This window comes from Melanotaenia boesemani, chromosome 20 (genome assembly GCF_017639745.1).
Source record: "Melanotaenia boesemani isolate fMelBoe1 chromosome 20, fMelBoe1.pri, whole genome shotgun sequence".
In the NCBI taxonomy this organism is placed as follows: Eukaryota; Metazoa; Chordata; class Actinopteri; order Atheriniformes; family Melanotaeniidae; genus Melanotaenia; species Melanotaenia boesemani.
This window is the reverse complement of record NC_055701.1, coordinates 18975754-19076872: the sequence shown is the minus strand read 5'-3', so window position 1 is coordinate 19076872 and position 101119 is coordinate 18975754. Positions and strand designations below refer to the sequence as shown.

Genomic DNA, 101119 nt, shown 5'->3' with positions numbered 1-101119 from the left:
CCAATAACAGAGGCTGGATGTGCTCACATTACTCACTCCAGCTCACTATGGCCTGATAGGGAAGGAGGTAGAGACAGCAAGGGAAAGCAATGACTTCAGTTAATTATATTACTCCCATTTCAGAGTCATTAAGTAGATATCAAACACGCGCATTACATTCTGTGCTTGTGCTTGTGTTAGAGAGAGTGAACAAAGAAAGGCTGATAAAAATTCTGCAGTGCCCACCTTTTTTGGTGTCTTTGAAATAGATAAGGCAGTGATGCATGGGCACACACAAATACAAATACACACACGCAAATGTTCTGGGTGGTGTTTCATCTGATGGATGCAATGTTGTTTGCCATAGCAACAGCACGTCTTGACCCTAAAAGCTGCTGGCAGATCCTCCTTTTAGGTTATTTTCCAGCACACACAGATAACAATATATTTTTTAAAATGTGTGATATAATGAGGTATTCAACAGGTGCAATGTGAAAAATGAAATGATGTGTCGAAAGATAATGTATATACTGTATTTTTGAACCTTCATAGATTTTTTTTCTATAGTTTTGGAATCAGGTGTGTAATTATATTAGAAGCTATTAAAAGATCAGAATGAAAATGATGAGATGAGATAATAATTTTAGTAGTTAGCCTTCCATCAAATTATGTGTTTGCACATGGCCATTTTATAATATTCTAGCTTCAGCATCAGTCTGTGTCAATCAAAGCTCTGATAAACCCCGTTTCAGGCACTCACTGATTTACAGACACCACCCACATATCCTCAGTTTAAAAAAAAAAACAAAAAAACATTTTTTTCTTGTGACATGCCATTATATTCAAAAGTAATTTTAATTTCTGCTGCAAAAGAAAACATGCAAGGAAGCAAAAATGCTTTTCCCTCACATCATTTCAACAACGATCTTTTTTTTTTTTTTTACAGTGGAGTTGGATGAATCATTAACATGGGAAAACAACAACAACAACAAAGCTAGAATACTCAGCTCAGCTCTCTCAAGCAAAGAATTCCTGAGAAAAATGCTCTTTTGTACAAAACACATTGTTCCATTACTAGCTTTAGATTGCAAGATACACAGTTCACAATAACAGTGTGCAGACAACAGGGTTAACTATGTCTGAAAAGAAAAAGATCTGCTTAAAAGCAAAAGAAGGATCTTATTCATTTAGTATTTCTGATGGAATTACTGAAGACATATTGGAACATTAACTATAATAGTCAATATATCAATAAAATGTCAATATATTGTTTGTTTACTAAAAAGAAAAGAAAAAGAAGCAAGGTCATTGGATTAACTCATAAGAGCCTGACGTGACATATTTGCCACAAAAAATGTGAATGTAAAAATTGGACTTTTCCCACCATTTTTTCATGGGTCGGGTCTTTATGGGTTAAAACAGTGGTTCCCAACCTGTGGTCCACCAAAGAGTACAGGGGGTCCCTGAGGCTTTGAACATCAAGAGCCATTGTGGTTAATGTCCACAAATTGTCTCTATTTTAAGGAAAAAGTAAGGCTGTTTATTTGACTTTCTCAAAAGACAGGACTCGGCCAGAGTACAGTATTTATGATGAAAAGCTCACTTTTGAAAGCATAAAAGCCAGTATGGTTCAGTATTAGGTGGAGCAGGGGGTCCATAGCTTTTTAGTATATGCATGAATGGGATCCCAGAGGAAAATAGGTTGGTAACCACTGGGCTAAAGAATACTACACAATACAAACAAAAAGCAAACTCTTTAAAAATCCACAAACTGAGATGACCAATATTTACTCAGAACACATGAAACAGATTAAAACAGTACTTTTATCACACACAAAGGGTTCAGAATTTTTTATATTAACCCATAAAGGCCCGACCCATGAAAAAATGGTCAGAAAAGTCTATTTTTTTATATGAGGTCTTTATTTGGCCCTTTAACAAAATGTAACAAAAAATTAACATTTTATTTGGGGGGTAATCTATCATTTATTACCATGTGATAGTTTAAAAATATTATAATGTGGTTTTCTGCTTCTGGGTATCTATTAGGGGACAGAAGACAGGTATCAGATTGTGCTCAACAGGATTTTGAGCAAAGTTTATACCATAAATTGAAGCAAAATGTCTCAGAAACTGTATGTGACAAATATGTCACGTCGGGTTCTTATGGGTTAAAACCACAATGAATTAAAATAGCAATTCTCAAAATGAATGTAATGAATGGTTAGACTGAGGACAGAAATACCTACTAGGGTACTCACTAACCCAATTTTTACAAAAAAATATTCAAGTTAAAATTACAAAGTCAGTATTTACAACTAATACCAAGTCAAAAATAGTAGTGGCTGAAGCATCTCACAGCAGGAGACTGAAGTAGGAGCCACAGATAAAAAATGGCAGCCCAGTCTACTACTCATCAACTTTTAATGGCTCAGCAGATGCTAGGAGATGTTCAGAAGAGGCCTGAAACACAACGAAACACAACTTAGTGACTGCAAATATAACAAGAACCTAAAAATGAGCACCAGTCAAACAGTACTGTTAGGTGGATTCCTGAAACACAAGACAAAACAACCTTATGGCAACTAACACTCACAGAAACCGACAAGTACCAGACACACGACGTGATCCAAACGTCACATATGAGACAAAAGCTTACAACAGGAATGGACAGCTCTGATCTTTGAGGGCTACTGTCCTGCTTGTTTATGATGTTTCCCTGCTTAGACACACCTCTTTTTAAATTAATCAGTCTTTGTGCAGAACTTGACAACAAGCTGCTGGATCCAATTTAATTTGTGTAAGATGTGTTGGAGCAGGGTAGCACCTGAAACCTGCTGCACAATGGCCCAGTGGTGACAGTCACCGCTGCAACCTCCTCCAAGACCCACACGAGAAGAAACAAAAAATCACAGGCTACTGGCTTTTCCTGGTATTTTGAGTAGGAGTAGGAGGAGATAGGGCCAAGCTGGACACCCAGAAGTACAGGAGGGACACTTCACTACTGACTATACTACCATAAAAATGAAATTATATTGTATTTAAAAATGTTGCACTATGAAAACCGTTCTTAATATCCTGTAAATTCATGTAAATATCAGAGCACTAGATGTGTGGTCAGTTTTTTCAGGGTTGGTATTGCTAATGTAAACTGAGCTTAAACTGGTTCACAACACTAAGCAGAAATTATTTTCCCATGGAATGTTACATTTTATCATGTATGCTCCCATAAAAGCAAGCATTAAACAAGTTACAGTTATTTTTTGCCATTTTCAGACAGTCAAAGAAAAGCTGTTTGTTCAGGGTGTTGCAGTCTATTGCAACTGGTTTTCTCTGGCTCTCCAAGGTTTTTAACCCTCCCTCTGCCTTTATCTTTCACATTAAATGTCTCATTCTTTTAACCATAACTGGCTGACACTTGCTCAGGGTAATGCTTTTCAAATCTGCTTGATATTTAAACCTCTGCCAGTGTTTCCTTGAGAGACTACACCTTACTTTTTTTTTAAGTATGCACGCTGCAGTCTTTGTTATGCAAGCAGCAGACGTCTGTGCCAGGTTGTCATTGTCCCAATTTTGAGCTTTGAAGAGAAACTGTGGTATACATTGGTGCATAAAACAGCTCCTGTTTGAATGCACATGCAAAACACTCTCAATCACAGCATCCAGCTTAACCTGAAAACTTTTCCTGGGGCTGTATCCATGGAAACAGAGGCTGTCTAGTGCAACATCAGTAAAGAAAACTCTTTTTTTTAAGAGAATAAAGGCAGCTGATTGTAACTCTAGTAAAAAAAAAGAAAATTTTGAGGCAGCATCTTTGGAAAGCCTCAAGTGTTTTTTGATAACGGTAATGTCACGTCTCTCTTAGACATAAGGTGACACACAGTCATTGGAGTTATGCAATTCTTCACCTTCTATGGCACTGTTGGCTAACAACGAGAATTACAGTACATGGTCGTTCTTGCCTTTACGCCTGTTCTATTTTTGATTTCCTCTGACCTTGCCAATAGTGTTTCACTCCTGAGGCTATTCTTTCTAACCCACTTCCAATGATGCCCCTGTTTTCCCCACATGTCTCCTTCTGCACTGGCTGCCCCCACCCTCCCTCTCTTTTTCTTTCTGCAACTGTGCTGATGCAAAATGTATGAGAAGCAGAGCGCTATGTTCGCTTGAGAGGGGGGGGAAAAACATTACAGTCCATTATAACCTCACTTCTGAACTAGGCAATCATCACCCTTCACCTCCCTTACTGAAACACACACACACACAGATGGCAGTGACGACAGTGGACACGGCCAAGGTTTTTCTGCTGCAGTGCATCCTCATCCTAATCACAGTAGGTGTGACTTTTTTTAAGGGATTTTTTTCTCTTCACTCTGGTGGCCGAGTGATGTATGTGTCCTGTCTGCCGCTTTGGTTGACTTATTTCTGCTCTCATCAGCTGCTGCTGTAATGAGAAAAGGCGTTCAGACATCCATTGAATCAAGCTCTGAATAATGATACCTTGATCATGGTTCAGATCTATCCAGGGTGTATCCTGCCTCTGATAGCCACTGGGATAGACTCCAGACCCCCACAATCCTGCAATGGAATAAGTAGGTATGAAAAGTAGATGGACGATCATGGTCCATAAACAGCCAACACCCAAAACAAATACAACATCCTTTCAAAAAGAGAACATGTTTTTTTTATCTTAAGTTTTACCAAACAGCAAATTTAGTTCCTTATAAAATCTGACTGATATATTGACATTACAATGACACATAACATCATGTGCTAATGTGTTTCCATGTGTGCAAGAAGACAAGTAAGACAAATAGTGTAGGAAGGGAGAATAAAAAGTAGAGATCCACACAAGAAAACAGATTAGGATGCAGCAGTAGTGACTACAAAACCCAGATTTGGTGCACTTAAAGTCAAGTTTCCCTCTCAGCTGGTGCTCCTTCACCTCACTCCATAAATAATTTCTTCTTGACTAAAAATGAAGCGAGAGGGAGAGAGGCAGGAGAGAAACTGGTTTACTGGCTTCAACAAAAACCCTCTCTGCCTCCTACTTTCACTCATCTCCTCACCACTTTCTCCCTGCTGTCAGCTCATCTCCACTTTCCTCAGCATATTCTCATCATGCAAAGCCACTAACTCCTCCCTGGAGGCTGCACCTTTCTATGGGATGTGATGGAGCTGTTCCCAAAACCTGCACAGCAGTCGATGGGGTTTAAACAGAATCCCAAATAGTTTTGTCTGATGTACTCTTTTATTCACCGTAACCATGGAAACACTAGATATTCCTCCCCATCCATAGAAAATACATTAAAACTGCACATTTAGGTGAGAACCAGGGAAAGAAAGAAAGAAAGAAAGAAAGAAAGAAAGAAAGAAAGAAAGAAAGAAAGAAAGAAAGAAAGAAAGAAAGAAAGTTACAAAATAGTACAAATGACTACTTATTTGATTATAATAGGAAGTTTTGTCTGCCTTTCTGCAGCATTCATGTAAAAAGACAAATAAATCAATGAATAAAATTCCATGGCTACATTGGAATAAATAAATTGTAAAAATTTAGATTATGTTCCCTCCGGCTTATATTGAACCATCCCTCATTTTTAAGGAAAACTGGGGACTTGAGATAAGCTCACCCTCTTTATGCTGAATGAATTGACACAGTAGTTGTTGTGGTGTTTGACACTAAATAAACAATCAGATTAATATGTAGACATTATTTTAAAAAATCTAATAATATACCTTTTAATAGAAAAGTAATATCCAGGTCCTCATCACAATGCTAAGAACTACATTGTAAATTTACTGTGACATTTCACTGGCAATAAACTGTGCCCATCCCATGGTACAGGGGCCACTTACATTTAATCCATGAAGTGACATTTTGCCCATCTTGTCTCCATAATCCAAATATGTGGTCTAATAATGTGTGGTGATTTCCTTTGCTTCTCATCATAAGCTCATGGGTATGCATTGAATTTGTATCTGATGTGGATCTCGAGTCCCAGTAGAGGAGTCAACCTCCATGCCTGACAGCTGGAGGCTTTTTATGCAACAACGCGATGGCCTGATCTGACAACAGTTGACCCTGCTACATTTGGCAAAGGTCAATATACTTCAAGACAGAACAGAATACACAAGGGTTATAGCAGCAAAATGCCAAAGCAATTACTGTCAGAGAGTTGGAAGTATGAGTTTGAGAATCAAAGTGAGGAGGAAGGACAGGGGAAAAATAGTCCTGATCTCATCCAGAAGCTTCTCTTTATTTAATTACTTCATATATTTAATTATGAAACTATCATCCATACTGGTTTATATGTCACTCATTAAAACCAAAAAAGAATTTAATTGAATTTGTTGCCAGTTATGTGTTTGAGAAAACTTGGAAATGGGGAAAGAATAAAAAAAATTGAAGGGCTCATAAGAGGGAAATCATCAGAAGGAGGCTGAATATTTCTTTCATTCATTTGAAACAAGTTTTAAATGGTTGTTATTATAGCCCCTTAAAACACAATCACTGAAAGGGCTCACAACACTTCTAAAAAACTATTGCAATATGGCAAGCCTTTTTTTTTCCAAACTTGCAGTTTGTACCTTATAAAGACCAGTTTTGCTAAATTAGGATACAAAACAGCCCCCAGAGGTACAATACTGGGAAACAGCAGTACCCTTGAGAATATACCAGCTGTACAACTTGCTGTCCACGCTGTCTGAGGAAATGAGTCTAAGGCCAAGAACTCTTACTTTTTAGCTTTGTGTCCATATAGACAACCTGCTCCATTCTCAGCTTACTTGTTCACATACTTGCTTGTGTACTATGATGTCTACACTGTAAAATGATATAATCTGAACAAAAGTGCCCTAACTGCACAGTGTTTCCTTGAGGTAACACAAAAAAAACAGTTTCAATATAAAAGTAATGACAAAATACATCTTAAAATGCTTTACATAGTCATGCACATGAGAATATACTTGAATTTAAACTGACCACATATGTAAACTTTATGAAAAGTGATGTGCATCTGGTAGCAGTGTGCACTATGTGGCTCTACTTCCTGAAAGGACTGCTCCACAACAATAGACATGTCTGATGATATTTTAAAGATTTACCTCCTCAAAAATGTTTAAGGGGCAGTGTGAGGACCAGATGTGTGGTTTATTGTCTGAGGGCAAAACCATGCAGGTTAACACAATTTTCACAATATCCACATTATTGCTGACTCCACAAATGCAGGAGGAAATGCAAGATCCATAAATTCTTCCACCATTTATTAACTCCAGCTCACAGGCCATGGTTGGAGGTGAGGTGTAAACTTGTTATGTAATCTGAAGAATTGAAGCTCGAACTTTAATTGGGTCTTGTTGCCAGCACAGAGTTAAATTGCATCAATTTTTGTATATGGCACCGTTACCGACTTTTGTAAGAAAAAAAAAAAAAAACTCATTAACATTTGAAGAAAAGCCCATTAATTCTCACAGAGATGAGAAATAACGCGCAGTGTCCCACGCATGCTCAGACGTTATGATTAGTTCTCCTCCCCTATCTGTCTCTTCCTCTAATCAGAGTGAGCAGGAGCATCTGTATCAGTGATCACAGAGTGATGGACGCGGGCAGCAGGTTCTCATAAAACCCACATCCCCGTAGAGAGGAATGCTGTGAGTGGATGTCCGGCTGAAGCGCGCACGGTGCCCTTGAGGACAATCAGGACTGCTGCAGGAGAAAGAAGCTTAAGAAAAGCCCTAAGGGAAGAACAAGAAGAAAAGGAACAAATGGATAGCAAGAGGTGATGGGGCGTTGGAGGTGTTCAGTAAATGACTGAGGTTGATCGCCGGTGAAGTTCAGTCCGGTGTTCCGCTGGTTTGTGCGTAAGCAGGTGAGTAGATGCGTTTTAGACGATAGTTACAATACATAACTAACCCACCTGATGGTGCATTGATTGCAGTACATCATGTCCGTTAACACCAACTTAGACTACAGGAAGGTCACAAGACACCTATAAGGTGTCGGGGTTAATTCATTCAGCTGTCTTGTGCCGATTCGGGAGCGCAAGCAGAGTAGAGCGGATCGGGGGCGCGCTTCTCCATTCAAGAATTTGAAATGGATCAGTGGTCGGGCTGTTATTATAGATTACGACATATGATCATACACACGGTGGTTGGCGATTACAAACCACAACCTCGTGTTGTGCCTGGAAACTGGCGTTCTCAGACGTGCATGTGGCACCAGATAAGACCGAGGAAAAAACATGGTTGTCATCATGTTTAACGATGCCTTTTTAGCTTAATCTAAATGCAGCTTAGCCCACCCGTATTTATTGTATCTATGTCCGTCCCATGTGTGTTTGCGTGCGTGCGTGTGTGTCTATGCTCCATCCCTCTGGCGTCAGAGGGGCGCAACACCGATAAACCATAACCTTGAGAATAGCATCTCACCTCAGCCTAAAGCAGTGAGGGAACGCATACTATCCTCTACTGAGAGACAGTCTAAATCACCTCTAATGAAACTATCAGCTCTGACAGCGCCACAATTGCGTCTAATTTATAGAGCAGCACCAAACTGATCTATAAATAACCCATATCTTATTGCTTTTCTATCTAAGCCTCTACAGGATATTTCTCAAATGAAACATAAAAAGATGCAAATCATTCCAGGATCTTGCTGTTTTTTATTTTTTATTTTTTTTAGATTTAATCAAAAGTGCACATTCAGGAAATCCACTCTTCATCTGCTGCTGTTATCACACTGTGCAGGTGTGCTGCTGTCTCGTAACAGCTCACTATCTGGTTGTATAAGGTGTAAAATAAGCTATTCAGAGTAAAGCAGCGGTGGAAGCAGTAGCAGCAGCAGCATTGCGGAGGCAGGCTGCATCATCCAACACAGTTATCTGGCTGGGAGGAGACGATTCAAACACATTTTGATCGCTTCTTTAATTTCTTTCTTTCTTTCTTTACAAAGTGAGCAGTCGATCAAGTTATAGTCTGAAAACAAAGATAGAATAATTTTCCAACCTTTCACTGAGATAACTTCTTGCTTCAAGTCAGATTCATGCGTCACTATTTTAGTACAGGCCACATTTAGAACAGAGCTGTCAGATCGCATGTTGGTCTATAACAAGTCATTTTATATCAAACTTTTTCTGTGTGCTTGCATAGAGGCACACCATGCAGAACTCACACTTGAAACTGTTCTTAATGATGATAATGTGAGAATACAATGTCTCCACAAAAAAAAAAAAAAAAAAAAAGACAAAGAATACACTGAAACTAATTCATAAACTCTCCCTGATAATTAAAAGGGTTCTATAACTGATTAGAAAAGCAGTACTGGCTTTGACTCTGCCCATCAGTTACCTCATAACAAGTAAAAGTCAGAAATGGAAAAACCCCAAAATATTCCCGGTTATTTTTTTTTTTCCCAATGAAAGCCTTGTAAACTTATTTTACAGAAATCATGCATGCTCCAAATACATCCATATTTGACCCAAGCTGCCCACTTCAAATGTTATTGTTTAAAAAATATCTTTTATTCTAATGTTTTTTCTCAATTACATTTTCAAAAGATACCTATATGTAGAAAAAAAAGACAAAAACCACAACCTAATGAAGAGAGATGTGGTGGCTTTAAAGAGATACTGAACATGTATAGTAAGTTTTATATATTTGATATGAGGAGAAACTGATAAATAGTGTGTGAGAGGTCAATCGCAAGGGACAGAGAGAGGAAAAAGTCATTATACAGACAAAAGCAGATGACAAATGAGGCACCAAGCACTTGCTTATGTAACTGTCATCGCCAACAGACATTTAGTCCCTTTGAAGGTTGCATTAGGTGAGAAGACAGAAACAGTGTGATTAGGCAGTTGTTATTCTGTATAATTTGGCTAATGTGGATTTAATGTGTTTCATCAAACTGGAAAAAAAATAAAAAGCAAAACAGTTAAAGTGGTGATTAGTCAGCTGGGTAGAGCTTACGTATATTCACTTGCAACCCGGAGGGACACATGGAAAGATGTGAGTCACTGCTATTATTATCTCAGATATTAAAGATATATGAGATATCAAGCAGAATCCCAGGGGAGGCAGCATGACAGAGAGAGAAATGAGAGAATTGGCTGGAATCTATGTGTCAGATGTGATTTGTATGTGGTGCTTAAAGTTTTCTGTTTTCTTACAGGTGTACGTCATCTCAGAAGTTTTAAAATGGAGTCCACTCACCTCTTGGGTGGCTCTAAGAAAAGAGTGAAGATCCATCCTCACACAGTCACAGCCAAGTATGCCACACAAACCCCCTACTCCCCCCAACCTGGAGTACACACCCACTTCCCCCAGCCGGGCGATGAGGGCTACGATGATGCTCCATCTTTTGAGGACTTTGGATCGTTCCTGGAGGAGACATCTGACAAGAAACGATTGACTGAGAATAAGAGGTGGCCTCTGACGCTTTTTGGCTCCAAAGACAAGGACACATCCCATAAACTTCAAACCACTGGGGCAGGAGAGGGGAGTGATGGAGGAGCCAAAGCAGCAAAGGGGTCTGGAAAAGGGGTTGGGGAACAGTTGGCCAGTTTTGGTGAGGCGTCTGTATCTGCATCTCGGCTCACCTGGGTAGGGCTGCTTGGTGCGGCACTGGCACATGGCTGCTTGATTGTTCTGACCCGCCTTGCCTCTGAACGCTTTAGCCTCGGCCCTCTGTTTCTCCTCTTAGTACGCTCCGTTGTACAGCTGCTGTCTGTGGCTGTCCTGTTGCACAAGGGGGAGAATCCTTTTGGACCAGAGGGTTATCGACTACGTCTGCTCTGTTATGGCATTGCCTACTCCCTCTCCCTTTGTTGTGCCTACTCTTCCTTAACCTTTGTCTCCCCTGGAAACGGTACAACAACTTGGCGCCTGGCAACAACAGCTCTGGCAGCAACCCTCGCCTTCCTGCTTCTGGAGGAGAGGCTTGGACTGGTTGATGGAATCACCATAGCTGCAGGGCTGTGTGGTTTGGGGCTTGTGTTGCTTCCCACCATAGATGAGAGCAATACAGTGTCGCCTACTGACTCGGTTGCATTCTGGAGGGGTGCGTTTGGGTGGTCCCTTTCGGCACTCGCAGGGCTGTGGATGGCCTTGGCTTTAGTTGGGTATCGCTCACTGAAAGAAAAGGTGGGAGTTGGCACTGCCTTATTTACAGTGAGCTGGACAGGCTGCCTGCTCACTCCAGCCTCTCTGGCACTGCTCCAGGAGGGCTGGTCCTGGCCAATGAGCGCATCAGCCTGGGGCCTTATCCTGGCCCTAGTTGTCTGTTCAGTAGCAGCCTTCCTGGGAATGACGCACGCCCTCACACGACTCCATCCTGCTCTGGTCTCTGCCTCTCAGAGCCTGGAGATACCGGTTGCCATGCTCCTGCATCTGGCTGTCAGTCCTATGGTTCCCACCGCTCCTGAGGTGGTGGGGAATTTGATGATCGTACTGAGTGTCGGGTGGCTGGTGGCAATGAAGCTGCTTCCCTCTCGAGGTGGCGGGCGATGCCAGAGGGAGGAGTATGAGGAGATTCTGGACTCACCCATCAAATAGATGCCTATTCTCTTCTTGTCACCCATGCTTCCTCCTTCTTGTGATGTACATAAGAGACTGCTAAATGTTTATCGGAGCTTTACCTATTTTATATTGTTGTTTTTGCTTTTGAGAAAGTGACAATATTGTGTTGTCTGTTACAGTGACTACGTGATGTGACATTAAAGTCTCTCTGATTAACTCAGTGCATTCTTGCAGCCACTTCTAATCAACCCCTATCTTCTGAGAAACAGAGTGTGTGTACACACAATGAGAGGAAGATAAATGGAGGAAGAGCAAGAGAAGATGATGGAATTGGCAAACAGATAAAAAGCAGGGGAGAAAGGAGAGTGATAGCAGATGACAAAGCATAGATGAAAGGGGTAGAAGATAAAGAAAGGAAGCAAGGGCAGAAAGGCTGATAGTGGCTGGTTATTATGCTGTGTCTGGCCAGCTGGCTGATAAAAAAAAACAGTTATATGCACAAGGAACAGTCATTATAGCTTGTAACTATCCACTAGACACATAAGTGCTGTTGCTATGTTTCTTTAGGGGTCTCTCCTTTTCTATTTTCCCCCTCATTAGCCTCCTGCGCTCCTCTTTCAATCTTTCTCTCTGTTAAAAATGAACAACACAAAACAAGAGGTCCATTCACGAAGTTCTCCCCACACACTGCACAGATGGAGACTTTTAGTGTAGTTAAGTGCCAGTGTGTCATGTATGCATGTGTTTGCGTGCATGCTCGGTATCATTGTGAAACAGATGTGGCGAAAAGCCTGAACATGACACACAACTCCTCTTTGCTCCTTTGAATCTTGTTAGAAGTGACATTTAAGAGAAAAAAAGGCCAGCAGAAAAGTCTGCTGCTTCCTGCAGTTCTCCACCCAGCTGCAGATTTATAAAGACCATTACATGCAGGCATGCATGGACAGGGCACAAGTATACATTAAAACCATGGCTGTAAGACTTTCATTAGTGAAACTGTTTTTGTGATGTCAGTTTGCTGGCATGATTAAACTCTTGTATGGTTAAACTGTTCTTTGTTGCCACATTTTGCTTAGTAGTTTAATGTTACTTTGCACTATGTTTACAGAAAATCTTAAAGTACTTGTACTTTACTATCTTTTACTAAATCTCAGAGGGAAGGGTAGAACAGTTTAATGGATTTGTTCTGTTATTGTTTTTCTTTTTAATAATAATTTTATACATAAAACATTTGTGTTATGCTTAATCCTTATCTTCATCTTCTACCGGTCTCCATCTTTCTCAATTTCTTCCTCCACTCAAATAAAATTTCTCAAAACATAAGTATGAATATAATAAAAATAAATCAAGATGTAATAAATTAAGAGTTGAGACAAAAAAAAGAACAAAAGACAAGCACATGTAAACTAGAAAATCTGTGGACAATACCTTTGTAGACAACCAAAGCTGCTTTCTGTGGTTTTCAATTACTAGTCTGCCTGCATGCAAGCACACGTGTGTGTGTGTATAGGAGGCTGAAGGAGGGATGGGTGGCAGTGCAATACAATTCTGTCAGGGTTTCAAACATCATAAACACGGTGAGCATTGAAAGCAGTGGTCTCTTTGCATTCAGACACTCCTAAAGCAGCTAATGAGCAGGACAGACCTGCCAAGAATTACACACAAACCAAAACCTCTGACACACCTTCTTGTGGTTGTGGATATTAGCAGACATCGCCACAGGGTGTAAACTCTGACATGTGCTGGATAACCCTCATTTAGCGACTGACTCAGACAAATGAAAGTGCAATCAAGGATATTGTTATAAACGAGTTGATTGTTGTGTGGAACGGGCAAACTTTTCCATGAGGGTAATATAGTTGTTTAATTGATTTTTATTCATTACAGCAAATCTACAATCTTTACGGTACATTTGAGTTCATTCTCACTAAAAAAAACAAAACAAAAAGCAACATTGTAGAAAAAAAAACCATAAAAAGATTATGTGCAAAATCCCATTTGATCTTAATATAACTTTTCATTCTGGACAATTCATGTGTCTCCTCTGTCCTTCCTCAGTGTTCCTGCCTGCTCTATCACTTTGCTCAGCTGCAGGTGAACCCTCTGCAGGTCCGTTGCTATAGCAACCAGAGCACTTTCCATTGTGGCCATGTCCATTGGTAAAGTCACTTCTTGCCCCTTCAGGCCGAACAAGAACGGTTTTACCCCCGCTGTCCCTAAACCTCCAGGTCTTGGTGTCGGCTGGTTGCTGTTCCTGCTGCCTGCTGATGCCAATGGCATTGCTTCCTCAAGGTGCCTCAGTCGGGAATTTTCCTCATGACTACTGCGCAGGATCATCTGTAAAGTCATGTTTATTGTCCTCTCCCTCTCCTCTTCTTCCTCCCGGAGTTTTGCCAAATTATGATGCAGCCTCAGACTTGACTGTTCTGCCTGCGCCCTGCATGCGGACACCAGGCTGGATGCATTCTGCTGCCATGTCCCCTTGGCCAGCTTGCCCAGTTGGGTCTTCAGAGAGTGCATTCCTCCACAGCACTGCTCCACAGATTCCAGCAGCATTTTCTGCCTCATGTGGGAGTCCTCCAGAGCAATGAAAAGCTTGTCCCAGCGGGAGAAGTCTGCATGGCATGGTGTGGGTTGAGACTCCTCTGTAAATGACAACCACAAGGGTGCATTAATAATGCAATCCTGTAGTCAGTTGAAAGGTTATATGACATTACTGTGTGCCAGAAATATAATCTGTTTTATTAATTTACTTTATACTTGAGCTTGCAGGTTAATAACATAATAACATCTCAGAGTAACATGACCGCTCGAGGTATTAGATCTTCTTTACTTTTTAAAGTGTATGTCTTAACTAAACAATCTCTAATAATTTTTTGAAAAAAGTTTTTTTTTTTTTTGTATAAAGGCATCTATAAGGTTCTCAAATATACTTGTGGATGCAAGGATTTAATATTTGCTATGGTCCCCAGCTTCCTACCTTCTCTGGTCCCACATTTAACAGTCAATCCTCCTACATCCACTGGCTTGATAACAACAAGTGTAGTTAGAGCTACTCTTTTCCACCATCTTTTCTACTCCAATCAGCCAAAACATTAGCAGGTAAAGTAACACTGCACATTTTGTTACATAGCAATGTCATGCTAGAAAAACCTGCATACACATGGATTTTGACAGTTTCCAATACTATAAGAAATTAAGTGCTGCAGTGACACTACCCCATATGGCAACAGCATTCCCTTATAGCAGAAACCTCCCCCAGCAGGACAGAAGTGGGCCTCAAAAACTGCTTTAAAAGGGGTCACTACAAATCTCCAAACTCCCCAGATACCACACTGTTTGCTTCACCCAACATCCCGTGCTCATTTTTGACTCCGCCTCTTTACTCGCCTTGTTTTAATTTTCTGTCTTGTTAAGTGAGATTTTTTTTAAGAAGAAAATTTTTTTTTTTTTATGTTTCACATGTTACAAGTTAAATTGTCCTGTAGTCTCACTTTAGACAAACTGTAAATAAATGTGATCAGAAATCAGAAGAAATGTTTCACCTTTTTCTCTTCAAATGGCCAAATATTTTGCACAAAAATGAATGAAAAGATTAAAGATAAAATTACACACCATGAGAAATACAGAAATATTTCTTGTCTTTTTTCCTGTATAGTCATCATTTAAATGAATGATAAAATATTTAATTGCTGCTATGGAATCTGAGGACAAATTCTTTACAATGATGCCTCTGTTCAAACAAGGAGTGTACAGATGAGACAAAGGGACAAATAAACAATACTCACCCTCTTGCTGGTTCTGAGAGATCTCGTTGTCATAGTTGTCTGCATAGTTTCCCTCATATTCAACCTCATTCGCACACAAAGATGAGCCCAAGCTACCAAGCACACACAGCACGTGCCAGATACTGAACCCATGCATGATGGAGCTCTGATATCTGCTCATCTTTTTATATGTTGGGTATAAGGAAATATAAGATCAATCCACCAGAATCCCTGTTGCTGCACCCTCCAGCTGCTCTCTTTTCTTATGGACCCCTTCACTTTATACAAAGCTCTTCTCAACGAACCAACTGATGTGGGAGCTGACTTATAAATCCTGGAAGAGAGAAGAAAGAGGGAGGACGCTGAAAAGGTGGGGGGTGATGTGGAGACGGGGTAAGTAATATTTCCATGGAGGTAATGTTAAAAGTCAAATTGACAAGGAAATGCTGTTATTAAGGGAACTACAGGGGAATAGAAAGCTAAATAGACAAGAAAAAAAGTGCATCAGGAGCTGAAGAAACTAAAACTTTTCAGTTACTTTGTAAACACAAAATACAAGTTAGAATGTAATAATTTAACTTAAAGGAATTATCTTTCAACGGAAAGTGTAATATTTGAAAGAAAAAGAGTATGAAGTCGAATTAATGATTTAGTTGCAAATATGCAACTGTCACAGCAGCTTTTACCTTCCCATACTGTAATTTTCATTTTGAGAAGGGATTTCCTTGGTTTAATTTCTTAGATTTTTTTTTTTTTATTATTTAATCTTAGTTTGGGATGAAAGATTTTATGAATTAGCATAACAAGAGATTTTGTAAGTCTGTGAAACTTTCAATAAAACGGTACTTTAATCTGAAAAATGTTTAATCTGAAATATTAATCTATGTTCATAACATAACCTGCCTTCAGACTAGTGGAGAAAAATGACAAAATAAGAGACATTTTTAGATGATACACTGAATACGTCTTGTATTTGCATCTACATACTTTAATTTTCTTTAAACGCTGTCTTTCTTAAATCATTTTCTAATTTACTAAGCCAATAGTCAATAGTTAAACAGCCCTAATTGCAAATTACCAAAGTTTTTGACATTTTTAATTTATTCATACATGTTCTTTACACCATAGATTTATATTAACTAAATTAAATTTCTTTCTACAGTTAAAGTTTTCTGAGTTATGTGATTATTTGAGAGCTATCTATAGCACATTTTATCCATATGGTAAAATATTTTTATTTTTATACCTCCTGTAGAAATAGTCTTTAGCTTCAACATAAATGGTTGAAGTATTTAATTCTGATATAATCATAAACCAATGTCTATTGTTTCTCCTACTGCAAAAAACATAAAATTGTTGAGTATTGACAAAGTCCATAAAACACATAAATACACAGTTTTGCCTGCCTCAGTAATATTTCACCAATAAATCAGTCAGTTCCCGTCCTTCGCATCTGCTCAAAGCTCCAAACCTATAAACAGCAACACTCCTATGTATTCAAATTAAAGTCCCTCTCTAGTATTAATTATAACTAGTTGCCTGGTGACAGTGTTGATTAACTATGTAGAAGAATTTGAAGTTACTGCATTCTTTGTGAGAAGTGCTAACCTTTTTCATACAGACAGAGCACTCAACAGGTGCAGGCATTTGGCTGCAGACGTAGGACATGTCAGGGTCAGAGGAAAAACCCTGACCCCTTTCTCCCTGCAGACCACCAGACAGTTGTTCACACTGCACATGTCAGCAGCAGCATGTCTGATTGTCTCTGTCTGGGGGCTATAATTGTAGCAGTGGGAGTACACCTGGGTGAGGCTGGCAGATTTATCTCAGGAAAAGAGACAACCTGCAGGAAGAGCTGGACAGAACAGGTTGTAGGAAGAGGAGAGATGGGAATCAAGAGGTGGATTGTTGGTGAGAATGGTACAGGAGGTCAGGATAAATATGTTTTTTTTAAAAAAAGGGCTGTCCTTGATTCAACAAAAACTTTGACTTGGTGCACATTTTCCATTCCAGCTTCCATAACATAAAATTAAACATGATTTAAGAACAAAAAATCCATTAATCAATATGTTGGAAGTTGAAGAAACTGCCAGTTTTGTCAAAGTTGCTGATCTCATGACTTATTTTTTCTTTATGAGAGAACTTTCTATCAAACCATCACATAACTGTCTCTTCTGTCTGAGGAGCCACATTCATCAGCAGTCGCCAGACGCTGTTTACCACCCCCACCTGCTACCACACCTACAGTTTAGCTGTCATACAAAACACTCCCAGCTGGCAGTGAGGGGGAAGACAACAAACATAAAGACATGAGAGAAGATGGACGGGCAAAGAAGAAAAGAGATGATAATGATGAAAGTTGGATTTTGTGGCGAGTATTTATTTTATCTGGTTTGTTTCTGACCAGAGGGAATTGGAAGAAAACAGATGGCATTGTCTGCCTTTTCCATACAAAACCTGGGAATTTAGGGAAAGTGGGACATTGGGTGTTGTCAGCAGAACTGACATTAACTAACAGCAGCAGACGTAAAACAGCAACAGAACCTCTCAGAGGAACAAACCACATACTAACATGACCAAAACATCCAACACAGGCCTGTTTATGAGAACTGTGTGGTACTTTTGGGTGTATCCCTATTTGTCCCCAATGTGTAGGATGAGGTGGGGAGGAAACTTAAATATTATAAACATAAAATAAAAAAAATAAATAAAAACATGCTGTCAAACAATGGACTTTAATGGATGCCTTGATGGCTTTGGTTTAGCTTTTTAAATTTAACAGAAATCACAGTAACATATTTCAGCAAAGTCAGATTTTTTTGGGTGCTCAGAAGATGCTGAAATAGAAGCTGCCCTTGCTCCTCTAGGCTTTTTTTTTTTTTTAAAGTAACTGATTATTTTAAATCTAATAATGTAGTAACTCAAAGTTATGAACAAGACCCACTTTCCTTTTCTCTTTGCAATGAATATAGTTAATAAACATGAATTAACATGGAATAATAATAAAAATTGTTTACTGTTTTGCAGATGACAGTTTTGTATATAGTATATGTTACATTACAGTTACTTACAAGTAAAGAACACATACTGTGTTTTAAAATGTATACACCTTCTGTATAGCCTACTGCTTAAAACTAGATTTAAGGTATAGTAATAGCTATACTTTATATGTGGCTATCCATCCATTGTCTACACGCACTTAATGAAATGAAAGAGTTTAGAGGAATTTAGATTTACCAATTAAGCTAATATGCATGTCTTTGGACAGTGGGAAGAAGCCGGAGTACCTGCAGAGAACCCACATATACACAGGAAAAACATGCAAACCCCCCTTATGATATCAGTAATGTACCTTTTTATTACTTGTTTGTAGCTCTCTGCTAGAAAAGGACTAAGCCTAATATAATTCAAACCATTTCCTTCATCTGCTTTCATAAATGAATCATCCATCCGACCTGCAAAACATCATTTTAGTTTCTCCCTTTCCTTCCTGTGCAATGCTGCATGAGACAACATACTAGAAATATAAAAATAAGTTGTGACGTTGATATGTGACGGGGACTTTCAGTGCAGCAGGGGAACATTCATTCGCAAGTGAGGACAGATTGAAGAGAATCTGTCGTTTTATGAGTCAGAGGAGAAAAAGTAACAGTATTTAATCCATCTTTAAGTGGCTGCTGTGCAGCCACCCCTCCAAACACGCAGAGCTAATTTAGTAGTGTGATGTAAGTGTTGATAGTGTTATCGAACCAGAAGCCTCCTGGCTGAATTTTAGATCAATACCACACAAACAGCAAGTAATCGATGTAATCTGTTTGGACAGCAGTAGGCAGGGAAGAGATAAAGTCAAGGAAACAGAAACACATTTAATGTATATGTTGAAAGGTTGTGGTCCATGTCGTGCCCAATCAGGCCTCATAATTTTGTTTTGTGGTTAGTAGAATAAACAGCATGGCATGTAATCAAGGTCTAGATCATAAAGTTTAGCTAGTATGGCAAAGAATAAGAGCAAATGATGTGCAGCTGATTTTAAGAAGGAAATCACATAAACATCACCGGAGAATAAAGATATACTGCACACCATGACCTCACTGCATATTTATTTCCACATGTTCACAAGAATGGAGCAAAACCTCCAACCTGGCATTGACATTAGCTCAACAGGATAATAAAAAATTAGTCTTAAAATGTAGCTATCCAAACCCACAAATATATCATAGCGGGTGAGAGGGTGATTACATCATTACATGTGTGTCTTTCCATCCAGGGTCCCAAGATTGGACACACATAACAGTGGCGAAGGGTTCCCCTCGTGAAGAAAATCAACAACATCTGGACATGGAAAATTCAACCCATTTCATCTCAATGAAGCCTTTAAGAGGGTGAAAGGGTAAAGAAAAAAATGAATATGTGACTGGAGTTTGTGTAGGAGGAAACACCCCCCCGAGTATGTAGGAGGATACATAAAGATCCAGTTTAACCTGATGTGTTGTCACCTCTCAGGCTCCACAGCACATACACAGCAAAAATGACCGTTTCATATGGAAAGTGACCTCACCTTGTAGAAATATGTCAAGAGGTGGCAGAGTAAAATACAGATGCCTCTTTTCAAAACGTGTCGCAGGTTTGAGTAACCTGTAAACATTAGTGCAGTTAAAGACACACAACTATACGCTCATACACACTTGGCACAAAGCTTATTAAGTAAATTATAAAAATAAAGATCTACTCTGTTTTGTGTCCACAAGTGGAGATGGATCAAATAGTTGTTTTCAGACAACATGAATATTACACACATATGACTAAAAGCTAACATTATTTCTGGCACTAAATCATGATTTTGTTATTCTTTTTTTAAAAAAAAAAAGCTCTTTCACAACCACTTCACATTCTTCTCTATGGGATTAAGTAGATGTTACTATACAACGATTGTGTATCTTGCTAATACAAACTGGATGCCAGGGTCTACAATACCAGACAGAACCAGTTAAAGCTCCAAACAATTTCAGTACCAGCTGACACGCTGTCAAATACACCCTCATATCTACTGAACCACATCCAGTCTGTCTGATGATGACTTCTGGACGTCCTCTCCATTAACGACAGGCTGCTCTGTGTTTCATTGGTTGTTTAGGGATCGGCAGCCACACCGTTGGGCGTCACAGTCTCAGTAGCTACTAAATTTGCTGTCTGAGACTCACTTGGCGTTTCATTGGGTTGTAAAGGTGGGCAAGCTGCTGTTGTCACTCTGCCGGTTCCATTGTTTATTGAAGCTGTTGCACTGACAGACTGAGCATATGGTGGAACAGCAGAACTCGGCCTGTTAGTCGTCTCACATGCACTGCTCGTGCAGCTGGGTGCTTGCAGCTCATCTCTTTGTTTTGATGTAATGGTTTGACTGAGTGTTCGCCTGTGGGATGATGAGCAGGTAACTGCTGAAGGGTGATTGTTTGCCTGACTGGGAGTGGAGAAAATGTTGTTATTATTGTTTTTGTAGTTGGGTTGGACTTCAGTTTTGGGAGGTGAATTTACAGTCCATGAGTCCTGGTTGAAGTCTGGAAGTTGGTGGACAGTTACGGGCATTGGAGTGATCTCATCTAACCCAAGAGGCTCATTAGCTACATGGCTGCTAATTAATGGCTGATTAACAGCATTATTACCTACTGATTGCCAGTTATTGGAGCAGAAGACCGCTGGAATACTGCAAAGAGAGAGAGAGAGAAAAAAAAGAAAATTTAAACATTAATTTTCAAATAAAATAATCTCAATAGCCTTTTTTGAGACCAGATGTACAGAGTTTGTCCTACAAATACTTCTTTGTGGTAAAGCAGGGAATCTAGTGGAAAATCCTCTGTGGCACATACAGTTTATATAGATGATGTGGTGGTAAAAATTACCCTGTGACATGTTGCTGCAAGAAATTTAGGATGGGCAATAATATCCTTCATTATATAGTAAAATGTCTCAACATTTGATATGTTTTCTATACTTTATTATGAGTTAAATATTGGTTTATAAGACTTGCTAATCATTATCTTCCTTTTCCCTTTAAATTGTATGCATCGCCATATTTTTTTATTGGGGTTGGGGATTAAATAACTAAAGTAAAAAAATGTGTCAAACAGTTTGCAGCTTTGTTGTATTGTGTGTTTTAGGATTAAGTCTCAACACTGACTAATTTAAGCTACGAAAATGTTTGTAGAAAGAACATCAGTTACCATTATTAATAATAATCAGTCTACTTTTTCAAGGTAATTTTTTATAAGTTGTGAATGAGACTTAACAGACCTCGCAAGCTGTCTTCGGAGTTCCTGAGATTGTTGGTTGCACTGAGCAAAGTAAGAGGCCTGAGCATCCACAAAGTCCATAAGAATCTGCATGTGGTTGGTCTGGGGGAGGGGGGGGGGGCACACCAAATGAAACAAGACAGATGGAGAACCATTACAGTGTTTGGATCTGACACAAACAGTCTGATCATTACAAAAAAAAATAGTCAGATAAAAATGAATCATATTTTCTTCCTTATAGAGTGTGTGTGTGAGTGTTTGCACATTTGTCTGCACATACATGAGTGTCGCTGATTCCTTCCAGAACCCGTCTTATAATTTCTGTCTGTCGATCGAAAAGACTCTGACAGATCCTCAGCTCCATCTCTGCCTACACACAGACACACACACACACACACACACACCACCTCTTTGGTTAATACTTTATGCATTCACATGAATTATAATTCTAGATTAAGTCTCAGGAGAAACAAAATCACATTTATAATTCTGGTCAAGCTCAAGTCCAAATAAACAACCTGACACTAAGAATAAACTGATGTCTGTTCTGATAACGAACCCATTTTCACTCATATAACTGCTCAGTTGCTGGAGTATTTGCGATCACTACAAGTCAGGGCAGTTTTACGTTGCACTAGGAAAGTTAGGCAGATTTTTAAATACATTCAAATGACATTAAAAATGTATTCATCATTTTTATTAATTCATTTTGTAAACATGCAGGTTCTGCACAAATTTGAGAACTGCTGAGAGGGAACATACTTTTTCCACTCACAGCTTGTGCTACGTATCTACACAAGATGCAGAGTATTTGGAAATGTAGTTTTTTCCTGTTGTGTGGACCAATAGCTGCAGAATGACATCATAATGTGTTTGCATTTTGGATGGAATGTAAGATTGAAATGGAAAAGGGTTTTACTGTCACTCATTATAATGAAGCTTTATATCTACATTCATGCACAACTGTCAACACTCGAAATATTGCTTTATAATGAGAAATTGTGTGCACTCAAAGATAGACATGTTACCTGAGAGATTTCCTGAGCCCATACCTATTACGGAAAAAAAAAGAAGACCAAAAAAATTATTTAAAACTAACCAAAAGACAAATTCATCTGAGTTCAACTATTAATGTGCCCTTACACAACCGCACACCTTTAGCCATTTAACACGCAGGAAGCTGAACATGTAGGAGACTTGAGACACATAGTCGTCTTCCAGTGGGTTTGCATTCAGGTTCTGACAAAACAAAATAAGAAAGGAGGTAGGTGGGATAAAAAATACTGTGTATAGCCTTATTCGATTTCTAAATGTTGTTTCTTTGATCACCTTAATGAAAGCACAGGGATTTTAAAGCATGTTAAATAGTCATTGTAACTCACTCTGGCCTCTCGGTCAGCCTCGTGGGCTTTTCTCAGCCTACTCTTGGCAATGTCCAAGTCCAAACGCTTGTTCACCAACATCTTATGCTCATTCTGCAAATAAACACACTTGTTTACAAATACCAGCAGCTCATTAACAAACTACAGTAGAAATAGAATAGATAGGTGTGATGAGCGTGTTTGTGGTATATTTCTTTCACCTGTATGGCTGTGTATTCCCCTTCAGTGAAACTCCGCAGTGGAGTGAGAAAGTGAATGTTGGTGCTTTGGACAAACTTCCTCTCTACCTCTCCTAGCTGCTTCTGGGCCTCTCCACACCTTATCAACGCTGTTCCTGAATACAACCATATAAACAGGATATAGTGTCAGCATTTTATCATATCAGCTTGAAAGAGAAAAACTAGAAAGGTGTTATTATGCAAAAAATAATCCAAATTTTAATAAAGACCCAACTTTGCAGACCATCATACTTACCATAAGGTGTGTTTGATCCAATCTCCATCCCAGCCTGGGTCATGTGATCTCCCAGTAGCTCATTTGCACGTGGCCGAGGTGGGACGCTCCACTCCAGATGCTCATAAAGCCGATCCTCTAACCGAGCTCCTGTCAATTAGGGAGTTTAGAGGTCCATTTTACACCCACTGTTGAAGCCCAATACTTTATTCTTTAAAAAGTGGCATTTTATAAAATGTGCATCTGCTTTTCTCTTCCTCTTTGTAAAAAGCCCACAAGGTAAATTGGAGGTAAACAACTGATCCTGCAGGGAGAATAGAAATACTCTGCAGAAAAAACAAGACATGATCTAAAAAGCTACCTGTAATGTTACTGGCAGCCGACCGGTCCACTTATGTGATAGATGGCAGACTACATCTACTCATAACTCCATCAGATAGAGTAACTGAATTCAAACCAGGCTAAAGAATAACCCTCTCTATTCATCTGAACATGCCAATTACAGCCAAAGTAAACAGATGAGCTCTCAAAAGATGTATGTATGCACTAGAGAGCAAAACTGAATTTAAACAATGGGTCCTAGTAGTACCCATTTAACGGCCATTCACGAGGTTTTCATAGGGCATGACTGTGTATTAGTCTGTAACAAGCTCTATTTATCTAAAGTATTGTCATGAAGATAAGTTTTTAATTTCTAAACATTTGACTCTCAGTCTCCTCTGTTTCTTGAGCTTGATGTATTTAACATGTTTCTTGTTAAAAGTATTTTTTCCCCTTTCGTTTTCCCAGGGAGTTCCAGCTCTTATAAACTATGGTTTCATAAGAAGGTTGATTAAAGCAGTACACATCAAGCTTCTCAAAAATGGTTTGACATTTATTTTCTTAATTTGGGGGCAGAAATATTTGGTCCACACTTAGAAACATCCAGAGACCCTTAACCCTATCACATTAATAAAAGGAAAACGGCAGGAATAGTGTGCAGCTGTCCATGATGTTTTTGAGTCAATTGTCCAATTATGTTTGAGTCTGAAAAAGTTACAGATTAGATAGGAGTTGTAATTCCTAAACTCTTCCTTAGAAAGGCACACATCTCCAAATCTATCAGTTTATGATTCCAAATACGCGTCAAACAAAATCAATAACATTTTTTTTAACACAATGATATAACCATAAGCATTAGGGATGTATAGAAGCAGCCTATTACAAATCAGTTGGACCTCAATGTGCAGAGCAATGATTTTGTTAAAAGAAACTTTAATTAATTTTCATGTGTTCAATTAAATTAACAATACTTTAACCACATCTCAGAGATCAAGACTAATCAATAAATGCAGGGTGTCACACCTGGACTAGGCTGAAGTAAAACCTCCGTTTGGGAGATCATTTGGTCCGTCCAGGTTTTGGTGGCGTCTGCCCGGGCCAGGAGCCCCTCCAGCCCGGGGTCCAAGTCAGTCTTCTCGGTCTGACCAAGACTTTCTCCGGTGTACTGAAGCGAAATCACAGAATATCATTCGTTCCACCTTAAACCGCTTAAAAGTAAACTTAACCTTTTTAATATTATATATATTTACCTGAACAGCTCTGTTGATGAACTGACCAGCATCCACAGCCAACCGCGTCAGATCCATAGCTGCGTCCTCAAGGTCGCGCGCCGTCTCCGGTGGACCAGCAGAACGTTACCGGCCCCACAGAACCGGTCTAAGCTAGCTATAATAAACCAAATGGCCAACGACAACGTCCAACTGATCTCGCCTAAACGTGCTAACTCTTAACACTGACGACCACGCGTGCACATAAAAACGACGCAAGTGCCCCTAAGCACCTGCGTGATGCTCATTTTAATCATCCTCCTGTCATGGCGATTTCTTCTGCCTAGGAGTTTAGTCTCTCTCTCAGAACCGATTTAAAACGTACAGCCTCGGTTCAGCTAAAATAAAAGACGGACAGAGATGACGGCCAGTTGTCGCGTTATGTCACTTTTAATCTGCTACCTTCAACGGTAGCTTCACAGAAATGTTGGCGACCAGATTATTTAGAGCATTAGCTTGATTCACAGCTGAAAGGGGTCTTTCTGCCATTTAACAGGTGTTATTAAATGCTTAAAATGATAAAAATCTGAATTTAAAATTAGCAGAGAATCACGGCTACCCATCACTTCCGGTCCAGAATTGTCAGAATAAAATCCTAATTTCTACAAATCATTAAAAATAATAGATTACAATGAAACATAAACCTGTTTTATAAGGTGATCACGATAATAAGAATTCTTTGGCTGCTATTTTTCTTATCCCCATCATCAAGAATGTGTTAAAAAAATCACTGCATCTTCAAAAACATGAGAGGAAAAACGGAGGCAGTATCCCATCTGTGTTGGTCTCAGCAGCTCCTCTTCTGAAACAAGTATCAATGACTCTATCCCAAAGTTAGTTGGAAAAGCAGCCACGCATTGACAAAAAGAAGAAAAGTAATAATAAAAAACACAGTGACTTTCTGGGTATCTGAATGCATGACTGAACTACAAAAATATATTACATGCAAACTATTTCACTCAGTTACCGTAACCCAGTACTCTTAAAACATCCAAAACAAATGTGAGAAAAATAAAAGATGAGCTGGCAGACTGGGTGTGAGCCGGAGAGAAACAGAAAGATAGGGGATTAAACCAATCAGCTGACAGCCGTGCTGCTTCTAAGGAAGGTTAAGAGATTAGAAGACTCTTAAGCACATTTACCAACAAACACATGCTTTATTATGAAAGAACATAATGGAAAACCACTGTATCAACAGAGTCCAGAAAACAGGAAATTTCAAAACAATAATGGAGACTTCAGAACAAATATTGAATTTTCTTTTTGTTTTTTTAAACCAAAAAGTCTAAGTGCAGAAGTTGCAGAGGTCTGGAAGGCTTCCCATCTGAGTTCACACATAATGTGAGTATTCCTACAGGTACGGACCCCAGCCCAAATACATCTGACAGAGCAGTTTATCATCTGTGGCTTCTTGGATAAGGTAGTGCGCATGTCCTTCTATTGACAGAGGTAGACCCAGAACTTTATTCCTGCTCTTTATCACCCCCTGCAAACGCTGCTCGATGTCACACACATGTGTTTTAGCCTGGCAAAAAAGAGCAATATGAGTAAAGCTACACGAGGAAATAAAAAATATTAGCAAAAATAAGCTATATATAGGTTAGATCAAATTTCATGCTGCCCTGTTTGAGTGAAAACACAATTAAAAAAAGGTACACACCTTTTCATTAACTATCTCCCCTGTCTCATTGGCCTGGAATTTTGATATTCCTTTGGCTTGTTTGCTCCACTCCACCAGAGGGTCATGAAGGAAGGTCTTAAGCACACTTAGAAACAAAATAAAAACCAGAAACACTTACTAAAGATTAACAAACAAATCTTGTATGAATTTATGGCAGAAAGAACTTTTTAAAGTGTGATCATGCAAAGAATAAATAGTGAATTTGCAATATATTAAACAATGTATTCAGTTATTGCCTCTAACTCATTTAGTTTGTTTATGTGCCCTGCTTTAACAAAACTATAGTAATCAGTTCTTTTTTTAAAGTCTTGTTCTTGTTTGGGTATTCTTATAAAAAAATGTTTAACATTATTGTCTGAAATCTGTAATAAGTCTACCTCATCAGTGGCTCTCTTTGGTCTCTCATTAGCCTTAGTGTGACCTCACAGGCCTGTCGAAACAGGCCTTCAGTACCCATGGGTCCCATTGCATGGACCATATTTTGGGTCAGACGGAAGGGAACCACCTCAGGGACATCAAATGTCTCCCCCTAGTGGAAAGAAAGAGAATCACACGAGGGAAATTCAGGAATAAGAAGAGTAAAAACCAACTAAATGCAAAACACAGTTTTTTATTATTCAATTACAATTGTGTTAAATATATGTTTCTCAAATTATATGTGAGAACACAAGTCAAGACAAGACAAACCTTGTTAAAGAGGCAGTTGAAGTCAACATGAACACATTCCCCAGTGAAAGAGTCAAAAAGGATATTTTCTCCATGTCGATCTCCCAGACCCAGGACATACCCAACCATGGACATCACAGCTGTGGAGCGGCAGTATGCAGAGCGACTGCTGTACCTGTGAATACACACCCACAGACACACAAAACAGAAAAAAACCCAGTGAAAAAGGAAGTTAAACAGCTTCTCCCAAGCCTGTTAATAACAAATGATATTTAAAAGAGAATATCATTGTAACCGCTTGTAGTAATTGTTCTAGCACACCATGATGTGGGGTCAGGGAATGTTCGAAGGAACCATTCATAGAAGACGGGGGGATGTCGAGCGCACAGCACTTCCTTGTGGATACGTAGTTTCTCCTCAAATGGAGCTGTCTTTGGTAGAATAAGCTTCCTCAGCTCTTTTCCTGATAGGTAGACACCTTAAAAACACAGAAATGAAACCATCAAAATATTTCAGAACACTTAACTAGTTATCTCCACTTTTAAATTGTAGATTGTACTCATAAACTAACCTCTCTCTTTATACAGCTTGGTGAGGATGTGTCGCAATCCAGCAGTGTTGTTTACCCATTCAATGATTCCGCATTCCTCATTGAGGGGAATCACAGCATAGGTGCGGATATGCAGCTCCCTCCGCCTCGACTCAGCATCTTTACGTAGGCACTACACACAAAGGAGGCATGAAGATGCACTAGAGAGGCTGCTCTTCTCACACCTTTTGAACTGGACAATCAAACTAAATCTATACCAGTTCCCAACCTATTTTCCTTAAAGACCCCCTTCATGGATATACTGAAAAGCCGTGGACCCACTGCTGCCCCCCGTGCTGAAACCATGCTTGCTGTTATGTTTCAGTGAGATTCTCACTATAAATACTGTATTATGGCTGAGACCTGTCATTCCATAACGCCAAAGTTAAATTAACAACATATTGCCTTACTTTTTTTTTTCTTAAAATAGGGACAATGTGTGGACATTAATCACAATGGCTTTGAATGTTGAAAGCTTTAGGGACCCAATGTGCTCTATAGGGGATCCCCTTGGGAACCACTGATCTATACAACAGTTTGACATCTAACCTAATCTTCGTGGTTTCAAAATTTTCTATCCATCTATAGAGACAGAGAGAGATAGAATATATACAGGGATTTTTTTGAGGACAATAGCATATGTGGAGAAATGAACATGAACCGTGTTGTAGTAGATAAAGAACACAGCAAACTATTACTTCTTCTGACCTCAGTTTGCATTGATAACTACGGCAGATTATTATCTCAGTACACCAGTGGTGCAAGATTGTACACGTGTAGTAAGCCATTAACACGGTTAAATCACACAAACCTTATTGATAAGGCAGTTGAACTCCATGAGCCTGCAGTCTTTCCTGAGATCATCTTTGGGTTTGCACATCATGGTGTAGCTCCGACCATCGGAGCCCTTCAGACTTATCTTCTTAGGCTTCTGTAGTGAGGCCAAAATCTCCACCTACACAAACACACACTAAGCAGTTAGCATTTCAAGACCCTGATGAGAAATACGTCTTCTTCAGTGTTAAATATCTCGTACAGATGGATCATTTTACTCAAAAGCCTTTTTCTTACAACATCTTCAAAGCCATCAAGATAGGCCCAGTGTCCGGGGAAGGCATCGTGCTTTGTGTTTGCTCCGCCGGTCGATGGCAATGTTGGGATGAGGACGGACTGCAGTGGGATCAGGATCTGGCTGAAAGTTGGCTCCTCCACCAGACGTTTTAACTGCTTGAAGTGGACGCTTATACTGAGGGTGGTGCAGTTACCATCCACCTGAAAAGACACATTCAGCTATGGATGTATACATTACAAATTTCTTTCATGCTTCTGCCTGCCTGTAAAATCTGCAATACCATTTTTAGTAGGATTATTTAACTTTAATTAGTCAAATCTATCTAACCAATAAAATCTAATAAAATTTGTATTAGAAAAAAGTAGGAATTGACATTCAAAATCACTGCATACAATTTTTATTCCAATTCTATGTAATCTATAATGTCTCTGTGTGTTTGCTTGTGTACCGGCTTGTTGCAGAGCTCCAGCAGCTTGTCAGTCAGTCTGGTGGCGTCTCCAATAAATTTCTCCAGAGACTGTTTAAGGCTGATGGCTTTCTTAAGGATCTGATTACAGCGGTTCATACGCATGGGGTAAGAAGACTGAAAAACAAAAACAGACAAGAGCACATATGACACTTTTTTTTTAGAAAAAAAATATATTAATTTTTTAGTCATTTTGCAAGTGTTGACACAACAGTTGTTGTAACATACACATAATTATATGAACCACCACAAACCTACCTTACACACAGCAGTCATCAGCCACATAGCCTGTTGGGGGTATGCAAGGAACACTTTGGCCACAATGGTCATGAGCACAGTGAATACCTCATCACTAGAGTGGCACACCCTGGAGATGAGCTGGGAGAAGGCGGTGAGGAACTGGTATGGCGCCAAGTTTGAGCAGTGCTCACTGACGACTGCGTTGATTTTACCGAGCTCCTGTCGCATCTGTCTGTCTGCTCGCCCAGCTGTGGAGGAGGGATATATTTATCTAGGCTGAATTTATTATAACATCAATAAAGTGAAAAGACAGACACACAAAATAGTTGAGTCTCCTTTGCCACCCACCCTTCTCACATTCACAAACTTTGGCTCCAAAATCCAACCAGAGAGACAGCATGCGAGGCATAGCCTGGTAGATGTACTGGTTTCCAAACTGCAGGGCTCTGAGAGGAAGCAAGTTTATAAATGTAATGTCGATAAGAAAACTAAATAGTTGAATATAAGTTAAGAAAGCATTTTCTCGACAGGTCTGGATACGAGTGGGAAGCAACAATAACTTACTTTCCAAAGAATGTGACGATGTATCGAATGAGGTTCCCCTGTTTTTCCAGCTTGTTATCAGTCACCATCGGCATCACTTTGTCATAGTATTTGGCAAGATAGAAGTTCCCATCCTCCCACTCTGGCAGGAGATTGGTTACATCCTAAGAAAAAACAGCAGAGATCCTTCAAAGGTAAGTCACAAAGTAGCTTGGGAAAAATTAGAAAAATTGTATTTTGCATCATCAAAAAACTACTAAGTACATTTTCAGAGTCTAATGTTGATGTATTCTTTATTTTGAATTTACAACAGCATTGGCATGATATGCAAACAAATTAATAGCCCATAAAGGTTGGTACCCTGTATGCCTTCATGATGGCATTGGACTCAAAGTTGGCTGTCTCCTCCATGAAGCGTCCCACCAGCAGCATTGCTTTGCCTTTAGTCTGCAGGCTGCGAGGGTCTGTCAGGGGCTGATCGTCAGGGAAACACTGGGCCACACCCTTCTGCAGGACGATCAGGGCCTGGTGTACATCGCTCTGATCAAATACCAAAAAAGAAGAGCTTCTAAGTGTTGCTTTATATGTGCATGTCTGTTTTGTATTAAAAAAAAAACTGTTGCAAAAAAAAAAAAGAAAACAGTAAGGTGGTCCTAAATGAGATAAATGACAGAAAACATTAATTTAAATTAAGCAGTTCCACCTGCAAGATGCATAACAACACCAAGAGGTAACTGTACTAGATGAAACTTTTTAAGACAACCTTCTTCATGTACTAGATATTATAAACTGGCTGTACCTTTGACCAGAGCCACTTGGCTTTTTCTGTGACCAGCTCAACCAGGTGTGTATTATCTGCGTTGAGAAGAGCATTGAAGGCTGTCTGGTGGTGTCCAGCCTTTCTGGCTACTCGGGCACTCTGTAACCAGCATTCCCCTACCAGCTCCTGACAGCCAGGCCTGCAGAGCACGAGTCAGAGAACCACTGCTTATTTTATAAATTTAAGATTTACCCTGCTGCAGTGGAAAGAAAAGAAGCAAATACATTAAGTGAAAGACAAACTGCACCACTACTAATATTGGATGAACAAAAATAAACATCATTATGCTTTCGATGGCTGAGGAAGAAAGCTGACTGCCTTGTGAGGCATAAAGAGGGGACTAACATCTGTAACATCAGCTAAGATTGATATATGCAAATAACAAAGACTGTTCAGATCAATTAAAATACATGGGCAGGCATAACATGCTGAAAAGATTTGTGATAACTGGAAAGAGATTTATGCAAATGTCCATCTTTTACAACCTTAATGTAACTGTAGATTATTAAGAGGTACAGACTTAGTATGGTCAGTTCAGTTTAAGACTTAACATTTCATTTGTGGTTTATAAATTTTCTGCCCTGAAACGTTTTAATCAACATCAGTAACGAGCATTTTATGGTGCAAGAGTTTTTAGTGCAATCAGAGAAACAGCCAGACAAAATTCTGATGAGAAAAAAATATTTCATGTGCACATCAAAATTTTCATATAACTAACAGATCCATATGCAGATGTTTCTACTCTCTTACTGTGGTTCAATGCTGAGCAGGGCACGATGGAGGGCCAGGATTGGCTCCTTGGCCCTGAAGGAGTTTTGAGTCATCTCCAGTCGGTCTGACCAATGAGGAGGCAGCTGGCTGAGGCTTGGGGCAGAGCCCTGCCGATGTTTCTGCAGCTCAGTGAAAGTGTGCTCCAACTCACTGAGCATGTGCAGCCTAAACACACATATAGTCCATTTATAGAATCACGAGTTAAAAAGAAAACACCAGACGGTAAAACCAACTACAGTCACAGACCTGACAATATACTCGTATCCTCTCTGGTAGGTTCCACACTCATAACTGGCAGCAGACAGAGGGACGACCTGCTCCTTCCTCACCAGCTTCAGCTTCTCATAGAAGGTCTCAGCATCCTTCTTCTTAGCTGACAGCAGCAACTGGCCGAGCTGCACCCCCCAAGTACTTGACTGCTGGTCTGGAGACACAAAATATTTAAAGTTAAATAAAAACATTAAGTTACAATAAGCTCAACGTGAAAGTTTTCAAGAGGAGTTTTTTTTTCCTCTCACCTGAACTCAAATAATCTTCCAGCAAATCCCATTTTCCAAGCTTCCAGGCTGCCTCCACTCTGTAAGAATTCAGCTCTGACTTCCACTGGTGCCTAAATGGGTAAATAAAACAGAGTTGACTTAAATCCAAAAACATCTCAGATGAGAATAAGATGAGCTTAAAATAAGTATAATGAGTCTTACTTGTTGGCCAGTACTCCATTAACCTGTGTAATGACTGTGGAGAGCTGTCCCAGGCCAAGCATAGAAGTCATCACTCCATGGTAGTGACCGATCTGGAAAATAATTTAAAACAATTTCAAGACATGTCGACATGAAGAGAAGTTAAAATAAATAAATAAAGGCTCAAGCACTAGAATGCGTTGTGGATGCATAAGAAGTCTTTACATGTTTTAAGACTGATGAATGTGTGTATGTTTGCAAATGAATACCTGGTCGGACTCCAGCTGTATGGCCCGGTCATAGCAGGCAGTGGCGTCTCGGAGCAGGCCGATGCTCTCGTGCTCAAGTATCTGTTCCCTTAGTGACGGTTCTTCCCTTCTCAGGGCGTTGACCCCCCTCACTCCATCAGGCTCATGCATGGCAGCATACAGTGTCTACAACAATTAATTATACATCAAATTTCAGAAGGAATGTGTCTTTCTGTCATAACTTGGGACAAACTTCACAGGATGAGTTGTAGTTCTGAATTGGTCTGACCTGTAGGAAGGTAAGATGGTCTTGGATGTTCTCTTTGTTTTCTAGGATATAAGCTTCAAAGTGCATCAAGGCACGAGTGTATGCTTTGGATCGTAAAGAGGCTTTGGCCAGAACATCCTGTGGTATGCCCTTCAGGAAGGCCACCACCCGCTGATAATCCCCACTCTCTGCAACAATATATTTAGTTTTTACCTCCAATATCATCAAACTATGGATCCATGACTGTTAGTCAACATCAACAAAAATGTTAGTGTTAATAAAATCAACTCTATCCTTATAAAGAGTTATGCCTCTTACCGCCAACTTTGGGCTTGGACGAGAGGATGTGGCGGCTCCACTGGGTGAGGTGTGACAACATGCTGAACACAGTCTGAGTGCTGAGCTGTGATAGGCTGGAGGCTGTATCTAGGATGCTGCCACCTCCTCGTCCATCGCCCTCTGTCAGCACGGCCAGCATCTCCTCTGTTACCTAAAAAAAAAAAAATAATACAAAAAGAAAAAAAATTTGCCAAACATAAAAGAGATTAGGAAAAACATCAACTAACTTATTCTGCAAGGGTAAGTCACACAGACGTTTTCTCACCTCTTGTTGCTCTCCAGGTGTACAGCCCAGCAGCATGTAGAGCAGGATATGTGGCAGCAGGTAGATTGTGACTTTATAATCATGTTTAATGATGAAGCTACAGCATTTGAACACCTTGCTGGCCAGCTCATGTCTCACCTGGAGCACACAGAAACAACCACTCAAACATCTGAAGAACAAAGTTATATCATTTAAGAAGGCATTGTTTGGGAGTTTGACTGCGAATGTGATCAGTGAACCTTGCTGATGAGATATCCAGTCCAAGTGGCTGACCAGTCAGAAAACTTGCTGCCTCTGTTGCTGAGATACACTGGCTTCTTTAATTTGGACCAGTTTACCTCCTTCTGACTGCTCTTATATCTGCAGTTATTAAAAAAAAAGGGAAGCAGTAGTTAATCAAATCCCATCCTGAGACAGGGATGTATGTATGCAATGTATTTAAGTCTATGGAGTATCTGTTGAACCTGCTGTTGAGGTGAGGCTCCAGGATTTCTTGAATATGTTCTGGGAATCTCCTCCACAAACGGCGGCCCGGTGAGTCAGTTCTTCCCTCACGGCACTCAAATATAGACAACAGTTCCTACAAGACACATGAAAAGATCCACAAGCACATTACAAACAAAATGCAACTTAAAAAAATTATGAAAAAAATTTTAATAAACAAATGGATACAAAGAAAAACTGTGTGTGTGCACAAGTGTAATATGAACACCTGAATTGCATATGCAGCTGAGTCCTGGGCTCGCACATCATCAGCATAAGCCAGGAAAGTTCTAGTCAGTTCGGTCAGCAAATCGTAAGCAAAGTTGGTGTCATCAACTCCACTCTGTCACCAGGAAAAAAGATCATTTACAATTCAATTACATTTAAATGATCCTGAGTCAAATAATCATTATATTTTTGTGACGAGCCAATCTTGCAGTAATTTACGAAAATCTGTTTTATTTTACAAGAAAATGCACATTTGCTTATATATTAAAATTACAGCTGTCAAAAAAAATCTGTTTACAGTGGTAAATAAACTGCCTTAAAATTAGAAAACAACTAACACATGTGCAGCATCCGTCATTTATGACGGTGAGGCATGGAGGTGTCTAGACTAAGGTAAGATGGAACAAGATAAAATGGCCGGCTCTTTCACACCCCTGGGAGATGAAGGTGTTTTAACACCCACACTTTTCCAGGTGAGAGAGGTCAACACCCGCACATTTTTAAAAAAAAAAACTTTTCACGTAGTTTTGCACAAACGTCACTGTTCTGTTCCCCTCTGTGTCTACAAGGCACGACAGCTTCCACCTTTCCCACATTACAGTATTCTTTAAATTCCTAATATAATTTAAAGTACTTCTGCAAAATTGTAAAATAAATAAATAAATAAACAGAAAGGCCAAATATGACTGAGACTTTAAACCCGCTCATTTTTAAGCATTCAAGTGTTACTTACCACAAAGGTGTTGCTGTCGCCATGGGTGTGTGTGTAAGACAGGTCCAGGCGTCCAGGATCCACAGCCCCCAGCTCACCCAAACACTCCCCACAGAGGAGCCTGGCCTCAGGGGACGAGTCCTGGCAGCCCTTCAGCAGCACTGACACCAGGTTGGAGATGACCGGCTCTACTGCTTCACTTGCACAAACCTGCTGCAGCAGCCACTCCTGCAGACCACAAAACACAGAAACACATCAATCATATGGTATTAAAGCACCACTGCAGTAAACCTAACAGTAGCAGGAGGAGCCATACATCTGCTGTGACAATACATGTTACAGAGTGCATAAATGCACCTTCACTGCTTATAGAAAAAGAGCATAATTACCCCAATTTATTGCCTTAATTTCATCTGTTGATTTACGTCGTTATCTCGGAGGTTATAGATGTTACTTCTCCATACCACTATTATATGAGTGTTTGCATACCTGCTTGCTGTGCATCATGTCCCTGAGGCTGGTCAGTGCGTGGATCCTTACATCAACGTTCTCATGCTGAACAGCTCTCATTGAAAGTTGTAGCGCTGCAGCTAAATCACTGCTGCTGGATGTCAGCTACATGAAAAAAGAAAAGCAAAAACCCCCACTGAAGGCATAATCTTTCATCGCTGTCAAACAATAATTTTCTAATCTTTCCCTCTATGATCATCACCATTATCATGACCTTGAAACAGACCTTTTTGTAATTTTGCAGAACTGTGTGAATATCTTTCAGCTCAGGATGGTCTGGTAGAAAGTAAATCTCATGAAGGTAGTCATTGACTTCCTCTCTGTAACGAATTGATATATGTGAGGCATCTTTAAGAACCACCATAAGGCAGAGTGCTGGCTGAAGTCCTTTTTGATACAGTTTAGCAGTCGATAACTGGACAAGGAGACTAATTCAATTTACTTTTAAGTTTTAAGATGTATACATTTGTCTTTTTGAACATCACCTGTTGTCGATGATGAGGAAGCGAATTATAGCAGCAGTTTTTTTGGGCTGCAGTGGAATCAGTGGGAGCAGAGCAACAATAACATGACTCAAGAGAGGGCCAAGATGTGATGGCTCCACACTTTTCACAAAACACTCCCATGTCCTGTTCAAAGAAAAAAATACAAAACAAAACAAAATACATGAACATGTGATCCATTTTGATAATGAAAGTGGTAGTCAGGATGTGAAGTTTTGTTTACTCACTGACAACAAAGCAGAGGGAAGTCGTCTCTGTAACGGAGGCCGGTGCGGAGCGTCGTCATCATCTTTACTCTGACAGAGCTGATGTGTTTCGAGCCCATCAGCCGCATCAGAGCCATCACACTTGTCAACGTCTGAACAGAGTATGGTTAGAGGCTTTCTTATTGCGCTATACAAGCTAAGCAGAATTGTGGCAGACAAACAAAATCAATTTTGACCACCATTTATAAACATTCCCTAAAGACTGTAAGTAGCCATTAGTAGGACTCACCAACTTTTTGCGGTCTTTCTCCCCTACACTGGAGCTCAGCAGCTGCATGTTGAAGAAGGCGAGAATCCCCAGCAGCTTCGGCTGCAAGTAGTCAGCCTGGAATATAATGATGACACAAAGAAAAGCTGTGAAAATGCTGAAAAGAGGAAATACACATTTTATTGAATACTGTTAAGGTAAACTGTTAAAATCGTAAACCGAATGTCACATATCAGTTTTCCCTTTCTCGCATGATTCTTTTTGTAAAAATAAAAAAGATTGAAAAAAAAGGTTTCAGTAATCAATTGTCAATAAAAATACAAAAAACTGAGACAAAGTTGTGGGTATGACAAAAAGAAAAAGTATATTATGTTTACCATGAGTTCAGGGGTGGTGATGTCTCGGGGACCTTGGTACGGATCATCATTGGATGCAAAGGAGGCCAAAATAGCCAAACCATTAAAAACCTGTAAAGAAAATATCCTTATAATATTCAAGCACTAAAATGAGATTTAATGTTGAAGGGAAATTTGCCAACCTGTTGATAATGTTCTCCCAAACGCAGCAGCAACTCATTGTGAAGACCCTGGAAGTCTTGTCGAAGCAGAGAGCCCAGTTCTATCTCTGTCTCATTCTGAGAGAACATAAGAATTATATTTCATTTTTGAATGCACAACATCGCTCAGTTTATACCACTTTAAGATAAACAAAACAATCCTAAACTGCTGTCTTTTGGAAATATTATAGTGTTGCTCAAGTCCTGCATGGATGTGGTCACTATGAATTTACTTATTTGTGGACCAAAGATTTTGGATTTCACTGACAATGGCCATCAGGTAGTGATGTGCCAGCTATAAAGTAGTTGTGTAATGTAGCAGCATTGTGTACAGCAACACTGACACAAAAGGACTCTGACCCTCATTTACTTATGAATGATTGGGGGAAAAAAAAAATTTAACTTTTTCATTAGTGCTTGATTGGTGGCTTTGCAAAAAACAATAGTATATTTTATTAATGCAACAGTTTTACGTGCACATTGATAAATAGTAATTGTCCCATCACTCTTTGACTTTCTTCATCTCAATAGGAGTGTCTAGTGCAAGACCTCTTGAGTCAGTGTCCTGCAAGCTTTCAATGTTTCCCTGCTGCAACACACCTGACTCAAATAATATGTTGTCAAGAGGCTTGTGTAGGACTTGACAACAAGCTGTTGGAGAACCCTTTCATTTGAATCAGGTGTGATGCAGCAGGGAAACATTGAAAACTTGCAGGACACTGGCCAAAGAGGTCCAGAATTAGCTATTCCTAGTCTAGTGCATGGCTCACTAACCCTGGTCCTCAAGGGCGAACACCCTGGAGGTTTTAGATGTTTTGCTGCTTCAACACACCTGATTAAAATGAAATGGATCTCCTCAACAGCTTGTCATGTTCTGTATAAGCCAGTCAATGATTCATTGATCTGAGTCAGGTGTGTTGCAGCAGGGAAACATGCAACACCTGTAGGATACTAGCCCTCAAGGACAGGGGTTGGTATGTCCCGGTCCAGAGCATTAAATTGTCAGAAAAACTGACATAAAGAGATATCATCTAAAAATACTCTATATGCCAATTTGTGGATTAAAGCCAATGGCAAGGTTATTAAATACCTGCAAGTAGTGAAAGGCCCGTTCCAGCTCCTCTTTCGTGCAGGAACAGACCAGGTGGCTGAAGATATACTTGAAATTGTTGATCAGAATCTCTCTTCTATTTGCCTTCAACTCAATGGCTAGTGTACGTATGAGGGCAGAGCCTGTGGAGCTTGCCTTAGCTGCCAGGTAGGGCAGCAGCACCTGGAGGGTCCGCTGCATTAACAAAATGTACAAAAAAAAGTAAATTACCACAAAAAATGCAAAAAGTGTATGTTGTGTTTGTGCAAATAGCTGCTTGTGTGACTGGGCATACGGTGAGGAAGCGGTGGAGGTCTGGGAAGTCAAAAGCGTGTGCAATCTGAGCCAAGATGTCCAGAGCCAGTTCTCTCTGATTGGCTGATTCACTGCTCTGATCTGGTGTGCTCCGCAGGGCTGATGCATGGCGGGAATGCAGTGACTCTACCAGGAACTAAACATTCAGAAAAAGGAAATGATAAATAGTAAAAAAAATAGTCAGGAAAGCATAACACAATGCCCATAATGCACAGGATTTAATCCAGTTATTCTTGAGAATGTGGATGGGAATCCTTCAAAGGTCCATCTAAATTAATGGAAGTCTAAAACCACATATAAATGTAGACTCAATACCTATATGCACTTGTTATTTTCACTGCTAGGAGCTTAGTTTTAGTTTTCTCTGAAAGCCTGCATTGTCAAAAGATTTTTTATTGCTTAGTGAAAAACATTTTGCTGTCGTGCACATGACAATAAGCTTCTTGAACCTTGATAATATATAAACTATGTGCCCAAAAGTGCATCCATCACTTAAAAACAAATGAGTGGAGTAAGAACTGACCACAGTCTTGTCTAATCAAAGCTGTATTGGCAGGACATGTTTCATACCTGACAAATTGGGTTCTTGTAATGACTGAAGAGAGTTTGCAGTTTTAGGCCTTTGGCAGTGGCCAGTGCTCTGATCTGTGTGTAAGCAGCTACAGACACTGTGGATGACTTTGACAGAAGACAGTGGAGTAGACGTAGAAGAGAGAACGACACCAAACTACCCTGAGATGCTCTGACAGAAGAGAGAGAAGGGTGGACAAATTTATCAAAAGCAGTCTTTACCAACTCATTTCCAAATTAGCATTAAATAAAATATTGAGAACAGAGTTATACGAAATATATAAATCATAGATTTTTCTCCTGTTTGGTGCTAAAAGAAAAATTCATTTTGGGTGAAAGAAGGCTAGTAACACTGCGCTTCAATTTTGGGATTAGAACACAGAAATAGAAGATCAATTATTTGTGTGTAAACAGTAATAAGACAAAGGCATCCGTACCTGCCGATCTCTCCGGTGGTGAGGATGAGAGTGTTACGCAGGTCATCATCTCTGTTGGCTTTAGCATTGTTGAATGCCTCCTTAAGACGTGCAACCAGGAGCTTAGATGGCAAGAAGAAACCCACACATCAGCAAGTATTTAAACAAAACAAGCACCAAGTCTATCAATTAAACAACTTTTAAATTTTACAACTGCAATTCCTCACCTCATTCAGGGTGCCCTGGTCTGAGTTTTTTGTAGTCTCTGTCAGCAAGAAACGCACCGATTGGCTGAAGCGTATTCTGACTGCAACATCTGAATCTTCCATGAGAGCAACCAGTTCACAGAGAACTGCTCGCGAATCACTGTCTCCACCAATCAGATTAACATGCTGGCAGAGGTGAGGCACAGCTTCTAAGAATGCTGGAACAGTGTAAAACATGACTGATGAACATCTGTACTCCTAAAACCTTGGCTGAAATAATGGTATTTCATAATGTATTGTCATCATTTTTCATCTTCTTAAAGCTCATTAAAAAAAATAATACAACAGTACCTTGTTTAACACTACTCGGAGCTTGCGGCCTGATTAAAGGAAGAAAAGGTCTAACAACAGATGCACTGAGGGATGGTACTGCTTTTCCACCATGCTCTGTTACAAGGCTGCAGCGTAGGCAGAGGACTTTGGGAAGACCAGTGGACTCTGTTTGGACAACACCTAGCATGGAGAACTCTGCCTGGATGCAGCTCAGCTGTCCAACAATCTTGGCAAGCTCTATCTTCACCTGTTCTGATCTGTCCTCTAGCATAGAACTGAAAACACCAAACACACAACATAGAGTAAGGCATTAACAATGACTTAATAATGACAACTGTGATATATTTCTTTTAGATGCTTGCATAGAGTTTACACACAGCAGAGTAGTACTGATGAGGCTGTGGTGTGAGTTTCCCAGGTGGTGAAGAAGAACAGGGAACACCCTGACAGCTGCAGCTCTCACCACCTCGTCCTGACTCTGCAGAGCCTTTGTAAACACGCACACGCGCCATGTGTTGCACACACCGTGGTGCAGAAAGGCCAGAAGCGACACACAATCTGCCTGGATTTCAGGTGCTGGAGATACACAGATACACATACACATTGTACATACAAAAATACACATGGTTGGATTATCCCCATATATGTGACAACATTTGAAAAGTCATTTAACCATCATTGTACCTGTCTTTGGACAGTCACAGTATTTAACATCAGGATGAAAATGAATCGTTGAAAGAAGTACTCACAATAACAGAAGCTGAACTTCTGAGCCAAAGCAGGCAGCCAGGAGGGGAATCCTGAACTCTTAAATGCTGAGACAGACTTGTTTTCACACACCCAAGGAAGAGATGTTAAAGCACACACATGCCGCTGGAGCTGTTCCTCACTCTGGCTGCTCACTACACATGCATGGAAAGATAATATTATAGTCAGTACACTGTTGTGATAAAAGTGTGTTTAGGTCTGATGTACACCAGAAACTTTACACTAAATATCACAAACGGTGAAAAAAGTAAACATGGTGATCAACATGATATAAACAAAAAACATAAGATGCTAAACTAAATCTTCAGAGCTGCATGGGTATATGTATATACTTACATGTGAGGTAAAGAACAGAGTCCAAGACCCGTACAGAGGTTTGGACTGCAGACTGAAAGTAGTCCTGGTCTGAGATGGGTTCAGAGGCTCTTTCTAACACCGACTGACAGCTCTTCAACACCTTGCCCAAAGTCTCAGTGGGAACCCAGAGGATAGGGCATGAACTGCTGACAAGGAAACCAAGATGTCAGACTTACTGGATCAAAATATGCCATTAACATCTATAACATAAAGACTGCTGTCAGTTTTAACCTGATAGGACTATTGTACTACCTGATAGGGGAGGAACAGAGGGCAGCCAGGTGAACGATGAAGGCCAGACCCTCCAGAGCAGACAAAGTCTGTGTGCTCTCTGGCTCTGCAGAATCTGAGCTCAAAAGCATCAGCAGCTCCTCCATCCGACTGTTTAACACGGCCCAAACCTCACTGCAAATACGCATGTCTGCCCCTCTTAAGACACACACAAAAATAATCATTTAATTATTAAGATTTGACCATTAAACCTGTTTTGTTTATTCATGATGACGTGCATTTTTTTAACCCACGCCAATGTAATCTGTGCCATAATTTTTCAGCCTTTTGTGGCTATTTTCATCATTTTTACTGACATTGCACAAACGAAAGAAAAAACAAAAATCACAGAAAGATACAATACAGTATTTTATGTTTTAAAATCACTACTGCTCCCCACTAGGTTAAAGACATGTCAGTGACTTGTGATTGCTTTTAAACTCACACTGCTGATACTTTAGTTGTTTTGCCAACTGAACTGGATGCAGATTTGCAGGATTTCTTTGCAGGAGTTTCTTCATCTCCCGACTCAAGTATCGCCATAGCTGTCTCAGCCTTAAGTGCAGCTTGTAAAAATCCCTCTGCAGACTGGAAAACACAAAACATCACAAATGTTAAAAGATGATATAAAGAGAGCAAAATGATGTGGAAATACTCTACAAAGGTAAAACAAAAAGATTTGGGAGGACAGTTCATTTGTACCTCAGCTTGAGTTTCTGTCCCAATGGTGCATGCCAGCGTCCTGCAGATCTCTGTGACCCGCTGTCTTCTTAGCATCGCAGCACTCTCATAAACGGGGGCAACAGACAGCAAGAAGCTGAACAGCAAGCAAAGAGATGCAGTAACTTCTGCTCCTAATTTAATACCTGCTCCCCCAAGGGCACAAACACACTCAAACAACTGTGAGAGATAGATGGGCTCAAAGTCAAAAGGAGGAACAGAAGATGGCTGAAACACACAGCGGGTCAGGTCTAGCAGCTCTCCTTCATAGGGTTGTTTCTCATCTGAGATTGTGGTTGTTGTGGTAGTGTAGGAATGTGTTTCCAACAAATGAAGAAACGCTGAGAAGAATTCCTGGCTCTGCTTTTTAGGAAACCCTCTCAACTCCACCAGTTTTCTCAGCATCACCATGGAGAGCTTCTTCAGCCTGGTGTTTCCATTTGCCAAGATGGAACATGCCGTCTCCCAGGCCACACTCAGGTCTCGATAGGAGACGACGCCCCTCAAAGAGTCAGTTATGATACTAACAGTCACAGCGGTCAGCGACTCCAAGGCAGCGGGTGAGGAGAGTACAAGAGGAGAAGGGGTGAGGTACGAGGAGTTACACATGGGGGAGAAACTGAAGCACTCCAGTGTTTCAGGCCATCGGCTTTGCATGTTAATACCAAGACCGTGTCCTAGTCCTGCCAGAGTAGTGATATGAGCTAGCAGGATGTGGCTGAGGTTTTGGGCCAGAGATATAAGGTCCTGAGAGAGGCAGCTGAAGATGAACGGTGCCCTGACTTTCAAAGTGTGAAGTAAAGAGCACAACACTGCAGACACGCGGCCGTGAATGACGTCACAGCCTGGAGCAGCTGCCACACGGAGCAAACGCACCGCCACCCACTTACTGAAGTCTGAAAGAAAAAAGACAGGAAAGAAAAAAAAACTGAGTTGCTGACTTGTCTATTTATTGTTCTTATATTTCACAGATCATTTACTTTATAACACCTCTTTTTGAGAAATCTTTCTTACCAGTACAGCTCTGTATGGTGTCTGGGAACTTAGCAGGCTGACAGGCAGGGTTTGCAAACATCAGAGATGAGGATTTGATTATATGCTGCACAAAGTCCAGCAGCATCACACAAGCAGGCTCGGAATTGGACTTTTTATTTAGCCCATGAGCAACTGGAAGAATAGATTAATTATATCTTGAACATACTGGTTCTACAATGTTCATGAGTAATTATCAAGCTAAAAATGTATTTTAAAAAATTAAAGTTTACTTTTACACTATATCTGGCAGTGTCAATCAATAAGCTCCAATTTATTGCTGTCCTGTCTGCTTTTGTCTTTGTGACTTACCAACATCCACATCTGTCAGTATCCTGTCAATGAACTGGCAGAGGATCTGTCGAGGTTTCTGAACCACCACGTTGTATTCAGCAGCGTTGGCACTGAAAATACCAAGACGGTGTTCACGTTACTCGAAGTAATACGCACATTAAACGTTTCCAGCTACTTCAACAAGTAGAGGATGAAAAGATGCCCCAATAAAACAGTGTTAGCATCATAGCCTTTAGCTAATTTTGGTCTCACCTAGCTAGCTCCTGGAGAGCCGGTATCATTGCGGACATTTCAAGTCCTTCCATTTTAGCGTCGACTTATTGTGCCACTGTTTAAGACTTCCCAAAGATGTTCTAAATTACATAAGTCATTTAATATACACAGAGCATAACTTCATGTCCTCCCCGTGATGTTTTGCTTTTCGAAAAGTTTCGCTCCAAAGTGACGTGAATGTTGTGATTACGGCAATCACTGAGGCCCAAACCACTAACACAAGTCCAAGCATCAATGTCGCTTAATGGTGAAATCTTTTATTTCAAGATAAATAGTAAACAAAACATCTTCATTTTCTACAGAATTGTTCAAGGGAGACAAAGACTCAAAGTGGAGAAAATTACAAATATTTTACCAGTTGAATTAGACATACACAAGTAAGTCATGGCATTACCAGAAGAGAATAAATTAATATTTCATTCAAATGATCTGACTGTACAAATAAAGGAAAATAAAGGAAATTAAAGACTACTTTGACCTATTTAAGTAAGTGGTCAATCAGAAAAAACAGTTCAAGAGAAAGTATCTGGAAGTCACAATTGAACCCAGAATCCTTATTAGGATTAATTAATACTTAATTTTTATTAAGAGGCTCAGATCAGAAAAGCAAGACAAGTTACTTTTCACTGTGGCCATGGAGGGAATCATGGGCAACTTTCACTGCACTATATAAGTCAGTAGGTTTTTAAACATGAATTGAAGACATTCATTTTCTGACTTAACCTGAGCTGCTTGTTCACATTAAAGAGTCAAGATCAAAGTTTCATGATGTATTTCTTTGGGACAAAATTATACAACATACTTATTTTTCTTTTCAGAGACGACACATGTATGACTGTTTAGACATTTAATGGGTTTTTTTAATAATTAAATTGCAATTTTTAAAGCACAACATTCATAGACATTATGAGAGGACACTTGAGTGTTTGATTCAGTTTTTTTCTCTGCTGTATCGCCAGAATTTTACAGAGAAAGTAAATACAGCAGAATAGTAATATACTGTTAAATATAAAGTAGATAATTTTTAGGTTTGATAAAATCATAGACAACAAACAAATGCAGTGGCTTTGCAGATGAGAAAAGGTTAACAGCTGTAAATAAGGCTTACTGTTAGAAGCATAACAAAGAATGGCAGATTGTTTTGTTCCGTTAGCGTTAAGGTCAAAGAGAAAGTTGTTTGCTTCCTGTAGCATCTTGTTCAGTAGTTGACCTTTTTCAAGCCGTATCCCATGAGGGAGGCAAAAATCGTCAGCACCATCTTAGGATTTACCTCCACCAGATCATCAGGCAGGGCATAAACACGAGCTCCGATCTTTCGGGCCAATGAGATTGTATATCTGAAAGGGAAACAAGAAGAGAAATAAGGCAGGTAATGACAGAAGAATATTTGTAAAGAGCTGGAAAAGACTTTTATGTTTTACTTGGCATTGTTGAGTTTATCCTCATCCATCAGCTTTCCTCTCTCCACTTTCGTCACCATTTCCCACTTGACTGTGCCAGGAGCGATGACGTCAATCAGTTCAATCACTGGGAGACTGGTGCTGATCTGTTTGTCCTGAATTGTAGAACATACAACAGCATTAAACTCACATACAGTTACTAGTTTACTGAAATACAACATGTTATTGCTCACACACCTTGAAACTGCTGATCCGTATGCCTTTTCGTTTCTGGCTCAGGGTGCTGTTGACCCAGTCCAGGATGATCTGATCTTTGATCTTCTCCCCATCACCCAAATCAGACAAAACCATAATTGTGTATCTGAAGGAAAACAAAAAGAATGTACAACAGAGACCGCACAAGAAATGGGTGGATCATACACCTTATCTTCCTGCGTTAGTATACTTCAGGAAGTGTCATGCTGACAGCTCTGGATGACGCATATACCTCCTCATCAGCTGCCAGACAAGTGCTAGGGTATGCACAGGACTTCCTTCATTTATGTTTTCTCCTCCAACTCCAACAAGTGAAAACTGAGCCACATCCCTGCTCAGCTGTACAGCATAGTTACAGTTTTCCAGCTAGTATGATAAAAAAAAAAAAAAAATGCTTTTTGTACTTATGTGCTTATATAAAATGTTTTTTTTTGTTGTTGTTGTTGTTGTTTTGTTTTTTTTGTACATGTGATTGCATGTTGCACCTTCTTCATATTTCCCCCCAGAAAAGGGAATGGTGGATTGTTGACTTTCTTCCAGAGCACAGCCACTTTAACTTTTTCAAGAAGCTGCAAAATCCCCAAGCCATCACGCAGATCACTGCAAAAGATGAGGTTATGTATAATGAATTTGAATGAAGAAAAACCTCAAGCATCATACAAGTGTAGAGGAAATGAAGGGAACCATGGTAAAGGTATATCATTTCCCATTATACTACACCATATAATGTAATTAGCTGTCTATAGGAACATTCTGTATATTTTCTGTTCCCTGAAAAGAACAATCATACCCATGTCTATCTAATGACGTACCGGTAAAGGTGATTTACATATGGAGAGACACCCAGAGAGTTCATCCAGTTGCGAAATGTTTTTTCTTCTCTGGTTTCCTCTGGCAAGACATGAATGCACAATGAATATCATCACATTCTCCACCAGGTGTTCACATACAGCTGATTTCAGCTGCAGTGTTTTTTCTGGTCTGTGATTTATTAAACTAGCATCTCTGCTCTTTCAAATGATGATAAATGTGTCTGTGAACATGTGTCAATATGAGTGCATCATAACTTTTTGTACTTGGAAAAATACAGCCCAACCCTAGCAAGGGATGCATCTCACCCTTTATTTGTGTCTCCGTGAAGCTTCCGTTCATATTAGCTCTCAGCAGACCAGGATGCATGTTGAACAGGTTGGCCACGAAGGCAAAGTTGAGTTTGCTGTTTCCAGATGTGACGTCATTAGGAGAAACAAACTGCCTGCAGTCCAGCTTGGCAGCCTGCTGCAGCATCAACTCTGCCCTTCTTACCAAATTCCTCTCCTTCACATACATAAAGACACACAGTCATGCACTAACTTAAATCTGTGTAAATGCACATAAGTCAAAAAGCCGAAATGACTTACACTGAGACCGCTCATGTCTATTTTGACATTTGATCTGAATTCTTGCATCTCGTTGGAAGTGATTTGGTCCAACAGGTAGAAGTATGCTTGTGAGTCCTTCAGTGGCACAGTACAGGTCAGGGTTACAACTGGTGTTACTGTGTAATTATATGTGTGTGTGTGTGTTCTGCATTGCACCTTAATATCATCGCTGAAGTTGCTGATTGTTTGCGTTCCTGCATTGCGTAGATGATAGTTAACCCAACGGAGGAGCAGCTCTTCAGGGGAGAGATCCATCAGATGCTCCAACTGTTCTCCATCTGTAAGAAGGTTCATCAAACCTGGAGGCCAAAAGAACTGCAGTTAGTTCACACTACAGCAAGAGAAAGGAAACTGATCATAACCATACACTTCTTTTGATTTCTAACAGTAAATTAATTAATTAATTGAGTGTTTTCTGAGGAGAATTGGATAAAAAAAAAAAACATGTTAAACAGTGCTGTTGGTGCAATGAAATCATATATTTAAACATTTTACAACAATTTTACTAATGAATTTAGTTATTATTTAAGCATAAATGCAAAATCCTGGGGTTCTTGATTGACTATGGGAATATGTGTTTTTCTTTGCATAAAGAAATTGGAAACCAAATTTGTTTTCTAGATAGTTGGACAAAGCAAATAATTTGAGGAAATTACTTTAAACTTTTTGTTACTATTTTCCATTTGTGTTGATATTACAAAGATTGAAAAAATATTTACTGTTGACTAAATAATAATCAAATTGAGTAATGTGAAAATAAAACTCAGTGGGTAGTCTTACATCCAGGAGAGGTATATCACCTTTTTTTTTCAAATTAAGCATACCAACATGAAAATGTCTCTCTTTTAAAGATATTTGTTTCCACATTGAACTTTGGGCCAAGTTATGCAAGAGATGAAAAAGGAGAAGATGAACACTTTAAGTAATAAAGCAATAAACTGGCTTAGAGTAAAAGGTTAGGAAAAAAGTTGCAGAGTTATTTTTGTTGTCACTGTTTTGTGCTAGAAAATAATTACCTACAGTCAGTTATTGCCCAAAGCAATGCCCATGAATTCCTTGTCCACAAGACATATTAAAAACAAAACCAAACAAAAACTAATACTTATTATATAGAAATATCTGCCCTGCCATAACATCTGGTGAAGATGGTTCAAAGCTCTGCAGCAAGCTTTGCTCTCCTCTTACAAATGATGGCATTAATATTGAGATGATTAATAGTCTTACTATGAAGTTAATGTTTTGTGTGTGTGCGCGTGTGTCTGTTGACCTTCAGTCCTGCTAAGTTTTATATCAGCAAAGAGTCCGGCTTTGATAATCTGCCAAACCAGTCCCAGGACCAGATGAGGTTTTCCAGCCATCAGATCATGGACATCAACGCTCACCACTCTGCAGCCGATTGCTGATGCTGAGTTCAAAGCCAAGACCAGATTCTCCTACAATTGGACATGAAATCAGATCAAAACATTTGTTTCTGAGATCAACACATTTAATTTTGATCAAAGTAAGACCCTTGTCTAAAACCATGACTGTGACCTGAATCTCACCAATAATAACTAAAGTTTTAAATAAAGAACTTTAAACTGGCTGAAGCTGATAAATGAATATCAAAGTAAATAAAGTAAAAAAAAGTGAAATATATAGGAGAAAATTGAACAAGAGTCAATCTCAGAATTACAGAAGATATAAAAATTATATAAAAAGCAAATCATGCAGTAAAAATCTTAATGTATCCTATTACAGGCCCAGTTTAACTTCAACATTATGTGTCACTAAGTCAACACTTTTACAACCTATTACTGTCCCAGATGATATTCAATTAGACTACATAACATAAATGATTTACAAAGCAAGTAAATAAGAATATTTTTTTTTGTAAGTTCTTAATCATTAGAGCCTAAAATTGATTTTATAGCAGTCATAATTTCTGTTGAAAATACTCAGGCAGTTTGGGGAAAACATCTGTTTTTAGAGTGTTTGCTAAATAAGATGACTGATCACTGACTGTTAACAGCTGGAAACAGCAGCCTGAAGGGCTGGGCGATACCACAAATTTTGTTATCGATCCGATACCAAGTAAATCCAGGGCAAGTATCACCGATACCAATACTTTATGTTAGAAATTTCACAATCATTTAATAAGTTTGCCTTTAATTATTGATCATTATTTTGATCACAATCAAGATGATTTTCAAATAAAACATTTTTTTATTAACAAACTGAATTGTAGCACAAAAAAACTTAAGTTTATGCTTCTGTGTTTGTAAACAATATAAGATAACATCAACAATGTAACAAAATAATAAATAAATTTTTCCATTTTATCACACACAGTTGTTGGCTCCCATTTGCATAATTTGGCTTTTTGCCCCCAAAGCCTTCTGTAGGAAAAATATCGCTCTCATCCTGCTGACATCGACTGATACTGATACTAGCCTTGGTATCGATACTATCAATATTTGGATCAATCCGCCCAGCCATAGTAGCCAGTTGGCTTAGCATAAACACAGGAAGCATTGGGGTGTGTTTACCTGCACTGCTCAAGATATAACATATAAGACGTGACAATTTTTCCAATATTTATGATTCGTTAAAGTCACTGCACCTAACCAAGAACCAGCTATTAGTTAAGATTGAAATAAAAATGAGATATCATGAATTTTGTGAGATTACAAGCTAGCTATTTCCTCCTTCTTCCAGCTAAGCTATGCTAACCAGCTGATATGATGGGGGTAATAAACTTCGCAGTAAAATCTTGGCAATTGTTTCCTGGTTAGATCTTCACATGTTGCTGTGCACATGCCCATAATCTTAGACAATGTGTCAATGTTATTGGTTTACTAAACCCATGAAAATTGTACCACTCACTGTCATTTTGAAGGTGGTAATATTCCCTTTGTTGATGACTCGTTCATCAATTGTGTCAGGCTGAGACAGGTTTATTATTTTACTGAAAGAGAATAAAAGGCATAATGGGGAAAAATGAAGTCATGAAATCATCTTTTTAAAACCACCATGCAGTGAAACTCATACTTTATGTTAAATAAAAGAGAGCAAAGAGGACAGGCTGACTATAAAAAAGTATAAAAAGATCACGCTGATCTTGTTTTGTTGGAACATAAAACCTCTGCTATAGACAACAATTAAATTTTATGGGATAATAGATTTGTTTCAACACTTTCCTCTTTCACTTTGAAGTTACAAGTGTCACATTGGAGCATTCTCTCCTAAGTGATAATGATTTTACATGCTCACATTCTTTTATCTTTATGTTTGTATATTTTAGGATAAATATATGTGTGATACCATAACAGGATGCCATCGCGGACGGAGGTGAACAGACTGTCATTGTCAGGGTTCAAGGGCAGCAGATGTCGGCAGTCTGGATCTTTCATTAAAGATTTGTTGATCCAGTTAGTGAAAGCCACTTTTTCACCATCTAAAAAAACATGCACATTCAGATTACTGACTCCATCCTCTACACAGGGTTTTCAATTTTTTTTTATCTTGGATGACAGTACAGCAGAAATATTGTGGGTTATAGAAAATATTACTTGTAAAACTAGATGCTCAATTATGTCTGATAACAAACTGGAGCCAAACATGAAACCATGAACAGTCTTTTCATGATGCATTAGAAATTACTAACACAAATACATATATACAAACACACACAATGTATTTTTTCACACCAGAGTAAGAGTGTTGGGTCCCTTCGCTTGACATTTTCGATGTGCCTCCGAAAGAGCGGACCCCCTCTCTCCTTGAGATGCTTTTCCTGAAAGTCTCACTCAACTTCTTACTCTTCAGCTGTTGGTAGATCTGACCACAAACAGACTGTGTTACTCATTATGTGGTTTTATTGGGTGAGATTTTAAAATCATTGTGTCAAGACTTACAGAGACAAACTCCTCAAAGCTGATCTTCTCATCTTTGTTTGTGTCTCCAGCAATGAAGGTCTCAGCGATCTCTCGCACTTGGTACCCAGGAAGGTGTAAGCTTACCTCTCTGAAGAGATCCTGAAGCTCAAAGTCACTTACATAGCCACTGTTATCAATATCTGGACAACGATACACAGAAAAGAAAACAAACTCTCAATATAAAATGTGTTTGCTTTGCAAATATTAGTTTGAAATTAATTTCCCAAATATTTATAGCTAATTATAGAAAGAACAAACAAGTCTTTATTAACAAGTCAATGGCTTTTTAATAGCTTCCATAAAGGAATGAAAAAACAGAATAAAGACTTGATTTGGAGGCAGATACTGAATTAATCTTCAAATGTCTTAAAATTAATCTGTCTATACAGAAATATTAATTACACCTTTATGTCTTAAATTCTATTCTTGTCAGTAAACTAATGTCAGATTATTTGCTTAATCTTAGTCCAAAAACATACCAAACACAGGCAAAAACCATATTTGAAACTTAACTTAGAGGCCTCCAAGCATTTTATATAATTTCAGGAAAACTAGAGCAATGTGAAAACATCAACAGATATTAACATCATTAAAGATCTATGTGAAAACAAAAAAAAACATCTACCTTTTACAATAAATTAATGAAATGTTGAAAATCTGTGTGTTGGGGAATAACATATTTTCTTTCAAAAGAACTTATATATTAAATAAATCGATTTTTCTTTTGGCAAATAACTGGTTGCTGCTGTATACAAGTTTGGGATATTAGACACTGAACCTTTAAAGACAATATGACTTGCTGATTTGTGGTCTGTCATGCTGTATCATTAAGAATTTTGGTTGTCACCCAAAATTTTTCTTTTTTAAAAACTTTTCCTACCAGAAAATGGACATTTCCAGTGAGTGGTAGATCTGAAAGCTAAATATATTGCGCACCCAGTTGCAAGTAACTTGTTAATGACAACATAACCCTACCACATCAAGCTTCATCAACTTCATAAACTAAACGGGACCAACATTTAATAAACATCTTGCTGTTATAAAGAAGACTTGAAACCAGCAATTAAAGCCATGTACATGTACATTATTCACATTTTGAATGTGAATGATGTAATATTCCTTGGGCTCACTGCTCACCTCTCTCATTAACACATCACATTATAAAATATCACAGCTGATAATCTTTCTCCTTACACCAGCAAAAAATCTACTTCATACTTTAGACTTTATCTGTTGTTTAAGATCATGAACTTTCACATACTTCTATTTCAGTTAATCAAGGTCAGCTAATCTTTTTAAAGAAAATTACACCCAAATAGACCATTACACACCGTTAGATTAAAATTTAAACAATTTAAGGCTGGTTGAGATGTTCTATAAATCTACCACTGGATTAATTTTATTCATTTAGTGGCATTACTTTTAGATTTTCTGTTTGTCCTTCTGTTTACTACTGAAACCAGTCTTCCAGTAGTATTACACATAATTTTAAATAGATTAAAATCTCAGTCTCATATGCTTCACTTTTTCTACCCACTATCAACAGCATCTTGTCTCAATTATAAACTTATGACTATAAACTAATAAGTTATGACAGTCTTTCATTGTCAACTCTGAACACTCCTTACACACAAAGTACATACACCCAAGCGATAAAAATCACTCATATAAGAGTTGTACTTTATGGCCAGCAGTAAAAGTCTAACTTTGGTCAGAATTCCCATCAATAAACCTGCATGTTCAGGTGAGGGGTGCAAGTGTGAGTGTTTTAGGAAGTGAAACTTTACCAATTTTGGCCAAAAGGGCCTCTCTGAGATCTTCCAGGTCCTCTCTGGAAATCTGTGTGACGTAACTCTCCATTACAGTCTAATTTTTGTGCACCTGAAACACAAACAGACATGCACATGAGCTCAGTTTTTTAAAATAGATATGAAGTTTACAACATAATAAGACAAAAAGCCTAATTTTAAGACTGTGAAGACAAAATTCTGCTGGAGATGTGGAGACGTTTGACTTCTAATGTGGTAAATGAGACTAAACCAAACATTTGGAAACGTTACTTTTGCCCTGACTTCCATTGCACAGACGTCTGCTTCATCTGCAGCAACTATTCACAATCACGTGAACACAGATGCAATTTAAGTTAGAGATTTCTCAGAATTTAACAAGATGTTTTCATTTAAAAGATATCTTGTTGAACTACTTTTCTTGAGGAAACTAGGTAAATACAAAGACAATTACACATACCTTCATACGAGGCCCGTCTGCAGGAGTACAGTCTTCCAGAGCTCTGCTGGGCTTTGCACCGGTGCAGAGAGGAAGGTAGGCAGCTGATTTCCTTTCCAAGGAGGAGTGCTCTCAGCTGGAGATTTCACAGTGGACCTTTGGCCTGCCTGGACCTAGAACCAGGCGTCGGCCGGACAGTTAAACATTAACACCTCAGCTGTTGTCATCATGTTAGCATCTACTGTATGAGATTAATTTTGGTTGTTGTTGTCAAAATGCAATAACTATGTATCTGAATAAGATGCCAACAATGTTGTTACTAAAAGTGTCAGGAACAAAGGGAAACACTTTTTACATCTAATGTTTCAGCTGTGTAATAACATGAAGCCTCTTTTGTTGTACTTTTTCTGTTCTTCTTGCTTTGTTTTTTATAATGTAAAAGCCAATTTAGCAGAAGTTAGGGTTTCCACAACCTCAACTGTTTAATCTGATTTTATCTTGAGAATCTTTGCGGTAGAAAGTCTAAGTATTTGTAAAATAATTAAGTGCCACCAAACTCATTGATACTGAGGTTACAAAGACTTTGGCAACGTCAGCATACTTAGCAATTAAATAGCAACCTAGCTACATTTATTGGTGACTAATGGGCAAATATTATTGACTGCATTGATATTAAAACTTTTAAAAGTAAAACAGTAACATGTCTCACGTATTGCTTCATCTGCTTTGCAGAGCCATGAGCTTTTTAAAGGGATGATGTTCACATTTAGCAATTTCTGACAAACATGTTTAAAACATGAAGTTGAGTTTTGTTAGACAGCGTATCTCAATGCCACCACAATGCACTGTAACCTGAGGCATGAGGTCAACCTCATAACTGCTCCCACTCACGAGAGTATTGCCACCTCTTTACTTCAGAAGCTCTTTTCTGATATATGCTCACTGCGCTTATTTGTAAATACTAAGAGCATCGGCCATATTTCTGTGACATTTGACCTGTTTAACCTTGTGGGTAAACTGTTTTTATATTGGTTAATTGCATGTGTTACTCAGCCAATGTTCAACTATCTTCATTCCAATGCACCAGGAAATTGTAATAATAAAGGCAAAGGTAAGGAGCTTACCTTCAGTCTCAGGCAGGCTGAAGGGATAAGAGTCCACAGCAGGGCCACTCCAGTGTAGAAAATCAGCTTGTGAAGCTTTTCAGGGTTTTGGGACCTTTTTCCTCTTCTTCTCCTTTCCAGTCATTTCCTTTCCAAGTTTCTTTGTTTGCATTAACCCTTTCCCATCTGTCCTCTGCATGTTTCTTTTCTTAGTCTTTCCACTTTATATTTATATTTACCTGTGAACTGTCCTTGTACCTTTTCTTCTGCTAAACAATACACACAATGTCATTATCAGCGGAACCCAAAACTCAAGTCAAGACAAACGCTTTCTTCTTGACTTAAATAAATCATATGATTTAAAAAGGCATGTCTTCATTTAACAATTGACTCCACATAGCTCAAGAACTCCCTCTTATGTTTCCTCTTAGTTTTCTTCATCTGACACCTGATCAGTTCAGTTTCACTCAATGACCCTGAGGTGTTCTCCGGTTAATCTCTTCTCCTAATCACTGGTCTCAGACAAGCATGTACCCCTGAGCTTGCACATGCACAAGCTGCAGTTTGTGCTGTGGGCCCTGACCTAGGATCCGACTTTCTCATAACACCCTACATTATTCATTGAACCTGAGTACGCATGTGCAGAAATTTGAGTGAATATCACACAAGCTTGGTACTGTTTATGCTCAAAGTACAGCTGCTGTCTACATCCAAATTTATGTACAAGGTTTTAAAAAAAAGAAGTTAATTCCACTGATTTGAGGGCGGACAGCTTAAAAAACTTTAGTTTGTGACCTTATTCCTTATACTTCTGTCACTGACTTAGTTTTGTGCTGTAAAGTGAAATTTAAAGCACAAAAAAAAGCAAGAAGCTCATTTGTTGCTTTAGATTGATTCGATTTCCATCTTACACACTCCTGGATATTTTGTGTTTAGCCTTTGTGGCTTCATTCAGCTGTATTGTGGATCTTTGCCCACTCTGAGGCGGTGTTGACTCAGTAGTTAACATCTACACAGACCAGGTTGTAACCATGTTCATAAAAAAAAAAGATATTTGCGCATGAGTTTACTCAGACTATCATTTCTTATTATTATTTGCTGAAACATATTGTAACTACAAACACAAAAATTGACTTTTTTGGCAAAAGACTTTTCTGTCTAGTTTATAGAATGATTAAATATGTTTTATTTAATTTATTTATTTTTAGTGGAGTGTTTGCATCCTGGTAGGAGGGGTGGTAAGGGAGAGGGTCAGTGTTAGATTTCTTCATTCAGATTTACACTAATAAACCTGTTTCCTTATAGGAAAATTTTAAATTTTTCTTGTACTCTATATTATATATATATATATATATATATATTACTGAAAGAACTATATATATATTTACTAAAGGATATTAATAGTTCTTATTTTATCAGTTCAGGATTAATTTCATGTTTTCATAACCAAGCCCAAAAGTGTTGTGTAATGTTTGTGACTTTAATCATCATTAATAAAGTTTTATATCAAGAGACCGCAAACGCAAGGGGCGTGTCAGCTGTCAGTGGTCACGTGACCCGGAAAATGTGGGCTTTAATAACGGTGTTGGATTGCTCCCAACTGCTGCGCCTACTGCCCTACGCAGTGCAAACTGTTCGTCAGCCCCCCGTCCCGACCCTCGACCCTCAGGTGGACTCTCCTCTAAGCACCATGTCGGGTAAGACCTAACGAGGCTCAGCTGACTCACGCGCCCACCATAGCGACACCGGAACACGGGACACTCCAGACCGAACCGGAGCTGTGCAGAACTGTCTCTATCTTCCGAAATGATAGCTTATTTATTAGACATTGCTGAGAAGACCTGCTGCAGCTCCCACTGCACTTCTGTAAACCGCGGCATTGAGGAAGCGAACGGGTTCACTCTCAAACGCGGGCACTTTTTGAATCGTTTTAGATTTTATGGTGTTTAATTTGGTAAGTTGCTGCAGCGGTTTGGACCAGTAAAGCTGACGCTGGTCAAAAGCAGCATATCCGGTCTGAAAATTATATCAGACTAATATATCTAAATGCCAGGTGAGGCTATTTTAAGATAATTCATAAAAAACTAAAATAATGTTCTCAAATGGCAAATATTAAGATCACCAGCCTATTGTCGCCATATTTTTATGTAGCTCTTTGCCCTTTCGGTGACAAGTGCTATATAAAAATTACATGGCATTTTTTATTTTGAGGCCAAGATGTGAGTTTGATCATATGAAATGCCTTTTTAGAAGAGAGGGGGAAAATTGGGCTAAAAAACACAATGTAGAGCAATTTTCAGTTTTCTCGCGTTAGGTAATTGATAATTTTGTTTCTAAGATCTCAGTTAAAATGTAGTTGTTATAGTTTAGAATATCATTTATACCTTGATATATTATCTATCTATCTATCTATCTATCTATCTATCTATCTATCTATCTATCTATCTATCTATCTATCTATCTATCTATCTAAAGTAAGAGCGACCTGTTTACACCTAAGATACATGTCTTTGGATGTTTTGTATCCATCTCACAAAAGCTCCATTGTTATAAATCTCATTGCCAAAACTGATCAGAACAAAGACCCATTGATCTGATCAATCATTTGCTGCCGGTTTCACAGACTTAAAGCCATCAGGCAATTGTGAAACTGTTCTTGCATGGTTACACCTGCATTGTTGTATTGCTTGAGGCCAGTGCTGAAATATAATAATGCATAATAATGTAGTCTTAAATTTGTTATTGCATATACATCACTTTACATGACAAAGAGCCAAAGGCTATGACCAGGCAGGCAAACATCAGTCTGATCAAGTATCTGGAGGGATGTGCCTAAACAAGACCAGTTTAGCAAAAGTCACAACTTGAAACCCACAAAACCCAAAGGATCGGCTTTGGACTAGAACTATGCTGCTGGTGCCAAACACCACAGGACACTCCCAGAGGTCACATGTCCTAAAGGGTCAGAACGGTATTGGCAGCACCAGTACCTGAGGCAACAGAAAAGCTTCTCTGTACCTTTTTATGTGTTTATTTGACATTTTTTTATTTTTTTAATTCAATGATTGGTTTCAGGAAGAAAATAAAAGTAACATAAATTTATATGTAAAAGAAAACAAGTTAGTTGTCGGCCAATCATTTATTTAAACAAGGTGCACAGTCAGTGGAAAATTTGTATGATCTGTTTGACCTTCATGGTAATAACTGCTTATAATGTTTCAAAACTTATTTTTCTTTATGCACATGTACAGCCTTACAGTTGCCTGATGGAAAACATTACATCTGTTTGTTTCCACTGGCTTTATTTTGACAAATCATTTTAAGTTTTTAAAAGAGAACATTATTAAATTCCTAATTTACTTGACACAGCTGTTTTATTGTGTAGAAATACCACAGTGAATGGCATCTATTTATTTTCCTTCAGTGCTATAAAATGCCTCCAGGCTCATTTATAGTGCATTGCTATTAATGTACTGTGTTTGACAGCTGTGTAACAATTACAGTTAAATAATGCATGTAGCATTGATTATTAACATCAAACAAAACACACTTGATGCATTTTTATTTACATGAAACTGACCTACACATTACTTAAAGTTTTATTTTATTGTTTTTATTTATGTAGTCTTACTACAGGATATTTTTAAAGTTACAGTTTTATTTAAAATAGTTTCACCAGTGTATCAGTCTTTAAAATCTCCACCCTGAGGTGTGCGTGCGTGTCATAAGGCTTTGTGTAGGCACTGATATCACTGTGGGAGTGCAGCACATGCTCACTGTACTGCCTGTTTGACGAGGAGGGCTTTACTCTCACACTCTGGCCTTTTGATAGTCGATTTATAGTTCCTTGAATCAGACCATAGCAACCGTGCGACACTGCAACACAGATCAGGTTTCTCAGAAGCCCCCAACAACTGAAGCATTCAGCTGGATGAAGGCTCTTTGCTGGCTCCGGGCCTGCTCTGACTGAAACAGCAACACTGCTCGTCCCCCTGCTGTTGTTTATGAATGCTATGTGAACTCATTAGATGCTGAACTTCGCATAAAAGGGTCAACAAGTGTCGTGGAGTGTTATGCCTGTTTTGTAAAGATAAATGAAAGTCTATATAAATGTGTTTTAAAATGAATTAATTCACATTAGTTGACTTGGACTGTAAAGGGAAAAAGGGGATTTGATCAACAAGTTCGTCCACTTTAGCCAAATTTTTAAGTGTAAATGGTAAATAAGAACCGGTTGCATTAACAGTGGTATATAAAAGTTTTAAAAGCTGTGAATTGGTGCAGACTTATCTTAAATAGCAGTTTGATTAATATGTAATCCATTACTTCAACAGTACAGAGAAATTTTGTACAGTAACAAAACCGATCACTGGACAAAAACAACATGCAGAAGTCTTTTTTTTTTTTTTTTTTTGTATGTGTGTGTGTGCTATCATTAGCAGCTATGATAATTTCTTGTTTGAGAATTTGAAGTGAAAAAGTTTGACTCCTGTTTGTGTGACATGTGAGACTTTGGATCTTAACTGTGAGGAGCACATGACATGAAATGAAGTGCAAACAAACTGTCTAACGGGAAGAGGACCCTTTATGAAGCAGATAAATGGAAGATTTTGGCCTGAAACTATTCTTAACAAAGCCTGAAGTTATAAGATTAATGATGTGATTGTGGCTTACGAGTTTTTTTTTCTAAGCAGACCAAGCTTTTGTTACGCTGGCCACAAATGACAACTATGCCAAGGGAGCGATGGTTCTTGGCCAGTCGTTACGAAACCACAACACAACCAAGAAGCTGGTGGCACTCATAGGACCTCATGTTGCAGAGCCTTGCAGGTAATATGCACTTCTTCTGGCTTTTATTTAAACCCATAATAATGTGTATCCAACACACATGCTGATATATGGCTCACTTTCTGTGTCGCAGAGATGCACTCCACTCTATTTTTGATGAGGTGCTTGTGGTGGATGTGATGGATTCTGGCGACACGGCTCATCTGGCCCTGATGAAGAGGCCTGACTTGGGAGTAACTTTGACCAAACTGCACTGCTGGACACTTACACAATACAGCAAGTGTGTGTTCATGGATGCAGACACATTGGTGAGAAACAAACAGAGCTGAATGAAAGCTTTGATGTAACTTTCATGAGTAGAATAACTAACCAGTAGTGAGTTTAAAACACTAACAATAACTTTTTTTAAATGAACAGTTATGTGTTTTATATATGTGTGTATTTATGTATGTGTTTTTTTTTTTCTAAAGACTGCTCTAAAATACATCTGCGGAAGTAAGCAACAGTGTTTATATGCATGCAGGTTCTGTCCAACATAGATGAACTCTTTGAGAGGGAGGAGCTGTCTGCAGCTCCAGATCCTGGTTGGCCAGATTGTTTCAACTCAGGGGTGTTTGTCTTCAGACCGTCCAATGAAACGCATGAAAAGCTGCTCACGTTCTGTGGTGAAAATGGCAGCTTTGATGGTGAGTGACAGGAGACCCAGCAGGTAGTTCTAAAAAAATGAGTGCAGAGATCTCAAAAAGGGAAATATTTAAAAAGATGAGTGGAATAGAACTAATATGCTGTTATACTTGTAACATACCGTTGTTGATGCAAATGCTGCCCATTCTCATTTTAATCTGCAACAAAACCAGACACCCAAAACTGGAAACTATTACTAGGCCAGAATCTGCCACAAGTGAAACCTTGCCAGACCACAGACGAGTGTCGTAACACATTGCTTCAGTCAGCTTGATTCAGCTGTTAACTGTAAAACAAAATGGCCCCATATTGATACAAATAAATCATCCTTGATCAGATGTCACCTGGTGGTTGGAGATACTTTTGCTTAAACCAAAGAAGGGTGCTAATTTAACTTTAGAGCCACAACACTAAAAATGTTGGTGTTTTGAGAAAGAATTCTGTTCTGAGGTCAGAGGCTTTGTGCTGCATACGAAGCTGCTGTGGTTTGTAGAAGTTGTGTTGCCTCGGTTTACAGAAACTTTATAGGATCTTAACTCAGAAAGAAAATAAACCCAAAACTGTAGCCTTACTGGCAACAGAATATGACTATAATGTTCTGTTTAAAAAACATGAATTTATGTTTCACTTATAGATTGTACAGTATGTGTTCATACTTACTGTATGAAGCATCATCTTACATACGTGTCAACACTATCTTTAAGTTTCTATTTTTACATGGTAGAAAGGACAGTCTGGTGTTCAGAATGTGTTTGGTGTGTCCATCATTCCCGCTCAGCATGTGCTTCTGGTTGTTGCAACACTGAGGGGAGAAGTTACATCTAGTAAATGTTGTTAAATGAGAATCGCTTTAAGAAGGCCAGTTAAATTTCTATGTGTGTCTCTGCAGGTGGAGATCAGGGGGTTCTTAACAGTTTCTTTAACACCTGGGCGACAGCAGATATTTCCAAGCACCTTCCCTTCGTCTACAACCTCAGCAGTATCGCCATCTACTCCTACCTGCCAGCTTTCAAACAGTCAGTACACAGTCAATTAACCCACTCAGGTTTTCTTCACTTTGACTTTTTTGGGTATTTTGCTTTTTAAAGGTTTGCTGTCTCTGTGAAACTGCAGGGTTTGAGGTCTGAAACATGTTCAAGGTCACTTCAGAGGTTGTGTATATTTACCCATCTGTGGGTGGGTGTTTCGTTACAAGAATTTACCTGTAACTCAGGACAAGCAGAGCACACTTCTGCCACAGTCTTATTTGACTTTGTTGTCTTGGGAAGTTTGGTTCAGTAACTACTTTAGGAAAATGAAATGATGTGTTTTTAAAAAGGAAATAATGCCAGACATGGAGAAGAGAGAGTAACTGCTATATTTTTTTTTATTTGGTAACATTTTAGAGTTAAAGGTTTTGAAGTTAACGTTTTTATCCTGACATTTTAACTGATGGTTCTTCTTTCACTCACACTTTATCTTTGCCATCGTTTGATCCTGTCTTGTACTTGTTTCTGCAGGTACGGCCATGATGCTAAAGTGGTCCACTTCCTGGGCAAAGTGAAGCCATGGAACTACTCCTACAACGCTCAGAGGGGTGAGGTCAGAGGTCACTCTCTGTCGCCCGGCCAGTGCCAGCTGCACCCCGACTACCTGCTCAAGTGGTGGCAGCTGTACGCTAAATCTGTGAATCCTCTACTGCAGAAGGCCTACGGGGACACTCCCTTCAACAGTGGCTTTATAGACCCGAGCATAGATGTAGGTGACCATAGTGGTTTGTGGCGCTGGAGTGAGTTTTTGAGAAAGAGGATTGCTGTGGTTGTGGTGACTATGCAAGGAATGAAGTATTGATGGGAATGACTGTGCGTTTATCTGTTGCTGCATGTTGCATAATCATCGCCTCCTGACTGTGTCGAAACCTCCTAATAGCTGGGTGCACACTTTCTGTTGATTATTTTAAGCCTGTAATTCTATCACTGTGTGTAATCAGCAGTAGGTGAAACTGACCCACACTGAAGCCGTAAATCTGTTTTTGAAGTTATTGATGCTTAAAAACAGGAACGGTTGTCAGAGAAACAAGTAAAAGTTGATTGGTTCCACGTTCCTCAGCACCAGTCTTTTGCTAAACGCTGTGCTGGTTGCTGCAGGTTTTGCCTTCCTCCTCAGCAGGTCATCACTAGATGAATAGCTAACTGTCATCAGTGAACCACGCAGAGGCTTTAGCATCTGTGCAACATTTTAGAGAGCAGCAGGGAGTTTCCATGCAGTCTGTGGTAACAACTCTGTAGTGAAAGAGGTGAGTTAGTCACAAGAAGGACGACTGCCAAATGCTGCTGCTTTTCCTAGTAGCTTGGAGCTATGCCATATTGTGTCACACTGACAAGTTTATGCAGGTAAACAGGAGGAGAAAGTCTTTTATTTTTTTATTTTTTTTGTAAACACAAGTTGAATTTTTTTTTTTTTTACTTTTTTTGTAGTTTAAAAGTTAATTTAAAGTAATGCGTAAGTATTGTGGATGTAAACTCTTAATTAATTATACTTTAGTACTTTAAAAGAAATCTTTAGTTTCATTAAAGATAAAACTATGGAGCAATCTTTCTGAGAATAAGTGAGTTTGACTTGCTCAGCTGTGTTTATTGCACAGTAATAATAATGTAGACAAAGCTGCTGTGTGTAGTCTAGAAATACAAGTTTCTTATATTAGCTGAAGGAAAGCAGAACATGGGGAAACAACTCCTTTTAAAGTAAAACTCTAGTTTCCTTAAACGTCCCCTTCATTCTTTGTGTCTGTATCACAGGATGAAGTCAGAGAAGACGCGAGACAGCAGCCAGATCCCTTTCACCCTCCTCCCTCCCAGAGGGTTTCGTCAGAAGAAAGGAAGCAGCGCTGGGAAGCGGGACAGATTGACTACCTGGGTGATGATTCCTTTTCCAACATCGAGCGAAAACTTGACTCCTTCCTAAAGTAGAGACTCAGTCATGGGGGCTTGATTAGCAGGCGACCTAATGAAGGCCTGTGTGCATCTGTCACTCTCTGCACCCAATCAGTGTGTAGAGTACAAGTTTTACTGAATTCCCATGCACTCCACCATTCATTTCCCCCTTTTTAGAGGAAAGGTTAGACATTTTAGGAAGTATTGTTTTCTTGCTGAGTTGGATGAGAAGATGCACATCTGTATGGTGTGAAGCTGCTGCATGTAACCAACTAAGTTGGCCTAAAGATTGTGATTTAGTTGTGCAGGCCTGGTAGATAAATCCCAGAGATGATGTGTGTGTGTGTATGAGAGAAGATAAATATTTCTCTGGTACAAATCAACCCTTTAGATATTTATTAAATTAGGTTTTACTTGCTTTTTTTTATCTTTTAATGTTTATGTGAACCATTTTCAAAGCAACATATAGGTATCTGAGCAGTAAGGCAGACAAATGAGGGGAGAAAACAGCTAACTGGCCCCACCCAAAGATACCCAAGACCTCCTCTAAAGCTCACTCCATACAAAGTGACTTCTAATCCTTTTGAGCTCCATATTGTTTTTCTACCAGAATATTTCTTGGCAAGGCTAAATGCTCATCCAGGCCAAGAAATGGTCAGATGCATACACTTATAAAACAGTATTGCTGTCTAACCCTCAGGTTCTAAGAATTAAGCAAGTGATATCTTCAAGGGTTTGGTTGATTTATGGGTTAGCTGCATGTTTTATGCTGATCTAGGTTTAGCCAGCTGCTTGTGGTAGCTTCATATAGCAAAACCTCTTCTCACCAAACTCAAGACAAGAATGGAAATTAAAGTAGCTGCTTCCCAAATGTTGCGATTCCTTTTCCTTGTGATTCTGCTAGAAATTAATTCCAGAGTCTTCCTAACCCATGAAAGTTCATTAACAGGAATGGGAAGAGATTGCAGGACAAACCTTTAACTCAGTGGAAATGTGATCACCTGTCGTCTCACCACTTCCCAACCCCATCCGCAATAAGTCCCTTTTGAAGCATATATGCAGCCATTGGCGCTTTTCCCTTGCACTTTCCATGCCACTCTTTTCTGTCACTTTTGACAGTCCTGCTTTGATTATGGCAGTGTTCACCTCAGAGGAGTGCACAGAGTAGCTTTCCCCATCTGTGCCTCTGACACTCACCAGCTCCCTGTGACTTCAGCTTTGTGCCCGTTTTTTTTTTTTTTCTCCATATTTGCATGGCACAGAGTTAAATGTGGGTCTCTAATGAAGTGCTTCCACTACATCTATAACTCATTACAACTGTTTTTGTTTGTATTTTTGTGGGATTGAACACTAGTGTGCTCTCCATCTTGTACGCGTGCCCTGCATGTATGTTTCCACCAGACCCACATTAGTGTTTGTGCCATGACTGGAGTTTCATCACTTCCAGTCTGTAGTGTAACCAGCTGCCTTATTGCCCATTCACTGTTTACAAAACCTCACTTTGGGTAACTGCTGCTAGTAACACACGTCAGTCCCTCCTTTCCTGTTGCCAATACCTATTTTACTTCACTCCACCTGTATGCCGTTTTAAGTATAACCCAGTACACTTAATGTGCTCCTCCGTCTATTCAACACACTCCCACAAGAAGCTGATAGTTAATATGCAGCTTTTAATGTGTGGAAGTGGATGGTAATTGTAACATTTAATGCACATCTGTCCCAGCTGTGAAGTGTATGTCTTCTTTAAGAGCCAATAAACCTGTGAAATAGCTTTTAGTCTCATTCTGTTCTGTTGACTGTCATACCTTATTATAGCTAAAGTAGTTTTTTTTTATTAGTTAAAATGTAATTATGTATAGTATAAGCCTCTCATTAATTAAAATAACCATAATAAGTAATTTGAGATAAATACAAGAACAAAGCCTACAACTTCAACATTTTTTTAAAGAAAAACTACACCTGGGTGTAATGTCATGTCTATTTAAAGGTGGAAAACTGACTGAAAGCTCTGGTAGAGACGGTGCAGAAAGACATTGCTTCAATTTCATGCAGCTGTTTTCACACAGGTGAATGAAGAGTGCAAATATCAGTTATTTAAAATATTTGCAATACTGTTACTTCTGATTACAATCTGTATTGACAATTACAGATGTATATATATTTTGTAGTGGAGAACTAGAGTCATTCCTCTTGAGATGGATCCTGGTTGTGTATTATAGGAACAATTAATTGAATTAAGTATATTAACTTCCACTTCTCAGCTTAACAAGTTCAAATTTGTGTTTGTTTCAACACAATTATGACAAACGTCAATGGTTTGCATTTATTTAATCCAGAGTTGTAAATGAACCACAAATATTGTCAAAACTGTTGAACTTTGCTTGATAACAAGTCAAGAATTAAACTTGTACAACATGTGGGCATTAACCTTCCCTCTACAACGCAGAGTGTTAGCTTTAAAAAAGAAAAAAACAAATCTCAGTTTTCTCTAGTTCTAAGCACAATCACCCTTGAATCATAAATCCAGATGAACAATGTCTTTATATTTTAGCTAAACAAATGAGAAGTTGGTAAGTGGCTCATCCTGTAAAAATACCAAAATGTTTGATCTGACATTGTCCTACAGCTCCATTAGAGCTCGGATTTCATTGATGCGAGATGTTTTCCTGTCTGTGTTTGTGGAGCCGAAGGCTTTCTCCATCAGGTCCTGCTTCTGCTTCTGGATCTTCACCATGCTCTCTTCCACTGAATCCTTCACAATGAACTGCAGCGAGACAAAAATGACAGCTTAAAGTGCAAGCAGACTCAGGTTTTCAGTCTTCATGATGTAAAGTGCAGAAAGTGTTTGTCATCAATAACAATTAACTGTTTCAGGAAAAAATACTGCAATACAAATAAAAATGTCGGGTTCCTAACCTTCGTAACAACAACATTCCTCTTCTGTCCCAGACGGTGGCAGCGGTCGATACACTGCTCTTCAGTAGCTGGGTTCCAAGCCTTAGACATACACAGCTGATTACAAATGAGTTTGATACCTGACTTCACTGCATGATTAGATTTTTCTTTTTGTTTGTCACATCAGCAGTTTCCTCTTGCAGATTTATCCAGGATGGTGAGCCAGTCAGATCTTAATATAAATAATCCTACATCAGCTTATTAATTAGACGACGGCCTACACAAAAGTCACACGGTCATCATTCATTACATGTCTTGTGTCAGACAGTACTTCTGTCTCCTGCCTGGATACCTTCCTTCTTTATCTTTCTGAGGAGACGTATATACAAATGTTTCACTGAAGCTATCAGAGCTAAGGTGTAATTGCTCACCTCCAACCCACAACACTAAAGGAAATTTTCATTTCAAATCAGAATATGTTAAGCCATCAAATGTCATTGCTGACTGCTGCCATTTTCTCTTAACATGTAAATGTGCTCTAAGAAAGTACAAATGCCCATTTGTGTCCTCAAGCAAAATCCAGATCAAAAACAGTGTGTGCACCTGGCAGATAAAACATACTTTTTACATTTAAATGCATCTGGTCCCAACTTTAAAATAATTACTTACAGGGTCCATGAGGAATACATGAGAGGCGGCGGTCAAGTTAAGTCCCACCCCTCCAGCTTTGAGTGACAGGAGCATGATGACTGGGCTGTCTTCTGCAGAGCTCTGAAACTCCTGGATGACTTGGGTCCGCTTCTTTTGGTTCATTGAGCCATCCAGACGCACAAAACTAAAACCATGTTCTCTGGCACAGAATTAAAGACAATAATGATCGATGAAATATAATTTCAGGGAAAAAAAAGAAAAAGGAGACACATTCTAGTTCTCTTGCAGCATTTTTGCTATCGCTGTTATCTTAAAGCTCTAACGACAACATCCTCACCAGACTGAGATAAAGACACTCGCTGTATGCCCAAACTTTTGTATTGGTGAAGTAATTTAATTCAGAAAGAACTGCTTAATTTGACTGAGAAGAATTACCAGCTCGAAAAACAAATCTTAAACCTCCTCTGTGAGTTTATGTGAATTACCTGAGTGGAGTCTCCAGGATGGTGAGGAAGCGTGTGAACTGAGAGATGACCAGACATTTAATACTGCTGTCTTCAGACCGCAGCCTGAGCAGGTTTCCCATCAGTGCCTGCACCTGCAGAGACAGAAACAGAAAATTCAGAGAAGGGAAAAACATATCTGACAAGTTTTTTTTCAGTATTTGCAACCTAAACTATTTAAAAACAGCTCACATGCAAACTGCTATGGTTGGGCTTAATGGCCTGTACTTATATAGCGCTTTTATATGGCTTAAATCCAAATATAGAATGAATTAAAGTATTGTGTGTCTGAACAATTTTCATTTAAAAATCATTTTTCACATGACTCAAATGTAGTTGGGTAAAACCACCTCAGACAAATTTTCCTTTTATGGTTCAATGATAGTGTCCTGCATATTTTAGTGGTTTGCAGAGTGTTTTCACTATTTTTATCTGCAGCCTGCATATGTGCCTTTATGTCTGCCTGTTTTGCAGCCTCAGTATGTGCTGTGAATACCTTTGAGCTTGTCCTCCACCTCCCAGAGTTGGAACTACTCTCTTCTTCCATTTCCTCTTGTGGAAACTCCACCAACTCACTTGTCTTAATCTCACTTCGACAGAGAGGACAATGTGCCTTCTCCTGTGCAACAAAGGTAAAAGATGGTATTGTTAGCTATTAGCAGCTGAATAATTGCTAAATTTAAAAAAATAATAAAAAAAAACTGCTTAATTGAGGCGGACAGCATGTGTACCTGTTCAGTACCGATGACTTGGGCGATGCAGGGCCGGCAGTAGACATGGGCACAGTGTGTGATGACGGGAAGACGGATGGAATCCAGGCACACAGAGCACTCCTCATCAGAACCGCTGGCCAACACCAATCTGAGCTTTTCTATCAGACGCTCCCGCAGCTCTGCTGGCGTTGCTGTAGCACCTACATGTTCAGTCAGGAGGATAGTTTTCACATTAGCTAATTGTCAGCAGGAAACACAGTGAATTGTGGGTATTAAGTGTCAATCAATCAGCTTTTTGTACCATAACTTTATGACTAATGCTAAGCTAGCAAGTTAATCTGTATAACTTCACAAATGCTCCACTGAACTAACAACTATAACAAGAAATAACTTTTAGAAAGGCTAAATGTAACTTACCCCTTATATTTCTATGACTCAGCAATGTATAAAATAAATATATATATTGACTGGAGTGCAGCATTCTTTATGAAAAATGGAAAACTTGGGGTTCAACACAACCCGCTGAGCAAAGCAAAAACATACGCTGTCCATCAAGGAAATTCTAACAATACTTATTGGAAATCCCCCACACTTCATAATGCTGTGTGTGACTGATTAAGACATAAACGGCCAGTTTTACCTAAATCTGATGACATCTTTGCCAGCAGATCAGGGTGGCAGCAGTGCTGTCGGAGCTTCATCAGGATGACGAGCACATGTGCGTAATTTCTCAAGACAGTCCCTTCAGCTACATACCTACAATATGCACACACATTCACAGAATTTTATAAAACTGTGCAACTCAGTATAAAATTAAACCTACATACATCAACAGCCATGTGTTTAGTATTTCTAGAGCTACTCTTTGTCAATTTTAAAAAAATGCTTGCACAGGTTCATAGACAGAGCACATGTGCCACCTGCTAATGGTGCTTCTTCCTTCATTGCGTGCCAGCTCGTACTCCTCCCTCTCTTGCTGACTGAGCTCCACCTGCTCCACGTAAACCTTTTTCTTAGGCAACGACACCAAACGGCGTCCATTCACTTCACTGCTCTTGGTCCGTCGCAAGGTGATGCACTTCACCAAAATCTGAAGGTTCCTGCACAAAGAGTCACATGGTTCAGATCTTATTACAGATTCTTCCACTAGATGACAACTTTTCATTAAACACCTGCTTCACAAGGGGTAAATTAATTGTTAAAAGGAGGTATCATGAGCAACAATGTCACTTGGATTTAGTCTATCGCAGTAAATGGCGCCCTCTAGGTTATTTCTGCCACACTGCAGCAGAATTACATTAAATTTATATGTGAGCACTCACTGCAGCCCAGCCCGCTCTCCTTGTGTAACAGGCCTCTGGATCACTCTGTTCCACCACTCTCTCACATCGAAAGGCTTCAGACGTAGGAAGGCCACAAGCATCCACAAATCCTTCACGCTGTTCTGGATGGGAGTACCTGAAGGGATGGGTGCAATGATCACAAACACAAATTTTAAGACTGACAGCTTTTGAGTATTTCCCCATAATTATAAATAATTGGTGTTTACAATATTTTCTTAAGTGGGATTAACAGCACTAATTACATTTATGTGTGCTGGTTTTGGTGGAATCCCAAAGCTTTTGGTTGAGTTTTACAAACTATTTTTCCATTTGGAAAAATGTTACAAAACAATACAAACAGAGTTTAAGGCTCACAAGATTATGCCAGCTTTTCCCATTAGTAGCACTGATCCTGAAACTGATGTGTAATACTTCAAAGTGTTATTTTAATGGTAACTATACTACTAGGAAATGCTGCAGATTAAGCTATTGAAATTAAACTATGCTGTTTTAAAGAAAGAAGAAGCCACAAGTTGAAGTATTTTTTAAGATTTGTGGAGAATCTAATTCTCATTTCGTCCTCTTCTGTGGCTGTTTTCTCTTGAAGCTGCAGAAGAGCAACCCTTTGTCTTATCTAAACCTGCTGGCTCCTCATTATATTTTCTAATAACAACAAAAAAAAACCCAAAACAAAACAAAACTGGGAACAATGTCACACATGAGCATCTGAATTATTTTCTTTTAAAAGTGAAAACTGACATTTTTTAACATATTTTATTCCCATCAAGCAAGCGCTATGTCCAGACACAGGCTGATGACAGCCCACACTTTTCCTACCTCCTTTTAGACGATACATGTTAACTGAAGTCCTTCTACATGTAGCCATGGTAGAATAGTTTACATACAGTATGTTGGGCTGTTTGTGTGTGTAAAGGTGTAGTATACCTGAAAGAATCCAGCGCCTCTGAGCTTTCAGTTCAAGCACAGCCTTACTCATCTGTGCATTTGGGTTTCTTATGATGTGTCCTTCATCCAGCACCACCCTCAGCCAGTTGATCCCACATAATGGACTCTTGTTCTGAGAATGAACCATAGGAGTACATTAATGAGCATGTTATTAACCCATTAAGACATACGGTGCCCTTTAAACACACAATCAGCTACACTCATATCTTGCATCATCTCTTTATGAGTAATAATACAATGTATACTTATCAATGTGACCTTTATTTTTACTGAAGTGTGAACATCTTGCTTGCAGCCACCGACAGATATGAGGCCCATCCCCACTCACCCCAAAGTCAGCAGAGAGGACATTGTACGTGGTGATCACCACATCCTGAGAGGACAGAAACTTCTTGCTTCTGTTGCGCTCTGAACCGTAATACAGATAGACGTCTAGCTTCACATTAGCATGCACATGCTGCTCAAACTGGTCCTGCGCACAAGTAGATAATACCAGAAAATATGACGTGTGCTGACTAGAAGGATGAAAAAACTGTTTTTTTTTAGGCTGTGTTCCTACCAGCCAGTTGCTGAGCACAGAGAGTGGACAGACGATGAGAGTTGCTCTGGCTGATAAATCATCTGTGTTTTCAGGGATGGAGGTTTCCACATCTGCACAAAATGTTGGTGTTACCTAACAGCCTAACTTTTCTTCCACTAAGTGAAGAGCACATTAAAAATGTTTATGGATTAAACTCACTCTGCTTAAGATCAGCCTTTTCAGTAGTTTTCTTCTTCTTCTTCTTTGAGCTTGTGTTGGCTGTTGGGCTGCTCAGGGCTGCAGCAAAATCCAGATCTTCAAACACCTTGCTCTCTGTGGAGTAAGAAGATACATAAAAGATTAAAGTCACAATGAATAATATATGAGCCTAACCAAAGATTTGCCAAGCCAATCAATTCATATGTCTTCATCACTAGAACCTTTAACATCCACATATCACATGTGTCCTTTATATGTTATAAATATAAAGTTAAGTGGGTTTGCACCTTTACTGGGTTTCTGTTTAGTGGGTTTTATCTTCCCTTTTGTTGCACCTGTAAGTAGAAAGGCTTGGTAAAAATGTGTAAAATTCACAAAATGGTGGGGAAAAAAATGTAGGTAAGACATTTAAAAAATAAAATATGATATGTGTGGACATAAAAATAAATTCTTACTTTTCTGTGGTTCACTGGTTACCTCGACCACATCTGCTGTATCAACACAGGTCCCTTCCTTCTGGGGACTGACCCACACAGAAACAAATCAGTTTAAATAAATAAAAACACTTTGTTGAGCTAAAACACACAGAACAAAGTTAAAGCAAACGATTACTAATCCAATAAAAAACATGCTTACAGATTTGAGCATCGAGAGTGAATTGCTGCATCATCCATTCCCACTTTACCTATACTGCTGCTTCCTGAAACACAAATTACACACAACCTCTCCTTTTCATACATTTTCCCACGTTCTTATTCAGTCTCCCAAATAAAGATAAAAGCTTAAGTGTGGGGCAAATTTGTAGGAGTAAATAAACGGAGAGATGAAAGTACCCTTGAATTTGGAGGCCTCCTGGGGTTTAGTTTTAGCTTTAGTGGGTGAAAACGGCTCCTCCTGCACACATTAGCAAACACTGCGTCAGTGCTGAAGTTTTCAGTTACTTTACAGCTTAATCAGTGAAAGTGTTGCAACATGGCTGCTTACACATTTCTCCACAGGCAGCGGCTTTCCTTTGTGAAAATTGGTGAGGATCAGGGCGATTGTTGTCAGAGTTTTACCCTAAAAAAAATTAATATACACAGAAGTGTTGATTCTGCTCAGATATGAATGAAAAATTAAGTTTCTATTTTTTGCTAAATCATTGGTCACAGTGTAGCATCGAATGACTTATAACCATTGTTATGCATCCAGATTCTCCAAATTATTTTCTAAGTACAATAATATTAAAAACACTGTTTAAAGTTCATGCATTTTACATACTGTACAGTCATGTGAAAAAGAAAGTCACAAATCTTAAAATGTTTTAACAGCTTGCAGAGCCACCTTTAGCAGCACTACCTCAAAGTAACTCTTCTCTGTCTGACATGAGTCTCTCAGATCACTGTGGAGGAATTTTGACCCACTTGTCTTTACAAAGCTGCTTTCATTCATTGACATTTGAAAGCATTTGTTTATGCACAGATCTCTTAAGGTCGTACCACAGCATATCAGTCAGGTTGAAGTCTTGACTTTAACTGGACCATTGCATTGTCCAGATTTTTTTCCAGATATTTTGTTGCAGAGTTTTAGCTGCGCTTGAGATAATTGTCCTGTTCCATGATTTGGTTTTAACACATTTTTTTCTGTGGCACAGATGGCCTTACATTTTACTCTAGAATAGTTTGGTATAAAGAGGTGTCCATGGTCCTCTGTCTGCAAAACAAGCCAAAATTATCCCCCCTCCACCACCATGTTTGACAGCTGAATACTTGAAAGTGCCTTAAAATTTTTTTCCCCACTTTTAAGTATTTTTTTTCACTGTAGAAAATTGTTGGGATATGGCCCTCTTAGATAACCCTTTTTAAGCCGATGAACACCAACAACTGCTTCTATAGGGTCACTGCTGATGTTTTTCCTCCTTGGTATTGTGTTAACACACACCAGAAGCTCCAGACCAGCAAACTGAGGAAACCTCTGCTTTTATAGGAGGTGCTGCTCAGTGATTATGATCACTGTGATCAGTGTCTCAGGGGGTAGAGCAGGTCGTCCAATGACCTGAAGGTTGGCGCTTCGATTCCCACTCCCGCAGTCCTTGGGCAAGACACTTAACCCTCCTTGCCTCCAGTGCTGGCATCACTGGTGAATGAATGTGGATGAATGTTTGGTGATGGTCGGAGTGGCCGTAGGCGCAGACTGGCAGCCACGTCTCCGTCAGCCTGCCCCAGGGCAGCTGTGGCTACACACGTAGCTTACCATCACCAGGTATGAATGACGAGTGGATGAATAATGGACACACTATGTAAAGCGCTTTGGGTGCCTTGAAAAGCGCTATACCCAATCCAATCCATTATTATTATCAATTAACAAAGTATATTTGATCAGACATACTTGGCTGCTACTTTCCTTTTTAATTCGTATGGAAGCAGAAATGGTTTATTTAGTTCTTCCACACAATGCTTCTGCTTTTTGGTTTAGTTTTTGTTAAATAAATACAGACATTGTGCAATGTCATTGTTCATCTGAGGTTGTATTCACAGATTATTTAGACTTAGTAAGGTCAAGATGATTTATCATTTTTTCCTGGTCTGTAAAATCTAAGCATTAAAAGATGTACTTTCCATTTCACGTGACTGTATGTGAACATATGTGAAAGAATCTATTTGTCACTCACCAGTCCCATGTCATCTGCCAGTATTCCCCCACGAACTCGCTCTGGTATTTCTTTGGCAGAGAAGCATGTAAGGCTGTTGTAGTAGAGCTCGCCTCTCTTCTCCCAGAACGGTGGCAGTGCAGATTTATTTTCTCGAGCGCACATCCAGGACAGCGCTTGCTTCTGGTGAAGGAGGAGAGGGGTGGCCACAGACTGCAGAGAAAGACAGCTGCACATTCACATCCAAGTCGGATGCCGATAACTTATAGCAATGCATGTATTTTCAAAGAGGTGATAGCTTTTGCAAAAATTGTGGTACAATAAAAAGCAGAAGGACAACCAAATAAATTTTAGGTCCAACATATCTACATCACTAAAATGCATTACCGTGCCATGACTTTTTTGAGAATACTGAGGAAATAAATGGTACTCATGACTGGCAAATAAATGGATATGATACTTACTTCAGCTGCTTCTTTCTCCCCATCTTTGCTCTCCATCAAATCTTCAAACAGGTTGTCAAACGCGTTCTTTAGCTGGAAAATAGATAAATTGAAGATATTTGTTCAACAGCATTTAGAAAAGGGTTTTGGTGAATTTTCACCTCATATAATAATTATTATAAACATTGAAAAGCATTTGTTTGAATCTTTTAGGTTAAGTTTAACAGTCTTATGTTCTTTTTGGACAGCCTTTAACTACACATGGAGTTTAGGAAACTATTACTCAAATGTTTTGAAAAACAGTGAGGACTTGAAGCTGAAATACTCGCATTAATCTATGTATCCCAATCTTGATCTGAAGATTGGGGTAATTTTACCATTCCTGTTTCAATAGGACAATAAAACACATTCAATACAAGTCTAGGTTTTAACTATGCCAGCTGGGCGCGTTATAAGAAAGTGGATCCTAAACCAGATTCTGGTGGCAAAGCTATTTTCCTTGGCAAAGGAAAAAGAATTTCAAAGTTGCACATCTCTGCTTCAAATAATAACAAAAATTACATTAAATGTTCTATGACACACCTTGGCACATTATATTTATTTACCTCCTCTGCAGTTAGTGGGATAGTCACACCTTTTTTGGTTGGAAATGCATGAGCACCTGGGCTGCTATACGAGTTCAAATTTTTACCTAAAAACAAACAGACTTGTTTCATCAAGAAAACAGGAACTGAGATCAGAAAGTGGAGTGTTTGTAGACGCACCTTCTGGTCCGCTTCCATCCGTATTCAGCTTATAGCCTAGACGCGCCATTCGTTCCACCACAGCTTTTTTGTTTTCTTCTTTCCCCCAGAAAGACAGCATGACTGGCATGTTGAATTTGTTATATGTCCCTGAATGCACCACCCTGACAATGACATGATTACAATATCACCATAAGCTTACAACTATGTAGATCTGTAATCACAGTTGCATGAGCTCAGATGTTACTCTAAATAACATATTATTACACAGAAGAGAATCATTTATGCAGAAAATGACAAAAGCACAAGCTGTCAACAGCGGCCTTTTATTATTGCTGGTATTGGTGTGGGATTTCTAGGGGGGAACTCATGTCAAATTTCAACAATGACAGCCATTTTCAACTCACCCCTCTACTTTAGCCAAGTTGTTGTCCATGACATAGGCCATAGCTGCTGCCAGTTCCTTCTTGATGTGTCCCACCTGGTTGCCATTAACATTTGCTACCATCACTGCATTGCGGTCGTATGGATTATGGGGCTCACGCACTAAACCGACCATCTCCCCACGGTTCACCTGTCCAGGGGGCAGTATATTAAGTTTATGGCTGGACATCTTTACCATGTACCAATGTGGCAGGCACTTTGTACTCCACTAGAGCTATAGAGGTGACTGATCCTCACCACTCCCGTGTAATATCTGAGGCCGACCACAGTGCCCCGCAGGTGGCCAAATAGCACGCTCCCATCTGCATCTGGCTCCTGAGAAGCTGCAGCTCTGATGGCCTGAGAGAGGGTCTCCGTGTTTGTCTCATTGCGGTCAGCGAAGAGGTCCACATCACTAAACCTGTCCCAACCAAACCTCCATCTGCGGAAAAACATGCCTGGAAACAGAAAACAACACACACACACACACACACATAGAGAAGAGAGCAGCTTGAACGGATGAAACGCCTGCAAGACCGCACAAGATGAACAGAAAGTCAGTTGTTTCATTTTCTGAAGACACACATTGGACGCAGGAAATAAGCAAAACTGCAAGTCATTTCCATCACAGAACCTAAATTTATGGCAAAATGGTTAAGTCAGCGCGTCTTATCTACTCACAAACATTATGTAAACATTTATGGAAGCCTCAGATACAACGATGGTTAGCTGATTTGAGTTGTTAGGATGCTAGGTAGCTAGCGTCCGTATCAATAACAATACTTAAAGAGCTTAATGCATATCTAAATTTTACAGTCGTCCTTACTGTTAATTTCTTCTCGGCAAAGGTTGACAATTCAAAGATAACTCAAACTTAGCGGCTCTGACGCTGCTTTTACAGACGTTTGGCCTGTTTCTGAGTTAAGCTAGTTGCATTGAATACTCCACTTCCACATTTGACCTTCAAAATAAATTAATAGAACGAAAGAAAGAAAGAAACAGATGATTGCATGTGTTTTGCAAATGTCTTCTGACATTTGATCATTTAGAGTTTAATTGATTTAAAAGTGTATGATAAACACTGTACAAAGTGTGCACTGACTGTTTAATGTCAAATATGAAAATCTCTGTGTGTGTGTGTGTGTGTGTGTGTGTGTGTGTGTGTGTGTGTGTATACACACACACACACACACACACACACACACACACACACACATATAGTATATATATTGTATATTTACTGGATCCTTGCTGAAGTAAAAGGATCCTTTCTGTTGCAGTATCATCTGCTACTGGAGTGCAGTATGGCTTCAAAGCTAAATTGTATTTACAACTGTTTTGAAATAAGTGTTTAGTATGGAATCTATAGTTATGATTTTAGCCTGGAATTGTATACATCGTTCATGTATTAAAAATCTTAAATTTCCAATGGGGTATAACATGTAGGTACTTGGAAGGGAAACTGAGTAAAATACATATTTATCAGCACATGGGACATCTGGCACCAACAGGTTAAGAAAAACAAAAAAAAAAAAGACAAAAAAAAAACTTTTTTCCTTTTATTTTTCGTAACTGGGTGCAGTATGTTCAGTATTTGTTTGTCACATAATCCAAAACTATTCTGATAAGATTATATTTCATGAAACCAATGGCAATGTAAGTAAATTCCAAAACTGTTATGTTATTCCAGTAAATTTAGCAAATATTTATATATCAAGTTGGGCTTAGAATATGCTTGATATGCCCATTAGGGTGGCTGTAGCTCAGGAAGAAGAGCAGTCTTCTGCCAGCCTGAAAGTCCATGGTTTCCCCTGACTCCCCTGACTTCTGGGCAAGACCCTGAACTCAACGTTTCCTCCCAATGTGTATATTGGGGAATGAATGTGTGTCAGAGATAAAAGCACTTAGTATGTAACCATTGCAGTGCTGTATGAGCTCTTATGAGTAATGAATGTGACATGCAGTGTAAAATGCTTTGAATGGTCAAAATGACTAGAAAAGCACTATATAAGTACAAGGTCAATTTACTATTATATTTAACAGTAATAATATCACTTTAACTGCAGAACATTGCTATTATACTTTTTTTTAATCATGAATTTAATTTTCTCAAACTGGGCTTGGCTTTTGTTCAGTTATTTATTTATTTATTTATTTATTTATTTATTTATTTTTACTGAACAAAGAAGAGCGCTTGTTAGAATGTTCTTGTTCTGAAAATAAACTACATCTCACTTCCGGCGTGATGCCCGTCTGAAAGTTACGCACTGTTTGTATTTTGTCAAACGCTACGGAGGCCGCGAGGATCTGATTTCCCGGTTTGTTTCTACGAAGTTCCGCTTCCTCTCTGCTAGGTTCCTCCCAGGACCGAGTGAAGATCCAAGCTGGGAGTAACCGGGGAGAGAGACACAAATAAAGTTGCGGCGTGTTTAAAGACCGTATCGCTTTTCACAGTCATAGGACTGTGTGTGAAATCTCAGCGTCAAATCTGGGATTCAAACAAACTAAAACTTAGCAGAAACGGGGTGAAGTTTTTGGATTTTTGCCGTAGTGCGATTGATGACTTTTGTGGTTGACAGAAACCGGTGAGTTAAGATTTGTTCATTCAGCGTTATGGATTTTTACCTTTTATGTAATGTGCATATGGAGATCCAACTTAACCAGCTCTGGAAAACTCGGACTGACTGTCATCTTACATATCTGCACAGGAAATGTTTTACTGCCTTCAAAGCAGATAAAAATATAACATTGAGACCCTAGTGTTATTTTGGGTCTGTGATTAGTGGAAAGGTTAAGCCTAAACTTCATGTTAACTACAACAAACATATAATGATACAAGTGTGTTAAACAATCTGGCTCATCAAGTTATGATGTTTTAAAAACTGCCAGAGGGCCTTAGCTACTAGGACATGTTTCTCTATGATCTAGACAGGAATTTGAAAGCTACAATTAGCTGCTGCTAAATACACATTTCAATGCTTTGAGTTTTTAGAACTTTATATATATATATATATATATATATATATATATATATATATATATATATATATATTAAAGTTGAGAAAAAACTTAAACATTTGCAAGTTTCAACCTCTCAGCTACAGATTAGCTGTAATAACTTGGGTGTAACTTGACCCTAACCTTGGAAACAAAGCTATGTATCGGTGTTCAAATTTGCATCCTAAATTTCTCCACCTGGCATCAGTTAACTAGTCATTTGTTCACTAGACAACAAAACTAAAGCACCTCCACTGTTGAGTCTTGCAGGCTGTTTTTATGTTTGGCTAAATGAGGCCTGGGACTTCAGGTTGCCAAGTTGATGATTCTGATCTGTCAAAATGTTGACACAGGGGTGAGGCAGCTGTTTGAAAAACAGGATAAGGTGCTTATTGTGGGTGTTCATTTGGAGCCTGTGTTTATGCTTCTCTCAGCACCAGACCAATAAGCAGTGGAGGGACTGTAAAAGGTTGAAAGCACAGACGGTGTGTGCATGGATTATACGCAGAGTAAATGTATGTTTCCACATCTGGCTTTGTGGACCAGTATATTTTTCTTGCCAGTGAGTGAATGAAATGTGGAAGTGGGTAGTGTGTCGGCTTCATCACTCCTTCCAGGAAGTTCTCCACAGAATTTCCTTTTATAGAAGCCAAACACAAAAGGCTTGTTGTCCACTTCCTGTAAACAGCTTGGCGGCTGCGTTTGCTGCGCTCTGGTTGGCTGGCCAGGTCCTGTGACCCTTTCGGGCTCGGGGAGTTCCAGGATGAGGAAGTGGGCTTCCCTTGACGACTGCCAGCCATGGGGAATAGAAAGTACTCTGATTCAGTGAGAGAGTGGAGAATGAGGAACAGGAATGGTTAAGGACAGAGGGATGTGACACGCTCTGAGGCACATTTATGAAAAGAATCACTGTGCAGCGAGAACATGGGAGATGCAGTTCGAGGTTGTAAGATAGTATGTTTGCAAACCAAGAATGCAGCATTTGAAACAAATAAAGACTCAGAGAGAAGATCGTTAAATTTTAAACATATCCAGATCTACTTTTGTTTTTCTTTGTGTTATTGTATATCCAGTTTAACCTGGATCTGCTACAACTTGTTTGGCTCAAGTTTCCTCATAAGAAAATCATCTCCATATTTGACCTGTTTCATGTATGAAAGCCTCAGCATGCATGAAAGGAAAACCAGTGCTTTCTAATGTTACTTTTCATTGCAAAAGGCATACAAAGTTATAAACCTTTGGATCTCAACGTGCACTAACTGAAGATTGAATTCAAATAAATGCAATGACAGCATTTCTTTGCAGTGCACGTTTAGTCCTGTTTGTTATTTTGGATACCCAGTGATACGGAGTATAAAAAAAGTTGTTTTATTGCTCCCTCACTATCAGTATGATCATCTCATAATTCAGGTCTGAGGTTTTTTTTTTTTTTTTTCGCATCTTCTTCCTCCCAGTTTAACCTATAACATTAACTGTCTATTACAGGACACAGCTACGCTTATTTACTTAAAACCAGGTAATGAAAATGAACCTGCTGCTGTGATGTGAAGTTTCACCACAGGATGGAAGCCTTTCTCAGCTGTGGGTATATAATGTCCTTTTTGGAACTTTTGTACTTAAAATTGCGCAACATATTAGCTGAAGAGAGTTTAACCAAAACAGTGACTCTGCAGGCATCAAAACCAAACAAATTAGCAGAAAGATGTTAAAGAAGTTTTAAATCAAGGAGACTGTAGTAATAACTGGTGACTCAACATCCATTTTCAAATTAGATATTTAATTTTTGTTAACATAAAACTTTGGATTTATCTTGCTTAAACTTAGATACTGTGTAGTAGATGGATTCCATGGCAGGATCACAGAAAGACCCAGATTTTTCTGAAACAGTTTAAAGGTGCAATCTGTAGGAATTACTGGCATTTAGTGGTAAAGATGTGTGTAGAAATGACTTTAAATGCCAATCATGGTGTTGTGTGAGTGTGAAGTGGCCTCAGGTGCTGCAATGACTGCACTACTATTTAAAAATTGAAGTCTTCTTCTATGTGCCTTTTAAGGTACATAGAATATATAATTTTTTTATGTTGTTACATGCAGCACCTTTAATATCGTCTACAACAAAGAGATTGTAAGAAAATGGCAAATAGAAGCAAAACTACTCAAAAAACAACAGAGCACAAAATGACCAGAATTACCAAAATGTTAGAATGTTTCTAACTTAAAAATACAAATAATGTCAGAATTATAGATACAAAAAAATAAAATCAGTACTTGTCTGAAGGTGGTAAAACAGGCCCAAGCTTACATGTAGTGCTGGTGTGTGCACCTGCCTGATTTAAACTTTACTGCAGCACTCAGAGAACCTACCTTCAAGCTATGTAAAAGTGCTCACAGTCTGTGCCCCTCTTGCTAAGAGCATCGTTTTTCTTTCATTTTTTTCTTTTTCTATTTAGTGTGTGTGGGAGAAAGAGTGGGATGAACAGGGAAGCATGCCCAGTTCTTTAGGTCCAACCCTGCAGCAATGAAATTCCTACATAGCGGCAACTTGTCTCAACCAGCCCCCTTAACATGCAGCCCAACACACTCATACACACCGCCTTTAAAAAAGCACATTAAGTCCCACCAAAGTCTAATTTTATCTTGTTGGGGCAAGAATACACTTGTCCCATCCAAGTAGCTGAGGAATGAGGCGGCCTGCTAAAACCTGCCCTGAGAGGAGTGAAAAGAGAGAAAGAACAGTAGAGGAACAGAAAGCGCTACGAAGGTAAATGAGTATTAGAGAAAGAGGTGCACGCGTTCAGTAGAGATATAACATTTTTTTTTGTTTACCTGATCTTCTGTTGGACGCGGAACAGAAAACAAACAGGTGAGTATTTGGCAGCTTGAAGCACAGGCATTGAAAAGATTTTGGGAGTAAAGCGAGTCAAGGGTGTGCCTCTTTTTCTGCACATGGATTTTTTTATACAGTTGATTTGTGTATTTTTTTAGTGCTTTTTGTCTCACATTGGAAAGTGTAAAGTTCATGGAGAGTTTACATGATCTAAAGAGTGAAAAACCACTACAATACAGAGACATCCATTCATTCAGCATTGTTGCAGATGATAAAGCCTTGGGTGTGCAGTACAGGGAATGTTTCTGAATTTAGACAGAGAGCTAGATGAGTTAGAGCTGAGGTGTCTTCAGCTTGTGAACCTATTATCCATTTTTTACACGGGACTTAAATTACAATTTTAGACATGTTTTTGCATTAAATCCAGTGGGTCAATGTGACCAAACTTTTGACTTGTAGTGAATCTACTTGTGTAAAATGTTCATCTTTGTTATTTAAAAAAAAAAAAAAACGACCTGCTATGCATACTGGCTAATTTGTCAAATAAATGACACTATATATGCATTAAAAAATGAATCATTCAGTTTCTGATATGGGTCAGACCTGTAGAGAATTTGCAGAAGGAGAGTTTTGCTTGAAGCAGAGGCCACCTGAGCCACGTTTGTTACTCTTATTTTATTACGGGCTGTGTCATTGATGGTCAGATGCAGGAAATGAGGAAACCTTTGTTTGCTTCCTGTTTCCTGTCTGTGATGTCACATAAAAGTAGCTTGTATCTCAGATCTGACTGAACTGCTTGCTTTGCAGAACTGGAAGAGGTGCTTTTGAGGTTGTGTCTACAAGTGTGTCAGAGTGCCTGCAATCTCATATATATATTTTTTTTACCATATTTGGGTAGTGGATGACACTTAAGTTTCTACAAAGCGTGGGAAGAAGTACTCAAGTCAATAACAAAGTTTTAAGAAACTTCAGACACAATTTTACTTCACGCATCAATATTAATAACAGAAAAAGTTAACTCAGCTGCTCTGAACATTGTTTCTATGTAAGATGTGTTATTCATGACATTCGATTACTGATACAGATACATGAAAAACTAAGGAGACTTTCAGTGTTATAGCTGTACAGTTTAGTAATTAAACTGTAGGCAAAACATTTTGGCTTGTAATGATACTGATATTATATTAATATAGAATAATGGTTTATGAAAGCCTAAAGGGAAGTGAAATTCTTACAGTACATTTTCAAATAAAGGCTGCACGGCGGTGTGGTGGTTAGCACTGCGGCCTCACAGCAAAAAGGTTGCTGGTTTGAGCCTCTGCTGGGGAGGTGTCCCCGTCTTCCTCCCACTGACCGATCATGGGTGTACCCTGCTTCTCGTCTGCTAATTGCTTGGATAGGCTCCAGTTTCCCTGTGACCCTGAATTGGAATAAGCGGTATAGAAAATTTACTTTGGCATATGTTCTCTGTGATGCACCCGGTAACAATGTTTAATTTGACATTCATCTTGCATCCTACCTGTACTCTGAGCTCTATCCAGTCAGTAAAGGTCCGTCTGATGTTGACTCCTCTCTTATCTCCTGCTCCATCCCTTGATTTTTTTTATCTTAATCCGATAATGTCCTATTGCATTACTTCAATGAATCTGATATAGTATGAGTTTAAAAAGGCTAATGTGTTGCTATCCTGTTGCTAGCATCCGTAAAGGGAATCTTAGCTGTAAAGTGATGCAGATTCCAAAAAGAAAGCATTGTGAAGTACAGTTGTTCTGCCTTGGATGCAGCTAAGCTTCAGGAATTTACATAATAAATGTCGCTACACCATTAAAATGTGTCAGAAAATCACATTTTTAAGGTCAGAAAGTTACATAGTGCTACTTTAAATAAGTAAAAAATAAAAAAAATGGAGAAACTGTTGGAAAGTTGGATGTGTAGCAGAGGGAAAGGTGTGGTCGAAATCTCAAGAGATTTCCATGAATGCAGTGAGGGGTTGTGTTTGTAGCTTGGCAACAGCTGAGCTGAAGATATCACAGTATGTTGGAAAGTAACTTTCAGTAGAATACTTTTGATAGACAACATGGACAAAAATGTTCACTTTAATGTCCAGGTTGCAGAGCTGCTACATTTCTGTGATATGCAGGATTTCACCATTGTATTAACAAGCATTACAATTATACTTGCTGCTCTGTCTGCAGTCTCTGTCTGCTCCTACTGTCTGATAGCAAACTAAGGCCTTTTGACTTGAACCCTTTAAATCAGGACTGATGCACTTTCCTTGTGGGTCATGTTGTGTGGAAGTTATAAATATCAAGCCAACGTTGCAAACTCAACCTATTTTTCTGCTATTTCTTTTTCCCCTATAAGGCAGATCCAATATATCAAAAGGACTATCGACAGGCATTGGAGTCTGGAATATATTCCTGCAGCCATGTTTCAATAAAACACATAATACTTCCTTCCTGATATTCCTTCTGTACCTTTCTCAGCGTTCCAAGTTCTTTCACGTAATTTCCCAGTGGTCCAACATTCCTCAGTACAATCAAGGGAAGAAATGGTTAAACTTCATCCTCCTTGCTGTCTGATTCTGTCCTTCCTGTACATCCAAGACATCTCCTATTCAAGTCATCTAGACTTGGAGTCTTATTCCAGGAAATAACTTGGGCTTTGGAGAGCTTAATCAGCTGTTTCCACACGTAAACAGCTTTGCTGTTGGCAAGATTACTCCTCATAACAGATGTTAAAATGTGGCAAAAATACCCCCAAAAAATGTCCTTTTGCTGCACAGCTTCTGTACCATCATAAAAATGTCTGACATCAGTGTTTGAAAAGAGTTACAAAGAGATCCCATTCATTTAAAATGTGCCTAAGAGATGATTGAAAAATAACCTGCCTCCATTTTCAACTGATTTAAATCATATTGGCAGCTTGTGGGTTCCTCTCAAACATGAGATGTAGCATGAGGAAGACAATGCACTTCTCTGATTAGCATTTGTTAGACTGCGGTTGCTGCCTGAAAGTGAAAGTTGAAAATGAGTAGATCAACCAACTTGAACTTGAAATTAGTCTTGATTTAGTTTCTAAGGTTTGATACTAACATACTTAGTTTTTTTCCTTTTCATTGAGCTAGTCTTTCGTCTCCTTCACTCCAGTTGTCACACTGTTCTCAGTCTCCCTTACATCTGCAGACACTCCTCTCTCTCTCTCTCTCTCTCTCTCTCTCTCTCTCTGCCTCTTTTCCTTCCTCATTCATTTGTAACCGTGAACAAGACTCAACGCGGTCACTTTGCTCACTCAGCACCTCGTCGTGTTCAAACGCTGCTTCCTTCACTCCAACACTCACTGCTGATCTTCAGATTGTGTGATGGATGGGTTAGTTAATTCTGTGAGTCTTTCTTTACTTTCTTTTTCCTTTGACAGCAGGCTAACCTTTAACAGAATCGCAGCCATTTCTTGTTTTAATGCTAGACCTGTCTAGCATTGTGAAACGTGAAAAAACAGGAAGTAGTCAATCTGTGGCTGTGGCGTGCAATAGACTCACTGGTTGTTTCCTAAATTTGTGCATCTCATCCTGATTTTGCAGGTAAACTTGTGTGTAGATGTGTGACAGCGGAGTGTGTGAGGACAAGCCCCCCGCCCCCCCTGTCAGGATGAGTAGCCAAGGAGGTGGAGCCAAGGACTCCCAGTCAGCCAATCACAACTCTCGGCCACTGCCGTCTGTACCTGAGGAGAAGAAGCCCAGGAATAAGATCATCTCTATGTTTGCTTCAGAGAAAGGTTAGAAATGTGGAGAATGCACATGTCACCGAGCATGCATGTTGAATAGCGGGTGACACACACACTGAATCCCAACCTTTTCCTTGCAGGAGGCAGGAAAAAGGATCGGGACAAGGACAGGCCTGAGATCTCCTCCCCCTCAGACTTTGAACACACCATCCATGTGGGCTTTGATGCTGTTACTGGAGAATTCACTGTAAGTATTCAAACAAGTGCTGTGCAATGTGTGTGTTTTTATGTTTGTTTAAAATGCTGATAATTGTTTTCTTCAGCTGAGAGTATGTTGCATCATTATAATTTACACCAGATTAAGATTTTGGAAACTACATTTATGATTTTTTTTTTTTTAACTGCAGACTAAACTTGAGACAGCATTTGCTTCGAGTTGCTCATAATAAAACCTGGAGATGTTTATATTTCAAGGCTGCCGGATACTTAATAGATTAATGTGATTATGGCAGAATCCTTTATGCCGTGCATTAAGCTTTATGCTTAAGATCAAGTAAGACAATCTTAAACAAAGCTTAAACAGGTTTACATTGATGTTTTATTATAAATAGTTCATTTTCAACACAGCATGTTAGGTCACATTAACTGGGATTTAATGCAGCATTACACAATCTATGTCTAAAGTCACCTCCATGAATTCTGAAAATACTGTCATCACTGCTAGATTCTGTATGCACATCTTTAAGATGCAGAGTATTGCAGAGTTGTTTGTCAGCAGTATGCATGCTTTTTTCTCAGACAACAGGATAGGTGAATAATTTTAGGTGGCTAAGTTATATTAATGTTTATATGTGCTTTAATGGGGAAATTTGTGCCTTTTAAAATAAGGTGCATAGTTTAGTTTTTGCTGGAAAAACCTATTATACTAACTTAGCTTAACCAATTTTGTTATTAAGATTAATGTTTAGTTTTTTGAGTGATACTATCTGTATATCTTTGTTAAAGTCTGACTTAAAAATCTTCCCATCACTCGTATGACATTTCATTTACTGGCATTGTCTCATGGTTCCTCCAAACTTGACATGTCACATATTAGCAAATTAGCATGTTAGCAAACATTATATTTGCCAGTTGTTTCAGCCACCTTTGACTCTGTAAAGAAACAGAAAAGATTTATGTTGTGAGGTGCAACTGGTGTAATTACTTGATATGTAAAACGTCTTTTGGGATAAGAGAAGTTTACCCGCTGAGTTGCAGCTCAGCAGAAGTTATTAAGATCATTACTCTTGATATGATTTTATGCTTCTGATAAAAAAAAGTGCATTGCACATGCATTTTTATCTTGAAAGCCTCTTGAAATCCTTATTTTGAGTCATGTCTAACAAGGGAATTGGAGTTGACATTCCAGGTAATTTGATCTCATATTTTGATGATTTCACCATGATTATACAGGGAAAGTCCCAGGAATTTCCTGTTGTTGCTGTAAAATGACAGTGCAGTATTTTACACCACATTTATTTATAGAGAGCATATGAATCTCCTTCTTCAACTTGTGAAACTGAAAATGATAAAATAGGTTACGTTTTTATCTTTATTAACCAGATTGTTTGATTGATAAAGGAAGGAACTTTGAAATGCAGCTGCTCTTCGTGTATGATTCAGCTTTGTGAGCTGTGTATAGTCTGTTCCTGTTTTTTACTTTTCTTCCCTTTGATGCTCAGATGTGTGTGTCCTCTGCATGTTTGTTTGTCCAGGGCATGCCGGAGCAGTGGGCCCGTCTCCTTCAGACCTCCAACATCAGTAAATCGGAGCAGAAACAGAATCCTCAGGCTGTCCTCGACATTCTTAAGTTCTACGACTCCACCAGTGGAAAACAGAAATACCTCAGTTTTTCCGCCTCGGGTCAGTTTTCTTCATGTCAGCAGATAAATTGAAGCTATGCAGACTCACTCAGACTCCTCTGTCCTCACACACTCTCTTCTTTTATGTCTTTCAGATAAAGACTCGGTGAGTCGGTGTATTATTTATTCCTAATAGCTAATTATTGCAGTTACATTTAGTAGTTTCTGACTTTAATCTTGTTTAATTACTGTATGTTTATGCTTGCAGCCAGGCAAGCAGACTGCCACCTCCCCGTCTGGCAAAGATGGCGATGACGACGATGATGATGACACACCTCCCCCTGTTGTGGCACCACGGCCAGAACACACAAAATCTGTAAGCTGTGTTCAAATATTGCTTTGTTTTGTTCACTTATTTATATTTCTAAAACCAAATGAGTCTAACAAATTGAGATGATACCATTTCTATTCAACTAAGATTAATCAGGATAAGGGTTAGCTAAAGCAAAGAAATGTTAAGGACAAAGTGGGAAAGTATTTTTTGTGTTACTTAAGGTATACACAAGATCAGTCATTGATCCAATCCCAGCGACCGAGGCGGATGGGGCCTTTAAGAATGCAGACAAACAGAAAAAGAAAGGAGGAAAGATGACCGATGAGGAGATCATGGAGAAACTGAGTACGTAAAACACAAACGCCCAGATATACAATAAAAATAACACTTTACAAACCATATTTCTGGCTGTATTAACGTCCAGCTAAAGTTTTTTTTTATTTTTATTATTCTCAGGAACTATCGTCAGTATTGGAGATCCTAAGAAGAAATACACTCGCTATGAAAAGATCGGCCAGGGGTAAGTCCAAAATCAAGCTAAGTAACAACAACAACAAAAAAAAATCTAATATTTTAGAGTAAGTTTAGCTTGATGCTTGTATAATGTGAGATTAAGATAGAATTTCTGTAACAGGAGGAAAAACAATAAGCTTCTCATTTCACGTCTTTCTGTTTTTCTTTACTTTCAGGGCATCTGGCACAGTTTACACAGCCATAGATGTTGCCACAGGACAAGAGGTAAGTTAATTTTATGTCATAACAAAACCTACTCAGTTTCCAAGGTTGTGCTATTAGTCGTTCTTGTAGCTGATGTCACACATTACAGGACTTTAGACAGTATGTTATGCTCTACAGGTGGCCATCAAACAGATCAACTTGCAGAAGCAGCCAAAGAAGGAGCTAATTATCAATGAGATCCTGGTCATGAAGGAGTTAAAGAACCCCAACATTGTCAACTTCCTAGATAGGTAATGCTGTCACACACTGTACGGACAAAGATACACAGGACATTTCACAGCACCAGCTGTGATGCAGCTGTTATGTGAACGTAACTTTGTGTGTATCTTTAGTTTCCTGGTTGGCGACGAGCTTTTTGTGGTAATGGAGTACCTGGCTGGTGGCTCTCTAACTGATGTTGTGACGGAGACGTGCATGGATGAGGCTCAGATTGCTGCCGTCTGCAGAGAGGTAGAATTATTTAGCCCCTTAGATAACTTAAACTTTGTGCTATATGTCAAAGAAAATGTTTTAAGTATCTAACAAAAGGCTCCATCAACCACTTTTGTTTTTAATTGGACAAAGCAGACACACAACTTCATTATTTCCTGCATTTTTTTCTTCTTCTAATTATTCTACAGTTCCTATGTTGCATTAACTTTTGAGGAATCTTACATTTTTCTGCCTCTTGTGTTCAGGTCCTTCAGGCTCTGGAGTTTCTACATGCCAATCAAGTTATTCATAGAGACATCAAGAGTGACAATGTTCTCCTGGGGATGGATGGATCAGTAAAACTCAGTAAGTACATGCAAACAACCACACATCCACAGACACAAGTTGTACTTATCAACACACACTGTTAGTTATTGTTTAATTTGCACTTGTACTTCTCATTAAAACTGTGGTAAAGTCTAGAAATGTTTGGATCTGAACTCAGTTTTCTTTCTTTTTTTTTTTTTTAGCCGACTTTGGCTTCTGTGCTCAGATCACCCCAGAGCAGAGCAAGCGCAGCACCATGGTGGGGACTCCATACTGGATGGCTCCAGAGGTGGTGACCAGGAAAGCCTACGGACCCAAAGTTGATATTTGGTCTCTGGGGATTATGGCCATAGAGATGGTGGAAGGAGAGCCTCCATATCTGAACGAGAATCCTCTCAGGGTGAGTGTGGTGGGGGGGTAGATGGCCATTCAACTGTTTAAGTGCAGGTTTTCTTGCAACGAGTGAGAAAACTTTTCATGGATCTTCTAGCATAACAACAAGAAATTTTGCTGCTTGGTAGCAGCAAAATTTTGTAACTGCAAATATACAGACACATGATTAATAATAATCTTTAACTTTACAGTGGAGTGGAATGATTCCCACATTTCTCCCAGTTTTCACTTGTCCTCATCTTCTGGATGGTTTGGTACAAAAACAAGTGAGGAGTACTAATAACCTTGGTAATCCCGGACGTCTCCTTTAGCGCCATCATGTGGCTGCTAGTTGTAGTTCTGCATTAAAGCTCACACGCCATTAAGTTTTCATTTCTACCTTTAACATTCCGTCTGGCATCCTTAATTTGAACAATTCTTGGGTTTTAAGAAAATATCTACAGATGTAATGACTTGTCCATCAAGCTGAGTACAAAGCTTCCCAGAGCTGCTGCGTTTTTATAGTAATCTTTGTTATCACATCTTTAAATCACATGCACTGTTTTGATAATTACAGTCAAAAAAATAATGAGGTTCTTTGAAAGAAATTTACATAAATATTTTAATACTGAAGATTATGACATTGGTCCAAAATTGCTGTATCATAAATGTAGAATCAAGGTCATATGATACAGATTTTCTAACCATGCCTTCCTCTGGTTTTAGGCATTGTATTTAATTGCCACCAATGGCACTCCTGAGCTGCAGAGTCCAGAGAAGCTATCTCCCGTCTTCAGGTCCTTCCTGGCCCGTTGTCTGGAGATGGACGTAGAGAAACGAGGTTCAGGCCGAGAACTGCTGCAGGTAAAACATGCCTACACTCTTACATGGTGTCAGTATATAATTACATTCACCTAAAACAAAGAAAAGAAAATAGAAACCTGAGTGATGCAACTGAAACCTGAGAATTTGTGTGGCTGTAACAAAGTTAATCTGAACTTCTTTTAGATGTGGGACATTGGCATGAATTTGTACTGTAGATATTGCTATGCCTGAGGGATTTATGTTTGTTTTTCTTTTTAGATGTGATGTTTAGGCCAAGACATATGGATAGAACTTAAACTAATTAATCCTTGTATCAAATAACTTTTTAAGACTTTTTGATTAAAGTAATAGTTAACATCTTACATGCTTATATGTCCTGAGAAGATTAGATGAAAAGTCTCAAAGCACTGGTGTAAATCTGTAGCATGATGTGTCTAAGTATGCATTAAAAACAAAAAGAAAAAATGGTGTTAGTTTCAAGATGATAATTTATGAGATTAGGAGTTTATGATATAAAAATATAATATAAAAGCCACCAGTTTAGAAAATATCTTTATAGAATTAATTTAATCTTCAATTAGAAGATGACATCTTCAGTTTATTGGCTTTGACACACCACCATTATTAACCATATAATTTATTAGGGGAGAGGGAAGTCTGGGGTTCCCTGCTTAGGCTTCCTGCTGACTACGGATAAGCGGCAAAAAATGAATGATTGGATGAATAATTTATTACCTAAAGATATAAAAAAGAAGTAAATTGGGCAGGTTCAGAGTTAGATTATATTTAAAGCCTATGAAGAGACTCTTAGTCTGCTGTATGAAGATAAGTGATATTCACTCTTGTCTGAAGCTGACTTTAAAATTGGAGGTGATTACTAAACTTCTGATATTTCATGTTGGCATTCCTTTGTGTATTTTGTAGCATCCATTCCTGAAGGCGGCCAAACCTCTATCCAGTCTCACCCCACTCATCCTGGCAGCCAAGGAGGCCATGAGGAGCAACCGCTAAATCTCTCTATGAAGAGACTATAAGAGCAAAAACCAGGGACATCCAAATAGCCATCACCGTTTTCTGATCAAAATACGACCATCAGCAATCTCCAACTGTTTATTTCCACTTGTCTTAAAACGCTGCTCCACTCCTGCAGGTGTCTCTATCTTACCTTTGTGCCTTGCTCCAAAGCTGCATTCAGCCATATTGTATTTTCTATTTGTTTGCAGCCACAGCATGTGTGTATTATGATGTATTAGGAATGCAGTATCATCACTTTACACATCAGGAATAATTTTCTTTACGAATCATATTTTACTGCTTTGAGTTCTGCTGAAATTTGTCAACATTTCTCTGCAGCATCTGTAGATTTACAGCTTTTACTGAGGATGAGCCTGAGAGGAAAAGAACAAGAGAGCAAATGTGCTTTCATTCTGGGAGTATGGTATGCAGCCTCTGCTGCTACTTTCTGTGGTTGCCAGCGGTTACATGTGTTTTTTGTTGTCCAGTAGGTTTGGATGTGGCATGAAAAGCTATAGTGTACTGAAACTGTGCTGTAATGTGGTCCAGGGTGGGACAGTGCAGTCTTTGTGTCGTGAAATAGGGCCGCGCCAGTGTCCTTGTTTTACCCTGAATCTCACTGAAAATCATTCCATATATTTGTGGGATTTAATGTTTTTCTTGCACTCCTTTCTTTTGTACACACATCTTTAAGTATTTTCTATTAACATTTTATGCATTTCAAGTCTTTCAAGCCTCAAACCACAAACGTTTATTGTTCTCAGACTTTATAAAAGAATCTTCCTGTGCTGCCAGAATATACACAAACCCAATTTTATACAGTTTAGTGCATAAAAGAAAATATTTTTAGTCCTCAGTACCTAAAGGCCACATTTATCTCAGCATGATGCCTCATCTGTCTTCTGTCTGTCTTTAGCTTTTCCTACTGTAACACAAGCCTCATAATGTTGGTCTTTTGGTGTGTGTTAAACACAAATACTGTATGAAAATGTTCAAATGTTAAACTGGAGGAAGTGTCTTTTCAGTTTTTTTTGTATATTGTATAAACTCCTGTATTTTTAACAGCTGATAGTATGTATATCATTGTTTTATATTTGTAACTAACACAGCAGGAGGCAATTTAGTTTTGTTTTCAGGATGTCTGTTTGTACCATTGAGTTATGCAGTTATGGATTATAATTCATTACCAAGACACTTGAGAATCACAGTATTTGGAAATGATGTTTTAATCTGATTGGAGTACCAGATGAGTTAAAAGTCAGTGGACAGTACTGAGTAAAATGTGCCTTTAACAGATGTTTGAAACACTCATTGTGCTCAGCAGGTTGATGCAAAGTAAACCGTACTAAACACCAGTTTGTTGTGTGTAATCTGAACACACATTCCAGTGATTTATTTAATGAGGTTAAAGAGCACAAAATTTATGTGGTGTTCTTTGTCATGAAACCAGCTTTTTTAATTGAATAAGATCCACAGTGTTTGTAAATTATTAAAGTTGGATGGAAAAGATTTGTGATTTGTGTGAATCATTGATGAACTGACAGGTCGCACCGGTCACTGGGAAGCTTTGGGTCATTGCGTCTGTGGAATGAGATACAAAATGAGGAAGATGTACAACATGGTGAAAAATGGCCACATGAGAATATTAAAATATGAAAAATATGCCCATGTAAAATGATCAAAACACATAAAACGGTGCAAAACATAAAGAAATGCTATAATTTGGCTAATGTGGATTGGAGTGAGGGGGTAAAAACATGGTGCAAAAGACCACAGATTAGGAGCTACTTGCACTGAAACGCTGTGAAATAATGACGACACTAGAGGGCAGCATGCATCTTTAAGCATTTTTACTACTCCTGGCGGTCATTCGTGTTGTAATTTGAACATCTGATTCACCTTCCTGAAAATCTGTCTTTATTAAAGTCCTAAGTTTGTGAAAAGTAACATGATTTTATTCTTTCTATCATTACAGACATCCAGAATGAAGATGTGTTTGATTTTTCTGCCAACACTGGCAATCCAGATTCTCTGTGGGTTAGTGATTGGTATTAGTTAGGTTTAGTAGGTTATAGAGCTGCATTAGATAAATATTTATTTGTTTGTACTTTGCAGAACTAACAGCAAATCAAAGTCAAAGGGGGTCAGACTGGGGGAGACAGTGTCTCTCTGAGCTGTACAGCCTGTTTAGGAATTAATGATGACCTCATTTAGTTCCTGCAGTCATCTTGACAAACTCCCAAACAGCTGTTTTTTAAAATCAACAGACGTGAATCTGCTCCGAATCATTTCAGCAGCAGTGGATCTGAGCCGCATTTACTGGAGAATCAGGCTGATGATGCAGGAGATTATTACTGTATGGAGTCTATGTAGGTCTGCTTACGCAGTGGTGCAGTCGTAGAAAAACTGAATCAGCCTTCATGATTGAAGGAAAATTATTGAGCCTTAACTTAAAGAAATGTCATCAACAGGAACTGAAACTCTGATTTTCATATTCTTAACAGTCAGATTTCTCACCCTGTTGCAGCTCCAGATGCTCATTTATGCAAAGTCCTGAAGAAGTGAATTTATTTTAGGAGCTTATGCACAAGAAATGACACCAAATTCAGATGCATTTATGGCTAAGTGTTAAACTAATATCACACCTCAAACAAAGACTTTATCAGATTATTATGAAGATTTTTTTTCTATGATTCAGCAAATACTGAGTAGACAATGATTTGAGTTTGTAGAATTTAAATGAACTTGATAAACTTTAATTTGCTGTAAGCACATGAGGTTGTGGAAGAAACTTGATGTGATAACTTTACATATATTAGAAGAAAGACTTCATAAAATTCTGTTTTTATTTTCAACAGACATGATGGCTTCAAGTTTGCATCATGTAAAATAACTGATAAACAGGAAATTTTTCTTGCTTCTCAGCAGAAACTTGTGTGGGCTTGTTTTGTTGCTAAATTAATGTCACACCACCACCAACATCTCTGTCGCAGTGCAGCAGCTGCCTGTATAATTATGTTTGAAAACAAGTATTCCCAGTAACTTGAAAGTAGTCACATAAACTACAAGTTAAATAAAAATCTTCATTTTCATCATCAATCAGCATTGATGATACATCTATATGTAAAACATTTGTGGTTAAATCTTAAAAAGAAGCAAAAAACAGATCTTAATCTTAACACTAAACATGAAACCATAAATCTGCAAAAGTTTATATGATGGAAATATAATATATGGAAAATAAAAATACACACACCAGCCAAACAAAGTAAACCATTTTAATCCAACTACTGTAAATAAACAGATGTAATTTTATACAATTTATTTTGTTCCATGAAGATCAAACAGTATTTCTCATGAGTTTATGTCCCACATGGTCTTCATTGTGTTGAGAGCAGAGAAATCATTTCCATAGAGAGGAGGCTTTGCATCATCAGCTGATCCTCCAGAGAACTGAGAAGGTTTATAGTCCTGTGAGTTCAACACTGCAGGACTCAGATCTGTCAGTCAACACAGCAGAAAGCACAACCACCATGACTCTCATCACCATCCTCATCTGGACGCTGGCCTGCTGCTGTTTTACAGATTCATTCACTCAGCAACATTTCAAACATGATGTGCTGCCTTTTCTCTCATTTCTTTCTGCTGATAAATGAATGATGTGTTTTGTCTGCAGGATGCAGCGGTCAGGTGACTGTGACTCAGCCTCCAGTAGTGACATTTACTCCAGGATCCACTGTTACTCTCAAATGCACAACCAGCCCTGCTGTGTATTCAAATTGTAATAATGAAGGCCAGTGCATGTTCTGGTATCAACAGAAATCTGGACAGACTCCAAAGCTCCTAATAAGACAAGTGAACATAAGGCATACAGGAACACCATCTCGGTTTAGTGGCAGTGGAAGCAGCTCTGACTTCTCTTTGACCATCAGTGGAGTTCTAGCTGAAGATGCTGCAGTTTATTACTGTAAGAGTATCCATGTAATAAACGGTGCTGATGTGTTCACACAGTGATTTGTAGTCTTACAAAAACCTCCTGCAGTCAGACTGCAGACACACTGAGCTGTTACAGCAGGAACTGACTGCAGCTGCTGAAGAGGAAGAGACTCGGACTCAGACCACTGAACACAGAGCTCACAGTAACATCACCAAGCATGAAATACATTCACATGCATTTTCAACAATGTTCATATTTATAAAAGCGAGTCATCAAGCTGCATTGTTTCCAGAAAGATCCCTCTAAATCAAGGCTACTCAATTTGGTCCTACGAGGGCCGCAATCCAGCAGGTTTTCCATGTATCCCTGCACCAACACACCTGAGTCAAATTAATGAGTTATTGTGTAGAACCTGATTGGCTGTTAGAGCCACCTAATTTGACTCAGGTGTGTTGGTGCAGGGATACATGGAAAACCTGCTGGATTGCGGCCCTCGTAGGACCAAATTGAGTAGCCCTGCTCTAAATCAACACATCATTTTACACCAACATCATAAAAACAACAACAAATAAAAAGAAAATTAAAAAGAAATTTATATCAGTAATTAGTTGTTTTTATCTGAAAGAAGAAAATAAAAATGTTTCTAACATCTTCTTAGATGAACCTCATATTAAAATAACACTATATTACACTTAACTTAAAGCTGTGAGCTGCCATGAGATTTCTGTGAATTGTGGAGAGAAAAATCAGCTGGCTGATCACATCAGACATTGAGGCTCTACACTGAAATTAAATAAGTTTATGATAATTTTTGCCACCAGCCTTGTGTGTGTTATTCTCAGGGGCAGATCTACAGGGGGGCAAAGGAGGACAACTGCCCCCTCTCTTACATCTTGCCTCCCCACCTGCTCCCCTCAATTTGTATGTCCTTAAATTATACTTGTAAAATCACAACACCTGTAAGTCTAAAAACCTCCAACACCATTGAAAATGAAATGAATTTACAAAAATTTAATCTTAGGGCCGTCAAAAACTTAGTTACAGCTCCGCATTAAAACACATTCTGCCCCATTACAGGGACATACACGGTGGTGTGTCACACAGGGATGGACTGACCATCTGGTATACTGGGCATCTTCCCAATGGGCCGACGTGATTTATTGATCATTTATTAATTTGACTGGTCCATAACATTCAGTAAATCGGTGGCCCAACTAACCCTGGGCTGCGCCGCTCAAATTTTTAAGCCCCACCCCCTCTCGCTGTGGTCCCTGTGCCTGTGTAAGTCCAACCTGATCCCACAGAATTACATGAAATAACCAAAAGGTTTTAACATTTATTTAAGTCTTTATTTAACATATTTCTGTGAGATCAGGCTGGAAAAAAAACATACATCACAGAAATGATCAGAATAATTGAAAACATATTTATTTTTCCTGTTGATCAGATTGTAGAAAGGTTTGAACCACCCGTCTTGATTGGATAGAAAATTCCTTCTAATTGAGGCCAATCAGTTAAACTGAGGTATTTACATGATGTATTTTTACTCTGGTTGGACTTTTGATCGGATAAAAAATGCTCCATATAAACGCACCTGATGACAAAGTATCTAAACCTCTTACACCTTTGTTACCATCCTGTGTAAAATGTTCTACATGTGTTATCTAACACGTGGAGGAAGATGACAACTAAATAAAAACAAGGCTGCTCAGAACAAGTCAAATTTTATCTTGGCTGATGTTCAGTCTTGAAAAAGTTTGTCCATGAAATAGAAAAAAAACAGATTTACAGAAGCAGATAAAACTAATTTGTTTTTTTTTCTTCTCTCAATAAACTTCAAAAATAACCAGAATGAGCTTCAAGAGATGATGATCTCTTAAATCAAATCACTGAGTTCCATGACAATATGTAATAACTGTGTTAGTCCACAGCAGAAAATGCAGCAGGTTCACAACAAACATTCAAAAACTTTAAACTCACAACTTTTTTTTTGTTTTGTTTTCTTTAATTTCCACTATTGTTTTATCTCCACATCTGTCAAAATCATCAAAGTTGTGTCATGCCTATGTCTACCTTTCATAATCATACTTTATCATTTTATCATTCTGTCACGTCTACTGAAAAACTGTTAAACTGTCATATTTTCATGGATCCACAAACATCATGTGTCAACATTTACCTACAAATTGTAAATTTCTTACTCTTTGCTTTAAATAAACTGTAATTAATTTAAACTTATTCTCCTGTACCATGTTAAAAACACTCATTAGGGGTTGGGGGCTGGACAGTGGTGCTATAACATGGTCTGTTATGCAAGAGAACCAAGTTTGAGTCCCAACTGGTCCAATGTTCTCCATGATCTCTTCATTTGGACTTTACTGTCACTGTTGGTCACATTTAGATAATTAAAAAATGACATGGTTCAGTATAGATAAATACATTGTTAAATGTTTTCATCACATCAGCTAAACAAAACTACATGAAATGGAAAACATGGTCATCTCATCATGTCTTCAGCTTTATTTCAGCACTACAACTTTGTAGAGGACAAACGTCCACATTTCTTGTGAAACTGTCACTGTCGTCTCAACTAAGCAAAGTTTTTTCTGTTTCACTAAAACAGGTGTGTGTTTGCCGTGGTGAAAGTGTTTTGCATGATTTTATGCTTCTCTGCTCCTCACAGTTTAAGTTCCTCTGTCACAGAGAGTGTGAACCGTTTTCATGCTCACACACTGAAACCTGCATCAGGATGATGTTTCCAATAACTTTGACTGTTATGTTGGGTTTTCTGTGTCAGAGTGAGACATTTTCTTTCACTATTTTTCCCTCTTTTTCAAATTTCTACAATTGTTAGAATAATTCTTGTTCTTATTTGGTCTAAGACTGTGTTTTGTCAGCTTAATGTTCTTTTTCTCATTTCAGAGTCGTCTGCCAACAATTTTCTGACTCAGGCTGATAAATCCAAGTCTGTCAGTGTTGGAGGGACTGTGACCATCAGCGCCACAGGGAGTTCAAACATTGGTGCTGATCTCAGTTGGTACCTTCAGAAACCTGGACAGCCTCCTAAACTTCTTATATACACAGCTTCAACCTTGTTCTCAGGAACTCCGTCTAGATTCAGAGGCAGTAGATCTGGTTCTCAGTACACTTTAACCATCAGTGGTTTCCAGGCTGAAGATGCTGGAGATTATTACTGTCTGGGTGCCCATGGTGGTGCGTTCACACAGTGATTTAGAGCCGTACAAAAACCTCCTTGAGCCTGACTGAAGGCTGCAGGTGCAGAGAGTTGATGAAGAGACTGTGATGAAGATAACTGGTCCAGTGAACACAACACAACAGTCATCAAGCAGAAACACAGTCAATCAAAATAAAAGTGAAAAATCTTCCATGTTATGACATGTAGCTTTTACTTAAATACTCATGTTTGAATCCTGTATTTTGAAGATCAGGACTGTTATGAGTTTGATTATAGAAACAAAAACACAAACAGTATCTCCATGGTTTTGTATTTACCTGAAATTTACAGACAAACAGGAAAAATCCTTTTTTTTAACACAATAAATACATTATTATAGCGTTTTCAAGCTTATATTTTATTTAGATTTCAGGAAAGTGTTTGTAGAAAGCAGATGACAACAAACCAAAGAAACATGTTCTGTTCACATGTAGTTTTAGTAACGTACATAAAAGTTTTCTTTTTTCTGGTTTTTTATATAAAACTATACTGCAACAAAATCATGTTTTTATCAGCTGTGATTGTCGTCGGGATTTCTGAGCCAGAGTGAGAAGATTTTTATTTTTCTGAATTTTCTTTATTTCAATGTGAAAATAATTCTTGATTTTCTTTGATGGAAGATCAAATTGTTTTTTTATGATTTTCCTCTAATTATAATTTATCCAAATCACCTGATCTTGATGAGTTTTCAGACTCAGACTGATAAATCCAAGTCTGTAAGAGTTGGAAGGACTGTGTCCATCAGCACCACAGAAATTTCAGATATACATGATGATCTCAGTTGGTTCCATCAGAAACCTGAACAGTCTCCAAAATATCTAATATACAAAGTAAAGTTTTGTAATTTTATTTTTAAATCAATAATTTACAACAAAGCATGAACAATCATAGTTTACATATATTTACTATGAACTAATGATCAAATAAGTAAATAGGTTGGTTCATACTAATTGTTGCTATTTGCTTGATAAAAGTACATTGGCATGAATTTATGCAAAATATTGAGGATTTTGGGAAACAATGTGATAAAATTGTGAGGTTTGAAACAGATTAAATGAATAATGTGTTGTTCAGAGACTGCAGGTGGAAATCAGCAGCGTTGCTAAAGCCTGGTACCAAACATGTTTCTCTTTGGGATAAATATATTGCTGTTCATGTCCCTGTTAAAGGAATAAATTCACATTCAAATAAATACAAAGACAGTGATTTATTTAAAGCTGTTGTTGTTTGTTACAGTCATACATTGAGGAGTAAAAAGCACAACATGACTAAGATTAAAGCAGTTAAACATAAAAATGCTGAAGAAAAGCCACCAGTTTGATGAAAGATTAGAAGAGAGCAGATCTGAATCTTCATCCAGATCTTCATGGAAGCAGCAGCATGACATCCAGACAGGAAGTGCTGCTGAAGCTTTACTCTGAGCAGCGGTCAGGCTCCAGAGTTTGAGTGACAGGACTCTGTCCATTCTGACTGGCCTCACAGCTCACTGAGCCCACCTTCCTCCACTGGTCTGCAGGGAGGCTCAGGGTGCTGCTCCAGCTGTAGAGGCCGTCCCTCCCCAGGACCTCCTGGCTCTGTGACACCCCCGAGGACCTGCTGCTGCCCCCCACCTTCCAGCCCAGACTCCAAGTGGAGGGGAAGCCCCCAGTGGACAGACACACCAGTGTGACACTGCTCTGGTTCTCCTCCTCTTTGGAGGGAGGGAGGACGGTCAGGGTGGGCCGCACCACACCCACTGGAGGAGAGAGGAGGAGGAAAGACTCAGAAATGAAGAAGAATGCTGATAAAAGATCTAAAATAATAAATAATAATGATTATTGATCTTCATATGTGTCTCCTCCAGTGTGACAGTGAATAACTCGTCCCTGTGATGATTTTCTCATGTTTAAACTGACAGAGCTGAAACACGAACACAGCTCAAAGTTTGGCATCTGTCTCTTTCACTTCCTTTAAACTACAAGGAAAATAAATGAACCATGAACACAACGTGGAACAGCATTTACTAATAACATAATATTTTTCTAAAACAAAATTTTAACCAGAAATATAAATGAATTTTGACATGAGGAAAAAAATGATAATGTAGATGTCAGAAGGTAAAGTTGACAGATTCTTTCTTTTAATGTCTCTATACTGAATTCAAAATAAGAAAATGCAAGTTCAAAGAAAATCGTCTAAACAATATTAAGAATAAAAACATGTTTTCCTGATTCTACAACACACGTGTCTACATCCCTGAAAGAATATTGATCTCTGCATCTTCTCAGACTGGGAGATCAGCTTTGTTCTATACATAGAAAAACTTACAAACTATTTATAACCAGAGAATTTGTTGGTATTAAATCAATATTGTAAACAAAATTATGCATTCAGTACTTTTTTAACCAAATAAAATATTTCTGGTACTTACAGTCAACGATGAGTTTGGTTCCTCCACCAAAAGTCCACCACAGTGATACAAACTCATTAAGTGGCCGTACAAAAACCTCCTGCACTCTGAACAAACATCTTTCCACTGAAAATCAACTTAATCCAAGTTAAATTTCACAATTTCTAATTTAGTTAATTTCCACATTGATTACTTAAAGTTTGTGCTAATTTAAATAGTTTTATTTGGTTTTATTTAAACTGATTTAGAATAACAAAGCATTTATTCTCCTGTACTACATTTACATGTAAAATATTTCTTGTAAATCTTTGAAAACATGTAAAAAAAAATAGATGTTTTTAAAAGTCTTACTTTTAAAACAATAAGTTTGCAAAAGTCCATGTTTCTAATAAAATACACAAAAATGGAAAATGAAAAGACACATACCAACCACAGTGAACCATTTTAATCCAACTACTGAAAATATTCAGTTGTATTTTAATATATGTCCTTCCTTTCTATGAAGATCATAGCTGCATTAAATCCAGTAAAACAGTATTTCTCATGAATTTATGTCCCACATGGTCTTCATTGTGTTGAGAGCAGAGAAATCATTTCCATAGAGAGGAGGCTTTGCATCATCAGCTGATCCTCCAGAGAACTGAGAAGGTTTATAGTCCTGTGAGTTCAACACTGCAGGACTCAGATCTGTCAGTCAACACAGCAGAAAGCACAACCACCATGACTCTCATCACCATCCTCATCTGGACGCTGGCCTGCTGCTGTTTTACAGGTTCATTCACTCAGCAACATTTCAAACATGATGTGCTGCATTTTCTCTCATTTCTTTCTGCTGATAAATGAATGATGTGTTTTGTCTGCAGGATGCAGCGGTCAGGTGACTGTGACTCAACCTCCAGTAGTGACAATTAGTCCAGGATCCACTGTTACTCTCAAATGTAGGAGCAGTGAGGCTGTTTACATCTGCGCTGGTCTTGATTTGTGTCTATTCTGGTATCAGCACATACCTGGACAGACTCCAAAGCTCCTCATTAAATATTTGAAAACACGTCATACAGGAACACCGTCTCGATTTAGTGGCAGTGGAAGCAGCTCTGATTTCTCTTTGACCATCAGTGGAGCTCTGGCTGAAGATGCTGCAGTGTATTACTGTAAGAGTGTACATTACATAAACAGTGCTGATGTGTTCACACAGTGATTTGTAGTCTTACAAAAACCTCCTGCAGTCAGACTGCAGACACACTGAGCTGTTACAGCAGGAACTGACTGCAGTTGCTGAAGAGGAAGAGACTCGGACTCAGACCACTGAACACAGAGCTCACAGTAACATCACCAAGAAACACGTACATAAGAATACATGTCTTTTAATCACATTTTGATTTCATTATTTACATTTAATGGCAACTACTGTTAGGTCAATAATTAATCAGCCAGCTGTTTTAGTTGCACTCTATATAAAACAAATATTCAAAAATGAAAAAGAAAGTGATGAATAAATGAGTTCATTTTTTTCCACTAATAAATTACAATATCAATGAATAATTTGAAAAAAATTTACTTTCATGGTAACTTGGTTAAATCATAGTTATATTCAGAGTAAAGTGGCGTACGTTTCAGACTGAGGCTACCTTCTGATAGACATCACCAAGCATGAAATACATTCACACGCATTTTCAACAATGTTCAA

At 38.8% G+C, this 101119-nt stretch overlaps 8 protein-coding genes and 2 gene segments (V, D, J or C); 4 read left to right on the top strand and 6 right to left on the bottom strand.

The window, feature by feature from the left end:
• Positions 1 to 7551: 7551 nt before the first annotated feature.
• slc35g2a (solute carrier family 35 member G2a) lies at positions 7552 to 12541 on the top strand. The gene is made up of 2 exons (XM_041971134.1): positions 7552 to 7847; positions 10148 to 12541. The coding sequence occupies exon 2, from the start codon at positions 10174 to 10176 to the stop codon at positions 11527 to 11529; it is 1356 nt and encodes a 451-aa protein (XP_041827068.1). The 5' UTR covers positions 7552 to 7847; positions 10148 to 10173; the 3' UTR covers positions 11530 to 12541.
• Positions 12542 to 12984: 443 nt separating this feature from the next.
• Positions 12985 to 15538, bottom strand: LOC121631358 (pentraxin-related protein PTX3-like). The gene is made up of 2 exons (XM_041972221.1): positions 15282 to 15538; positions 12985 to 14138 (listed from the first exon to the last, which is right to left on the bottom strand). Exons 1-2 carry the CDS (start codon positions 15439 to 15441, stop codon positions 13525 to 13527), a joined length of 774 nt encoding a protein of 257 aa, XP_041828155.1. The 5' UTR covers positions 15442 to 15538; the 3' UTR covers positions 12985 to 13524.
• Positions 15539 to 20119: 4581 nt separating this feature from the next.
• On the bottom strand, positions 20120 to 25534 carry LOC121631849 (endophilin-B1-like). The gene is made up of 10 exons (XM_041972942.1): positions 24954 to 25534; positions 24727 to 24868; positions 23404 to 23532; positions 23130 to 23263; positions 22930 to 23022; positions 22703 to 22786; positions 22576 to 22599; positions 21828 to 21917; positions 21549 to 21649; positions 20120 to 20961 (listed from the first exon to the last, which is right to left on the bottom strand). The coding sequence occupies exons 1-10, from the start codon at positions 25008 to 25010 to the stop codon at positions 20391 to 20393; spliced, it is 1425 nt and encodes a 474-aa protein (XP_041828876.1). The 5' UTR covers positions 25011 to 25534; the 3' UTR covers positions 20120 to 20390.
• Positions 25535 to 26108: 574 nt separating this feature from the next.
• On the bottom strand, positions 26109 to 43910 carry atr (ATR serine/threonine kinase). Of its 3 annotated transcripts, none has more exons than XM_041972578.1 (48): positions 43709 to 43910; positions 43475 to 43566; positions 43145 to 43297; positions 42113 to 43026; positions 41856 to 41998; positions 41393 to 41569; positions 41120 to 41286; positions 40765 to 40917; positions 40393 to 40591; positions 40034 to 40290; positions 39704 to 39900; positions 39498 to 39598; positions 39061 to 39232; positions 38471 to 38626; positions 38176 to 38370; positions 37068 to 37163; positions 36907 to 36996; positions 36551 to 36646; positions 36283 to 36413; positions 36038 to 36181; positions 35779 to 35872; positions 35532 to 35657; positions 35064 to 35270; positions 34332 to 34445; positions 34084 to 34199; positions 33859 to 33979; positions 33620 to 33757; positions 33334 to 33505; positions 33037 to 33203; positions 32769 to 32933; positions 32521 to 32612; positions 32338 to 32429; positions 32066 to 32243; positions 31799 to 31984; positions 31028 to 31187; positions 30589 to 30768; positions 30250 to 30392; positions 30034 to 30131; positions 29704 to 29933; positions 29428 to 29562; positions 28979 to 29179; positions 28719 to 28862; positions 27890 to 28040; positions 27640 to 27796; positions 27340 to 27493; positions 27030 to 27181; positions 26632 to 26737; positions 26109 to 26496 (listed from the first exon to the last, which is right to left on the bottom strand). In XM_041972578.1, exons 1-48 carry the CDS (start codon positions 43759 to 43761, stop codon positions 26323 to 26325), a joined length of 7839 nt encoding a protein of 2612 aa, XP_041828512.1. In that variant the 5' UTR covers positions 43762 to 43910; the 3' UTR covers positions 26109 to 26322. The 3 variants fall into 3 exon arrangements, with proteins under 3 accessions (XP_041828512.1, XP_041828514.1, XP_041828513.1); XM_041972580.1 differs by having other exon boundaries at positions 30043 to 30131; XM_041972579.1 differs by having other exon boundaries at positions 41120 to 41283.
• A 628-nt stretch (positions 43911 to 44538) lies between these two features.
• LOC121631304 (plastin-1-like) lies at positions 44539 to 53178 on the bottom strand. 2 transcript variants are annotated; one of them, XM_041972134.1, is made up of 16 exons: positions 53161 to 53178; positions 52510 to 52561; positions 50702 to 50862; positions 50495 to 50624; positions 50109 to 50241; positions 49671 to 49752; positions 48073 to 48238; positions 46962 to 47104; positions 46785 to 46880; positions 46503 to 46701; positions 46197 to 46275; positions 45870 to 45984; positions 45617 to 45750; positions 45367 to 45490; positions 45151 to 45284; positions 44539 to 45066 (listed from the first exon to the last, which is right to left on the bottom strand). In XM_041972134.1, the coding sequence occupies exons 1-16, from the start codon at positions 53176 to 53178 to the stop codon at positions 44928 to 44930; spliced, it is 1905 nt and encodes a 634-aa protein (XP_041828068.1). In that variant the 3' UTR covers positions 44539 to 44927. The 2 variants fall into 2 exon arrangements, with proteins under 2 accessions (XP_041828068.1, XP_041828067.1); XM_041972133.1 differs by lacking the exon at positions 53161 to 53178 and adding an exon at positions 52970 to 53064 and having other exon boundaries at positions 52510 to 52603.
• A 2341-nt stretch (positions 53179 to 55519) lies between these two features.
• On the top strand, positions 55520 to 64205 carry gyg1a (glycogenin 1a). Its single transcript, XM_041972628.1, has 7 exons — positions 55520 to 55748; positions 58746 to 58881; positions 58973 to 59147; positions 59363 to 59525; positions 60413 to 60539; positions 61023 to 61260; positions 62301 to 64205. The coding sequence occupies exons 1-7, from the start codon at positions 55520 to 55522 to the stop codon at positions 62469 to 62471; spliced, it is 1239 nt and encodes a 412-aa protein (XP_041828562.1). The 3' UTR covers positions 62472 to 64205.
• Positions 64206 to 64748: 543 nt separating this feature from the next.
• Positions 64749 to 75391, bottom strand: hltf (helicase-like transcription factor). Of its 2 annotated transcripts, none has more exons than XM_041972711.1 (25): positions 75289 to 75391; positions 74721 to 74920; positions 74447 to 74613; positions 74061 to 74203; positions 73902 to 73987; positions 73318 to 73389; positions 72875 to 73066; positions 71209 to 71283; positions 71058 to 71118; positions 70861 to 70924; positions 70680 to 70747; positions 70512 to 70559; positions 70225 to 70338; positions 70045 to 70136; positions 69814 to 69957; positions 69465 to 69597; positions 68520 to 68655; positions 68118 to 68297; positions 67838 to 67953; positions 67216 to 67397; positions 66981 to 67103; positions 66467 to 66579; positions 66000 to 66180; positions 65352 to 65432; positions 64749 to 65199 (listed from the first exon to the last, which is right to left on the bottom strand). In XM_041972711.1, exons 2-25 carry the CDS (start codon positions 74916 to 74918, stop codon positions 65056 to 65058), a joined length of 2913 nt encoding a protein of 970 aa, XP_041828645.1. In that variant the 5' UTR covers positions 74919 to 74920; positions 75289 to 75391; the 3' UTR covers positions 64749 to 65055. The 2 variants fall into 2 exon arrangements, with proteins under 2 accessions (XP_041828645.1, XP_041828646.1); XM_041972712.1 differs by having other exon boundaries at positions 70861 to 70926; positions 71096 to 71118.
• A 1414-nt stretch (positions 75392 to 76805) lies between these two features.
• On the top strand, positions 76806 to 91380 carry LOC121631024 (serine/threonine-protein kinase PAK 2-like). Of its 4 annotated transcripts, none has more exons than XM_041971642.1 (15): positions 76806 to 77047; positions 83867 to 84060; positions 84150 to 84256; positions 85764 to 85911; positions 86006 to 86016; positions 86119 to 86226; positions 86406 to 86529; positions 86641 to 86704; positions 86874 to 86922; positions 87040 to 87152; positions 87255 to 87372; positions 87600 to 87699; positions 87864 to 88060; positions 88759 to 88896; positions 89782 to 91380. In XM_041971642.1, exons 2-15 carry the CDS (start codon positions 83883 to 83885, stop codon positions 89866 to 89868), a joined length of 1542 nt encoding a protein of 513 aa, XP_041827576.1. In that variant the 5' UTR covers positions 76806 to 77047; positions 83867 to 83882; the 3' UTR covers positions 89869 to 91380. The 4 variants fall into 4 exon arrangements, with proteins under 4 accessions (XP_041827576.1, XP_041827577.1, XP_041827580.1 ...); XM_041971643.1 differs by lacking the exon at positions 76806 to 77047 and adding an exon at positions 80186 to 80322; XM_041971646.1 differs by lacking the exon at positions 76806 to 77047 and adding an exon at positions 80199 to 80220.
• Positions 91381 to 93230: 1850 nt separating this feature from the next.
• On the top strand, positions 93231 to 97161 carry LOC121631026. The segment is given in 3 exon segments: positions 93231 to 93456; positions 93548 to 93668; positions 96843 to 97161. Coding segments are annotated over 3 exon segments (369 nt in total).
• A 1074-nt stretch (positions 97162 to 98235) lies between these two features.
• On the bottom strand, positions 98236 to 99565 carry LOC121631025 (the record flags this gene model as incomplete). The annotated part of the segment is given in 2 exon segments: positions 98236 to 98778; positions 99454 to 99565. Coding segments are annotated over 2 exon segments (435 nt in total), but the record flags the coding sequence as incomplete, so codon positions are not given.
• Positions 99566 to 101119: the final 1554 nt, after the last annotated feature.

Excerpts from the sequence above, each read along its gene's own strand:
- atr (XM_041972578.1), bottom strand. The coding sequence starts at position 43,761 with ATGGAAGGACTTGAAATGTCCGCAATGATACCGGCTCTCCAGGAGCTA. Across the intron at positions 30,132-30,249 it reads ATCGTCACATTCTTTGGAAA|AGCCCTGCAGTTTGGAAACC; the intron begins GTAAGTTATTGT and ends GCTTCCTCTCAG. Across the intron at positions 26,497-26,631 it reads GGGAGATAGTTAATGAAAAG|GCTAAAACACATGTGTGTGA; the intron begins GTGTGTACCTTT and ends CTTTTTTGCCAG.
- LOC121631024 (XM_041971642.1), top strand. The coding sequence starts at position 83,883 with ATGTGTGACAGCGGAGTGTGTGAGGACAAGCCCCCCGCCCCCCCTGTC. Across the intron at positions 86,227-86,405 it reads GGCCAGAACACACAAAATCT|GTATACACAAGATCAGTCAT; the intron begins GTAAGCTGTGTT and ends GTGTTACTTAAG. Across the intron at positions 86,530-86,640 it reads GGAGATCATGGAGAAACTGA|GAACTATCGTCAGTATTGGA; the intron begins GTACGTAAAACA and ends TATTATTCTCAG.
- LOC121631849 (XM_041972942.1), bottom strand. The coding sequence starts at position 25,010 with ATGGATCTGACGCGGTTGGCTGTGGATGCTGGTCAGTTCATCAACAGA. Across the intron at positions 24,869-24,953 it reads TCATCAACAGAGCTGTTCAG|TACACCGGAGAAAGTCTTGG; the intron begins GTAAATATATAT and ends ATTTCGCTTCAG. Across the intron at positions 23,533-24,726 it reads TTTACTTCAGCCTAGTCCAG|GAGCTCGGTTAGAGGATCGG; the intron begins GTGTGACACCCT and ends CCTAATTGACAG.
- LOC121631358 (XM_041972221.1), bottom strand. The coding sequence starts at position 15,441 with ATGAGCAGATATCAGAGCTCCATCATGCATGGGTTCAGTATCTGGCAC. Across the intron at positions 14,139-15,281 it reads CTCTCAGAACCAGCAAGAGG|AGGAGTCTCAACCCACACCA; the intron begins GTGAGTATTGTT and ends TGTCATTTACAG.
- LOC121631304 (XM_041972133.1), bottom strand. The coding sequence starts at position 52,582 with ATGGAGAGTTACGTCACACAGATTTCCAGAGAGGACCTGGAAGATCTC. Across the intron at positions 50,625-50,701 it reads GCTTTGAGGAGTTTGTCTCT|ATCTACCAACAGCTGAAGAG; the intron begins GTAAGTCTTGAC and ends GTTTGTGGTCAG. Across the intron at positions 46,881-46,961 it reads ACTTCAGCGATGATATTAAG|GACTCACAAGCATACTTCTA; the intron begins GTGCAATGCAGA and ends GTGCCACTGAAG.
- slc35g2a (XM_041971134.1), top strand. The coding sequence starts at position 10,174 with ATGGAGTCCACTCACCTCTTGGGTGGCTCTAAGAAAAGAGTGAAGATC.
- gyg1a (XM_041972628.1), top strand. The coding sequence starts at position 55,520 with ATGTTTGTGACTTTAATCATCATTAATAAAGTTTTATATCAAGAGACC. Across the intron at positions 58,882-58,972 it reads CATGTTGCAGAGCCTTGCAG|AGATGCACTCCACTCTATTT; the intron begins GTAATATGCACT and ends TCTGTGTCGCAG. Across the intron at positions 59,148-59,362 it reads TCATGGATGCAGACACATTG|GTTCTGTCCAACATAGATGA; the intron begins GTGAGAAACAAA and ends ATATGCATGCAG.
- hltf (XM_041972711.1), bottom strand. The coding sequence starts at position 74,918 with ATGTTTTTCCGCAGATGGAGGTTTGGTTGGGACAGGTTTAGTGATGTG. Across the intron at positions 73,390-73,901 it reads TCCCACTAACTGCAGAGGAG|CTAAAGAACGCGTTTGACAA; the intron begins GTAAATAAATAT and ends TCTATTTTCCAG. Across the intron at positions 71,119-71,208 it reads CGCTGCCTGTGGAGAAATGT|GAGGAGCCGTTTTCACCCAC; the intron begins GTAAGCAGCCAT and ends TAATGTGTGCAG.